A 121,896-nucleotide genomic window follows, 5' to 3' on the forward strand; every position below is an offset into this window, starting at 1 on the left:
GTCATCTCTGAGACACAGGAGGTGGGGTCAGAGGTTAGAGGATACTGCAGAGGGGAGGAGAGCTGACCAGCCGTCAGCAGGCTGAGTGGTGAGGGGAGCTTCCATCTCGGTTTGCCAGATGAGAACACTGAAAACAAAGCCAGAGAGGTGGGGGCCGACGACATGGGCTGGATGACAGGCGATGGGAGCCACGATGGGTGGGGGTAAAAGGACAGAAGGAGGAAGCCAAGAGGCCAGGGGACCCAGGAGAGTCACTCACTGCTGGGAGGAGAGGAGGCACTGGGAGTGGCACAGTCCCCAGAAGGGGAGGAAGCAGGTAGGAGTGAGCACCTCGGAGGGTGACCTGGGCAGTGTAGTGGGCAGGGAACTCAATGGCAAGAAACTCGAGTGGGGGCTATCATGGTCTAGAAGGGATCCCAAACCTCCCCTTGACCCTAAGGCACTTCCAGAGAGCTGCAAGGAATGGGATCCTTAGGGCATGAGGGTGGGGGAGGTGGGGTGCAGGGTCCCCACAGTTTCTGGGGGAGAGCCAGTCCTGGGCTCAGGTGCCAGGCCAGAGGACTGGCCAGGGACACTGCCAGCCCATGCACAAGCTCAATGGTGTGGTAATGCGGCGGGGAGGACCTTTCTGGGTGTAAGTGATAGAAACCAACCCAAGACACCAGGGGCAAAAAGGAAGGTTTCTCAGCCTGTGTACCCAGCAGCCAATAGAAGCAGAGGAGGCTGTGGCTAGGCCTGCCCCCGGGGGCAGGGAGGGGAGCCTGGCAAGGTCTCTCCCTCAGCTTTTGTCTCTGAGTTCAGTTTCATTCATTCTCTTGGGCTGGCTCCTGCAAGGGGACGGAACATGGCTGTCAGCAGTTTGTTTCTTCGTCGGTTCTTGCAGCAGCCAAACTCTAAACACAAACCCAACCCTGCCACCCTCCCTCCCAGCATGTCAGTGGGGCAGCCCTGAGGCTCCTCCACCTCCCAAGCTCCTCTCCTAGGTGTTCTGTCTCAGGCTCTGTGTCCCCTTTGCCCATCCCTGTGCCACTGCAGGGGAGGCCCTGGCCGGCGCTGTCCTTGAGGGTGGTGGGCATTGTCAGGGATCCTGCCTTCTCCCAAGCAGCGCACCAGGGCTCTTTACAGCGGGACATGCAGCGCGCCTTTTTTCATGGACATGTGTTGAATGTGTCACCCACCTAGATGGGGCTTCCAAGCGTGCTGGGAACCCCAAGGGCAGGGCCTGGGTAGTCCCCCATCGCCAAGCTGGCAGCCCTGAGTTTGGAGACCCGAGGGCAGGGCCGGGCCCTCTTGCCTTCCTCCAGACTGACAGCGCTAGGGGAGAGCCCAGGGGCCCGCCCCGACCCCTCTGCGCCCGCGCGTGGGAGCCCCAAGCTCGAGGCCAGCTCCGACCGCGGCCGTGCCTGTCGCTGACCCGTCCGAGCCGCCGTCGCTGTCACCTCCCTGGGGGCGGTGCCCCGGCCCGGAGAGGGAGGAGATGGGCGGGGCCCCGCCCCCGGGAAGCGAGCCGGGCCGCTGGACCAATGGGTGCGGGCCGTCCCGGGCCCCGCCCACGGCGGGGGTGGGGCGGTGCCGCGCAGGCGCACGGCGCGGCCGGGCGGGCCGGCTGGCTGGGAAGATGGCGGCGGGAGCCCTGGCCACGGCGGAGGAGCGGGCCCGGGGTGTCCGGGGTGCGCGGGCCGGGGCCAGGGTCGGGCCATGAGCGCCCCACCCTCGCGTCGCCGAGCCGCGAAGCCCGCCCGCGCCCCTCGCCATGGCGCGGCTCGCGGACTACTTCGTGCTGGTGGCGTTCGGGCCGCACCCGCGCGGTGAGTGCCAGCCCGCGGCGGCGGCTGAGAGCTGAGGGCCGGGGGCCGGGGGCCGGGAAGGGTCCGCCGGCCAGCGCAAGGGTCGTCCGGGCACCTGGCGGCCCGGGGTCGGGGTCAGGGCGGCCTGTGGTCGGAGTCGGGGGTCGGGGCGGCCCGGGGTCGGGGTCGGGGCGGCCTGCCCGAGGTGGACAGGGCGGGGAGACAGGGCGGGCCGAGCCTCACCGCCACACTCAGGGCCGAACCGGGTCTGGCAGCTCCTTGGCATCAGCCTGGGAGGTGGGAGGGCCCTGGGCGGCTCGGCCTCCGGACTCCCAGTTTGGTGGGATGGGCTCTCGCCGCCTTGGCCGACTCCCGGGTGCCTCTGCCTCCAGGGGCACCATCGTTCGTGCACGGCCCTCCTCTGACCCCCAGTACCTCTGTCTGAAGCCTCAGGCCCCGTGCGGGGCGTCTGGGGTCCAGGAGACTTGGTGGGATGCAGAAGAAGGGAGGGATTTAGGAACTGCTTTACGAAGAGGTGGTGTTTGAGCTGGAACTCGGAGCACTTCAGGAGGAAATGTGGGGAGGAGAGAGAAGAAGAGCATTCCTGGCAGAGGGCCTGCCGTCCTCATGCCTGCAAGCCAAGCCCTGGGTGGGGGATCACTGTGGTGACTGGTGCCGATGTCCAGGAGGTCCTGTCTAGGGTCAGCGCCTGTGTCTGAGAGCCCCTTCAACCCAGGGGGTAGGAGAGAACGGAGCTTGACAATGACATCAGCAACAGTCGTGGAGACAGCAGTGTTGAGGAGTGTGCTCACTGTGCCAGGCCCTGCACAGCCCTGTGTGTGCACGGTCTCCCTTTTTCCTCCCAGCAGCCCGCCGAGGTTTGCCTGCTATTGCCTGCATCCGTGGAGCGGAGTCAGGGCAGAGAGGTTGACTGCCTGGTTTGAGCCCCCACAGAGGGGCCAGGATTCACACCCAGGCTAACCCAGAGCCAAGATCTGGGTTCAAATCCCAACTGCAAGGGGGCAGTGGGTGTCAGTGGTGGAGGTGGGGGTGGCTGTGTGCTCAGGCTAGGGGTGAACCTTGAGCCTGAAGGAAGGGTGAGCCCCCCAGTCTACCCTGCTTCTTGTCAGCCCAGCCGCCACTGTCACCATCCAGGACCCGGACTTTTTCTCTTTGCCTTTTTTCTTGCTGAGCCTCCACCTGCTGGGCCCTGTACACTCCAGACCCTCCTCAGTGCCCTCTCACTCAGTACTTGTTCCTCCTCTCTGCTCTCGTCTGTCCGAGCATCCATCCCTGGACACTCTCAGTCGTAAGTGTATCTTTCCCTCCAGAAAAGTCTTTCTTGCGGGCAAGGACCAGTCGTCTTCATCCCCCAGTCTGCATGGGGCAGGCTCACTGTCAGTGTTGTGCAGGCCCGTGGAGGGAGAGCTGTCTGCTCCAAGGCACGTGTTGGGGGGCAGTGAGGAGGCCATGCCACCTGGAGCAGAGGGTCGCACGGGATCCAGGGAAACAAGACTGACGGAGGGGCTGCCCCAGTGTGAGGGCCCCTGGGGGGCATGAGCACAGCGGGCTTGGAGGCTGATGATGCTGAGGGCAGTTTGGGGAGGGTCTGAGGAGGCAGAGGCCAGCTGAGAGGCGTGCTGATGGTACTGACAGTAGGGGTGGGGAGTTGAGGGTGAATGTGAGGTAGGTGAGAGGGGGCATGGGTGGGCTCCATGACAAGCTGGCTGTGCCATGTGTGTGCTTTCTGCTAGAGCCACATGTACGGTGGATACCCCAGGGTGTGTGGCCTCTGAGCAGGACGGGGGAGAAGGCTGGAGCCCGCAGTGCCTGCTCACCCTGAGTGGTGGGAAGGAGTGATTTCCAAGCTGTCTGCTGCTACAGGAGTAGGGGGCCATGGAGCCGCCTAACCACTGCTTTCCAGGGTTGGAGCTGGTCAGCTGTGGGCTGGCCACCCAGCCTCAGGGCCTCCCCTGGCAGGACTCGTCCATCCCTGTGATGAACAATTCCTCAGGCTGGCGCCCTGGCCGTGGGGCTGAGGGCAGAGCCAGGTGGTAGGGGGAAGCCTGAAGAAGAGGAGCACCGGTAGTGGGGGCGTGGTGGGCAGCTAGCGGTTCCTGCTTTGCCGCTTGATAGCTCTGTGGCCTTGGGCCAGTCTTTCAGCTCTCTGCGCCTTGGTTTCCTCATCTGGAGATGGATGAGTCCCACAGCCCTCCCATGCTGGGCACAGACACAGTGGGGGACCCCTGCGTGCTGGCAGGCCTAGGACATCAGAGCAGGGATGCAGGGTCTTTGGGGTTCGGTGGCGGGGGTAGGAGTGGTGGATGTCTTGTCGTCCTTGGCCTGGATCTGGACATCCTGTCCGGAGCTGCTGGATGCAGGGCCTGAGTGCAGAGTCCTGCCTGAGGGAGCGTCCAGTTTCGTGGTTACTACCTGGTGGGTCTCGCCTGGCAGGAGGGTGGGGAGGGGGCCGGGCGGGACTTACCTCATCTCAGAGGATGCAGGCCCTTCCCGGGTGAGTAGGGGGAGCTCCTTCACTAGGGATATGGGGTTAGCACCTTCTGCACCCTGGGTCTGGCCCTGGGGACATTGCAGGGGCCAGACAGACTACCCGTGCCTAGCTCCTGGCCCTGGAGGGCCCTGACAGTGGTCAGCTGATTTAACACAGCATGGCCAGTGCCAGGGTGTGTCTTCAGGAGGGAGAGATGCACTTGACCTGACCAGGCGGCTGAGTGCATGTCTGCCAGGGGAGAGGCTGGACGCCTCTATGCTGGAGTCACCCCCTTGCCTCTCCAGCATCTGAGGAGAAGACCTTCCATGCCTGGCCTGGCCTCCCTCAGTCCTGACTGTGCTGAGCTGGCCACATTCCTGGGCCCCGTTTACTCTCCCCACCCTTGTCTCTGCCCTCCTTCTGGAGCAGGTTGGGGCTGTTTGAGATGGCCTCAGCTTGCTCCCAGTCCCCACCCTGGGGAGCCCGAAGGGTCCAAGGCCTTGGGTCAGAGCCAGTCTGGTCTGGTTGGGGGGAGGTTGGGGAGGACCACTCGAGAGGCTGCAGTCCCTCTGCATGTCTTGTCCTGGTGGCTGGCTGGGGATGGCCTGCGTGTTGAGGTTTGGGTGGCTAGAGCAGCAGGAAGGTGCCGTCCTTCCTTCACCCTTTTCCTATAGCTAGGCTTGTCCCGGGGCATGTGCACTGGGGTGTGTGGAGGGGCGGGAGGGGCCAGCAGAGGAGGCTGCTGTCCTCCCTTGCCTGTGCCCACAGCGCATGCTGGCCCAGGCCGGCCCTCCAGGCATCGGAGCCTGGCACTGGTGACGGCTGCTGCCAGCAGATGACAGAACGTGTGCTCTGTGTTCTCCCGCCCCTCATTCAGGCCCACAGCCGCACAGGGCTGGCTGCGGGGACATGGCTGCAAGAGGAAGCTCTTGTCCCCATCTGTGTCTCAGGGGACCTTGGTGCTCTTCCTCTTGGGGCCCCCCAAAGAGCCCCGCCCTGTCTTGCATGGCTGTGCCGGTTGGATTAGTCCTGTCACTGTGGGGTGGGGGTGGGGGTGCCCTCTGTCCTGTCTGCCCCAAGGTGGGGGCAGCTCTAGTGGGGCAAGGAGTTCAGCCACTGCAGGTCACTTCCATGGCCACAAAGGGTCGAGTGGGCAGGGGACACTGGGAAATGTGGCAGGACTGCCCCTCCCCCCCACGCAGGCCAGCAGCCAAGTTGCAGCCTGGCTCCTGCTGGCACAGAGCTGAGGTGTGGGCTGGGGTCTCAGAGAAGGGTCAGCAAGAGACCAGGAGTCAGGGCCTTTCCATGGGGTGCCCTTCTGGGGAGGGCCTGCAATGTCCTGGAGCACCCTGGGGCTCCGGAAACTGTCCTGCACTTCCAACTGAGGAAGCTGTTTGCTTGTGGGGTGTGAGTGGGGCTGGGTGTGGGAGGCTGGTGGTGTAGCCGGCTGTGTGCATTCAGCCCTAATTAGGCTGTGGTCTGTGCCAGGCACAGGTGCCGCAATGGATCCAGAGGCGTAGCTTCTTGCTCATGGAGCTCCTGTCTGGCCCAGCTAGCCAACAGGTGCACCAGGAATCACAGAGAGGTGTGACAGAGGGAGGGAGGTCCTGGGGGGTCCTACTGCAGGCCCCAGGCTTAGGCAGAGTGCAGAGAGCTGCCTAGAGGAGGGGAGACTGTGCTGGGACCTGAAGGCTGAGGTTGGGGACATCATGGCCCAGAGAAAGAGTCACTTGCGCACCCTGCCCAGCCGCCTGCCCCCAGAGGCAGTTGGGACAGCTCAAGGAAAACTTCTAGTTGGTTTTTCAGAGGGCGGAGCCTGCAAGTGAGAGTTGACGCTTTACAACAGGGTGGGGAGGGTAGGTGGTGGACAATGGCCAGTCACTCTGCCCACTTCCCTGGGGGGAGAGGCTGCTGAGAGCAGCTCCCTGAAGGCCGCCTGTTCGCCTGGCCTTGGGAGGGAGGCTGCAGGGCAGAGACTGCTGTCCCCATCTACACACAGCCCCCCTTCCTTCCTCTGCCTGCTGCCTCGTGGCAAGAACTGGGTGAGGCCTGGGTGCCAGCCAGGCCTGGGCTCAGATGGTGGTTTGGGGCCACACACAAGTTGGCCCTTGGAGGAGTGGGGAGGAGCGGGAGGAGCGACAGCTCAGGGTGAGCTGGCGGGGGCCTGTCGAGGGTGGGCCTGGAGGGACCCAGGGGGCTTCATCTTGGTGGGCCGTGTGCATGCATGTGTGTAGGTAGGTCTGCCACCAGCAGACATCTGTTCCTCTCCCCCACCTCGTCCTGTCTGCCGCCTCGACTCAGGGTGTCAGTGGTGATGGGGGAGGGGAGCAGGAAGCTGAGGTTTTGTGAGTCAGAGTCATGGCCCCTCACCGCCACCTCCAGCCCGGCATCAACCTGCCTGATGTTGGCCTCCTTCGCATTGCCTCCATGAGCCTGGAGGGTGGGTGGTCTCCTGAGATTGCAGTTCAGCTCCTCTGCCTTCAGGGGGCCTGGGGAGTGTGTGCTGTTGGGCTCTTGGGGTCTATTCCCAGTGCCTGTGGGTCCAGGCCTGTGCTCAGGTCCCTGGAGCTCTGTCTGAAGCTCCTGTGCCCATACAGGTCATGGGTGGACCAAGCTGGCTGGACACGGCACGACATTTCAGCAGGCTTTCAGAGGCTGCACGTGGTGGCTTTCTGGGCCTCAGAGCAGGCCCTTAGAGAGGCTTCATGCTGAGTGCCCTGCCTGCACCCACCTGCCCCTGCTCTTCTGCTGGTGTGGGCGGCACTGTTGAGGCTGGTTCGAGCAGAGGGTGGGCACATCCGTGCCTGGGGACGTGGGTGTCGCGTGTGGGAGTGAAGATGGGGAGACTTTTGTCTTTCCCACTTCATCCTGCTGCCATGCTGGGTGGGAGCTGGAGGAAGAACAGAGACCTGTGTCTATCCTCCACGCATCCTGTGAGGTGAGTGGTCCCCTGACATGGCCCTTGTCAAGCTTCCTGGTTTGGCTCTGTAGGGGGTGAACAAGAGGCAGGGGCCTCCAGCTCACCCTACCAGTGTGGACTGGACCTGAGAGCAGTGCCCTGTGCGTGGAGTGGGGGAAGGTGACCAGAGAGGACTTGGTGCGCCATGGGGTTCCAAGGAGTAGAGGCTGGTCTCTGGGGAACACATTGGGAGCTAGCAGTCTGGGGATGCAGCGTGCCAGAGGCACAAACAGGGACATCGGCCTTCTGTCCCCCAGCCCCTGGGCCTCCTCCCTGGCCCAGGGGACCAGAGCTGGGCTGCACTTGGCACCCCTGGTCTGTGGGTCTATGCATGGTGGCCATTGCGAGCAGGGAGCCGGCCCGTGTGCCTCCTTGAGTGCTCAAGAGGCCGTGGGGCGCTCCTTCAGTGGGCATCCTGAGACCAAGTCCCTGTCCTTCCTGCCAGCTGCCAACCCTCTCTGGGACGTGCTGGCTGTCTTCTGGGACCTGTGCTGGACCTGCTTGTCTCTGAGGCAGCAGGGACAAGCAGCAGTTTGGGGCTGTGGGCATGGGTGGTCTCCCCCCGGCATAAACAAGGTGTGAGACTTCTGCACCTCTCGAGGGGGCCCAGGGCTGGTGGGTGAGGCGGAGCCAGGGAACGGTGCTAGGTGCTGAGCAGGGTGCCCACTGTCCTCCTGGTGCTTACCACCCTGCAGGCCCAGGGGGTCATGGGGGCCAACTGTCTAGGCTGGGGTTGGCTTTGGACCTGTCCGGAACTATTCTTCCCCTCGATGGAGGGGCATGTGCTGGGCAGTAGGGCTGGCGTGCTGGCATGCTGCAGGTTGGAGGTGGGTTCTGGCTGGGGGTATTGACGTTGGGGGGGGGTGGGTCTGGGAGTGATGGAGGAGCAGGGAGTGCCCCCAGGGCCAGAGCTTTTGTGCTCTTGATGCCTGGTCTAGCCAAAGGCTTGCAGGGACCCCGATCCCACAGCAGGGGCCTCTCTCTGTGCCCTCTGGTGGCCTCTCCTCACAGGACTATTTTTAAAGAAATGATAGGTCTGGAAGCTGAGGCGGTTCTGGTGGCAGAGGAGGGCGAGGCTGAGTGGAACGTTTCCAGCCGGGGGCCCTGAGGTAGCCATCTGAGACCGTCGAGGCTCCTGACTGGGTGTCAGTGTGGGACGTGGTAGGCACTCTGACCACCTGCTCCTGTCCTCAGGGAGTGGGGAAGGCCAGGGCCAGATCCTGCAGCGCTTCCCAGAGAAGGACTGGGAGGACAACCCATTCCCCCAGGGCATCGAGCTGGTGAGTGGGGAGGCTCCCCCAGGGTGTCGAGCTGGGGACTGGGAGGTGCAGAGATGGTAGGGGGCAGGTGGGGGCCAGCTGCCGGGGGGCCAGGCCAGCAGCCCAGCATTTGTCCCTCCAGGACTGTGAGGAGCCTCTGTGGTGCCCAGGCCCCGCTGGGTACAAGATGCCTGAGCTGCTGCGGAGGGCAGAGGGCAGAGGGCACTGGTTTGGCTGGCAGGGTGCTTGGTGCCTACGTCATGTTATCTTGTCCCTTTCTCATGATGGTGGGGACCGCGTCCTGCGTCACAGGGTCCTTACCCCACACAGTGAGGCCAGAGGCTGTTATTCCTTTTTATGGGAGGCGGGCTGAGGTCCAGGAGGTGAGACGCCCTCAGGGTCGCAGAGTGAAGTGCTGCCTGCTTTGCTGGAACCTGGCGTCCAGGTCCTGGCTGTGCAGACGCTAGAGGGCGGGGGGGCAGAGGGAGCTGAATGCTTACCCCTGACCCCTCCTGCCCTGCAGTTTTGCCAGCCCAGTGGGTGGCAGCTGTGTCCTGAGAGGAGCCCACCAACGTTCTTTGTTGCTGTCCTCACCGACATCAACTCTGAGCGGCACTACTGTGCCTGCTTGACCTTCTGGGAGCCAGCAGAGCCCACACAGGTCAGCTTGGGGGCTCGGGGTGCAGCCCGCATGGGCTGAGTCTCTCTGCCTCTGCCCCTGGGTGTGTCTCCCTATGTGTGACTGGGCCTGACATCCCAACCCCATGGAGACTGGAGTTCCCGGAGAGCCGGTCTCGTCTGAGTCACTTGTGTCATCCTGGGCTTGTGGGACATGCCTGAGAGCCAGGCGAATGGGGCTTCTCTCCACAGCAAGCAGTGTGCACCGAGGATGCTGCTGAGAGGGAGGAGGATGTGGATGAGGGAGGCCCAGTGCGACTGTCACCTGCAGCACCTGGCCCGCCCGGCCAGCTGTTCGCTCCCAAGACACTGGTGCTGGTGTCTCGATTGGACCATGCAGAGGTGTTCAGGGTGAGGTGGGCAGCCAGGGCATGGGCAGGATATGTGGTGTCCCCACTGGCTGTGCTGCCATTACCCAATCTCTGGTCCTTGCAGAACAGCCTCGGTCTCATCTACACCATCCACGTGGAGGGCCTGAACGTGGGCCTGGAGAATGTGATTGGGAACCTGCTCACATGCATCATTCCCCTGGCCGGGGGCTCGCAGGTGGGTCTTGGGGGCAACCGCCGTCCACCCGCAGTCATGGGCCCTCCTGGTGGCCACGGCTGTGGGGGTGGGACCTGGTAGGCACTTGGAGTCCAGACTAGGCTGAACACGGCCCCAGGCCTTGGACGCTCTCCTGCATCTTGGTGCTGCCGTCACCCATCATCTTTTCTCGGCCCTGCCTGCTCGCCTGCGTGTCCCATGTCTCGCCTGGCTCTCTACCTGGCATCCCTCAGTTTCTGTGTCCTCTTGCTCCTTGGGTTTGCCTGTCTCTGGATGTCGGTGTCAGCTTATCTGTCTGCTCCTTGGTCCATGCCCCCATGTGCGGGTGTCTAACTGTGTTTCTCTGCCTGTCTGTCCTGTGCAGCTGGACTCTGTTGAGGATGGAGTGGTACGGATTCTTTGTTTCTTCTGCCCACCCAGGCCCCGCCCCTGCCCCAGTCAGAGCCCTGAGTTCTCTCTGCAGCACTGCTTGGCCAGAGGCTGGGCGTGGCCTCTCCCCTGTGCCATGCCGCCAGTCCCGGCCAGTCCCACTTCGGGGTCTGTCAGTCTACCAGGCCCACCTGAGGCCACAGAGCTCTGGGTGGACACAGGTCTGCTCGGAGCACTGAGTGTTGGTCCTTCTCTTTCCACAGAGAACCATCTCGTTGGGGGCTGGCGACCGACAGGTCATCCAGACCCCGCTCACCGACTCGCTGCCCATCAGCCGCTGCAGCGTGGCCCTGCTCTTCCGCCAGCTGGGTGAGCCCACCCGTCCCCACCCTGCACAGGCCCCCCTCCTCCCCCCGAGGACTGGTGGTCAGAGGTCAGGGTTCTCACTCTGCCTGTGGTGGACGCCCAGGGCTCCTCTAAGCCTGTCCTCTCCCTTTAGGCATCACCAACGTGCTGTCTTTGTTCTGTGCTGCACTTACGGAGCACAAGGTGCTCTTCCTGTCTCGGAGCTACCAGCGGCTCTCGGATGCCTGCCGGGGACTCCTGGCGCTGCTGTTCCCTCTCCGATACAGGTGCCCACTGCCCGGCCCCTCTGCCCTGGCCCCTCTGCCCGGCCCCTGCACCTGGCGCCATTCTCTGTGGGGCTCACCGCACTGAGCCCCGGCCTGTTGCAGCTTCACCTACGTGCCCATCCTGCCGGCACAGCTCCTGGAGGTCCTCAGCACGCCCACCCCCTTCATCATCGGAGTCAACGCGGCCTTCCAGGCAGAGACCCAGGAGCTGGTGAGGGCTGTGGTTTGTGTCTGCCCTGCTGCTCTAGGCCTTGCTGACTGGCCTGTGGGTCCCTGACCACTTACTCCCTTTGGTCACAGCTGGACGTGATTATTGCTGATCTTGATGGAGGAACGGTGACTGTCCCCGAGTGTGTGCACATTCCACCCCTGCCGGAGCCACTGCAGAGTCAGACACACAGTGTTCTTAGCATGGTGAGGCAGGGCCAGGGCCTGTAAGAAAACCAGGGTGGAGCCCCTTGGCAGCACGGGGAGCCCAGAGCCTGGGGTTGGCATGCAACTGACCCCGCTCCTCTCTGCTCCTGCAGGTCCTAGATCCAGACCTGGAGTTGGCAGATCTCGCCTTCCCCCCACCCACGACATCCACTTCCTCCCTGAAGATGCAGGTGCAGGGCCCCCCACCTTGTGCCCTCTCTTTAGGTCTGTGGCCGCTGGTGGCCAGCTGGCAGTGCCGAGCCCACTTTGTGGCCACCTCTTCTGGGCTGGTCGCAGGAGGCTGCGTAGGGGGAGTAAGCCTCTGAGGGACCTGTGCAGGACTGCTTGTTGGCACTGAGTCTTAGAGGAATCACCGTGGCTTTGTATGGAGGAAGGTTGGAGGGACAGGAGGGGGTGCGCAGGTGCCTGGGGAGGCCTGGGCAGGGCGTAGACGGGTGGGTTTGAGTGAGAGGAGATTGAGCCTGGGGTGGGCGCAGGGGTGTGCAGGAGCTGGGCAGGCCTGTGGGCCTGGCGCTCACCTGCCCTCGCCTGTGCCTCAGGACAAGGAGCTGCGTGCCGTCTTCTTGCGGCTCTTTGCCCAGCTCCTGCAGGGTTACCGCTGGTGTCTGCACATGGTCCGCATCCACCCGGAGCCTGTCATCCGTTTTCATAAGGTGGGCCTCCAGGTGGGGGCGAGGGTGGAGGCGGCAGGAGGTAGATGCCCGAGAAGCTGACCTCCTGATGTACCCCCAGGCAGCCTTCCTGGGCCAGCGTGGGCTGGTGGAGGATGATTTCCTGATGAAGGTGCTGGAGGGCATGGCTTTTGCAGGCTTCGTGTCGGAGCGTGGGATCCCTTACCGCCCTACAGACCTATTTGATGAGGTGCACCCCTGCCCCAGCTGGGAGGAGCCCCCGCCACACCCTCCTCGCCCAGCCAGCCCACTTGACCCTACCTCCTCCCCCAGTTGGTGGCCCACGAGGTGGCACGGATGCGGGCGGATGAGAACCACCCCCAGCGTGTCCTGCGTCACATCAAGGAACTGGCGGAGCAGCTCTATAAGAATGTACAGCAGGCAGCACGAGGGGGTGGGCTGGCCTAGCAAAGTCACTGTGCTGCACCAGCCCTGGGCTGCTTGCCCACGCCTGCCTGTGTCCCCCCAGGAGAACCCGTACCCCGCCGTGGCTATGCACAAGGTGCAGAGGCCAGGGGAGGCCAGTCACCTGCGGCGGGCGCCCCGGCCCTTTCCCCGGCTGGATGAGGGCATGGTGCAGTGGATCGTGGACCAGGCCACAGCCAAGATGCAGGGTGCACCCCCAGCTGTGAAGGCAGAGAGGAGGACCACTGTGCCCTCTGGTCCCCCCATGAGTGCGTAATGGGGAGGGGGCGCCCTGAGCACGGCCCAGGGTTGGTTCAGGTGTGAGTGCATTCTCTGCTCCCCAGCTGCCATACTGGAGCGGAGCAGTGGGCTCCATGGCAACAGTGCACGCAGGCTGGAGGTGGTCCGAAACTGCATCTCCTACGTCTTCGAGGGCAAGATGCTTGAGGCCAAGAAGGTGAGGGTGCTCAAGGAGTGCTGGGGGCGCTGGTGAAGGGGAAGCCCATGTGCCAGGGTGGGTGCTCTGACCTGGGGTCAGGGCAGCGTCTCTCAGAGGAGCCCTGGCCTTTGTTCACCTGCCAGCAGCTGGAGGGAGCTGGGCTGGCAGGAGGGGCAGGTGGACAGCAGGTCTCAGGTCTCCCGTCCATCTCAGCACCGCTGGACGGGGCCTGCTGGCAGGCTTAGCGAGAGGGATTTACTTCAACTTTTAAATATTCAGAACACCCTAAAGATTTTTAGTATTAAGGTTCTCCTTCATCTTCACGAGAAAAAAGGTGTAGACCCACAAGTGTCATTCTTTTTTTTTAAGTTAATAGAAAATGGAACCCACTTACATGCTTCTGTGCTTTGTGGTGTTCGTTAACACCTTGAGGTCTCTCACAACAGCCAGTTTGAATCTGTTTTGTGTTTCATGGCTGTGTGGTCTGCTGTGAGGCACCTAGTTCTTCCACCAGCCCCTTATTGGGGACCTGCGGGGTTCCCAGGTGGTTTACAAGGAATAGTAACAACAGAGCAAGCGAGCAGCCCTTTCTGCAGCGTGCCCACTGCCAAGCCAGCCGCCAGCTCTGTGTTAGGCTCGTGTTTTCTGGACACTGAGGCCCTGGCGAGCCAAGTGCTAGAGCTCAGGGTTGTGGGGCCTCACTCCAGAGCACGTCTGTGCAGTGGCTTGTGAGCGTGCAGCCTTGTTGTCCTCCTGTCTCTGTCTTCCTGAGCTTTTGTGTGTGCAGGGCTGGGCCCACTAGAGGTGTTAGTGAAGCCCCCGAGTCTGGGCACACCTCCTGGACAGTCCCTGGGTCCCTTCTGTGCTTGGAGCCTGGGCTCTGGCCTCCCAAGTGCCCACTGCCCTCCCTCCTGGGCTCTGTGCCGGGGCTTTCCCCCTGCCTCCCTCCTGCCCTCGGGGCACAGTTGGATGGGTCCTGCATAGGCTGGTGCCCTTAGCCCTGTGTTCCCCTGGCTCCAGCTGCTCCCTGCTGTGCTGAGGGCCCTGAAAGGGCGTGCGGCCCGCTGCTGCCTCGCCCAGGAGCTGCACCTGCATGTGCAGCAGAACCGGGCAGTCCTGGACCACCAGCAGTTTGACTTCGTCGTCCGCATGATGAACTGCTGCCTGCAGGTGAGGCTGGGCCCCGCTCCTGCCAGCGGTGTGGCCTTGGGTGGGGGCGGGCAGAGATGCCTCAGTCTACCCGTGAGGGTGTGTCTTTTGACAACACTGACAGCTGGGGAGACCCTGGTCTGCAGGTGGGGATGGTGGGTAAGAACCCTTGTTGGAGGTGGGTGCTGGGGTTTCCTGCCCTGAATCTCTGAGCAGCCCTGGGGGGCTGGTGCAACAGGTTCAGGGACAGTGGTGGGATGTGCTGCTCTGGCGGTGGTGCCAGTCAGGGTGTGACGGGTGTGGGGCAAGGGTTCCAACGGGCTCGTGGCTCTGCCGCAGGACTGCACCTCCCTGGACGAGCATGGTGTAGCAGCTGCTCTGCTGCCCCTGGTCACGGCCTTCTGCCGGGTGAGTGCTAGGGTGGCCCAGGTGTCCCCTCCAGCCCCCTCCTGCTGCACCCAATGACTCCCACCTGGCCTCTGCAGAAACTGAGCCCGGGGGTGACGCAGTTTGCGTACAGCTGCGTGCAGGAGCACGTGGTTTGGAGCACGCCGCAGTTCTGGGAGGCCATGTTCTACGGGGATGTGCAGACCCACATCCGAGCCCTCTACTTGGAGCCAGCCGAGGACCGAGACCCCTCCCAGGTATGGGGGGACTCCCTGGCCCTGGGGGATGGGGGCCGGCCTGGCCCTGGCTTACCCTTGGTGCTGCAGCAGGTCGGGGAGGTGCCTGCACAGGAGGACGAGCGCTCCGCCCTGGACGTGGCGTCCGAGCAGCGGCGCCTGTGGCCGACCCTAAGCCGTGAGAAGCAGCAGGAGTTGGTGCAGAAGGAGGAGAGCACGGTGTTCAGCCAGGCCATCCACTACGCCAATCGCATGAGCTACCTGCTGTTGCCCCTGGACAGCAGCAAGAGCCGCCTGCTGCGGGAGCGCGCGGGGCTGGGTGACCTGGAGAGCGCCAGCAACAGCCTGGTCACCAACAGGTGGGGGCCAGGCCTCCGTGGGCCCTGGAGGTTGGGGGCCTCAGGATGGAGTGGGGCCTGGGTGGGACAGGTCTCGGGTGGGGTGGGTCTGTGCCCACCGTGCCCCCTCCCTGGCCCAGCATGGCGGGCAGTGTGGCGGAGAGCTATGACACAGAAAGCGGCTTTGAGGATGCAGAGACCTGTGATGTGGCCGGGGCTGTGGTCCGCTTCATCAACCGCTTTGTGGACAAGGTCTGCACAGAGAGTGGGGTCACCAGCGACCACCTCAAGGGGCTGCATGTCATGGTGCCAGGTATGGGGGGGTCTGGACATGGAAACACTCCCTCAGATGGGCGGGCTTGGGGGCCCAGGGCGTGAGGACTGCTCTCCCGCAGACATCGTCCAGATGCATATCGAGACCCTGGAGGCCGTGCACAGAGAGAGCAAGAGGCTGCCCCCCATCCAGAAGGTGAGTGAGGGCTGGACGGGGCTGTGGGCTCCAGGGCCCGGGCTGTGTCCTGAGGCTCTGCTCCTGTCCCCGAGCAGCCCAAACTGCTGCGGCCGCGCCTGCTGCCTGGTGAGGAGTGTGTGCTGGATGGCCTGCGTGTCTACCTGCTGCCAGACGGGCGAGAGGAGGGCGCGGGGGGCAGTGGGGGGGGTCCCGCACTGTTGCCAGCTGAGGGCGCCGTCTTCCTCACCACATACCGGGTGATCTTCACGGGGATGCCTGCTGACCCCCTGGGTGAGCCTTTGAACCTTTCTTCTGCCCCTACCCTCCGCTTACCTTCCAGCGCCCACCTCCCTGGGGCCCCCCATAGCTCTGGGATCCCCTCCCCTCCTGTCCCCCTGACTCTGCCCGGCCTGTTATAAGTGGGGGAACAGGTGGTGGTCCGCTCCTTCCCGGTGGCTGCGCTGACCAAGGAGAAGCGCATCAGCGTCCAGACCCCCGTGGACCAGCTTCTGCAGGATGGGCTGCAGCTGCGTTCCTGCACGTTCCAGGTCAGGCCAGGGGCATGGGGCGTACTGGGAGGGGCCTCCTGGGGAGGTCTCTTGGGGGCTGCTGGAGTGGGGTTGGGCCCCACTGGTGCTGGGTGGGCTGTGGCTGTCGCTAGTCCGCAGGCGCTGAGCCCTCAATCTTGTTCTTACGAGGCGGTGTTAAGCTGGATTTCCCCGGTGGCGCTTGTGATTCCTGCTTCTACATGGGAGTCGCTATGCGTTACTGTTTCCTTAGGGGGGCCCTGATCCTGGAGCCTGTGTCTGGAGTGTGCTGTGCAAGCCCAGCACAACTGAAACTTACACAAATAAAGATGAAACACCATTAAAGATTGGGTTCGTTGGCCTAATGGCCACGCTGCAGCATGGCTAGCGGTCCCTCTGCGTGCCCTGTCCTCAGGAGGACATGCCATGCCAGGCCCCAGGGTGTCCACAGCTTGATGGAGAGGCGAGGTTGGCCACCCTCCTCCCAGGGGCCCATCTGGCCCCAGGGTCCTCCCTCATCCATCCTGTTTGGAACACCTGAGTTCCAGTGACATGGCCTGGGGGTGTCCGTAGGCTCACCTGCCTCTGTGGCTGGGGCCCAGACCTGAGAACTCCCCAGACCTCTGAGGTCCTTGTGTCTGACACAGCTGCTGAAGATGGCCTTTGACGAGGAGGTGGGGTCCGACAGCGCCGAGCTCTTCCGCAAGCAGCTGCACAAACTGCGGTACCCGCCGGACATCAGGGGCACCTTTGCGTTCACCCTGGGCTCTGCCCACACACCTGGCCGGCCGCCCCGTGCCACCAAGGACAAGGGTCCTTCCTTCAGGTGTGGAGCTGGGCCCAAGGCCAGGGCACCTGTCCCTCTCAGAACCGCTGCATGCATGTCCCCATATCCATTCTGCTCATCTCTGCTGACCCTGCACGCCTTCCAGGACCTTGTCCCGGAACCTCGTGAAGAATGCCAAGAAGACCATCGGGCGGCAGTATATCACTCGGAAAAAGTACAACCCCCCCAGTTGGGAGCACCGGGGCCAGCCACCCCCTGAGGACCAGGAGGATGAGATCTCAGGTAGGGGCGTGGGAAGCCCTGGGTAGTCTGGATGAAGACCCTGTGTAGAGGGCTAGGGAGCCTGGGCTATCTGTGGGTGACAACCCCTGTGTGCCTGGCCCGCCCCAGTGTCGGAGGAGCTGGAGCCCAGCACACTGACCCCCTCCTCGGCTCTGAAGCCCTCGGACCGCATGACCATGAACAGCCTAGTAGAGCGGGCGTGCTGCCGGGACTACCAGCGCCTGGGTCTGGGCACGCTGAGCAGCAGCCTGAGCCGCGCCAAGTCCGAGCCCTTCCGCATCTCTCCAGTCAACCGCATGTACGCCATCTGCCGCAGGTGAGGGCAGCTGGCGTCAGGGCCATGCCACGGCTCCTGGCAAGACGGAACAAGGAGGGACAGGGCAGAAGGCTACAGGCCAGCACAGCCACCGTCTGCAGTCAGGTGGCCTCTAGGAGGCCACAGAGCTGGGGGGGCACCTGGTCAAGGGTCCAGGAGTGCCATTGTCCTGTGAGTAGGGAGAGAGCCACTCTGTGTGCTCCCTGTCACCTGTGAACTGCCTGACCCTATTCATCTGTGTGCTCACAGCTACCCCGGGCTGCTGATCGTCCCCCAGAGCGTCCAGGACAACGCCCTGCAGCGCGTCTCTCGCTGCTACCGCCAGAACCGCTTCCCTGTGGTCTGCTGGCGCAGCGGGCGCTCCAAGGCCGTGCTACTGCGCTCAGGGGGCCTGCACAGCAAGGGTGTGGTTGGCCTTTTCAAGGCCCAGAACGCACCTTCTCCAGGTACCCTCCCTTGTTCCTGCTGCTGTGCCCTGTGCCCACCCTGCTCTGCTTCGGCTCCGGCTCCAGCTCTGCCTCCTTCCCCAGGCCAGTCCCAGGCAGACTCCAGCAGCTTGGAGCAGGAGAAGTACCTGCAGGCTGTGGTCAGCTCCATGCCCCGCTTCGCCGATGCATCGGGACGCAACACCCTCAGCGGCTTCTCCTCGGCCCACATGGGCAGCCACGGTGAGGGGTGCTCGAGGGTGGGAGGACTTTTGGGGGGTTGTGGAGGCATTTATGGAGGGCAGGCTGGTGAGGGGGCAGGATGTTTGGGGTGTGGGACCAGGTAAGTGTCCTGAGGCCCTGCTGTGACCACTCCTCTCTCCCACCCCACCTCAGCCAAGCTCCTTGACCTCCTCGTCTTCTCTGCCTGTGGCCTCCAGGGCCTCCAAGTCACTGGACACAACCCTCGAAACCCCCATCTGGTCCCCATCCCTCCTTCGTCTTGCCCCTCCTCAGTGTCTCCCACAGCATCACTGTGGCTCACCCTCCATTCAGGCATCTGCTGAACCTTACTGCTTGGCTCTGTCCCTCCCATCTGTCCTGGCCCCTTGGGCCTTGTCTGCGATGGTCTCCCCATCCCTCTCTCCATCATGGGCACGCTTAACACACACTGGGCCCGCTGCCCCCAGGTGGATCTAGGCCCGTAAGGACCGTCCCCACCTCTGTCCACACTCAGCCCTGCCCATAAGCTGGCACCTCTTCTGATGACCTTCTGTCCTGTGCACTGGGGTCCTGTTGTCCCAGTTTGCAGAGGAGGCACCAGGCCTGGGAGGTCAAGGTCTGGGCCCAGGGGCCATCAGCAGGTTCTGTCCCTCACCGCTGGGGCACTGGTGTGGGGCAGCCCCCAGAGATGCTTGGTGATGCGAGAGAAGGTGTACTGATGTCCTTAAGAAGGTGGATGGCCCCTGTAGAGAGGGCCCCTGGCCTCCTGGAGGGACAGGCGGGGACCCTGTTGGGGAGGCGAGCCATGTGGGTGCTGGGCACTGAGAGAGGCTTCCAGACAGGAGAGGACGCCCACGAGGGCCCAAAAGGCATGCAGGCCACAGTGTGTAAAGTGGTGGGAGGGTGTGTCAGCAGGGTGGCCTCCTCCTCCAGAGGTCTCACTCCAAGGCCGTCACCTCTCCTGCATCCTGCTTACACCCCACTGACGCCATCTACTTCCTCCTGACCCCGTCCTCGCCTACCTGACCCTGTCTCCCGCATCTGACCCTGTCCTCCCCTGCCTGACCCTGTCTCCCCCATCTGAACCTGTTCTCACCTATCTGACCCTGTCTCCCCCATGTGACCCTGTCTCTGCATCTGACCCTGTCTCCCCCATCTGACCCTATCTCCCTGTCTGATCGTGTCTCCCTATCTGACCTTGACCTCCCCCTTTCTCGCTCTGACTGATCCCATCTCCCCCCCGCCCTTTGTCCTCCCCATCTGACCCCTCCTCACCCCCCCATCTCACCTGTCTGACCCACCCCCACCCCATCTGCAGCTCACCCCATCCCCAGCTTGCCCCATCTCCCCTGCCCACCCCTCTAGATTCTCACTGATGCTCTGGCCCTGTCTGGTCATCCTCTTGGCTTGGCTGATAGATGCTGGGGTTCTCGACTCAAGGGTTGGTCCTCAGACTTGTGACTCCAGCCACTGTCCAGCCCACGTTGGACCTCTGTGTCTGGAGCCTGGTGTCTGGCAGCCTCTCATTCTGTGCTTGGAGGTCTCATCTCCCCACTGGAAGCATGAGGTCTGGGAGGCTGCCCACGCCAGGCCTGACCGTGGTACAGACACTGGCCCAGCCTGCCCTCTCCCCCGGGCTGTACCTCAGCAGAGGTAGTGACAGTGTCCACCTGGGACCTTTGGTGGGCGTGAACAAGTTTACGCCACACCTGGAGCCGTCCTGGCCGTCCTGTGCTCAGAGTTGGTAGACATCACACGACGGGTCCCTTCTGTGAGATCCTCCCCACACCCTGGGTGGTGCAGATGCCACGCCGGGGCTCGCTGCTCAGACCTTCCTGGTTCCTTCCATCCCTCACACTCATCTGCGTTTTTCTCTGCTGCTGCTTCAGCTCCCAGACACGCTGAGTGCACGGGTGGGTTTTGGGGCTGATGGCACTACCCACGGGCCGAGCCTTGTAGAAGCCCAGGTGTTGTCCTTGATTCTTCCCGCTCTGCCCACCCTGAGCCTGTGAGCCGACAGCCTAAGTCTGCAGTCCTCCCTGCGGCCAACTGCCCCCACCCTGGCCCAGGCCACTCCTGCCTGCTCCAGAGGGCTTCCTGGTGGCCGCGCCACCTCTTCCTGTGGCAAGAGGGGCTCCAGACCAGAGAAGGGCCTTCGTCCTCCCTAGTGGGGCCTGAGGAGCGTCCCCTGCACACCCCACTCCTGCCCCACCACGGCACTTCCTTTGTTGCCTGAGCGCAGCTTCCGTCCCTCTTGAACCTGTAGGCCTCTGCTCACGCTGCACGGCACTCTGAGCTCCATCTGTGTCTGTCGTTACCACTTGCTGGCACTGGGGCCAAGGGGGCCAGGGACAGGGGCGGTCAGTCTGCCCTCGTGAATGCCGTCCGCCCTTGAGGGCACAGACCTTACCTTCTCTCGTTCCTCTGCCAGGAGTATTGCTCTCTAGTTTGAGTGGCTGTTGGTTTTCCAGACACCAAAGTCCGTCATTAAGTACGTTTTCCAGTTAAACTGTCTTTCTGCCTTCCGCCCCTTCCAGAGGTTGAGTGGCACCTGTATTCAGGAAAGCGGGCCCCTCCCTGTGGAGTCCTTCGTCCCCCAGTGCCTGCATCTTCCCCTAGTTTTCTTGGGCATCTCTGACCGTACCCAAAGCTCACTGGTGCTGCCTCCTGGTGTTCCCCAAGTTCAGGGCATGGGCTGCCCTCCTCATTGCCCAGGGGCATACAGGGGCTCTGTTCTCCTCAGCTGTACACAGGCTTCAGTCCAAGCTCTGTCCATGTCAAGGTCACGCTGTGTGCTGGCTGTGGGTGACCATGCCTCCTGCTCGCAGCGGGTGGGCTGGCGTTGTGCTTGTCTGTGGTGATTACTGTGGTGGGCAGGGGACAGTGCCCTGCTGCCCTCTCTGCAGAGGCACTTGAGCCCTGGGCAGAGACCACCGTGGAGCATCCTCGTGGGCTTCCTGTGCCTCCAGGCTGGGCCGTCCCAGCCTGTAAGCCTCGGGCCTGGCCCTCGCAGGTGGGCAGCACCACGCAGCCTGGCGCTGCCCTGGGGCTCGGGCCTGCCTGCGTCCTGGACTAAACTGCCCTCTGTGGTTCCAGGCTGGGAGTTCCCAGGCCCTGGGCCTCCTCTTCTCTGGGCCGCGCCTTATGGCCTGTCCTGCCACTGTGTGCTGGGCAGGCACCTGGTGGCTGTGTGCCATTAGCAGCTCTGGGCAGTGCCCATGGGGACCGCGGGCATAGGACTGGGCCATGGAGGAGGCATTTGAAGGAGAGCCCAGTGTTCCTGCCTCTCCTCTGACCCTTCCTATCTGCCACCAGGCCCTCTGCTTCCTGGCCTGCCCTGGGAGCCCACATGGCCTTGGTGCTGACCACTGCTATCTTGGGCCCCTGGGGGGGTTGGTGGGACCCCAGCTCTGCACCCGGCCGCTTTGGGCTGCAGACCCCCTACGTTGGGCACACTGCAGACCTGGGGCCAGGCCTAAGGCTTCTCTCTGCTGTGCCCCCAGTGCCCAGCCCCAGAGCCAGGGTCACCACGCTGTCCAACCCCATGGCGGCCTCGGCCTCCAGACGGACTGCTCCCCGAGGTACCGTACCAGCAGCGCAGGCCAGCTCCCCCACACCTGGCACTGACAGCCCCTGTGACTGAGTAGTTGCAGGCACTAACGTCCCCCAGACCTGGCACTAACGGCCCTATGTGATAGACCAGCATAACCCAGTCCTCCCCACAGCCCTGGGCACTAACAGCCTGATGCCCCGGCTCCTGACACTAACGCAGGCACAGGCCCCGCTGGGGTCCCGTCGACCTCCCCAACCCCACCCTGAGAGCTCAGCCCCAGGTAAGTGCTGCCCCAGCCCTGTTTGGGTGCTCATCTGGTTTCTCTGTACAGGTAAATGGGGCAGTGTCCGGGCCAGTGGGCGCAGTGGTGGGCTTGGTGCCGACGTGGGTTCCCGGCTAGCAAGCAGAGACATGCTGAGCCCCCCCCAGGCCAATGGGGCCCCCCCTGACCCAGGATTTTTGCGGCCCCACCGTGCAGCGCTCTACATCATTGGGGACAAAGCGCAGCTCAAGGTGACTGGGCTGGGGGCATGGGGCCAGGTCGGGGCACAGGGCCTGGGCGTGTCTCACTGTGGCCGGCCTCCTCCAGGGTGTGCGGCCAGACCCGCTGCAGCAGTGGGAGCTGGTGCCCATCGAGGTGTTTGAGGCACGGCAGGTGAAGGCCAGCTTCAAGAAGCTGCTGAAGGCATGTGTCCCAGGGTGTCTCGCTGCCGAGCCCAGTCCGGCCTCCTTCCTACGCTCGCTGGAGGACTCAGAGTGGCTGATCCAGGTCTCTGCGCTGCCCCCACTGTGACCGAGGGCGCCTGCCTGGGTGCTGGGCCCCCCACTCACCCAGAGCCAAGGGTGGGATGAGGTCTTGGCTTGCTTGTGTGATGGTGTTGAGCCCTGGGAGGGGGTGACAGCCACTTCCCGGCAGTGGTACCTGGACAGCGGAGGGAGGCTGGGGCCCTCTGTTTTCTGTCGGGGTGGGGCTGGGCATCTAAAGGACATGGGGCGCCTCTTGAGTCCTGGGGGGTGTGGGAGGGCCGGAGGAAGCCTTGGTTAGCACGCAAGAGCGTTTGTCTGGCGCTGTACCCACCTCGTAGGCTGCCCCTGGGTGCGGTGCCCACATGGCTGCTGCTCCTGTGGACAGTGTAGGTCTCGGGGGCCTGGTCAGGTGCTAGGGTCCAAGGGTGCCGGCTCCGGGAGGTACTGAGGGGCTGCTGGTCCCTGCAGATCCACAGGCTGCTGCAGGTGTCGGTGCTGGTGGTGGAGCTCCTGGACTCGGGCTCCTCCGTCCTGGTGAGCCTAGAGGACGGCTGGGACATCACCACCCAGGTGCGTTGTGGGTTGCAGGGCCGGAGTGGGCTGGGGTCCCCTGGGTACCCTCCTGACCAGCTGGTGGTGCCAGCAGGTGGTGTCCCTGGTGCAGCTGCTCTCAGACCCCTTCTACCGCACCCTGGAGGGCTTCCGTCTGCTGGTGGAGAAGGAGTGGCTGTCCTTCGGCCATCGGTTCAGCCACCGAGGGGCCCACACCTTGGCCGGGCAGAGCAGTGGCTTCACGCCTGTCTTCCTGCAGTTCCTAGACTGCGTGCACCAGGTGAGCAGGTGGCCACGGCGGGGGACTGTGCATGCTGACCCGTCCCCCTGGCCCCTGACCGGTGACCCTGTACAGGTCCATCTGCAGTTCCCCATGGAGTTCGAGTTCAGCCCTTTCTACCTCAAGTTTCTTGGCTACCACCATGCATCTTGCCGCTTCCAGACCTTCCTGCTCGACTCGGACTATGAGCGCATCGAGCTGGGTATGGGGTGCAGGTGGGCGCGGGTGGGTGGGGCACAGGCGGGGGGGCCTGGGGCCAGGGCTCAACACTGCCCCTTGCAGGGCTGCTATACGAGGAGAAGGGGGAGCGCAGGGGCCAGCAGGCATGCAGGTCTGTGTGGGAGTACGTGGACCGGCTGAGCAAGAGGACGCCCATGTTCCACAACTACATGTACGCGCCTGAGGACGCAGAGGTGAGCTGGGGCCTGGGTGGGGTAGGCGGGCTCCTCCCGGCCCAGCTCCTCACACCAGGCCTGCCCCCAGGTCCTGCGGCCCTACAGCAACGTGTCCAACCTGAAGGTGTGGGACTTCTACACAGAGGAAACGCTGGCCGAGGGCCCCCCCTACGACTGGGAGCTGGCCCAGGGGCCCCCCGAGCCCCCAGAAGAAGAGCGGCCCGACGGGGGCGCTCCCCAGAGCAGGCGCCGCGTGGTGTGGCCCTGCTACGACAGCCGCCCCCGAGCCCAGCCCGATGCCATCTCACGCCTGCTGGAGGTACGCTCAGCCCCCCGCACTTCCTGACACCGCGAGGGTGTGCGTGTCAGTCCAGCAGCCCTGCCGTTCCCCTACCCTGTGAACTGCCTGCCGGCCTGCAGTGACTCTGCCCCCATTGCCCTGCCCCGCCCCAGTGCCTGTTCACAGGCAGTGGTGACCAGAGGCTGTTGTCATGGTCTTGGGATGCGGCTTCTTTGCTCTGGGCACGTGTGGGGTCAGCCCTAAGGGAAGACAGGGTTTTCCCAGGAACTGTTCCTCTCCTCTGCCAGACTGCTGCACCCACTTCCTGGGTGCGCCCAGCTGTCAAGGCCATACCGAGGTCCATGGTGGCTCCAGGTCCAGCCTGCCCCTCCCCACCTGATGTGAGCAGTGGCTCTTCTGAGTTCTCTCCTGCCCCATGCCCCCTTCAGAGAGAGATGTGCCTGTGGGAGTGGAAGCGTGGGGTTGACCGTTAGGCCTCTCTTGCCTTCCCTCTGCCATCCTTGGTGGGCATGTCTGCTCAGCCTTGATTCAGGATCCAGTGGGGCAGAGACCCCTGGGAGAGAGAAGAAAGCCCCCTGAGCTAGGGGGTCGGGGTTGGGGTGGTATGGAGGGCAGCAGTCCAGTGGCCAGAGTTCTTCACAGCGGCCGAGCAATCAGAAGGCTGTGGCCTCAGCTCCAGACGAGAGGGAGATTTGCACTCCCCTCCCCACCTTGGCTGTGGATTTTGGGGTATATCTGAGCATCTTAGAGCTTCTGTTTCCTTGTGGGGAAAGTAGGATGCTGATTTCTACCTCTCAGGGCCGTGGTGAGGTGTAAACAAGTAATGTATCTCGACGACCCAGCGCTAGGCCTGGCTTGAGGGCACCTGTCACCCAGGGGTTGGGGGAGCACAGGGCCTTGGTTTTGTGGATGAAGGTGACCCACAAGCATGGAGAGCAGAGGAGAGTCCCTCTTTATCTCCGGGAACACTCATTGTCTTGGAGTCAGCTTAGTCTGATGTGAATTGTGCCCCTCAGCTTCTGAATTGTGCCCCAGCCCCCATGTGGCATTATTGTCTGTACTTTACTTCTGCCTGCTCTGTGTCTTTACGTTTAAGTTGAGTTTCTTGTACTTGGCGTGTGCTGGGTCTTCTTTTTATCTATTCTGACAGTTTCTGTCTTTCATTGGAATTTTTAGTCCATTTGCACTTAATTGTTGATGTGGTTGGTTGAAACCTAGCTTCTTGTTATTGTTTTCTATTTGTCTCATTTTTTTTTGTGTGTGAGGAAGATTGGCTCTGAGCTAACATCTGCCAATCCTCCTCTTTTTGCTGAGGAGGACTGGCCCTCGGCTAACATCCGTGCCCATCTTCCTCCACTTTATATGGGACGCTGCCATAGCATGGCTTGACAAGTGGTGCATTGGTGCGCGCCTGGCATCCGAACCGGCAAACCCCGGGCCGCCACAGTGGAGCACACGCATTTAACTGCTTGCACCACTGGGTCGGCCCCTATTTGTCTCATTTTTTGCTCCTTTCTTCTGTGTTTTTCCCCCTAACAATTGAGTGTTTTTTAGTATTCCACGTGATCTGCTTTGTTTGGCTTTTGAGCTGTCCCTGTGTTCTTTCGTGGTTGTCAGGCTGTGATCACAATCTGTCTTGATTATGGGACCCCTCCCCTGCGGGAACCACACACTCCCGTCACCCCTTTCTGCTCTTCATGCTGTTGTCACACATGTATTATGTTTGCTTCAAATAGTCAACTTTGTTTTAAAGAAATTAGGAAACGAGGAAAAAGCCTTCTGTATCTGCCATTTCCAGTCTTCTGCACTCTGTGGATCTGATCTGTATCACTTCCCTTTAGCCTGAAGACTGTGTGCTTGTCGTGCAGGTCTGCCCGTGACAGACCCTCAGCTTTGGTTTACCTGAAAATGTCCATTGTCCTTTATTTGTTAAAGGGTGTCTTCTTTGGATATAGAATTCTAGGTTGACAACTTTATACTCAGCAGTTTGAAGATGTCCTTGTTTTCTGGCTTGCATTGTTTCTGATTGAAAGTTGGTGCTCATTCTTGCACTGTAAACTGTGTATAATGTCCCCTTTTTTTCTCTGACTACCTTTAAGATGTTCTCTTCATCTTTGGTTTTGGCAGTTAGACCATCAAATGGTTTTTCTTTGTCTTCATCCTGCTTGGAAGCTCTTTAAGCTTCTTAGATCTATGGAATGATAGTTTTCATCAAATTTAATATATTTTAGGCCATTATCTCTTTAAAAAGTTTTTTCTGCACAATCTCCCCCTTCTTTTCTTCTGGGACTTTATTGTCCCCTAGGTCACTGAGTCTGCTTGTTTTTTCCCTCTAGTCTTTCCTCTCTGCAGTTCGTTTTGGATGGTTTCTGTTATCCTATCTTCAAGTTCACTGCTCTTTTCTTTCTTATGTTTAACATGCTCTTAAGCCTGATGAATTTTTCACTTTAGATATTGTATTTTTCAGCTCTAGAATTTCCATTTTCTTTAATAGTCTCTGTAGAGATTCCCCATCTGCTCAACTGTATGTCCATCTTTTTCTTTAAATATTAAACATATTTATAACAACTGTTTTGAATTTCTTGTATGTTAATTCCAATTGCTATTTCATTTCTCAGTCTGTTTCTTTTAACTTTCCCCCCAATATGGCTCTTACTGTCCTGCCTTTTTGCTTGTCTAATAGATCTTTTTGTAAGCTGGATATTGGTCTACATTGTTGAGGATCAGGATTGTGTTGTCTTCCTTTAGAGTCTTGGGTTTTATTCTTGCAGACAGTTAATGAACTTGTGGGTCAGCTTGATCTCTTCAAGGGTTGTTTTTAATGTTTGTTAGGGCAGCCCTAGAGAAGCCATTACTCTAGGTTTAGAGGAGCCCTTCTCCAAAGATAGGGCCTCTTCAGGGTTCAGTTGAAGGTTTGGTGTCTTCAGAAGGTGTCTCCACTCTGGCTGTTTGGAATTCCTACATCTTCCCGCATTGTGTTCTCGCCAGAATTTGGATTTAGCTCACAGCTTCTTAGTAGCTGCTCTCTGCCAAGCCTTGTGATATCTTGCCTTGCACATGGCAATTAAATTTGGCCAAAGACTCAAGGAGGCTTCTCTGTCAGTTTCTAGAGCTCCTGCTCTGTGCCATTCCCTACTCTCGTACACCGCCCTGCGGAGCCACGTGTGTCAGCCTCCCAGAGCTTCCCACCTCTGCCTCCTCAGCTCATCAAGACCCAGTGCTCTGCTCCAGCTCCACCTCCCTGCACACTGGCCAGGCAGACAGCTGGGGCGATTGTAGGGCTCCCTGGTGTGGTCCAATCGTGGGGTCTTGGCACTGCACTGCTGGCTGTCCGACACCTGGCAACAACTGCGTCCTAGTCTCGTCCAGTTCCATAGTCGCGTGTGGCGGGCAGGCTAGTCAGGGACTAGTTCACTTTGCCGTCAGAAGTCACCCGTGTTTCTGTGTTTAAGTCAGCTGGCAGTTTCATTGTTGCTCTTTTGAAGAGAGCGTGTTTTTTTTCTGGCTGGTTTTGGGATTCCCTTTTTTTTTTTTCAGTTTTCCTGTAACATCCTGGGGTGTGTGTGTATTCAAGTAATCTTGTTTGGGGTTTGTAGTGCTTCTTGATTATGTTGTTTGATGCCTCTTGTTAGTTTTGTAAAATTTTCAACTGTTGTCTCCAAATACTGATCCTGCCCATCTCCCACCCCGCCTTCCTCCTCTTCAGTACTCCACTTATACGTGTGTTAGCCCTGTTCATTGTCTCACTTTCTTATATTTTCCATCCTTTTGTCTTTTCGCGTTCCAGTCTGGATATTTTCTTCTGAATAATCTTTTAGTTCACTAATTCTCCCCCAGGAGCTACAGCGGCTGGAGACAGAGCTGGGCCGACCCCCTGAGCGCTGGAAGGACACCTGGGATCGGGTGAAGGCTGCACAGCGCCTTGAAGGCCGGCCAGACGGACGTGTGAGCGGGTGTGGGTGTGGGGTGTGAGGTGGGCTTGCTGCCAGGAGGCAGCGGCCGCCTGCCCTGACACAAGCTGCACCCTCCTGTCCCCCAGGGCATCCCCAGCTCCCTGCTGGTGTCCAGCGTGCCCCACCACCGCCGCTCACTGGGTGTGTACCTGCAGGAGGGGCCTGTGGGCTCCACCCTGAGCCTCAGCCTGGACAGTGACCAGAGCAGCGGCTCAACCGCGTCTGGCTCCCGCCAGGCAGCCCGCCGCAGCACCAGCACCCTGTACAGCCAGTTCCAGACAGCCGAGAGTGAGAACAGGTGTGAGGGGCACCTCCCACTGCAGCATGGACACCTCTGAGCTAGGGGGGTTCTGGGCTCCTGCGTGGTCCTGATCGGGGGCAGGTACCTTTGGGGGAGCTTCTAGTTATTTCTTAGGTGGAAGGACTTGTGGGGGAGGCCACAATGGTGGCTGGAGCATAAGCTGAGAGTTGCTGGGGAGAAGCAGGTGGGCTTGGAAGGGGTTTGGGATGTAGAACCAGTGACCACAGCTAGGCTGTGGTGGCTGTGGGATAGCCCCTGAGGGCAGGCAAGGTACCAGGTGAGGTTGAAGCAGGTTGCAGGTAGGGCTGGGGCCCAGCAGGCTGTATCCCACCCTTGGGCCTGGAGGGGCCACGTTGCCCCAGTCGCCTCCCCAAACGTGCCTGCTGTGTGTTCCTCCTCCTCGTCAGGCAGCATCTGCCCTGCATGTGGGGCTGCTTCCCTGAGTCCCTGAGGCTCTAGTATGGGACCCTCCCCAGTGTCTGTCATGTAAATGGTATGGGGGGGGGGCTCTTCTCCATCTCCTCTCTGGGGACGGCCCCAGGGCTTCTCTGTGGCCCTCTGGCCAGATCTCCAGCCTTGGGTCAGTTTGGGGGCAGGGGTCTAGCAAGACCCCCTGGAGCTCGGCGGCCATGGGGGCAACTGCTGGGGTCTGGGCTTGGCTAGGCCCTGATGGCTGGCCTGGCCCGGGTCCTGCTGCGAACTCAGGTCCTATGAGGGCACCCTGTACAAGAAGGGGGCCTTCATGAAGCCCTGGAAGGCCCGTTGGTTCGTGCTGGACAAGACCAAGCACCAGGTGAGTGATCACTGGATGGGGGAGTGGGGCAGGGAGCTGAGGGGGCCCTGCCCTGACTTCCTACCCACCTTAGCTGCGCTACTACGACCACCGCATCGATACAGAGTGCAAGGGCGTCATCGACCTGGCAGAGGTGGAGGCCGTGGCACCTGGCACTCCTACCATGGGCGCCCCAAAGACCGTGGATGAGAAGGCCTTCTTTGACGTGAGCTGCAGCCGGGCGCGGGGGATGGGTGGGGTGTGCTGCATGGGGTCAGGCCCTGGAGTCAGCAACCCGCCATCCCCAGGTGAAGACGACCCGTCGTGTTTACAACTTCTGTGCCCAGGACGTGCTGTCAGCCCAGCAGTGGGTGGACCAGATCCAGAGCTGCCTGTCAGATGCCTGAGCCTGGGCCTGCTCAGGCTGCTGTGTGTCCAGCCGTTACAGACCACTAGGGGTGGGCAGGGCCCCCCGCCCATGTTTACAGCCCCCACCCGCGACAGTATTGAGGCCCCGCGCCCGAACTTGTGTGTACAGCCCCCACCTGCCCTGCCCACCCCCGCCTGCCTGGCCACCTGTAACTTATTTTGGAGTTATGGTTGAGCGCCGGCCTGGAGGCGGTCATGGTACAGCCCTTGTGGTGGGCCTGTAAATAGTCCATCCCACCCAGCCCCGTCAGTGTGCCAGCCCCGGCCGGCTGGCCACAGACAACCTGTTCCTAGAACCAGAGTCTATAAAGAGCAAACTAACAACGTGCCATGTGCCTGCACTTCCTTGGCCGCCCACAGGGGCCTCTCTGTCCAGTACCCAGGTCCCCCAGGTAGGGGCCGAGTCCTGGTATGACAGGGTCTATGGCCTAGGGGGCCACTTCATCAGGTCCTTGATTGGTGCCTGGCCACCTGTCCCCACAGGCCTCAGGGGTGGTCTTGGGGCTGGCACAGCCTGAGGAAGCACGCTCCCGGCCCAAGCACCCCTGGGCAGAAGATGGCCACCTAGAGGTGCGTTGTGAGGAGAAGGCAGTTCCCACGATGGGAGGTGGCAGTCATTTGTGCGACCCTCAGAGTCGAGAACAGACTGGGTGGGCGAGGCTAGAGGATGGGGTCGTTGAGATCTTCTGATCCTTGGTCAGACAAGAGTTGATGGGATGGAGGAGTGGGAGGGGGTCTGTGAGGAAGATGCTGAGGAGGGTGGGCTCCCTGGGGAGTGAGGGGACTTGGGGAACAGGATGTTACATGTGGAGGGGTGGGGCACAGGGACTTGACAGCCTCTTGGTTCCCAGCACCTGCCCTCTCCCTTCTCTGGGGCTTGCCTCGGGCCCTGACTGCCTTGCTCACCCCAGCCTGTCTCTGGCATAAGGGTCATCATGATTTCTTGTTGCTCTCCTTCCCCATTCAAATGCGAGTCTCACCAGGACCAGCGCCTCACCTGCAACAGGTGCCGGGCCGGAGAGCAGGGCAGGCAGCAGGTGGGGTGTGGGGGCGTGGACTTCACAGAGGCTGAGAGAACATCCCAGAGAGGTCTGGGGTGGTGGCCTGGTTAGAGGAGCTGGTGGTGTGTGGGGCCCAGCTGGCAGCAGCACTTGTCAGGTGGGAGGTGAGCAGCAGGTGTGGACACAAGTGTAAGCAGGGCCTCTGCAGGCACAGGAAGGACCCACAAGTAACCTCAGGTGGGCCATGAGAGCACCCAGGTTCTCCCTGGGCCATGTGGCCGGACATCAGACTGAGGTTCCCGATACCCAGGAAACCCTGGGGTCCTGTGCCTGCTCGATTTCACGTAGGGGCAAGGGGCTGTTCCCAAGGGGGAGGTGGTAAGGTCAGAAGTCCCCAAAGCAGGGGCCAAGGGGTGGGTCAGTGTAGGACGAGGGCCTCTTGAGAGGGAGAGACACTGCTGGGAGACGACTCCTGGCCCTGAGGAACCAGGAGAGAGCCCCTTGGTGGTGAGGTGTCCCCTCACGCTGCCCTCTGGCTGTCCCTCTCTCCCGGCCAGTGTGAGGATGGGGTGGCCTTCTGGGGACGGCACTGGCTCCACGTTGGATTCGTGAACTCCAGGTAGAACTTATTTCACAAAGAGAAAAGCTCAGCGTTCGCTCAGGTGTTGAGAGTGGCTGCTGAGTCACAAGGATGGGCCTGGGGGCAGCAGAAAACACCCCCATCGCCAGCCGGCTTGGGGCTCCAGAGCCTGCAGCTTAACAATACGCCAGTTCGTCAGTAATGATAACACAACTTTTATTGGGAGTTGGGTTTCTGGGTGCCCTGTCAGATTATCAGAACATTAAAAATGGACTCAACGTAAAATACTCCTGTGGACCCCTTCAGGGACGACGCAGCCCTGCCCTCCCCGACAGGTGCAGACCCCACCCCACCCAGCAGTGCTGGATCCAGTCTCTGCTCCCCTTACACCCACCTCCTGCACACCACGGCCAGCTCCTGCCAGGTACCCCAACTATCCACCAGAGTGTGAGGGTCAGGACACCCCCACCAGGCCACGAGGGTCTTGTTTTTTTAAGGCAGTCAAATTTTGCAGCCTGGCTCAAGGCCAGCTCCTGGGGCCACTGGGCAGCAAAGACACTGGTCCAGCCCAGCTCCAGACCCGCATTTGTCCCGAGGAGACCCTTCGCTGCCGTTGGATACAAAGTGCAAACACGCAGCTCCTCCTGCGTTTGTTAAAAAATCGGTAAAAACTGAGGCTCAGAGCCTGTGGCATACGCGCCTGTCACGGCCCTCAGTCCTCCAGGTGTCTTGGGGTCATGGCCCCAGCTCCACAGGCAGAGGGCACATCTGAGGCCTTATTGCTGTGTGGGGTCGGGCAGGAGAGATGAAGCTGGGCCGTCCACCTGGTTCCAACTGCCAGCTTTACCAATGCAGCATTTATTTTAAAATTAAATTAAATTAAATTAAAAATGACAAATTGCATCACCAGGTAGTTTTTCTGATTAGGGCGCGCCATGGCTGGGCGGCAGCAGCGTCACACGGGGCCATTTAAGGTTGCTCCTGCAGGCGGCGGCATGTCCATCTTGCTGCAGGAAGAGGGGTGGGGAGTCGGAGCCGCTCAGGGCCCAAGGGTCCCTGCAGCCCCCTCCACCTGGCCTGACCTGCTCACCTGTCCTTGGTCACAGTCCCCAGGGCAGCCACCGTGGAGACAACTGGACTGGCCGTGGCTGGGGCGGTGGTGGTGGTGGTGATGGCCACCATGGGCCCCGGAAGAACTGCCACGGCCAGCACAGGAGAGATTGCCGGAGTGGGGCCAGCCTTACTCAGCGCTGTGGTGGCCGCCACGGCAGCCTCTGGGGGGACAGCCACAGCTGAAGCAGAGGTCACTTCTGCAGGTGCAGGGGAGGCAGCATCTGGTGGTGTGCTGGCACCACACTCGGCCCTGTGTGGAAGACGTGCGCTCCAGTGACCTGGGCCACTTCCAAGCAGCTCTACCCTGCAGGGTGGCCCAGGGGCCGCACCTGGGCAGGCACCTCTGCCCACCCGAGTTCCAGACACACCAGAGACAAGCTTCTTGTGCACAAAGGCCTCACCTCCTTCCAGGCAGTACATCCTAAGCTTGTTCCGCGGGTCTGCTCTCTTTTTAAACAGCACCCACCCCCAAGTGGACAAAGGTGGGTCCCGAACATGCCCCCTTGGTGCTCCCAGCGACCCTCACTACTGTGTGTACCACACGGCCCAGGGGACTTCCCTGGATGGCCCACAGACCATGTCTGCCCCGAATGCTCCCTCCCACGAGGTGGGCAGCCTTAGGATACTGGCCCTCTCGCTGCAACCCAGGAGGAGGGGGAGCCCACAGCTCTCCACCCAGCCCAGCACTTGCTTCCGCTCCATGATGTCAACTCCAACCTTACAAGGACCCCTGGGAGCTGGTGGAGGCCTGTGCTGGGGGTGGCCAGGATACCCCGCTGCCCGGCCTGGCACCAGCAGCATAAGAAACAGACCCCCTTAGAGCCTGAAGACGCAAGCCCACATGTGGGCAAGGGCAGCCCAGACAGGGTGTACCCACAGGCTGCCTGGGCCCAGCCACAAGGGCTCCGAGGGCTCTAAGCTGCAAGATCCATGCAGGCAGCCCCGTGGAAGCTGATGGCTTGCTTTCAGAACGACGTTACCTGCTTTTCAGAGCAGAGTTGGTTTTGGGGGCTTAGGAAAAGGTGTTAAGAATTTCCGTGATTCTAAACTTTAAGAAGGCGTCAAACCATTCATAAAAAGGAATGAACCCTTTTCATTCATTCATTGCATTTCATTCATGAATCCTTCGCCCTGGCATACAATTGTCTGTTCACCACAGTGTCGCTGTGAACCTGGGCCCCTCTCTCAACGGTCCTAACATAGCCTTCGCCCTACCTCCTCCGGGCTGTGGCCCCTGCTACAAACCCCCAGGGAAGGGAGCTGGCAGGGCTGGCCGGGTCATCTGGGGTCCCAGGAACAACTGTGCTGTGAGCAAGAGGGACCCCTACCAATGGGATGGACTGAGCCTCCAAACCATGAGGGTCCCTCCAGGACCACCGGGGGTGGGACAGTAGGCAGGGCCTTTCGAGGTACCAGCCTCCCCACCTGTGGGGTAAGGAGAGACCGCAGGTGCCTCCACTCAGAAAACAGTAGCCCGGTGGGTACCGCACCATCACTTCTCTGTTCCTCATCTCCTCCAGGCGGGGTCCAGCCAGGGACCTGCCCCCTTCACCCCTTCAAGCCTTGGCTCCAACACCACCTTCTCCCTACATCCCTGCCAACCCACCTGCTCCCACTCGTTCTGTATTTTCCACAGCACACTGCTCCTCGAGCAGTCCCCCCGCCCCCACCCAGCCCAGCCAGGAGGGGTCTGTCCACTGACAGATTCCAAAGGCCTGGACCTTCTCCCTGTGTGTGTGGTGGAACACGTGGGGCTGAGCTTGCAGGGAGGATGCCCCTGGTCAGGGCTCAGATACCCCAAGTCAAGTCCTGAGACACCCCCTCCCACTGCCCAGGCGTGTTGGGCAAATCCGAAGTGCCCGGCTGAGGTGGGCACGTGTCTGGGACTCAGCACACACCAGGTGAGATAAACACCGCAACCCCTTCCCACCATCCGGGGCAACCCCAGATCCTGGGGTGGTGAGTGAGCCTGGCCAGAACCCCACAAGCCTGGTTGTTCTCTTCAGTAAGGCCAATGGGTGGGGTGGCTCCATTCCCAAGTCCCTGGGGTGGAACACTCAGGCCTTGTGCTCTCTCAATGACCACTCACAAAAGCAGCAGTACTCCCCACCCCGGGCTTCCACTTAGATGAATAAGCATCCTTTCCCCTGAGAGCTGGCCTCCGTGGGACCACAGGGCCATCATGGCAGCAGGGTTGGCCTGCTCAGGGTAAGCAGAGTGCTGGGGACAGCCAGACCTCCATGTGCACTTGGGGCCCTGTGCCCACCCTGACGTGCACACCTGGGGACTGACACGGGCAGTGGGGAGGTCTCCTGGCCAGGACACATGCTAACAGCCTCCAAGGCGCCAGCCACCTTCTGCTCGTCCTCATCGCTGTTGGAGGCCACCAGGGGGGTCTTCCTGGCGACACATACATTCCAGGCACACGGGGAAGCCGGGCCAACTGTAAGACAGGGAGCCAGTGATGTCTGGTGAGGGCGGAGGGGGCCACGGGGCGTGGCTCAGGGCCCCCAAACGTCCGTGGGCCAGCAAGGAGCATGTGAGAGCTTCAGCCTGCAAAAGTGGGAATCTGTCCCATGCCCTGCCTACCATGTGCGTGTCACACGCGTGCGTGTGTATCCGCACATTCATAGGAAATGTACAGAGGGACTGTCCCCCCCCCCACAGGGAGGGCCCCCACTCAGCCTCGGGGCTTCCAAGTTCCTTACCATGTGGCCCTGAGGGGGCCTGGGGGTCTTCCAAGCATGTCCGATGGGGGACTCAGAGCCAGGGGCTCTGAACAAGCCCTAGGACAGCCACTGAGCTGGCATGGCACACGTGTGTGATTCACACTGAGAAGGCAGCAGGGCCTGGGGAGACTGGCCCGGGTCAGGAAGGCCCTCACTGCCTGCCAGGAGTCCTGGCAGCGCAGACCCATGCACGCTGGTCAGACCTGCACTCCGAGGGCAGCCCGATGGCCTTGCTGCCTGTGCCCGGGGCAAAAGGGGCCCCCATGGACACGGCTCCTCCAGTCCCCTAAGCATGATGCAAACCCCAATATCACCAGGGAGACACGTAGCCCCAAGGCCTTGGCCATATCCTACCCCTCCCATGGAGGCACTCCTGCTCACCGGTTCTCTCCCGGCCCTGGTTCAGGCCACCCTGGGCATCGCCACGGCCCCTGTCCACTGTGGAGCTGCACCTGAGCCCTGACTCGGAGCTGTAGACAAGGCTGAGTCTGAGCCTACGCCGGGGAGACGCCACCCCAGAAGGCAGAGGGGGTTGCCTCCTTGGCCCGCCCCGCCTTACCAGCAGAAAGGCTGGAAGTCAGTGAACTTGGCCCAGCCCTTCTCTTCCAGAGCCGAGGCACTAGGCGCGCTGGCTGCCCACACACTGGAACCCACGTCCATCGCCACTCCCGGGGCTGGCGTCGTTGAGTTCACTGGCTCATCGAACATCGTCCACGTGGCACCTACCCAAGGAGACGCACTTGTCCAGGCCCCTTGACCGGAGCCCTGCGGCCCAGATGGGGCTGGCCATGAGGGCCCACAAGAAGTGCCTTCACACTGGGGTGTGCCTTCACCAACAGGACTGGTAGACACCAGCCATGACGACGTGGCTGAGAGTGACTACGACAGAGAGACAAGGGCTAGGGGCCACCAAGGGCTGAGCCAAAGCACCTGCCACCAACCCTGCATCACTGCAATCGGGCACGGGAAAGCTGCCACCTTCAGGAACATCCGCTTGACAGTGCGTGCAGACAGGGTCAGAAGCCGTCAGGCCCACGGCAGCCCCGTCAAGCGTGGGCCAGGTCACTAAGTTTTCTGTCACCCCAAGTGTCCCCACCCAAGTCTCCCGCCCAGCCCTGACCATGTGCCCCCATTGTCTACCTTCTGGGCCACCTTCCACGCGGGGACTTTCCTTCCAGGCAGCGGCCGGAGGGGTGCCCACCAGAGCTGCATCCCCATCGGCTTCCGAGCCCTCCTTCCCGTCCTGGCCTCCATGCTCCAGGCTGCTCTTTGAGCAGCTCTCTGAGGCATGAGGGCCCCCAAACCTGGAGGGAGACATATGGTCAGAGCAGCAGGACCCCAGAGAGTCTCTTCCTGCACGCCAGAGCGTCACGGCTGGGGTGCACACACAGTGTCCAGAGGCCTCTCTGTTCCTCAGAGAGGCTTGGGGAAAATGGGCAGGCCCCGTACCGGGCTCTGGCCATCACCCGCGTGGTACAGTGTGTCTCCTTGTCCTCCCAGATGTCATCGTCCTCGTCGTCATCAAAGGGCTGGATGTGGTCGCTGCAGCAGGCCTCAAACAGAGCCGCGCTGGGCTGTGAGAGAAAGAGCACCCACGTGGCCCCACAGGGCTCCCAGAGAGGCCTGGACGGACACAGAACTCGCAGGATGGGGCCCACCCGGGTGGGGAAGCAAGGCTCCCACAGAGCAGCCTCTCCTACCCCCACTGCCACCTGCCACCGTGTCCCCCGTCCACCTCCAACGAGCACCAAGCTGTGGGACTCACGCTGTCCTCGTCGGCGTCGATGTTGAAGTTGATCTCTGCGATCCTGTCAAAAGGAGCACTGCAAGAACAACGGAGATGCTCAAGGCCTCGCTGCCGGGGCTGCCCTGGGCTTGTCCTGCAGGCCTCAGCGCCCCTGATATGCTGGGGCCTTTCGCTTGTTCCCTTCGGGGACGCCAGGCACAGCCACACACCATGGGGGACATAACTTCTCACAACACACTGAGAGGGGCCAGGCTGGGCGCCCTGGGGAGGGAACGGGGTGTGACCCCATGCCAAGCCCTGAGGGGGTCTGCAGCCCAGCAGGGGCAGGGGCCAGGGCTAGAGAGGCAAAGGCAGAGCCAAGACCAGGGCGCTGCGGCCTCATCCAGGAACGTGGACGTTACTCCACGGAGGCAGCAGGTGTATGTGGGGTGGGGGCCTGGGATGGAGGGGGCAGCTCTCCACGCCTGCCTCCTCGTCATGCTCACTTGCTTTCTTTCCATCTTTGGATGGAACAGCCTGGGGGTGACTCCTACCAGGGCCCGCTGTGTCCCTGGTCTGCACAGGTGACAATCTGCCTTCCCAGAGAGTGTCTCGGGGGCTGTAGGGGTCATGCTCGGCTCAGCCCCTCTCACAGTGGCTCTGCGTGGTGGGGCCACACTTGGCTTTCAGCTGAGGAAATGGCGCGATGGTCTCGAGGGCCACGCAGGGCCAAAGGGCAGGTCTGGGACATGGTCACTATGAACTGAGCCCAGCTCCTTCCAAAGCGACTGAAGAGGGTAGAATGGGAGGTGGTGGAGGCTTGAATTGGGGCTGGGGTGCACGAGGGAGGTGGCCCAAAGTGACACAGGACGCCTGCTGGAGAAGGCCTGGCAGGTGAACAGCCAGGCCGCGGTAAAGGCAGCCACAGCCCCAGGCACATCCTGGTGGGCTCACTTGACGCTGTCGTCCTGGTCTGCAAACTCCTCGTCATTAAAGCCAAACTGATCCACGAAGGTGGCCGTCATCTGCTGGACCTGGTACTCGGAGAAAGCCTGGGAGAGACAGGCATCGCGGGGCAGGCCTCAGACCCGAGCTGCTCTTAGAAAAATCTCACTAGGGCTCAGGAGCTGCTCCCTGATCCTGACCACTCAGGGCACCAGCCACGTGTGGTCACGTCCAGACAGCCTTCTTTACTTTAACTTTCAATTTTTCCACCATGCCCCCAAGGGTCTCAGCAACATGAAGTGGCTCTGGGGTCTTCCCCTAATTAAATGGTGAGTGGGGGCTGCACCCCTGGCCCCCCTCCCCCGCACGGGGTCGTGTGCGGGGATGAGCACCTCTCCCCTTGGCAATTTCCCACGGCAGTTTGGTGCGATGCCATCGAGAAGCCCTAGAGGCCTAAGTGCTGCCAAGGGCGTGGGAAAGGGCCTGGCCGAGGGCTGCAGAGCCTGGCCACACGCACCTGCTGAAGGGACAGCTCGTTAGGGAAAACGCCCTCCATGTCCTCATCCTCACTCGAGGGGTGAAGGTGGTGGGTGCTTACCTGAAACAGCCAGAGGGGGGTGGGCATGAACCCCGCATCCTAGGGCTAGTGCCCAACCTGCCCCTCCCGCGGGCACAAGGAGCCCTCCAAGGACACACTAGGGCTCCTGATATGACAGGGAAGGGACCGAGGGGGCAATGCCAGCTCTGCTCAGAGAGCCTTGGGAGCCCTCACTCTGAGCCAGCCTGGGGCCTGAGGCGGGAGGGGCCTGCGTCCGGACACCGAGCCAGAGGCTCCACTGCTCACTCCTGGGCCACACGGGCCCACACATGCGTGACAAGCAGACAGGAGCACGCAGCCCACACACAGTGCTGCATCTGTGGCCGCAGCGTCAGCTGGCATCACGTGGCGAGAACAGCCCAGGCCCCTTACCAGGTCCACGGCGTTCCTACGGTTGGTCTCCGTCAGCGTCTCCTCCACGAAGCTCTCCCAGCGCCCACGGCAATCCGCGGGGAGCCCTGCAAGGGAACATCACCTGGTGAAGACTTGGGACAGAGCCGGCAGCTTCATCCTGGTCCTGCAAGGGTTTGGGAGGGCCCCTGCGGTGACATCTGAGGGCTGCTGGCAGGGAAGAAGGCCAAAGCAGCCGGGGGCAAGAGGGCACATGGGACTGAGCCTGACCTCAGCAGGTGACAGAGCCCAGAGCATACTTGGCACACCAGCCAACCCCAGGAGATCCCACACAATGGAGAAACCACGGAGCAAGGTTGCTGTGGAAAAGCAACTCAGGCCCGCCTTGACAGAACCCACAGGCCTGTGTGTATCTGTTTTTCTGGGGAGGTCAGAGCCTCAGGAAGATTCACGGTCCAGAAACAGTGAGGGAAGCTCATGGCAGAGCTTTCTGCTTGCCCCTCACTCCCAAACTGGGCCCCCACCCACTCTGCTCTGCCCTTGCTTTGTGGCTGCACCTCCCTGGGCCCGCACGCCCTCGTCACAGGTGCCAATGGACCAGTGGGCCTGACCCCAGCCTGGAGACCACTGACTGAGAACAGCCCCTGCTTCCATCCTGGAAGGCCACCTGGAGTTTCCTCAGCTCACAACTGCCCCTGTGGACACGGCTGAGATCACCTGAGGGGTTCACCACGAGGCCAGTCTGGCGAGGCCACAAGTCTGTGCCCACGGTGGCCACACCTGCTACACAACCAACTTGACCATCTGCAGTGCAGCTTCCTCAGCTGCGTGACGGGGACAAACTCCAGCACCTCCCCTGGGCCTGCTCTAGGCTCACAACACCCGCAGCCCCCAGATGGGACCCTAGCCCACCCGCAGCAGCACGACCATCTTCTCACACCCCCTGCAGGGCCCTAGGTTCACACCCTCATGCAAACACTGTTCACTGAGCACAAGTGGCCATCGTACCCTTGGCCAGCCCTGTCCTCAGGCCCCCTACATGGGGCTGAGGGCAAACTGTCCTAGCCATGAAGCTGGTGTGGCCAACACCCCCCCACACCCTCGGGGTCCTGGCCTCTGTGGGTCCTTGCCTTCCGTCACCCTCAGGCCCTCCTCCACTCACTCGTGAACACTCCACCTCCTGGCCATCTCCGAGTCCACCTGCCTGTCCGGTGGAGCAGGGTGTGCCCAAGCTCCTGTGCCTCTTGACACACTGGGCACACCCTGCTCAGGCTGACCCAGGCATCCTCCTCCCCAGCAAGGCCACATGGGTCCTCTGAGCTGCCCGCTCTCCCCTGTCTGAACTGAGACCCCCTTGGGTCCTCCCTGGCTCAGCCCAGGAAGCCTGGCGCCTGGGAGCTGCACACTGTGTGCCCAGAACATTAGAGGGCCAGAAAGGGACATGGGAGGCAGGCCCTGAGTTTAGGGGGGGCAGGGCAGCGGCCCTGGAGCACCAAGCAGGAAGAAGCTCAGGGTGGCAGGTGTCTCAGGCTGAGGGCAGAGGTGACGCCTGGCTAGGGGAGGTGCTGCCTTTGCTTGGGCCCCACAGGGCTGGGGCCCCAAAGCCTGCTCTCAGGGAACAGAAGCCCTTCTCCCAGTTCCCCACACTTGTGCCAGGAAGGTCCCCAAAGCTGCCTGAGTTCAGAGCGAAGCTGGGCTGTGCAGCAGGAGTGTGGGTGTTAGGCAGGACTTGGGGTGAACCTAGTGATGCCTGTGCTGCTGAGCACCGGCCACTGAAGCGTGAACTGCCCAGCAGGCACCTGAGAGGGTCTCCTGGCACAAGACCCTCCACAGGTGTCTGCCCAACAGAACTGACATCCAGACCAGGCCCAGACCGAGAGGAGATCTCACCAGGTGAGCCGACTATCCTGGTACCAGTGCAGTTACCACCAGCTGAGGCGCTGGAGGGCAGGAGGCAGAGGGCAGGGCGCAGGAAGCCAGGGCAGCCTCAGGCTGTGACACCCAGAACAGGGTTCCTGCTACCAAGAGGGCAATGAGGGCAGGAGGGGCTCACCTCGGATGATCTCACTAATGTGGGTCTGCACAGGGCCCCTCTCCAGGTTCTGTACCACCGCGTTGGCGATCCGGGTGAGGTGGCCCATGTTTCCACGCCTCCTGCCACCCGCTGCCCTGCAAGTGAACAGCAGTATCAGGGTGGCCGCCCGGCTTTTCTTCACTGTGCGTCCACCCGGGCCCCAGATCCCGCTGCCCACAGCCCTCCAACGGGCTTACTTACCACAGGCCCCCCACAACCCCCACGAATCCCTCCTCACAGCCTTGTCTGCAGGACACTTATTTTTGGAAGTCACTCCCAAGAAGTCCTAATGAGGCAGACACTACTCCTACCCTCACTGTACAGACCAGAAAACTGAGGCAGCCGTGTGGCAAGAGCTGAGCCCAGCGGTGTGGGGCCGCACAGCTCACGTTCCCCACGCTGCACCACGTGGCCCTCGATGCCAGTGGGCCACCCTGCGGGCCTGGTCCAGTGCTACACCCCTGGAGCCACACTCATATACCTCCAGCTGTCCCTGTTCCCAGAGCCCCTCCCAGCATCGCCCAGAGCCGAACGACTGACCCACGGGAACGCCTGGTGAAGCAGAAGACGTAGGAAGATTAAAATGAAAACCCATCCCTGCTGCAAGTGCTGACCCAGGGAGTCCCGGGCTCTCAGGGAAGATCAAGAACAGACAGGGGACCCGGAAGTGGGCAGGGGCAGAACAGCAGGGTAGCAGCAGCTGGAGGGGGCCTGTCACTGCCTGGCTCTCCAGCTCTGCATGTTGCCTCCCCTCACCGAGCTCTACGCCCAGAAGCACAAGTCCTGGCTTCTATCCACCTTTATGTCCCATGCTGCCACGAACACACGGCTCTGCTTAACCTCTCACCCACCACACACACAATCCAACAGAGGACCAACCCTTAAAACCCCTGATGAGTCCGGGAGAGCCTTAGATATAAGACGACCCCACATCTAGAAGCACAGCATTCGATCACAAGAGTGGACAGGGCTTGCTCTCCACCTTGTTCTCTCTCCCAAGAGCCTGAAATGACCCCAGAAGAAAGAACAAAGGTGAGTTCCCGAGTCGGGAAGCCCAGCTAGGCAGGGCAAGGGGTCAGGAGAGAACCTGGCGGGACCAGCCCACAGGAGAGGCTGGGATGAGGGTGGAGGCCTTGAGCAGCTGTCCAGCATGCAGGAGGGCTGAGCTGGGCTGAGGCTGGCCAGGGCCAAGGCCTGGAGATGTCCAGGCTCACAGGCCTGTCCACAGCCTGCCAGGGGTCTTAACTTCAGTGACAGTGGTGAGCCCTCCCCCGACAAAGGCACACATATGCACAATGTACAAGAGCAGGCTCAGCACAGGGCCGCATTGGGTACAACAAGGACCAGGCCCAGAGGAAGGGACAGACGGCCCCCCATCCTGCACATTATACTGTATATCCCAGAGTGGACACAAATTGGTGGGTTCAGTAACAGCAGGACGTAAGGGATGAAGCAGATGAGGTCAGAAAGTGCCCCCAGGAGCAGCACTCAGATCAAGGGTGGGGCTGCCTACACTGGACCCTGCAGGCCACACCAAGGACCTGGGTGGTCCAGACTTTCAGACAGGGGTGACACCATCTGCGTGTCTCAGAAAGATCCCAGTTGTTGTTCACGTGACAATAGGCCCAGTGGGTAGGGAAAGAACCAGGAAGTGGCCTGGATACTCCTTCAAGGGGCTGAAAGTTTAGTAAGAGAAGTGGCTCGTGGCTGGGAAGGCGAGATGGGAAGATTTGGAACACTCTGTGGGCTTAGGATTGGGGTCTCTGCTGATGGATGGGTGAGGGAGCAGGAGGGTGAGAAGGCCCATGGAGTCGGGCTGGTGCGAGGAGCCAGCGAGGACCAGGACCGGGGACCGAGGCTGCTCTGCTGACCACAGCCTAGGCCCCACGTCACTCGGCCCAGCAGCAGAACCCTCTTCTGGAACCAAGCCTTCCCTGGCCACCCGGGGCCCCACACCAAGCCCCTCAGGCACATTCCCTCACAACACCCCAGTGGTTCTTACTGCGTGTGGTCATTGGCTTCCCAGGCCTCCAGGATCCTCTGGACTAGACAGCACTTCTGGAACAGCTGAGGGGACAGGCAGCACTGGTCAGGGTCTGCAGAGCTGCACGCCCCGCTCCATCCACCCCTGGACTGAGTGGGCTTAGCAGGCAGCGAGCAGGCACATCAGCACCAAGGTCTCTGTGGGCGGTGACACCAGTACAGCCTTGCTCTGCAGCTCCCACACTAGAATAGGTGCTGCCCAGGCCCGCACAGGATCACGCTGCTGAGAGCCCGCCAAGTGAAGACCAGGGTCACACAGGACATTCCCGTTCGGCTTGGCTTCCTCCCACCTATCACCTCCTCCTCCACCTCTGGCCACTCTCCCACCTCCTCTGTCCAGAAGGAAGGACTGGGGCCCGAGTGCTTCCTCTCCAGGCCCTGACAGGCTATCTCCTGTCCCTGGCATGTTTGTTCTGGGCCTCAACTTGCACCCCCACCGCACATGTGGTCTCATTATCTGGATGGGGTCCCTCATTGGCCTGCAAAGCCCCTGCACACTCCCACCCATGTTGCTCTCATCATTGAAAGAGCCTGCCCCTTGGCTGTTTATCCCCGGGCTATTGTCCAGCTCAGGCCTGCACACCGCAGGTGTCCAGGACACTTGTCAAAGGCAGGCAGTAATGAGGCCTCTAGCATCCGCTCAAGCCCGCACCCTCTATGAGGCCTCTGACCAGAGACCCAGGGGCCCCCTTTCCAAGCCTCTGTCTTTCCTGTCTGAGCCTTGCAGCCAGCCCAAGGAGCAGGGCCATACGCTAACAGACCCCGGCTTTCCCAGGGAAGCATTCACAAGTAGGCTCCTTGGCACTGGGAGGGGGTTCTGTGCTATTTCTTCATGCTCCAGGCACCTGAGTCCTTGCTTCCCTCCTCTTGTCTTTAGCAGACACTTACTAAGGCCTACTCTCTGCCAGGCACGACACTAGCTGTCTTGGACAGAGAAGGAGACCCAGACTCGGACACCAGGTGTGTGCCTGCCCCCACAGCCCATGGCAGAGCCGCGTAAGCGCCCAGCTGAGCAGCGGTCCCAGAGGTGGGCTTCGTGTGAAGCACTCATGGGCGACTAGGAAAGTGCTGGGTGAAGAAAAGAGAGAGGAGTGTACGTCGAGGATTCATGCCCACAGTTTCAAAAGGTCCAGAATCCTAGAAAGTTTCTCCACGAGACGCATTCTTTCTTTCCCTCGCATTCTCCCTTCATGGCCTCACCATGAGGGCAGCAAACATGACATGGCAGAATGCCTGGAAGGAGGAGACTCTGGGGCAGTGTCCAGCTGGCTCCCTCCCTCTTGCGGTGGGCTGCAGCCCACAAGGGGCCAGACCAACCTGGTGTGAAGGCTCCTCCCAAGCCCTCACTTCACCAGCTCTGAGGCCCTGGCCCTGGCAAACGTGGACACTTTCTTTGTGATTTCCTATCCCATGGGTAAAAGAAGGGCAGCAATCCCATGTCACAGGAGGGTCAGAGGAGAAAAAGCATGAGGGCAGGGCAGTGCAGGCCACAGAGGGCTTGCCTCAACATTAATGTCCAGCAGTCTGGGTGGGGCAGCACACAGGACACAGAGCAACACACAGGACACTGGCTGAACTTACATGGGTCACCATTGTGTTCTCTGGGCGGCCTGCGGCAGGCTGGGGGGCCTCTGGCTCCCTGTTCTTGGCCAGAGGCTCAACCCCACTCTCGGGTCCACTGGCTTCTGCCCTGTCCTCCCGGGCAGCATGGGAGAGAATAGCGGCTATGCATAGCTCCACTTGGAAGTGCAGAAAGTTATTCCAGGTGTACTTAAAAAATAGGTCCTGGGTAGACAGATGAAAGAGGAAAGTCCTCAGACTGGTTTTCTCCTGACAGCGGGCCCACAATGGCAAGGGGATCGCTGGTATCCGGCGCACCATTCCCACAGGCTGTCTCCTGACTGTCTGGCAGCCAGGCAGATGCTGAGGGCATTTCCTCGGGATCGTCCCTTTGTTAGGAATGTTTGCAAAGAGTCGCCTGCCCTTCCATCTCCAGCCTGCTGCTGTGTTTCTGTCTCATTCATTTCTGCTCTTATCTGAACACTTTCTGTGGGTTTATCCTTTTGTCCTTAGAAGCTTAACTCATTAATTTTTAGCCTTCCTTCTTTCCCAGTACAGTCTTTAAAAGGCTCTACATTTCCTTGTAAAATCCACTTTAGCTACATTTTACACATTTCGTAGTTTATGATTTTGTCTTTGACCCACGAGTTATAGGAAGTGTGTTAAATTCTCAAATACCTAGGGATTCCGTGGAGGAGGAACATGAAGTCAGGAAGTGCACATGTGGACCCTCCCCAGGGGAGCCACACAGGCTGAAGCCCAGAGGAGCTGAATGAGGACACAGCCTCTTCCAGACCAGGGCGGGGGACACAGCAGCCTGGCCCTGAGTCTCTGACCCCTTAAGCCCATAGCGAAGCACCGGTAGGGTGGGGTGACAAAGGAATGCCTATCTGCGCCCCCCGGCCACCTCACACACAGCAGGGGCCACAGGCAGCCCCTCAGCTGCCTGCACAGGAGGAGGGTGGGGTGTGCAGGGTAGGAAGATGAGGCAGGGGGATGGGGTGTAGACTCCACCCTGGGATATGAGTTTGGGCCCCTCCTTCACCTCAGGGAGTTGGAAGCTGGACAAAGGCAGGAAGTCCATCTGATTGACATAGTTTTCCTCCATAGAAACATAGTCTTGAATCCTAGCTTCACCTTCTCTGCCTGTGTGACCTTGAGTGACCTTGGAAGTGGCCTCACTGTGTTACCTCATCTTCAACACAGAGTCATACCCATTTCCCAAAAAAGAAAAGCCCAGACCAGACGACCTCACCGGTGAATTTTACAAAACATTTAAAAAAGAATTGACAACAGCAATCTTTCTCAAACTCTTCCAAAATATTGAAAAGAAAGGAACATTTTCTGATTTTTCCTATGAGGCAAGCATTGCCCTGATACCAAAGCCAGAAAAAGATATCAAAAGAAAACTAAAGACCAATATCCTTTATGAACACACATAAAAAATCCTCAACAAAATACTAACAAACCAAATTCAGTAGCATATTAAAAGGATTATATACCATGACCAACTGGAATCTATTCCTGGAAGGCAAGATGGTTCAACATATGAAAATCAGTCAATATAGTACACTGTATTAAAAGAATGAAGGATAAAAACCACATAATCATCTCAACTGATACTGAAAAAGCATTTGACAAAATTCAACACATTTTCTTGATAAAAACACTTAACAAACGAGAAATAGAAGGAAACTTCCTGAACATGATACAAGGCATCTACAACAAGCCATCAGCTGACATCATACTCAGTGTTGAAAGACTAATAGCTTTTCCTCCAAGATCAGGAACAAGCAAGGAGGTCTGCATTCGCCACTTCTATTGAACATCGCACTGGAAGTCCTAGCCAGAGCAAACGAACAAGAAAAAGAAATAAAAGGCATCCAAACTGGACAAGAAGAAGTAAAATTACCTCTTTTCACAGATAGACACTATCTTACATGTAGAAAATTCTACAGATTCCACATAAACTATTAGAACTAATAAACAAATTCAGCAAAGTTTAAAGATACAAATCAAGACATAAAAATCAGTTGCATTTCTATACACTAACAGTGAACAATCCAAAGAAAAAAATTAAGAAAATAATTCCATTTACAATAGCATTCAAAAGAATAAAATACTTAGGAATAAATTAACCCTAGGAGGTGAAAGACTTGTACACTGAAAAGTATACAACAATGCGGAAAGACATCTGTTTTCATGGATTGGAAGACTTAAATTTGTTAAGATGACAATGCTACCCAAAGCGATCTACATATTCAATACAATGTCTATCAAAATCCCAATGGCATTTTTCCATACATAGAGGAAAAAACCCATTCTAAAATTCATATGGAATTTAAGGGTTCCCCAAAACCCAAAACAATCTTGAAAAAGAAGAACAAAGTTGCAAGAGTCACACTTTCTGATTTCAAAACTTGGTACAAAGCTACAGTAATCAAAACAGTGTGGCACTGGCCATGAGGACAGATGTAGAGATCAGCGGAACAGAATAGAGTCCAGAAATAAGTCCTCGTATATATGGTCAACTGATTTTCAACAAGTGGCCAAGACCATTCAATGGGGGAAAGGACAGTCTTTTAAACAAATGGTGCTAGGAAAACTGAATATCCACAGGCAAAAGAAGGAAGGCGGACCCTTACCTTACACTACATATAAAAATTAACTCAAAATAGATCAAAGACCTAATAGAGCTAAAACTATAAAACTCCTAGAAGAAAACATAGGGGGAAAGCTTCATGACAGTGGATTAGGCAATGATTTCTTGATACGACGTCAAAAGCACAAGCAAAAAAGAAAAAAAAAGATAAATTGGACTTCGTCAAAATTAAAAACTTTTGTATGTCAAAGGATACTATCAAGAGAGTGAAAAGGTAACCCACAGAATGGGAGAAAATATTTGCACATCATATATCTGATAAGGGTTTAATATTCACAATATATAAGGAGCTCTTACAACTCAACAACAACAAAAAACCCAATTTAAAACTGGGCAAAGAACTTGAATACGATATTTCTCCAAAGAAGATATACAAATGGCCAACAAAAGCACATGAAAAGATGCTCAATATTACTAATCATTAGGGAACTGCAAATCAAAACCACCATGAGATACCACTACACAACCATTAGGATGGCTATCATCAAAAAAACAGAAAACAAGTGTTGGCAAGGATGTGGAGAAATTGGAACCTTCATACATTGCTAGTGGGAATGTAAAACAGTATAGCCACTGATAAAAAGTTTGTTTGTTCTCCAAAAAGTTGAACATAGAATTACTATATGACCCATCAATGCAACTTCTAGGTACATACTCAAAAGAAGTGAAAGCAGGGACTCAAAGAGATATATGTACATCTATGTTTACTGCAGCACTATTCAAAACAGCCAAAAGGTGGAAGCAACCCAAGTGTCTCTCAACCGACGAATGGATAAACAAAATGTGGTCTGTTTATACAGTGGGATATTATTCAGCCTTAAAAATGAAGGAAATCCTGACACATGCTACACCATGGATAAACCTTGAGGACATAATGCAAAGTGAAATAAGCCAGACACAAAAGGCCAAATACTGTATGATTCCACTTCTACGAGGCACTTAAGAGAAGTCAAACTCATAGAGACATAAAGCAGAATGGTGGGTGCCAGAGGCTGGGGGAGCAGAATGGGGATCGATTGCTTAAAGGTCAGAGTTTCTGTTTGAGAAGATGAAAAAGTTCTGGAAATAGATAGTGGTAATGGTTATACAACACTGTGAATGTACTTAATGTCACCGAATTGCTCACTTAAAAATTATCAAAATGGTAAATTGTGTTATATATATTTTACCACAATAAAATAAAAGTAAAAAAGGGAGCACGGGGGAGAGAGAAAAATTTTTTTTGAAGAGAGGAAAAGGAAAGGCCCCCTGATCCATATCTGGGATTTTACAGTCACAGCAGTGCCCAATGGACTTCCCAAACGCTGGAAGAACTTCAGAGACAGTCAGTACTTCAAGTCCAGTTCCAAGGCAGGCTCCTTCTGGGATTAAGATGTAAATTTCAAGAGCTTTCAGCTTCCTGGGAGCAGAGGCTCAAGGGAAAGACCAAAGAGAAGCCAGCGGACTGCACCTGCCCGTGGTGCACACTTAGGGCAAAGCCCCCTTCCCAACAGCATGCTCTTTCCACAGCAGGGCCTGCTATCCACAGCCAGCACTGCTCTGCTGTCACTGCCTGGCTGCCCGACCCTCAGACACCTGGGGTGGCTGCAGGCAACTGGGAAGAACTGCTAGGCGACCTATTATGGGAGACTGGCGGTTCTCTTTTAGGATATTTTACGTTGTTTTTTTTTTTTTTTTTAATCTGAGACTTTTCTTTTTTTTTTTAATAATTTTATTTTATTTTTTTTCCTCCAAAGCCCCAGTAGATAGTTGTACATCATAGTTTCACATCCTTCTAGTTGCTGTACGTGGGACGCGGCCTCAGCATGGCCGGAGAAGCGGTGCGTCGGTGCGTGCCCGGGATCCAAACCCGGGCCGCCAGCAGCAGAGCGTGCGCACTTAACCGCTAAGCCACGGGGCCAGCCCAGGACATTTTATGTTGAAGAGCTACAATGAAAGTTCTATCTTAAGTGAGAAATCAGAAAGAAGATGGATCATACTACCCCATTCCCTCAAACAGGATTAGAAATCTGCCCTCTGCTTTCAGGGCAATTCTCTGTCAGCCTGCACTGATGCGTGTCCCCCTGTCGCTCAGTGTGCTTCAAGCCTGGGGTGGGTCTAGGAAATGCTTTCTCAGTTCAGACTGTGCCTGTTCCAGGACTAAACCAGAGCCTCCCCTCAGGCAGATCCTTATCCAGGTGCTGAGGTCCAGCTGCCTGCCCCTGATGGACCCTGCCCTGCTGCACCTGCCCCGCCTGCCCACCTGCCACCGACTGTGGGAGACACATGGACAGGCAGGCAGGGCTGGCAGCAGTGCCCACTTACCAGCAGCAAGCCCATGGTGTTGAGTCGGCAGAGTTCCTGGTTGATGCTGGGCGTGTTGGTGTGTAGCAGTGCAGCCATGAGGCGGGCGCCATGCAGACGGGCGTTCCCCAGGGGCTCCTCCAGCACGCCGATGGTGGTCAGGATTGCTTTTTTCTGCAAACACAGAAGCACTGCCCAGTTGGAACCTTGCAACCAGCGTGGCCACTGTTGGGTTCTCTTAGCTCAGGTGCCAACTGCTTAAAGGGCCAGGGCTGCTGCTCCACGACATGGCCCAGCCTGAGGAAGAGTAGCGGGGGGTGTGTGTGTGGGGGGGGGGGGTCCTCAAGGCCGCGTTGCCTGGGAGAGGAAATGAGGAATCAGTGGGGTTAAGAACCTCACTGCTCCCCTCAGGGCCTCACAAAAGAGTGAGTGAGGGTGGTCCGCTGCTCCCAGAAGCCCAGGGTATTCTGGTCTCAGCCTGCTAGCCAAAGGGATGTGTCCAAGACGGGGTCAGCTCTGTCTGGAAACACAGTCTTGGGACACTGAGCTAACAGACACCCCGTGAATACTGTCGGAGGAGACTGATGACAAGCCGGCCTTGTCAGACCAGATGCGGGTGTTTTTTGATCCTTTTCATTAACGGAATGTTTCAGAATCCCTGCCTTCACAAAGCTTACTTTCTAGCGGGGGAGGCAGACAATAAGCAAGTTGATAAGCAGATAGTACAGTTGATCATGATGCATGCTAAGGAGAAGCACTGAGGATAGGGGAACAGGCTGTGACTAGAGAGAGGGGCTCATGGCTGGTAGGAGGGTGGCCCTGGGTGGCAGCTGAAGGACTGAAGGTGATGAGGGAGTGAACCCACTTATCGTGAGCCAAGCACTGCCCAGAGCTGCTGAGCTGAGCAAAGGGCCTCCCCTGGGACCCCCTGACCCTTGGCTGGGTACCCTCAACCAGGAGACCAGGCCTTTGGTGAACTCGGGCTCTCAGGCGACCCCCTATTTCAGAACGCAAGAGTCAGCTGGGGGGCTGCAAACTAACTCCCAGGCCTCACCTAAGAGAAGAGATGGACAGTAAGCAGATAGGGGTCTGAAAATATGCCTCTGGTATCTGCCTGGTGGTTCTCAAGTCAGGGTCTGGGAACAGCAGTGTTTGAGTGTGTTCACTCACTCTGGATAAACTGTGGAGTCCTCTGCTTGCAAATCATCCTAGCCTACAATGTCTCCTAAGGCACCCAACAGCTGTTCAAGGTCATCTACCTTTGGCGGGCTGAGCAGAAGCTGGTGGAAGTCCTTCAGTCGTGGCTCAATGCCGTCCAGAATGCTGCCACTGACAGTGTACAATCTCTCCAGTCCCTGAGAAAAGGAGTCCACCAAGCCCTCTGTCCTGCAGGAGAGGAGAGCAGAGGATGGAGGCACAGGAGGAACACCTCCACTCATGTCTCAAGAGTGGTTTGGTGACTACACAGAGACAAGAGAATGGCGCCAAAGGCCTTAGGAAGTGCTCCCAGGTGACAGCCAAGAGCACCACCCCTCGGCCCCACTCCTGACAGGCTGGTGGCACGTCACACTCACTGGAACCATCTCTGCTCCCCTCCTCCTGCTCTGAAAATATTCACACTTGTCCCCACTCCTCTGCTGAGAAACAGGAGACAGGACCAGCCCCCACTTTCCCTCTGGCTTTTTCAAGCTAATTTCTCTGAGATCTTTATTTAAACACTTGTTCCAATTATAAGAGTAATACATGACCATTATAGAAAAAAAATTTTAAATACATAAAAGGATAAAAAAGCTGTTTTCCTAATTTTTATGCTGTCCCTTCATCTCAGACAAGGCTGGGCAAAGCCCTGAGAAGAGTCCTCACTTAGGGCAGAGAAGGCCCAGGCTGCCTTGGTTCACAAAGATGAAAAAATCAGTATTCAGGATGCCAGACTAGAGAAAACGATGATAACATCATAATTTCTATTTTTGGGTAATAAACTAATAAATATGTATCGGGTACTAGAGAAAGAGAAAAAATGTTAATAATCTTACTATCAAGATTAAATCAATTTCTTGTCATTTTCTTGTTCTTTTTTCTGTCTTTTAAACAAAAACGTAAGGGCTATCAGTGCTGGGGCTACTAAGAAGTCCTCTCCAGCACAGGAAATAAAGGAACTGCAGTCACCGTGGGAGTCAGATCACTCCCACAGAGGGACAGAGCAGACAGAAGCACATACACACACACACCACACACACACACAACACACAAGTGCTGTGAGGCCTCATTGGGACAGTCCTTTGGGAAACCCACAGGCTGTATCTATTCCACAAACATGACTATAACACTCCGCCATCTGGCGACAGTGGGAGCCTTTGAGCTGAGGAGGGAACACGATTGATGGCAAAGGTCAAAGGGGCCTTGGCCACAGCCATAAAGTTTACCTTTTCAACAAGGAGAATCTATCCACGGGATTACTTACATTATTACAAATTAGTTAAAAAACACAAACACACTCAGACCGCTCATTTGGGCTGCGTGTCAGTGAGGTGTCACATTCAGCTCTCCCACAATGTTTTCCCTCATGAAAGACACTCACCCAGCCCGCCTTGTCTCTAACAAGGTAAGTAACACCTGAGTCCCATTGACGAGGCAGCTCTCAGTCTGGTCTCCATCAAACATGTTCGTCAGAAGCTGCTCCACGCAGTCCTGCCTGTCAGACACACACAGAGGTCACTGCCTGACAGAGCAGATGCACAGACAAATGTCCAAAGGACAGTCTCTCCTCTCCGTGGAGAGGCAACACCCTAAAACCCAGACGGGCTTTGCTGGGGCTGCAGGCCAGGCCCCACGGGTTCTCACAACACTCCTGCCCCTGCTGGCCCAGACTCGCTGGACCTGCCAGGAGACCCCTCCAAAGAGAAATAGGCCCATCGAGTTAACTCTGGATAGGGGTGAGCATTTCTGAATCAGAGGAGGTGGCAGTGTCTCCTGGTACTCAGAACAGGGCTTGGAGACGTCCTCAAGACTCCGAAAGACCCCTGGCACCCACCCAGCCAGACCCACCAGCACCGTGGCCAGCACTCACGACTCCAGCACTGTGAGGAGGGGGTCTGGCTCTGGAGCCTCTTGCAGCTGACTGCCCTGCTCTCTGCCCAGCCTGACGATGTCACAGAGAGTCTGAGAAGCATTGGACTGCCTCTGAAAAGACAAGGGAACCGCAGCACTCCCTCAGGGCCAAGGAGAAACTGTGGCAGAGCTTGCCTGCTGGACAAGCAGCCATCCTGCTGCTTAGCTCTTAGGAAGATGCTGAACTCTCTCGAAACTAGTTCATTTCTGAGACGCCTGGTCTGCCTTTCACTATGGGCATGCAGATCTGGTCAGACTTTTTAGCTGTACTCAACAATCCCCAATAGTTCAAATGGGGCTCTCAATGGTCAACCATGCCACATAAATATTGTTCTATCCCTTGGACCAATTTTGAGATAGCCTGCATATGAGAGACCACATTATTGATACTGTATTTTATTTTTTTTTATACTGTTTATTTTATTTTTTTTATTTATTTATTTTTCCCCCCAAAGCCCCAGTAGATAGTTGGATGTCATAGCTGCACATCCTTCTAGTTGCTGTATGTGGGACGCGGCCTCAGCATGGCCGGAGAAGCGGTGCGTCGGTGCACGCTCGGGATCCGAACCCGGGCCGCCAGCAGCGGAGCACGCGCACTTAACCGCTAAGCCACGGGGCCGGCCTGATACTGTATTTTAAATTAACAAGCAGCTACTAATATTCAGAATGAGTCCTGTGAGCTAATGAAAATATGAAAGTTGCTACAGAGAAAACAAAGGACTCAAGTTTTCTAGGGAAACATTAACCCCGTGAAAATTTGGTGTCTCTGATTCAGTGTACTTGCCAACAACGTAGGGGCATTCTGTGGAGTATTCAGATGATTATGATTAAGAGAAACTCAGCCCCTGCCTCCTTTCAGGGAGCGTCCGAACATGCAGCCTCGACGTGCATGCTGTGGGGACACTGGGCTAAAGCAAGCGCTTGCATGAGTATGTGAGGGAAAAATGAAAGCAGCCAGCTTGGCTCTGTGGCCTCGCACCTGCCTCTGGGCCCAGGAACAGGTCAGTCAGCCCACAGTGCTCACACTGATGGAGAGGCATCCTCCTTTCTCAATCTGGAGCGCAGAAACCCTCACCCAGCTGTCTGGCCAGCCCCACAAGCTAAGAGGAACAAAAAACAGCATGGCCAGGCAACAGCAGCAAAGGCTCAAACATGAGTCTGCACAACTGTTCTCAAAATTGCTAAAGAGATCGTGTATGTTTAGTTTTGTCATGTGTAGAAAAAGGCCTATCAGGATATACCCCAAACTCTCAACAGTGATTACTGTAGGGAGCAGGGAGGGGGCCAGGAGAGGAAGCCCCATTGGCACCTCACATGCTTCTATATTGGCAGTGGGGGCTTCCTTCCAGAGCTCACACCCTTGTAAATCCCACCTCCTTGAGCGTAGGCTGGAACTAGAGAGCAGAATACAGCCACAGTGAGGACTGCCACTTCTAAAATAAGTTTGCAGAAGAACGACTTCCATCTTGCTTACCCCAAGGGAAGCCAGCAGCCACACTGTGAGCTGCACTGTGGAGAGGCCCATGTAGCATAGAACTGAGGGTGGCCTCAGGGAGCAGCCCTCAAGGAACTGAGTCCTGTTGACTCACTGGTGACCGTGGAAGTGGACCTTCCCCTAATCAAGCCCTGAGATGACCACAATCTTGTGAAACTCCCTGGGCAGAGGACCTGCGAAGCTGTGGCCAGACCCATAGAAACTGAGATAAAAAATACCTGTCATAAGCAACTAAGTTTGAGGGTAATTTGTCACTCTGCAATAGACAACTAATACAATGTTGTTCGAATAGTTTTTTATTTTTATTTTTTATTTATTTTTTTGTGTGTGAGGAAGATCAGCCCTGAGCTAACATCTGATGCCAATCCTCCTCTTTTTTTCTGAGGAAGCTTGGCCCTGAGCTAACATCCGTGCCCATCTTCCTCCACTTTATATGGGACGCTGCCACAGCATGGCTTGACAAGCAGTGTGTCGGTGCACGCGCGGGATCCGAACCGGCGAACCCCGGGCCGCCGCAGCGGAGCACGCACACTTAACCACTTGCGCCACTGGGCCGGCCCCTCGAATAGTTTTTTATAATATGTATGTATTATTTAGTAAAAAGAAAACTCCAGAAGTCAGTGCTTGATTAAAGGAAGAACAGTATCTAATTGGTCTCGTGAGGAAAGGAGTGACTTGCCCCTCAGAAAGCAGCAGAGGGCGCTCTCCAGCAGCCTGGAGCGTGGGCTCATGCCAGAAGGGGGCTCTGTGAGGGCCATACTCACATCTTCATCCTGACTTGGGTGGATCAACTCCACGAGTCTCTGGATGATCTTCTCTTCATTAAGCCACTGAAAGGGAAAAAGAGGCCTGTCAATGACTCTGCTCACATCTAATTAAATGGAAGACAAGTCCTTCAGTGCAGCAGAAATCCACGAGCCAGGTTCCGGGGACAGAGATCTTTGCCCAACATGTGTGTCCACCCAGACCCAGAAAGAACAAGCAGTGACCAAATTCTGGAGTGACCCAAAGTTTATAAACAAGGGAATCACTGTCCATATGTTCTAACGGTGCAGACTCTTAAACATATGCAAGCTCTGTCTTCAGAACATCTTGGAAGACAGAAGGAGCTGGAGCCTGAAGCCACTTGACCGCTGATGGGGCTCTCCCAGTGCACAACCCGGCGGGACACATAGGCCCAGGTAAACCTCCGTTCCTTGCGGCACTGGGGCCTTTCCAAGATCAGGAGGAGCAAAACGACCCTGCTGAGACCACAGGAGCATTGACCTGAGGCCTAAAGTGCTCAACGCTGTTCCAGGTCTAAGAGCAATGAAGCCCCAGGCAAGCATGGGTCACGCCTGGCTCCTCCATTACACTCTCTTACCCAAAAATGGGATAATCTGCCCCCTATGGCTGCTCAGTATACAGTGAGTGCAGGCTTCCCACTATTAACAGCAGCTGACGTTTATGCTGTGCTCACTGTGCAATGTTAGCTATTATGATTAATTCTTAGTGGGAGGCTGCTCCATATGAGTGAGAACTGCCACCCTGATGACAACTGTCACCTGATTCCAGGAGCTGGAAAACAGGAAAGAAGGACCAACAGTTTATCTTATTTTAAATTGCATTACAAACAAAACCTGCCAAACAACAGTGAACAGTCTGCCCGGGACTAATTTCCTGGGCTTCTCTGGGTTGAGAATTCTCCTCTTTTCTGGGAAAGCCTTCAGAGAGCTACGGCAGCTCCTCTCACTGTGAACACCTGTCAGGACAGACGTGTGCACACGCTCCAGGATAAACAACAGGCCAACTCGAGTCTTTGCGATTTCCCTGCATGGAATCCTTGTCAGCTAACGCTCTCCTCACATGTACATGCTTGGGCACACAACCAGCACCTGACTGAGCTCCTGCTCTGGGCCACAGGAGTGCTGGGGGTGGGGAAGTGGTGAGGAAAGCCCATATCTGCTTCTTCACAGAGCAGCAGGCCAGAGAGGGTCAGGGGAAGAAGGAACTGCTCTGCTCTTTGCTTCTGAATGCACTGAGGCAGGACAGGAAAAGGTGCCGACTCCAGAGCCAGCCTCAAATACAAGCCTTGACAAGAACCCCTGATGATGTCAGAGGGAGAAAATCATGTTGGGTGGAAAGCTGGGAGCACCGGGCACTCCAGTGTTCTCTGAGCTCCTTTACTCAACTCCAGCCTTCTTGTGCCAGACGCTCACTATGTACTTGGAGAATCTGCAAAACACACGCAGACAGGGGAAGGTGGCTCCGGAGAGGAGGGACCCACACACTCACGTGCAAAACCTCCTGCCGGAGCCCGGCTGGCTCCACACAGCTGACGAGACGGAGCAGCAGGTCCATGAGGGCCGAGGTGCCAATGTGCTTCAATACCAGGCTGATAAACTTGTCCTTCTTCTTCAAGAACACAATCACCTGAAATCAAACACATCCTGATGAGTGAGCAGGGGAGACCCCCGACAACCATGAGATCCTTCCTCCAAGAACTCTCATGAGAAAGATTTTGAATTATATTGAGCAGAAATAATGGAAAGACCTAGAAAAAGTTGTAAGAAAAAACCTCTGCAAGGACAGGCAGAGACGTGAACACAGGAAAGTCCTACAAGGCGGTGATGGGGCATGTGAGGACCCTGGGCTGACGGAGGTCTGCCGTGCAGTTGAGGCTTTCTGCTAACGACACGAATATCCTGAGTTAGCACAAGTTGCTGTGCACAGCGACCATTCAATACACACTGGCTTAAGTTTTTCCAACAGAAATGACTGGCCTAAACAGAGCTGGGCCAGGAGATGGTCATTCGTGACAGCCTCTGGACCTGGGACTCAAACCTGAGAGCACAGAGCACAGAAGACAGCCACTTACTGACAGGCCCCACGAGTGGTTGAAGGGAGAGAGGGGTGAGGTTTTTAGAAAAGAGGTGGCAATATATGGCTGGCTGGTGACCAGCCAACAAGATGTGACAGCTAAGTAGGCAGCTACAAGGGGATGTGGCACAGCACTGATGCAGTGGGCTGCTCAGGAGGCAGCTGTAGGTGAGAGTGGAGACACAGGTGGAGAAGCTTGGGCGGAGTCCTTCTTGGCTGCGTGTCTGCAAGTTCAGCTCAGCTCAGCCAGAGAAGAGTACCTGCGTGTCCAGGCTACTGGGCTGAGGTAGACCCAGGACTCCACTGGGGACAATGAGGACATGGAGAAGGCTCACCCAGCTGTGAGGATCTCAGCCACATTCGTGCTGAGATGGGAAGCAGGAAAGGAGGAAGAGGAGAAAAGAGGGGACAGCCGGACAAGGAGGAGAGGGAAAGAGGTGAGGAGGAGGAGGGTTCTTTGAAAAGAATGATTAAACTCCTGGAGAGAAAGATTAAAAACAAAACAGATGGGGCTGGCCTGGTGGCATAGTGGTTAGTTCGCACGCTCCGCTTCGGTGGCCTGGGGTTCGTGGGTTCGGATCCTGGGCGCGGACCTACACGCTGCTCATCAAGCCAGGCTGTGGCAGAGTCCCACATACAAAATAAAGGAAGACTGGCACAGATGTTAGCTTAGGGACAATGTTCCTCACGCAAAAAGAGGAAGAGTGGCAACAGATGTTAACTCAGGGCCAATCTTCCTCACCAAAAAAAAAAAAAAAACAAACAGAGACGGCTCCAATAACTATAACAGGAATGAAACAAGAGACATTGCTACAGATCCTACAAATAGAAAAACTATTATGAGAAGTTATTAGGAACAATTTTACGGCAATTTACGTAAATTTTAAAAAATGAAAAATTTCTTTGAAAAACACACATCTAAACAGACAAAAAGAAACAGAAAATCTGAATAGTTCTAGAGCATCAAAAGAAACAAAATCTATAATCAAAAGCCTCCCTATACAGAAAACTCTAGCCTCTACTGGCCTTACTAGTGAATTCTACCAAACATTTAAAGAAAATAACCTCAGGGGCCGGTCCCGTGGCTTAGCGGTTAAGTGCACCCGCTCCGCTGCTGGCGGCCCGGGGTTCGGATCCCGGGCGCGCACCGACGCACCGCTTCTCCGGCCATGCTGAGGCCGCGTCCCACATACACCAACTAGAAGGATGTGCAGCTATAACATATAACTATCTACTGAGGCGCTGGGGGAAAAAAATAAATAAAAAATTTAAAAAAAAAAGAAAATAACCCCAATCTTATATAGAATCTTCCAGGGAACATAAAATGAGAGAATATGTCCCATATCATTGTATAAGGACATAAAACCTTGATTCTAAAAACTAAATAAGGGCATTACAAGAAAGGGAAATTATAAGTCAATCTCACTGATGACCACAGATGTAAAAATTCAGCAACATGAAAAACTTCTCCTTTTTTTTTTTTTTGTGAGGAGATCAGCCCTGTGCTAACATCTGCCAATCCTCCTCTCTTTTCGCCGAGGAAGACCGGCCCTGGGCTAACATCCGTGCCCATCTTCCTCCACTTTATATGGGATGCCGCCACAGCATGGCTTGACAAGCAGTGCATCGGTGCGCACCAGGATCCAAACCAGCAAACCCCAGGCCGCCGCAGTGGAGCGCACGCACTTAACCACTTGCACCACCGGGCCGGCCCCAGCAATATGAAAGAAAGCATAATATATTACAACCAAGTTGGGTGTATTCCAGGAAATCAAGATTGGTTTAACGTTACAAAGCCCATCAGTGGAATTTACCTATTAACACAATAGAGAAGAAAAATCCTATGATCAACTCAATAGATATAGTAAAAACATTCGATAAATTTCAACAACCACTCGTTATAAACTAAAAAGAGTAGGAATAAAGAAAATTCCCAGGGCCGGCCCCGTGGCTTAGCGGTTAAGTGCGTGCGCTCCACTGCTGGTGGCCCGAGTTCGGATCCTGGGCACACACTGACACACCGCTTCTCCGGCCATGCTGAGGCCGCGTCCCACATACAGCAACTAGAAGGATGTGCAGCTGTGACATACAACTATCTACTGGGGCTTTGGGGGAAAAAATAAATAAATAAAATTATAATTAAAAAAAAATTCCCTTACTCTGATAAAACTATAAAAACCCCACAGTACACATCATCCTTAGTTATAAAATGTTTGAAAGCTTTTCCTGCAAGGTAATAAGTAAAACAAGGAGGCCCACTACCACCACTTCGATTTGACATCGTACTAAAGGTCCCAGCCAATGCAATAAGGCAAGAAAAAGAGATAAAAGGTATAAGAATTATAAAGGACAAAATAAAATGATCATTAATCACAGATGATATAATCTTGGACATAGACAAAAACAAAAGAACATAAAGATAAATTATTAGAATAGCAGTTTTATTGATAATCACCAAAAACTGGAATTAGCCCAGATATCCTTCAACACGTGAATGGTTAAAGAAACTGTGTTACATATATACCATGGCATACTACTCTGCAATTAAAAGGACTGTACTACAGATACCCACAACTACCTGGATGAGTCTACAGGGAATTATACTGAAAAAGCAATCCCCAAAGGCTACATACTGTATGATTTAATTTAAATAACATTTGAAATAACAAAATTTTAGAAATGTAAACAGATTAATGGTTGCTAGGGGTTAGGGATGGATGAAGGGGTAGGGGCAGGAGGAAGGTGGGAGTAGTTATAAGGGAAACACATAGGATCCTTGTGGTTTTGGAACTGTTCAGTATCTTGGCTGTGATGGTGAATACACGAACCAACACAGATGATAAATTGTATAGAATTTAATACATGCATGCACACAAATGACTACAAGTAAAACTGGAGAAATCTGAATAAGATCTGGGGATTGTATCAATGCCAATATCCTGGCTGTGATATTTTACCAGTATTTTACAAAATGTCACCATTGGAGGAAACTGGGCAAAGTATACAAAGGGTCTCTTCATCTTATTTTATACAATTGCATATGAATATACAATTATCTCAAATAAAAATTTTCAATAAAAAAGATACTATTTAGAATAACATGAGAATATCAACTACCTAAGAATAAACCTAATGAAAGGTGTGTAAGACCACTACCCAGAGAATTACAACGTGTCGTTGAGAGAAATTAAAGAAACCCTAACTACTCAGCTTTGTTGCTGTGGCACAAAAGCAGCCATAGACAATATATACATAAATGGGAGTGGCTGTGTTTCAGTAAAATTTCATTTACAAAAACAGGTGGCAGACTGGTTTTGGGCTGTGGGCCATAATTTGCCAACCCCAATCTATAGCTAATGTAAGACTAATCAAAATTTCAGCAGGGTTTTTTTCGGGGGGGGCAGGGGAGAATGTGGAAACTGACAAACTCATTCTAAAATTTGCTCGTTCTAAAATAACGCAAAAGGCAAAGAACAGTAAAAACAATCTTCAAGAAAAACAAAAGGATAAGACTAACTCTATTGAATATCAAAACCTATAAAGCTACAGCAATTACGATAGTGTTTATTGGTGCAATTACAAACAGGACAACAGAACAAAGTCCAGAAACAGACATATACACATGTGATTGCTTGATTTATGGCAAAGGGGGCACTGTAAAGCAATTGAGAAAGAATGGCCTTATCAATAGATAGTGCTGGGTTAACTGCGTATCCACATTAAAAAAAAAATACTTCAACCTTACACCATTTACAAGAATCAGTTCCAGGTGGACTGTAGATAGCACTATGAAAGGTAAAACAATTAAGCTTCTAAAATAGCTAATACACAAGAGTATCTTCACGACTTGGAGGTAGGCAAAGGTTTCTGACCACCAACCATAAACAAAAAGAATTAGGAACTGAACTACATGAAAATCAGAACCTCTGCTCATTAAAATATACCATCAAGAGAGTAAAAACAAAAAAAAACGCAAGCCAGAGTGGGAAAAGATGCTTGCAACACAAAAGCAACAAAAGACTTGTATCCATGAAATATAGAAAATTCTTACAAACCAAAAGAGAAGAAACAGCCTACTAGAAAATAAGCAACAGGTTTCACAAAAGAAAATACTCAAATAGCCAATTAATATATGAAAAAGTACTCATCCTCATTAGTCACCAGGGAGATGCAAATTAAAACCACAATGCTGTAGGGGCCGGCCCCGTGGCTTAGCAGTTAAGTGCACGCGCTCTGCTACTCGCGGCCCAGGTTCGGATCCCGGGCGCACACCGGCACACCGCTTGTCTGGCCATGCTGAGGCCGCACCCCACATACAGCAATTAGAGGGATGTGCAACTATCACATACAACTATCTACCAGGGCCTTGGGGAGAAAAAGGAGGAGGATTGGCAATAGATGTTAGCTCAGGGCTGATCTTCCTCACAAAAAAAAAAAAAAAAGACCTGTCGTGGGGGGGAACCACCATGCTGTATTAAAACCAATGCAAATTAAAACCACTGAATGGCTAAAATAAAAACACTGATAATATAAAGAGTTGGTGAGGAAGTGAAGCAATAGGAACTATCATACTCTGCTGAGGGGATTGTAAACTGGCTCAACCACTTTCACTACCATTCAAGCTGACCACACACATGTCCTAGTTATGACCATCTAATGTAACACTTAGAGCAACCACTAAAAAACCTACACAAAGAGATACACTAAAAAACACTATAGATAAATCAAAATGGAATTTTTTAAATGGTTAAGTAAACCCACAGGAGGCAGGAAAAAGAAAACAGAGAAATGAAAAACAATGAGAACAAACAGAAAACTACAAATAAAATGGCAGCCACAAGGCCCTAATACAGTCATGTGCCACAAAACAACGTTTCGGTCAATGATGTATTATATATATGATGGTAGTCCCATAAGATTAGTACCATACAGCCTAGGTGTGTAGTAGGCTATACCATCTAGGTTTGTATTAAGTATACTCTATGACGTTCGCGCAATGATGAAATTGCCTAACAACACACTTCTCAGAACATATCCCCATCATTAAGTAACTCATGATCGTATACTAATAATTACAATTAAATGTAAATGGCCTAAACCTGTCAATTAAAGACAAATTGACGGAGTAGATAAAAATACTGTGTGTTGTCTACAAGAAATTCACTTTAAATATAACAATTCACACAAAAGACTGTACACAAATGTTCACAGCAGCTTGATTTGTAACAGCCAAAAAGTGTAAACAACTAAAACGTCCTTCAATAAATGAACGGTTAAACAAACTGTGGTGGGCCGGCCCCGTGGCTTAGCGGTTAAGTGTGCGCGCTCCACTGCTGGCGGCCTGGGTTCGGATCCTGCACCAACACACCGCTTCTCCGGCCATGCTGAGGCCGCGTCCCACATACAGCAACTAGAAGGATGTGCAGCTATGACATACAACTATCTACTGGGGCTTTGGGGGGAAAATAAATAAATAAAATCTTTACAAAAAAAAAAAAAGACAAACTGTGGTACAACCATACTATGAAATACTACTCAGTGATAAAAATGAATTGTGATTATGCTTGTAAAAAGAATCCTAATCCTGTAGAAACATATACTGAAATATTTACTTATAAAATGATTTGATATCTGGGATTTGCTTCAAAATAATCTGGGATGGGGGTGGGGAATAGGGGATGTAGAAAAAATAAGATTGGGCCAGCCCCATGGCTTAGCGGTTAAATGCGCGCACTCCGCTACTGTCGGCCCGGGTTCGGATCCCGGGCACACACCGATGCACCACTTCTCCGGCCATGCTGAGGCTGCGTCCCACATACAGCAACTAGAAGGATGTGCAACTATGACATCCAACTATCTACTGGGGCTTTGGGGGGAAAAAAGGAGGAGGATTGGCAATAGATGTTAGCTCAGAGCCGGTCTTTCTTAGCAAAAAGAGGAGGATTAGCATGGACGTTAGCTCAGGGCTGATCTTTCTCAACAAAAAAAAAAAAAAAAAATTTTAAAAAAGAAAAAATAAGATGGGTCATGAATGGATAATTGTTGAAGCTATGTGACTAAGACATGGGGGTTCATAAACTATTGTCTCTAATATATAAACGTTTGAAACAATCTTTAATGAAGAGTTAAGAAAATGCTGTAGGTCCTTTCCCTGACAGCCCACCTCTCACGGAAACATGGAAGAAACACTCACTGCAGTCCTATCACAGCAGAACCTGGAAACAAGCCGACTCCTGGACTGTTGATACAGAACTCTGGAGCAGCAATACCACAGACACCACATCTGCTAGAAAGAACATGGTAGTTCTATAGGAAAAGATGTACAAGAACTATTTTGAAATGATGCTGCTATTCTTCATTCATACTCTGCCTGGTTCAAAAAATTTGAGGTGAGGCAGTCCTCTGAGGTCCCTTGTAAATCTAAAATTTATGATCCTATGAAAGACAACATTCCACTGAACATTTACAACATGGCAACAGAATTTCTTCAAGTGAATAATGATCTGTCCTGGGGGTTGCACCTCCACAGAGCTCCAGACACATACATAAAATATTGGTTTGTTTCCTGACTAGATATTTGACAATATTAAACAATTATGGTTAATATTTTGGGGTGTGATAATATAATTTGCTCAGCAAAGTCTTGTCCCCTCCTAGTCTACAGTTATATTAAAAAGAAGAAAAAGTTCTTATATTTTAGAGATATATACTGAAATACTTACAGAAGAAATGATATATCTGGGATTTGTTTTGAAATAATCCACTGGGGATGGTAGGCAGAGGATAAAGATGAAAGAAGACTGACCAAGACTGGCTGCTGAAGCTGGTGACAGGCACAGGGCATCATTACACCTCACGCCCTACTTTTTTTTTTGCTGAGGAAGATTAGCCCTGAGCTAACATCTATGCCAATCTTCCTCTATTTTTCATGTGGGTCGCCACCAGAGCATAGTTGTTGATGAGTGGTGTAGGAAACTGAACCCGGGCCACCAAAGAGGAGCATGCCGAATTTAACCACTAGGCCATGCAGCCGGCTCCACGCCCTACTTCTGTGTCTGTCTAGTGTGGAGGGCAATGAAGCACATGTCAGGTCGAATGTAAGGCAGGAGCAAGTATGGACTCAAGGAAGACCATGCTCCAGCTGAATGAAATGAATTTACTCTCTACTTTACAGAATCCTAATGCCAGAAGTCTCCTTTTATTTGCTTTGAAATAGTAAGTGCCCTACACACAGACGCCCGCCACCCACACAGATGGTGGTGGATGTCCTGAGCTCCTGCCATGATGTAGGCATGTCCCTGGGTCACCTGTGACTGGCTGGTGACAGGACGAGCTGGCCTAGTTTGGGGCCCTGTGCAGCCTCCAGGGATGGCAGAAAGTGCTGCTTATTCCAGAGCTGGCCAGTAGAAATACCTCTTGGGAAGCCACTTTCTTAATCAAATTCCAACTCTCATATCAGTAGCCCACGCTGCTCCACGTGTCCCATGGAACAGTCAGAAACACTGTTCCCCACAGCCTGATGATGCGGGTTGCCCAGCAATGGCTGACAGCAAGGTGTGTCAGCATCAGCCTTGCCAGCCATCCCAAACCACGTGGGTTTGGCAGATTATTTACCTGTTCAGTTTTTCTTGCAATGAGATTGCCAATGGTCTTGCTGAAAAAGCTGGCGAGCAGAGGATTGAGAGGTGGCTCATGGTCCAAGAAGTCATAAAGAAGGTTCAGCAGAGTCTCGTCACCTCCTAGTCTGTCATTGATCTGAGACACGTCACACGTCAGCAACTCACAGGCTGTGTTTGGATATCTAAAAGGGCACAATGCAAGCAACTGGAGGTGAAATTAGACTTCTCCAACTCTGAGGAAACTGCTTAAATAATCTGACTCTTAGGAAGCAGATCACAGGTAAGAACAAAACATTGATAGACCTCGGAACAGAATAAAAATGCGATTATTCTGTGACCAATTGGCATTTTTGACTATTAGAAGCTCAATATTTTTAACATACCTTTTTCTGGCTCCTCATACCTACACTCCGATATCCTACACTTTCCGACTCCATTTCAATTTTCTAAACAACTTTTCTCAGTCTTTTGGCTTACCCTCTCTCCAGGCCTCTGTCCTCATACTCACCTGCCAGGTTTCTCACCTCCTGTAACTACACAGTTAGGGAGGCCAAGTTTCCATTATGCTCATCCTCCCTGTTCCATCGGAAGCCTGTCCCTACATATCAACAAGCACAGATCCAGCTTGTCCCTAGGCTGAAGAAATGTCACATCAGCAGCTTACAATGCAGTAGCAGTTATGAGGTGTTATACATGCAAGTTTTTAATTAGAAATACCAATATATGTAAATGATGTACTATTCATTTGATAAAAATGATCAGGTACAAAATAATCCTTATTCCATTACATGCAATCCCATGACATCACTGAGCTCCCTGCCTTACCATCTGACAGACATGGGGTCACTGCCGTCACCCGAGACAGGCATGCCTACTGAACAACCTGCTGCATCCAGGACAGAGCCCGCAACAGCAGTCCCAGTAACAATGCCCAGTGCCTGGGTACATGTGGAAATGCAGGTGAGGTGCCCGGGGCCGGAGAAGGCAGGAACCAGGTGGGAGTGTCCTGTGGGGCTGAATGCCCTGGAGCACACCTGGCGCCACACGGTACAAACTGTGCAGCGTTGGGCACACTGCCTAACCTCTCTGTGGGCTTCTTCATCTGAACGTGAAGGTGCAAACACAACCCCCACAAGGCTGTGTATAAAGCAGAGCAGTGCCTGGCACACAGTAAGCCCTAGGTCAAGGTCAGCCACTATGACCTTCCTGTTCCTGGTAGCCACCAACATGGACCCCCACACAGCCTATATCAAGGTGGTCATTGTGGATTGGCTAGATGTGCCTGGGTTTGAGAAACTCTATAGGTTGGCAGAGCAGTGCAGCCGACCAAGTGTGGAAGGGGGAAGCGATGGAGAGGTCTCAGTCTGCTTGTGGGGTGGGTGTTCTTCACCAGCCCAGAGAAGAAAGAGCACCTTCTAGAGCTCAGAGAAACAGTGCCAGGTGGCCAGGCTGGGTGTGAGGGATCTGCCAGGTTCACAAGGAGGTGGCCCAGTCCAACAAGCAGGCCCAGGCCACGAGAGGGAACCTAGACAGAAGTGTGGCCAGGGCCCAGACAGAGGTGTGGCCAGTGCCCAGACAGAAGTGTAGTCAGTGCCCAGACAGAGGTGTGGCCAGTGCCCAGACAGAAGTGTGGCCAGAGGTATGGTCAATGCCCAGACAGAGGTGTGGCCAGTGCCCAGACAGAGGTGTGGCCCGTGCCCGAGGAGGGGTGTGGTCAGTGCCCAGGGAGGGGTGTGGTCAGTGCCCACCTCATGGGATTGTTAAGAAGGATCAGACAAGGTGGCTCAGCACTGTGGACGGGAGAGCCAGAGAAAGCCTGTTGGGAGTGCGGGGGGAGGAGGGCCAGGTCAGCAGCACCAAGGGCCAGAGTGAGGCGCTGCCTCACACAGGCAAATGTGTGTCCACCAGACTCCAAAAAACAAGAAAAGACACATCAAGAGGCAGGAGAGACTCAAGCCCCGGAGAAAAGCACAGACCACTCCTTCAGGAAGCTTTTGCAGAGCACGCGGAAAGGCACCAATCCTGCCTCCACATACAAACAAACGTGCACCTTCTAAGGTTACATCTAGGTGGAGGGCTTGAGATTTTCTTTATCAGTATTTTATAATTATTCTTCAAAAAACAGCTACTGCTTTAGGTTATAAAATTTACACAAGGAACAGCAATTCCAGTTAAACATGGCAAATCAAACATATAGTCTTGTCACCATTCCCTCTCAAATTCCTACTCAAATAAATGTCAAGAAAAAAAGACACAAAAAGAGAAGTAGAAATGACGCTGGGCAGGGCCTAGAAGACAGACAGGGTGGCCTCAGGATTGCCCTGGCGCAGCAGGGGAGCTGAGCCTCAGGTGGTCACTGAGGGGAGCACAACTAGGAACACTGCTCCAGAGAGGCCTGGACATGGAGATGGCGGCCAGCGTGGCCAGGGTGGAGAGACTGGCTGGAAACTCACAAGAGCAGCCCTCTGAGACTTCCAGCCCCCTGCTTGCTGCCATCACATGGGACCTGGAGGTTTATTCCCTGGAAAAGAGGACCAGAGCACTCCCGACTAGGGGATGTCAGACACTGCTGAGAGAGGCACAGAACACCATCCAGAAATAGTGGCCTGGTAAAAAGAACATTGGGGTTCCCCCAGCCCCTCTTCCTGACTCAAGTTGCTGACAGGTCTACATCCCACAAGTGGGAGCTGGAAGGATTCTTTTCTGCAGAAAGTGATGGGACAGAGAGAAAAGTCAACTAGTCATCACCCAACCAAGCAGTCGGCCACCTACCGCCCACAGTGAAGAGTGGTGAGCAAACCCCACTCAGACCCCAAACTCTGCACAGACTTTAATGCCTCTCTCAAAAGGAACACAAGTACAGACCAAACCAACCAGGAGCAGAAAACTAGGCACGTAGAGCAAAGAGAATGCAAAGAACAGAAGGAAACCATCAACAAAGCTGTACACTGAGAAAGCGTATCCATGAGCAAGAAACGGAAGCTGAGAATAAGACCTCTTGGAAATTAAAAATGATGGTAGAAATTTTAAAAATCAATAAATGGACAGGAAAATAAAACTTGAAGAATCCTCTCAGATGCAGAGCAGAAATAGGAAGAGGGAAGTATGAATCCAGGTGGCCTAACAGCCGGTTAGGGGTCCCAGACAGAGTCGAGAAAAGTGGACTGGAGAACATCAAAGAAAGAACACAAGAAGCTTCCCTGTGCTGAAGGCCACGAATTCACAGACTCAAAGGGCCATGGCACCTCGCAGAGTAAGTGAAGCCACCGACACCCAGTGCTTCCTTTGTACGAGCATGGACACACTGTGACTGCTGAGTGCCTCGTTCACTCTGAGTGCCCTGTTCACTCGTTTTATCTGCTTATTTCTATGTCCCCCCCACCAAGTTAATGGTTTTCTCCTTGTTTTGTTTGCTTAGTTTTGTACTCATCTATTAATTTCTCCCTAACTCTCTGACTATAAAACTCTCTTGGAGGGGCCGGCCCCGTGGCTTAGCGGTTAAGTGCGTGTGCTCCGATGCAGGCGGCCCGGGTTCGGATCCCGGGCGCACACAGACGCGCTGCTTCTCCGGCCATGCTGAGGCCGCATCCCACGTACAGCAACTAGAAGAATGTGCAACTATGACATACAACTATCTACTGGGGCTTTGGGGGAAAAATAAATAAATAAAATTATTAAAAAATAAAAAAAAAAAAAAAAAAAAAAACTCTCTTGGATTATCCATGTTGCTTCTGGAATTCCCCTGTCCTGACCCAAGAAATAATTTCATATTATTGGGAAATTCCAGAAAAGGACCTAAATATCCCGCTAGAGGAAAGAAACCTGGCCACACAAAGGCCCGGGAGGCTTGCTGCATCAGATCTGCCAAGAGCAAGGCCGGAAACTCAAAGACAACCACGAATCCTTGAAACTGCAGGAGAATGATGTCCAGTCCAGAATTCTACATGGAAGGAACACGGGACAAGCAAAAGAAGAACAGTGCATCATCAGACAGGCCTGACCCCCAACCGTTACCACCTACGTACAACTCAGAACACGATTCACTATATAGGAAGGAAACCAAAGAAGAGGAAGATGAAATCCTGGAACATGGAAGGTGGACACTGGAGTTACCAGGGCAAGGATGAAGGAGATTCCCTTCCCCCTCCTGACGCCTCCCTCTGTGCCCAGACTTGCTGCTCCCCAGCGGGGTCATCTGGGCAACCGGGTTCAGTGATCCTCCTTTCTGCTCTGCCCCTTAGTACCGGTAGGGTTTTTTTTGCGGGGGGCTGGGGGGGGCGGGGGGGGGCGGGGGGGGGTCCTTCCTGGGCTCCTGCCCTGACCCAGCACTGCTTCCCACTGGCTGAGCAGTTCTAACTCTACGATTTGGAAGTCCACCACCCAGAGCTATAATGACATTCTCCCACATCAGCTTTATGAGTAGTAACAAAAGTGACATCTGCAGGCTTTTTTGTCTTATTCTCAAATGGTCCAGAACTCGGCAGGCAAACTGGACAGGAACCTCAAGAAAAAGGTCAGGAGCAACCTCATGGTTCTCGGGCTGAACCAGGTAGCCAGCTCCTCAGCCCAGGCCTGCTCCATAGAGGCGTCACCTGCCTGGAGCAGCCTCTGGCTTTAAACAGGAATAGCGGCTGCTGCCTGACCTCAAACCACCCAGGGGCAGCGTCTCTTGAACAGGCTTGGCTCGGGCACATTCTCTACTTTCGGAAAGAGAGTTTCTCCATTACCAAGCCTATAGTCAAAAGGAGTGAAGTGACACTAGCTATGCTGCTCAGCCACGTCTGCAGGCAGCACCTTCACTTCAAAGGCTCGAAGGCTGTTGGAGGAGACGCTGTTGACCGTCAGGCTGGCCGAGGTCGGCAGTCGACTGGAGTGTCGAGAAGCACAGGTACTGGTTCTTGTAAATCAAGTCCATTGGAACACGGCCCTACTCACTCACTCACACACTGTCTGTGGCTGCTTTCACACTACAATGTCAGAGCCGAGCAGTCTTTATTATTTAGGTTTAATAAACCTAAATATTTCCTATCTGACCTTTCATAGATAAAGTCTGCCAACTCCTGTCTACATACCTATTTGTATCTCCCTCATCTTTGAAAAATAACCTTGACTCTACTTCTTCCTTTAGCTATCACCTCATCTACCCATCCATTCTATTCCTTTTCTCAAAAAGGAATTTTTTTAATTTTTATTTTTTTATTGACGTCATAATAGTTTATAACATTGTGAAATTTCAGTTGTACATTATTATTTGTCAGTCACCATATAAATGCACCCCCTTCACCCCTTGTGCCCACCTTCCAACCTTCCCCTTACCCCTGGTAACCACCAAACTGTTCCCACTGTCCATGTGTTAGTTTACCTTCCACATATGAGTGAAATCATGCGGTGTTTGTCTTTCTCTCTCTGGCTTATTTCGCTTAACGTAATACCCTCCAGGTCCATCCATCTTGCTGCAAATGGGACGATTTTGTCTTCTTTTATGGCTGAGTAGTATTCCATTGTATATATATATATCACATCTTCTTTATCCAATCATCAGTCGAGGGACACTTGGGTTGCTTCCACTTCTTGGCTATAGTGAATAATGCTGCAATGAACATACGGGTGCAAAAGCCTCTTTGGAGTGTTGATTTCAGATTCTTTGGATAGACTCCCAGCAGTGGGATAGCCGGATCATAAAGTATTTTTTTTTTTAATAATTTTTATTTATTTATTTTTTCCCCCAAACCCCCGGTAGATAGTTGTATGTCATAGTTGCACATTCTTCTAGTTGCTGTATGTGGGACGCGGTCTCAGCATGGCCAGAGAAGCAGTGCGTTGGTGCGAAACCGGGATCCGAACCCGGGCCGCCAGCAGTGGAGCGCACATACTTAACCGCTAAGCCATGGGGCCGGCCCATAAAGTATTTCTATTTTTAATTTTTTGAGGAATCTCCATACTGTTTCCATAGAGGCTGCACTAGTGTGCATTCCCACCAGTAGGGTTCCCTTTTCTCCACAATCTCTCCGTTTGTTATTTTTTGTCTTGGTGATTTTAGCTGAAGGGTGTAAGGTGATATCTCATTGTAGTTTTTTTTTTTAAGATTTTTTTTTTATTTATTTATTCCCCCCCCCCAAAGCCCCAGTAGAAAGTTGTATGTCATAGCTGCACATCCTTCTAGTTGCTGTATGTGGGACGCGGCCTCAGCGTGGCCGGAGAAGCGGTGCGTTGGTGTGCACCCGGGACCTGAACCCAGGCCGGCAGCAGCAGAGCGTGCGCACTTAACCACTAAGCCACGGGGCCGGCCCTCATTGTAGTTTTGATTTGCATTTCTCTGATGATTAGTGATGTTGAACATCTTTTCATGTGCCTATTGGCCATGTGTATATCTTCCTTGAAAAAATGTCTGTTCATATCTTCTGCCCATTTTTTGATCGGCTTGTTTGTTTTCTGTTGTTGTCAGTTGTTGTGTGAGTTCTTTATATATCATGGAGATTAACCCCTTGTCGGATTTATGATTTGCAAATATTTTCTCCCAGCTGGTGGGTTGTCTTTCCTTTTTTTTTTTTTTTTCCGGCTGAGGAAGACTGGCCCTGGGCTAACATCCGTGCCCGTCTTCCTCCACTTTATATGGGATGCCTCCACAGCATGGCCTGACAAGCGGTGTGTCGGTGCACGCCCAGGATCCAAACCCAGGCCGCCAGCAGCAGAGCGCACGCACTTAACCGCTACGCCATGGGACCGGCCCCTAAAGATTTTATTTTTTATGTAAGTGCTATGTACACTTGCTTTAGCAGCTCAGACAGCCTGACAGGCTCCTGAACAAGAGTAGCCCCCACTCCTTCCTCACTCCCGAGTCTCTCTATTGTTAGCCGTTTTCTCTATTGTTAGCCTCCATGTTTCTAAATAAAATACACATCCACTTCTTCTTCATTTCCAATTTTAGACATTATAAATTGTCTTCCTACGACAGAAGATGAAAATTTAACTCACATCTCCTTGCCCTGCACCCTGCTGCCCTTCCCCCACCGCTCTATAAATTATACCACAAGTTTTAGTTAAACTCACGTCCAGTGTTTCCCTTATGAATAAGTAAATACAGACACACCTCATTTTACTGTGCTTCACTTGACTGAGCTTTGCACATACTGCATTTTTAACATATTGAAGGTTTGTAGCAACCGTGCGTCAAGCAAGTCTACTGGCACCATTTTCCCAACAGCATTTGCTCACTTTGTGTCTCTGTGTCACGTTTTGGTAATTCAAGCAATATTTCAAACTTTTTCATTATTATTATATTTCTTATGGTGATCTATGATCAGTGATCTTTGATGTTACTACTGTAATTGTTTTGGGGCGCCACAAACTGAACCCGTATAAGACACCAGACTTAATCAATAAATGTGTATGTTCTGACTGCTCCACAGGCTGGCTGTTCCCGTTTCTCTCTTCCTCTCCTCGGGCCTCCCTGTTCCCTGAGACACAACCATATTAAAATTAGGCCAATTAACAATCTTACAACGGCCTCTAAGCGTTCAAGTGAAAGGAAGAGTCACGTGTCTCTCACTTGAAATCAAAAGCTAGAAATGATTAAACTTAGTGAGGAAGGCATGGCGAAAGCCAAGACAGGCCGAAAGCTAGGCCTCTTGTGCCAAACAGCAAGCTATGAATGCAAGGGGAAAGTTCTAGAAGGAAATTAAAAGCGCTACTCAAGTGAACACATGAATGGTAAGAAAGAAAAACAGCCTTACTGCTGATATGGAGAAAATTTTAGTGGTCTGGATAGAAGATCAAACCAGCCACAACATTCCCTTAAGCCGAAGCCTAATCCAGAGCAAGGCCCTAATTCTCTTCAATTCTATGAAGGCTGAGAGAGGTGAGGAAGCTGCAGAAGAAAAGCCTGAAGCTGGCAGAGGCTGGTTCACAACATTTAAGGAAAGAAGCCGTCTTCATAACATAAAGGTGAAGGTGAAGCAGCAAGTGCTGATGTAGAAGCTGCAGCAAGTTATCCAGAAGATCCAGCTAAGACAATTAATGAAGGTGACTACATTAAACAACAGATTTTCAGTGTAGATTAAACAGTCTTATATTGGAAGAAGATGCCATCTAGGACTTTCATAGCTAGAGAGAAGTCAATGCCTAGCCTTAAAGCTTCAAAGGACAGGCTGACTCTCTTGTTAGGGGCTAACGCAGCTGGTGACTTTAAATTCAAGCCAATGCTTATTTACCATTCTGAAAATCCTAAGGCCCTTAAGAATTACGCTAAATCTACTCTGCCTGTGCTCTACAAATGGAACAACAAAGCCTCGATTACAGCACATAGGTTTATAATGTGGTTTGCTGAATATTTTAAGCCTACTGTTGAGACCTACTGCTCAGAAAGAAAAATCCCTTTCAAAATATGACTACTCAGTGACCATGCACCTGGTCACACAAGAGCTCTGATGGAGATGTACGAGATTAACGCTGTTTTCATGCTTGCTAACACAATGTCCATTCTGCGGCCCATGGATCAAGGAGTAATTTCGGCTTTGAAGTCTTATTATTTAAGAAATACATTTCATAAGGCTATAGCTCTCATAGACAGTGATTGCTCTGATGGATCTGGGCAAAGTAAATCAAAAGCCTTCTGGAAAGGATTCACCATCCTAGATGCCATTAAGAACATTCATGATTCATGGGAAGAGGTCAAAATATCAACATTAGCAGGAGTTTGGAAGATTGATTCCAACCTTCATGGGTGACTTCGGGGGGTTCAAGACTTTAGTGGAGAAATAACTTCAGATGTGGTGGGAATCGCAAGAGTACTAGAACTAGAAGTGGAGCCTGGGGCCAGCCCGGTGGCGCAAGCGGTTAAGTGCGCGAGCTCCGCTGTGGCGGCCCAGGGTTCACCGGTTTGGATCCTGGGCGCGCACCGATGCACTGCTTGTCAAGCCATGCTGTGGCGGCATCCCACATAAAGTGGAGGAAGATGGGCATGGATGTTAGCCCAGGGCCAGTCTTCCTCAGTAAAAAAAGAAAAGGAGGAGGATTGGCAGATGTTAGCACAGGGCTGGATCTCCTCACAAAAAAAAAAAAAGAAGTGGAGTCTGAAGATGTGACTCAATTGCTGCAATCTCATAATAAAACTTTAATGGATGAGGAGTTGCTTCTTATGGATGAGCAAAGAAAGTGGTTTCTTGAGATGGAATCTACTGGAGAAGATGCTGTGAAGACTACTGAAATAACAACAACGGATTTAGAATATTACACAAACTTAGCTGATAAAGCATCAACAGGGTTTGAAAGGATTGACTCCAATGTTGAAAGAAGCTCTACTGTGAGTAAAATGCTATCAAACAGCATCGCATGCTACAGAGAAATTGTCTGTGAAAGGAAGAGTCAACCGAGGCAGCAAACTTCACTGTTGTCTTATTTTAAGAAATTGCCACAGCCACCCCAACCTTCAGCAACCAGCACCCTGATCAGTCAGCAGCCATCAAGATTAAGGCAAGTGCCTCCACCAGCAAAAAGATTACGACCCACTGAAGGCTTAGATGATGGTTAGCATTTTTTAGCAATAAAGTATTTTTCATTTAAGGTATGCACATTGTTTTTTTAGACATAATGCCATTACATACCTAATAGTCTGCAGTATAGTATAAACATAACTTTTATATGCACTGGGATACCAAAAAATTCATGTAACTCGCTTTATTGTGATCTTTGCTTTATTGTGGTGGTTTGGAACCGAACCGCAACCCCTCCAAGATTGGCCTATACTGTTGACGGCTGAGCTGCCTTGTGCACTCTAGTTGCGTCTGTTTACTCAATTAAGTCCCCACACCCAGAGTCCATGGTTTTCTCATTGTTTTACTTAGCTTTGTACTTATCTCCTAATTTCTCCCAACCTCTGTGACTATAAAACTCTCCTGGCTCACTGATGCCACCCCAGGATCCCTCTGCCCCCACCGCAGCTCTCCTCCCTATCATACTTGTCTCTAACACCTCTAGACAGGGAGACCACATACCTTGTCACCAAACAGGACACACTTGGGAGTGAGAGGGTGAAAGGGATGGGGCCATTAAAGGTGATGCTGAGACAACAGGTATTGACCAGGCCCATCTGACCTTCCACAGATGATCTCCATGGCCCTAAATCCCTGGCTCCTCCACAAACAAGTCCCCTGATGCTATCTAGAGCTTCCACCAAGTGTCGGCAGACACCCCTGGTCAGAGAGGCCCTGACTGACTGAAGTGACATGGCCACAGGCACTTCCCCTCATCACTCTGTCCAGCTTTATTTTTCTTTTAAGACAAAGGTCAGCAAAGAGTTTCTGTAAAGGACCAGAGAGTAAATATTCAAGATGGTCTATGTTGCAACTCAACTCTGCCCTTGTAATTGCAAATGGTGGCTACATTACAATGAGATTTTATTTGTGGACAACGAAATGTGAATTTGATATCATTTTCACATGTAACAAAACATTATTCTTTAGATTTTTTTCAACCATTTAAAAAATGTAAACCCATTCTTAGCTTGCAGCCATAGCGCACTGACTCTGTTCTAAGACTCGACTACCACAGGCAGTCTGGCTCCCTGTGGGACACGTGAGCACCTGAGGGCTGTCCCATCTGTCCTGACTCCTGCTGTGTCACTGGCCTGGCTCTCCCTCTTTGCAAAGCCTGCTCCGACCCCGGAACAGCACCCTTAGAGCTGGAGGCTGGGTCCACTCTGTCCTCCCATCATCCAAGGTCCTCTGCTCGCTCACACTTCTCTGTCTTCTCCCCAAGCCCCTGCCACACCACCCCTTCTGTCATTTCCTAACATCCTGGCCAACTGCTGAATGGACATTTTAGGAAAAACTTTGAGAATGGTCAGTACCACTAATGACATGACATATTTCCTCTGAGCCCAAGACCCCAGAGCGAAGCATTTCCCACGGTCAAGCGGTCAGATGCCTCCCATTTCTCCTAACTGGCCACTGCACCAGGCTGTGACCTGCCTCCTGCTGCTGGTGTAGCCCCATTCAGTCAGGCCTCACACTGAAATTCTGTCTGCCTCTCTGTCATGGGATCACTATTCTCTTTCAGCACATTTTCACTCAAAACACTCTGACATACAATATAACCTACTACCATTCAGAATGAGAAATCACATATACAAGAGATTTCAAAATCTTAAACATCACAAAAACAAACCCCACATGAGTGGCCTCCTCACTTCTCAAGTGGGGTAAATGTTTAAGGTCAGCTTCTCCATCAGAAAACCCTGGTTCTGGCCGTCCTCCAATAGTGCCCACTGCCTCCCTGCAGCACTGCCCAGCACTGGGCCCCGGTCACAGCCTCAGTACATACTTGAAGCGGACCTTCTCTTCCATGTCCAGGGGCGGGTCCTGTGTGATGAGGCTCACCAGCTCCTCCATACACTGCTGCCTGCAGAGGAAGTCCAGCAGCTTCCGGTTCTGAGCCTTGCACTCTTGTAAGATGTCATCTTCGTCCATCAACTCACGCAGTGTCACATCCTCCTTATCCAGAAGCTTGTCAACGTGGGACGTGGTGTTCAAGTCAAACTTCCAGAACATGATGACAGCCACAGAGCTACAAGCAAAGATAAGAAGGTCAATTCTCTCCCCACCAGTGTGAATCCATCCTCAGCAACTCTACACCAAAGTCCATTCCCAGCATGAGCCTGAGCTAGAGAGGGCAGTTTCCCTGATAACTGCTCTGACCAGGGTTGGGCTCCAAAGTCAGTGGGGACTTCTCAGCTCCCCTGAAGCTCAGGACCCATTGCCTTCTCTCAATTCCACTCTGGCTAACCTACCTTCCTGACTTTCCTTTCCCACCCCCAGTGCGCGACTTTCCTTTCCCACCCCCAGTGCTCGACACGCCCCCAGTGCTCTCACTCACTCCTTGGCTCCCTTAGACCAACACGTCCTCGTGTCTCCCATGTGTGTCATGTCCACACCTGACTGACCATCTCATAAAAGAACACAAAACATCTCACAGAATACAACCTCAGTAAGTCAAACTCATGACAGCTTGTTTTGCTTGGCCCTCCCCTCCTCTGCCACCCCCCAACCACCTGGCCCCTCCTTCTACTGTCCCCATCTTGCTGAATAACTCAGGGTTATCCTTGAAGCCACCACCTCCCTCACATGTACACTGAGCGTTAGGTCTTGTCACAGCTACCTGAGAAATGGCTACTGACCCCAGCCCGTCCTCTGCATTCCACACCAACCACTCCAGGCTCTTGCTTCTTTGCCTGGACTATACAAGGTTTATCCCACTCAAGTGGAACAAGTGAGTTTCGTATGTCAGTCTTTGGGCCTAGGCTGGTTTGCAACAAAGCTTTCAGTGTTCTACGCAAAATGAAAAACATAAAACCCTTACTTTTAACAAAGTTAAATCTGTATTTTGAGATTATGAATCTTTTCAATGTTACATGAATCATTTTTTTAAAACTATGGTAAATAGTACATGGGATTTACCTTATCTAATACTTTTACTTAGAAGAGTAAAAGACTACCCACATGATGCAAAACCCCAGGTTTGTCTGTATGTGAAGCCCAGCTGCCCTAGGAGACCCTGACACAGGCTCCTTGGCTGTCCATTCACACTCCCACCACTCTTCATAGCCTCTTGTCTTTGCTGTGTCAAACCCACTTTTCCAAAACACAGACATCTTCACATTCCTCTCATCTCGGCTTCAAAACCTCCACCAGCCCCAGATGCCCACCACTCGGCAGGCTGCTTGTTACAACGTGCCTCCAGTCCTCTGGGCATTTTCTGCTGTCTCCCTGACCCCATCCTCGCAACAAGGACGCTGCATTTTTCTTCCAACACAAACTGCACTTCCCTACCTTTATCCTTCTGCACACGCTCTTGTGCTCAGACAGTGCCTCCTCAGAAAATACCACCCACCCTGCCAGACTGAGCAAAGGGCAGGGCCTGGACTACCCTGGGCCTGCACCTGCACATGCTGCAAGGCACTCAGAGGTTGAGCTGCTTTGACTTGCAGTGCAAGGGACTCCACAGACTGACTCTGCACTGAGTTTCCTTCTGGGTACTAAGATCTCCCTTATTTCTCTTGTGAGGAGTGTGGATGGACATTCGTGGATAGTAGCAACAGACTTCAGGGGACAGAAATAATAATTACTAGAAGTGCTTTCAGGGAAAGACAGCTGTCCCCACCCACACATCAGATGCCTCTCCTTCCTAAATGCCCTACAGAATGACTCAGACACTTGGATAACACACAATCCAGGGAAAGAGGGGAACCAGAGGGAGACCCCACCTTACCAAGGCTTTTTTCCAAACAAGAACTTACAAGACAGGGCAGCTAGAGGTGGCTTCTGTGCGTACTGCTTCCAGCCATAGAGTGGGTGAGTGGCTGGGCGGACCACAAGTTACCAGCAACGAAATAGGATGAGATTTTCTAGCAGGATCCTAAAAAAGGACTGGATTAATCCAAAAGAAGACAAAAAAAAGCTGAGGAAATAAACAACAAAAACAGATAGACAAATGGAAAAGAACCGCAAGATAACAGACATAAACTCAACCATATCAGTAAGTGTATTAAATGCAAATGTATTAATAATTTCAATTAAAGACAGAAATGGTCAGACTAGATTTAAAAAAGTAGGAACTCATTATATAATAAGTATAAAAAGCTTACTTTAAATATAAAGACACAGGTTAAAAGTAAAAAAAACCAAAAAGTTAAAAGAATGGAAAAGGATACACCATGCAGGCACGAATCACGAGACAGGTAGAGCGGCTACATGAATGCTGGTCTAGGTTCTCTCCTCGCAGTGCCTTTGTCTGCCCTGGGCATCAGGGTAAATGAGCCCTCATGAAGCATGCTGGAAAACAGTCCCTCTCCCCGCATTTTCTGAGTTTACATAAGATCGGTACTACTTCTTCCTAAAATGTATGACACAGCTCACCAGTGAAGCCAAGGGTCTAAAGTTTTCTTTGGTGATGTTTCAAATTATGAATTCCATTTCTTTAACAAGTATTTTCTATTTCTACTTGTTTCCATTTCAGTAATTTGCTTGCTTGAAGGCATTTGACCAATTTATCTAATTGATGAAATTATTGTCATGAACTTGTTCATAATGTTACGTTGTTATTCTTCTAACATCAAGCAGGGTTTGTAGAAATGTCCCCTCTTTCATTCCTATAGATCAGTAATACCTGTCCTTTCCTCTTTTTCTTCATCAGTGCTACTAAAGGCTTATTAATTTCATTGATCTTCTTGAGGAACCAGATTTTGGTTTTATTTTTTTCCCCTCGTATTTGTCCACATTTTATTTCACTGATTTCCTCTTTTGTCTTTGTAATTTTATTCCTACTGCATATTTTGGGTTTAATTTGCTCTTCTTTTTCTAGCTTCGTAAAGTAGAAGCTTAGAACTTTGATTTTTAGACCTTTCCTCTTTTTCCGTTATAAGCATTTAAAGCTACAAATTTTCCTTCAAGCACTGCTTTAGTTGTACTCCACAGATTTTGATGTTTCCATTTTCACTGAATTCAAGATATTTCTAATCTCCCCTGTGATTTTTTTTCTTTGATTTATAGGTTATTTAGAAGTATAATGCTTAATTTTCCTATTATCTTGGGATTTTCTAAATATCTCTTTGTTATTGATATCTAATTTTTGTTGTGGTCAGAGAGCAGGCTTGTATGATTTCATTCTTTTAAAATTTATTGATATTTGTTTTATGGCCTAGCATAGGAGTCAACAAACTTTTTCTGTAAAGAGTTAAATAGTAATTATTTACAGCTTCATAGGCCATATAGGGTCTCTGTTGCATGTTCTTTTTCTTTTTTTCTTTCTTCTTCTTAACAACGCTTTAAAAACATAAAAACCATTCCTAATCTGCAAGCTGTACAAAACCAAGCAGTGTGCTGGATTTGCCCAGCAGGCTGTAGGTTGCCGATGGCCTTGCATATGATACGGTCTGTCTTGGTGAATGTGGCATGTGCACTAGAAAATAGTTTTTATCCTGCTGCTGCTGGGTGGGTTGAAGTCAAGTTGGTTGATAATGTTATTAAAGTCTTCTATATCCTCACTGATTTTGTGTCTATTTGTTCTATCAATTAATGATACGGGAGGGCTGCAATCTTCTACTATAACTGTGGATTTATTTATTTCTCCTTTTCATTCTGTAAATTTTTGCTTAATGTGTTTTGAATTTCTTTTATTATGTGGATACATATTTAGGATTGCTATGTCTTCTTGATGAACTGCCTCTTTGATCATTTTCAAATGTCCCTCATTATCTCTGGCAATATATTTTGTCTTGAAGTCTGCTTTATAATATAAATATATTAATAATTATGATATTAACATTGCATACCATTATTAGTATAGCATACCATTATGCTAATATAGTATATCATTCTTGTGGTTCATATTTGGTATAACCTGTAACATCCTTTTACTGTCGACCTATTTGTGTCTTTATATTTAAAGCGTTTCTTTTGTAAACAGCATATGATTGATTGGTTCTTGTTTTGTTATTCAGTCTGTTATTCCCCGCCTTTTAACTGAAGTATTTGGACCATTTACATTTAATGTAATTATTACTATGGTTGAGTTTGAGTAATTTGAAAAAATACAACACCCTTTTATGATAAAAACACTCAATAAATTAGGAATAGAAGGGAATTTCCTGAATCTGATAAAGGGCATCTACTAAAAAACCTACAGCTATCAGCATACTTAATAGTGAAAAGACTGAATGCTTTCCTCCTAAGATTGAAACAAGAGACTCTAACCACTTCTATTCAAGATTGTAATGAAGATCCTAGGTAGTACTATAAGACAAAAAAAAAAGAAATAAACACATACAGGGACTGGCCTGGTGGCGCAAGCAGTTAAGTGCGAGCGCTCCGCTGCAGTGGCCCGGGGTTCGCAGGTTCGGATCCCGGGTGCACACCGACACACTGCTTGTCGAACCATGCTGTGGCGGCGTCCCATATAAAGTAGAGGAAGATGGGCACGAGTGTTAGCTCAGGGCCAATCCTCCTCAGCAAAAAGAAGAGGATTGGTATCAGATGTTAGCTCAGGGCTGATCTTCCTCACAAAAAATAAAAAAGAGAAAGAAACACATACAGATTGAAAAGGAATAAATAAAATCATTTTTACTCACAGACGAAATGATTGTATAAGCAGAAATGCCTAAGAAATCTACAAGGAAAAGAGCTACTAGAATTAATGAGAGTGAATTTAGCAAGCTTACCAGTTACAATGTCAACATCCAGAAAGTAATTGTATTTCTATGTACCAGCAATGAACAACTGGAAAATGAAATTTTTAAAAATTCTATTTACAACATCCAAAAACACAAAATATTCAGGATAATTTAATAAGATATGTGCAAGACCTGTACACTGAAAACTACAAAACACTGCTGAGAAAAATTAAAGAAGATTTAAATAAATGGAGAGATATACTATGTTCATGGATTGGAAAATTCAATATTGTTAAGACATCAATTATCCTCAAACTGGTCTATTCATTCAATGCAATCCCAAATTTTATCAGATTTTTTAAATAGAAATTGACAAGCTGATACTATAATGTATATGGAAAAGAAAAAAGCCTAGAACAGCCAAAGCAATTTTGAAAAGGAAGAACCAAGTTGGAGTACTAACACCACCTGATTTCAAGACCTACTATAAAGTAATATTAATCAAGACTGTGTGTTGAGACAGTGGTGTTACAATACAGAAAATCCAAAAATAAATGGTAGAAATTAGTACTAATATAATAATTTCAATAACTGTATATGGAATAAACTAATCAATGACAGTTTCTCAGACTGGATTTTAAGAAAAACAATATCTAACAATTTGTTTACTACAAAAGACACACTTTAAAAAAAATGAAAAAGGTAGAAATAAAAAGACTGAAAAACATACACAAGGCAACATGAACCAAAGGAAAGTTGAGCTATAAGCTTAATATCTGACAAACTAAAATACAAAATGAGAGGCAAAGAAAGATGTTATAAACAGGTAAAAGGGACAACAGAACAAGAAGATATAACCATCATAAATACATATGCACCTTATAGTATTCTTTAACCTCTATAAACTTTATTGCAGCAACTAAGAGAAATCCATAAATGAAAACTGCCTTGCTCTTAGATCACTCCCTCTGGGAAGCCAGCTGCCATGTCATAAGGGCACTCAAGCAGCCCTATGGAGAGCTCCACATATCGAGGAATGGAGGCCTCCTGCCAATAGCCACTGCTAGCTCACTGGCCATTTGAGTGAACCCTCTTGGAAGCAGGTCCTCCCACCCCAGTCAAGCCTTCAGATGAGGTAGCCCCTGCTGACATCTTGAATGCAATCTCATGAGACACCACTAGCCAGAAGCACCCAGCTCAGCTGCTCCCAAATTCCTGACTCGCACAAACTATGTGAGATAATAAATGTTTATTGCTGTTTTAAGCCACAAAAAAAAAAAGAAAAAAGAAAGAAAGAAAATTGCCTTGGCCCTGGGCATTTATCCCAAAGAAACAAAAACTTAAGTTCAAACAAAATCCTGTACATGAATGCTCATTGTAACACAGCAGTCTCCCCTTATCCATGGGGGATATGTTCCAAGATGCCCAGTGGATGCCTAAAACCACCAGTAGTACCAAACCCTATATATACTATGTTTTGTCCTATTCATATATACCTATGATAAAGCTGAATTTATAAATTAGGCACAGTAAGAGATTAACAATAACTTCTCTTTGGCATATCCGAATTGCCAGCATCACTACTCTTGGACTTTGGGGCCATTATTAAGTAAAATAAGGGTTACTTAACACAAGAACCATGATACCACAACAGTCGATCTGATAACTGAGATGGCTACTAAGTGACTAATGAGCGGGTAGCATATACAGTGTAGATATGTTGGATAAAGGGATGATTCACTTCCCTGGTGGGACACAGCAGGATGGTACAAGACTGCTACTCAGAATGGCATGTAATTTAAAACTTATGAATTATTTCTGAAATTTTCCATTTAATATTTTTGGACCACGGTTGACCACAGGTAACTGAAACTGAGGAAAGCGAAACCAAGGATAAGGGGATACTACTGTAGTCAAAAACTGGAATCAGTCCAGATGCCCTTCATGAATGTTTAAAAAACTGTGGTCCATCCACACCATGGAATACTACTCAGCAATAAAAAGGAAAAAACTATTGATACATGCAACAACTTGTATGAGTCTCTAGGGAATTATTGGTAATCAAAAAAAGCAAATCCCAAAAGGTTACCTATTGTATGATTCCATTTATATATAACATTTTTGAAATGACAACATTTTATAAATGGAAGACAAATTAGTGTTTGCCAGTATTTAGGGATGAGGAGGGGAGTGGGTGGTGGAAAGGAAGTGAGTGTGGTTATAAAAGGGAAACACAAGAATCCTTGAGGCTTTAGAATTGTTGAGCATCTTGACTGTGATGGCAGATACAGAACCCACACAGATAACAAACTATACAGAACTAAATACACACAAACAAGTACCAGTAAAACTGGGGAAGTGTGAATAAGATGAGTGGACTGTGTCAATGTCAATTCCTGGTTGTGACCTTCTACTTATAATTTTGCACAATGTTACCACTGGAGGAAACTGGACACAGTGTACAAGGGATCTCTTTGTATTATTTCTTCTAGTTGCAATATTAAAAATGTGAATACTATTAATAAGCTCAAGCTATTAAAGAGATATAAAGAACACCCAAAGAACAGAGAATACAAATTCTTTTTGAACACACCATGTAACATTTACAAATATAAACCACATATTAAATCAATAAAGAAACCTCAATATACTCCAAAAGACCATTATCTTATGGTCTGTGTTCTGAACACAGTCTTGAGATACAAAATATAGAAAGTAATATCTAAAGGACAGTTTTTAAAAATCCTTTATGTCAACTAACAAGCTGATCATAAAATCCATATGGAAATGCGAGAGACCCAGAATAGACAAAACGATCTCAAAAAGGAACAAAGTTGGAGGACTCACAATTCCTGATTTCAAAATTTGCAACAAAGTTACAGTAATGAAGCTAGAGTGGTACTGGCATAAATAACAGACATATAGATCAATGGAACATAACTGAGAGTCAAGAAATAAACCTTCATATTTACAGTGAATTGATATTTGATGAGCGGGCCAAAACACTTCAGTGGGAGTAAGAACAGTCTTCCAACATATGATGTTGGAACAACTAGATATCTGCATGCAAAAGAATAAATTTGGACCCTTACTTATATACACTGGATACAAAGATTTACTCAAAATGGATCAAAGACCTAAATAAGAGCTTAAACTATAAAACTCTTAGAAGAAAACATCGAGGCAAATCATGACCTTGGATTTGGCAATGGTTTCTTAAATATGATACCAAAACAAATAAAAGAAAAAAGATAAATTGGACTTCATCAAAAATAAAGCTTTTGTGCTTCAAATGACACCCTCAAGAAAGCGTAAAGACAACCTATATAATTTTTACAAAAGAAAATTTTTGCAAATCATATATCAGATAAACAACTTGTATCTAGAATATATAAAGAACTTTTACAACTCAATAATAAAAAGACAAATTTAAAAATGAGCAAAGGATCTAAAAAGACATTTCTCCAAAGAAAATATCCAAATGGCCAATAAGCACATGAAAAAATGCTTAGCAACATTAGCCATTAGCGAAACACAAGTCAAAACCACAATGAGATACTACTTCACACCCACTAGGATGGCTATGATCAAAAAGATGATAATAACAAGTGTTAGGGAAGATGTGGAGAAACTGGAACCCTCATACGTTGCTGGTAGGAATGCAAAATGGTGCAGCTGCTTTGAAAAACTAGTCTGGCAATTCTTCAAACGACTAAACATAGAGTTACCATATAACCCAGCAATTCCACTCCTACAATTATACCCAAGAAAAACAAAAACATACATCCACACAGAAACTTGTATGCTAATGTTCACCACAGCATTAATTCATAGAAGCCAAAAAGTGGATACAACCCAAATGTCAATCAAGGGATGAATGGATTAACAAAATGTGGTATATCCATACAGTGGAATATTATTCTGTAACAAAAAGGAATGAAGTGCTAATAGGTACTGAAAGCTGGATGAACCTGGAAAATATTATGCTAAGCGAAAGAAGTCAGTCACGAAAGACCACATAGTGTATGATGTCACTTACATGAAATGTGCAGAAGAGGCAAACCTATAGAGACAGAATGCAGATTAGTGGTTGCCAGGGGCAGGGCGAATGGGTGGGCTGGGGGAAAGGGGTATAACTGATGAGGGGTACAAGGTTTCTTTTTGGGGTGATGAAAATGTCCTAAAATTAATTGTGGTGATAGTTGCAGAACTCTGGGAATAAACTAAAATCCACTGAACTGTATGCTTTAAATGGGTGAATTTTATGGTGTGTGAATTGTATCTTAAGAAAGCTGTTTTAAAAAATCCTGTGTGGGGCTGGCCCCATGGCTTAGCAGTTAAGTGCGCGAGCTCCGCTACTGGTAGCCCAGGTTCGGATCCCGGGCACGCACCTACGCGCGGCTTCTCTGGCCATGCTGAGGCCATGCCCCACATACAGCAAGTAGAAGGATGTGCGACAATGACATACAACTATCTACTGGGGCTTTGCGGGGGGGGGGGGAAGGAGGAGGATTGGCAATAGATGTTAGCTCAGAGCCGGTCTTCCTCAGCAAAAAAGAGGAGGATTAGCACGGATGTTAGCTCAGGGCTGATCTACCTCACAAAAAAAAAAAAAAATCCTGTGTGTCTGAAACTAAATAACATATCCCTAAAAAACTCTTAAGTTACAAAAGCAATTAAAAAATATTTACAAGTGAATAATAACGAAAATATTACATGTAAAATCTGTGAGACTCAACTGTAAGCAGTACTTTAGAAAAGAATGTATAGTTTTAAGCACGTTTACCAGGAAATAAGAACAGTTAAAACTAAACAAACTAAGCAATTAATTTAACAAGTTAGAAAAGAACACCGAAACAAACCAAAAGAAAAAGAAAGGATTAATATAATAACCTGAATCCATGAAATAAGAAATCTAGAGAGTGACGTCAGCGTCATGGCGGAGTGAGCTTTCCCATGAACTCTTCCCCCATAAGATACAACAAAAGCAACAGTCACAGACCAACAACAGAATCCCAGACAGTGAAAAGCTAGATCAGAAAGATCCACACTGCCGCACATCTGCGAGTGGAACGTGCTGGGCCCCCAGAGGAAGCGGGGAGAGGTAAGGAGAACTCCTCTCCCTCCCCATCAGATCAGCGATCCCGGTCCCTGCGGCTCCCAGAAAGCGGGGAGGGGTGGCCTTCTGCGGGGAAACCATAGCTCTTCCGGCTCTCTCAGCCAGTGGGAAACCCCCACACAGAGGACTCAGAAGAGCCACAGGGCTACCATCAACATCTGAGCACCCCAGAGAGCAGATAACGAGGGGTGAAGGAGAAGCCCCCCAGAAGCCCCCCAGGCCAGGGACCCAGAGGGCAAAAGAGAGAGTGCCCCCTCTCCCCACAAACCGGACCCTGCAGCTCAGCCAACCAGACCAGACCAAGCGATCCCACCCGTGGATCGCAGTGGAAAACACCACAGAGCGCAGAGGGCTTAGATTACACAGCCCTTTACCACCACACAGTGGCGGCTGGTGGAAATTGCAACCAGAGATTTCCAGGATGAGGAAAAACAAAGCCAACACAGGAACCACAATGCAAAGATACATGAAATCACCAGACCAGAAGGAAAATGACAAGCACCCAGAAACCAACCCTGAAGACACAGAAATCCATAATCTAAACGACAGAGATTTCAAAATAGCTATCATAAAAACACTCAACGACATACGAGACAACACAAACAATTCAATGAGATTAGGAGTTTCTTCACAAAAGACACTGAAATCATAAAGAAAAACCAATCAGTGCTGATAGAGATGAAGAACACAATGGAGGAGATAAAGGAGAATCTGGAATCTTTAAAGAACAGAGCTGACAATATGGAGGAAAGAATTAGCATTTTAAAGGACAGGAATACAGATATGCTCCAGATGGAAGAGAAGAGAGAACTAAGACTAAAAAGAAATGAAGAAAGTCTCCGAGAAATATCTAACTCTATTAGGAAATGTAACATAAGAATTATAGGTATTCCTGAAGGAGAAGAGAGGGAAAGAGGAACAGAGAGCCTATTCAAGGAAATAATAGCTGAGAATTTCCCAAATCTGGGGAAGGAGCAGGAAATACCAGTAAGCAAAGCCAACAGGTCACCTAAATATATCAACAGGCAAAGGCCCTCTCCATGACACCTAGTGGTAAGGCTAGCCAGAGTCAATGACAAACAAACAATATTAAGGGCAGCTAGACAAAAACAAAAAATAACATACAAAGGAACTCCCATCAGGCTCTCAGCGGATTTCTCAACAGAAACTTTACAGGCTAGGAGAGATTGGAATGATATATTCAAAATACTGAAAGACAAAAACTTTCAGCCAAGAATACTCTATCCAGCAAAAATATCCTTCAAATATGATGGAGAAATAGTAACTCTCCCAGATAAACAAAAGCTAAGGGAGTTCATGGCCATGACACCCCCACTACAAGAAATACTCAAGAAGGCCCTCAGGCCTGAAAAAAAGAAGAGAAAGGGAATACAAAGCTTGGAGCAAGGAGAAAAATAGGTAGATAAACTCACAAAAATAGATCTTTACCTGAATAGGTTAGCAACCACTTAAATAGTAAAATCAAAGATCAAAGGAAGGAATTCACCAAAAATAAATTTAACCTCATCACTGTAAACACACAGCCACAACACAAGACAGAATAAGGTATAACAAGAACAACTTAGAAGGGGAAGAGGAAAGTGATTGAATTGACTTAGTATAAGGAAATAGGAGGCCATCAGATAATGGAATATCTCATACACAAGATTTTTTACACAAACCTCAAGGTAACCACTAAACAAATAATCAAAACACAACCACATATGATAAACAAAGAGAAAACTAGAAGAGTCATAAGACAGAACAACCAAACTGAATTGGCAGTCCAAAACAAATGCGACAAGAAACAAAGGAAATGCAAAGGAACCAGAAAATAAGTGACAAAACAGCAACATTAAGCCCTCATATATCAATAATTACCCTAAATGTAAATGGATTGAACTCTCCAATCAAAAGATACAGAGTGGCAGGATGGATTAAAAAGCAAGACCCAACAATATGCTGCCTCCAGGAAACACATCTCAGCACTAAAGACAAGCACAGGCTCAGAGTGAAAGGATGGAAGACAATACTCCAAGCTAATGGCAAACAAAAGAAAGCAGGTGTTGCATACTCATATCAGACAAAGTACACTTCAAGATAAAACAAGTTAAGAAAGACAAAGAAGGGAAATATATAATGATAAAAGGGACACTCCACCAAGAAGACATATCACTTATAAATATATATGCACCCAACATAGGAGCACCAATGTACATAAAGCAACTATTAACAAACCTAAAAGGAGACATTAACAACAACACAATAATAGTAGGCGATCTTAATACCCCACTTACATCAATGGATAGATCATCCAGACAAAAAGTCAATAAAGAAATAGTAGACTTAAATGAAAAACTGGACAAGATGGACCTAGTAGACATATACAGAGCACTCCATCCAAAAACAGCTGACTACACATTCTTCTCAAGCACGCATGGAACATTCTCAAGCATAGATCATATGTTGGGAAACAAAGCAAGCCTCAATAAATTTAAGAAGATTGAAATCATAACAAGCATCTTTTCAGACCATAATGCTATGAAAGGAAACGAACCATGAAAAAAAAACTGGGAAAGTGACAAAAATGTGGAGATTAAACAACATGCTACTGAACAACCAATGGATCATTGATGAAATTAAAGCAGAAATCAAAAACTATCTGGAAATATGCCATACCAAACCATATGGGATGCAGCAAAAGCAGTCCTGAGAGGGAAACTCACAGCAATACAAGCCCACCTTAACAAACAAGAAAAAGCCCAAATAAGCAACCTTAAATTACACCTAACAGAACTAGAAAAAGAAGAATAAACAAAGCCCAAAGTCAGCAGAAGGAGAGAAATAATAAAAATTAGAGCAGAAATAAATGAAATTGAGACCAAAAAAACAGTAGAAAGGATTACTGAAACAAAGAGTTGGTTCTTTGAGAAGATAAACAAAATCGACAAACCGTTAGCCAGGCTTACTAAGACAAAAAGAGAAAAGGCTCAAGTAAATAAAATTAGAAATGAAAGAGGAGAAATTACAACGGATACCACGGAAATACAGAGGATTATAAGAGAATACTATGAGAAATTATATGCCAACAAATTGGACAATCTAGAAGAAATGGATAAATTCTTAGACTCATACAACCTCCCAAAACTGAACCAAGAAGAAATGGAGAATCTGAATAGACCAATCACAAGTAAAGAGATTGAAATAGTAATCAAAAACCTCCCAAAAAATAAAAGTCCAGGACCAGATGGCTTCTCCGGTGAATTTTACCAAACAGTCAAAGAAGATTTAACACCCATCCTTCTCAAACTATTCCAAAGAATAGAGGAAGATGGAACACTTCCTAAATCATTCTACGAGGCCAACATCACCCTGATACCAAAGCCAGACAAAGACAATACAAAGAAAGAAAATTACAGGCCAATATCGCTGATGAACATAGATGCAAAAATCCTCAACAAAATATTGGCAAACCGAATACAGCAATACATTAAAAAGATCATACACCATGATCAAGTGGGATTCATACCAGGGACGCAGGGATGGTTCAACATCCGCAAATCAATCAACGTGATACATCACATCAACAAAACAAAGAATAAAAACCACATGGTCATCTCAATAGACGCAGAGAAGGCATTTGACAAGATACAACATCCATTTATGATAAAAACTCTCAACAAAATGGGAATAGAAGGAAAGTACCTCAACATAATAAAGAAATCTAAAAAGTGAGTAACTAAACTAAAAACTGATTCTTCAAAAAAATAATTAAATACATATTCTCACTTCACACCTGTAGGACTGGCCAGATCATTAGATGTGTTGACAAGACAGGTGGCAAGAGGAACCTCATACAGTCTTGACAGGAAAGAAGACAGGCCACCGCTCTGGGGCACCCATGACAGCACTTAGTGAAATCACGTATGTCCATCCATTAGTCCAGCAATCACACTCCTACCTACACATTCCCAAGAAACTGGAGGATCATATACGCAGTGGCAGTGTAGGAAGAAAATATGTGGAATATCACACACAGTTAGAGACAGCGAACTAGATGGACACAGAGCAACGTGGGTGAATCTTAAAAGGATGGGGCCAAATGAAAAAACATAAGAAACAATCAGGTCCACAATACAATCCATCTATTTATTTTAAAATACAAGCACGGGCCGGCTCCGTGGCTTAGCGGTTAAGTGCGCGCGCTCTGATGCTGGCGGCCTGGGTTCGGATCCCGGGAGCGCCCCGAGGCACCACTTCTCCGTCCAACGTGAGGCCGAGTCCCACGTACAGCAACTAAAAGGATGTGAACCTATGACATACAACTGTCTGCTGGGGCTTTGGGGGGAAAAAAACTGAATAAATAAAATCTTTAAAATACAAGCACACCAAACAACAATATGCATTTACAGGAACAGAGACACATAACAGGGCACACACTAAATACATCACAATAATTGCCTATAGGAAGGGGATGGAGATTCAAGGAAATAACAAAACCAACAAGCGGCCCTGTCAAGACCACTGAGGAGGATGAGGCTGCCTGAGCCTGAGCCTTCCTTCCTAAAGAAGGAAGAGAGGGAACAAGAATGGTGTACTTCTGTGAACCTATCTGGGCATTTCCATCCTAAAGGCAGCACAGCTCCCAGCAGGATTTCTCTCAGGGCAGCTAGGCCCTGCTCAGCTGTGAGTAGTCATTTAGTATGTTCCCCAGAAACCAGGAACCACAGAGGTCCCAATTCAAATCTCCACCCCACCTCTGTTCCTAGGTGGCTGGGGCTTTTGTTTGTTTTTGCTTTTTACATTTTTTTGTATTTTGTATTTTGTATTACATTTTGTATTACATTTTTTTAAATTTATTTTGGGAAATTTCACACATGCCTACCAGTAGAGGGAAGAGTATAATGAACACTCATGTGCCCCTCCCTCAGCTTCAACATCCATCAATTCATGGCCCATCTCTCCCACTCGGACTGTCTCCCACTCAGACCATTTGGAAGACACCAGACATCACCCCATTTCATTGCCCAGGCTTATTGAAATATCTGTCCAGTATTATTAACATTGCTGTTAAGCCTGTCCAGATATCTACGAGGTTCCCTTCATGGAGCAGTTGGTTTGTTTTTTCCACACGAGCAGCACAGCAGCATCTCACTGGCAGTACTGCTCAGACACACTGGGAGGCCCACTGCACTGTTGATGCTGCTCTGTGTGACACCAGTACAGCAAACACAGGCCTGGTGCACACAGGCCAGCCCACTGACCACAGGTTCCTTTGTGGTAGGGACAGGTCATATGTTTTGTGTACTCTATCACAGACTAAACACAGAACAAGTCTTGTACAACTAATAAAACCAAATTAAACCCAAATAATCATCACCATATTACTCACTTATTCATAACTTTTGTAATTTGAAACAATAAACTAAGTTAACGTCTACTTACTTATCCCTAAATTATAAAACAAAGTTTAGTAAGGATAGCCACCTTGGAAAAAAGAATAAGACATTCAAGGGCTCTGAGAACCTACCCCATTTGTAGAATCAAGTGGACCAACTCATCTACTAACTAAATCAAGTCCCAAGGGGCCTGTCAGTTAAAGTCGGCCCAGCTCAACAGTTCCAAAACATTGGGATTTTGTAGGCCAGTAAACTTTTTTCCTTTTAATTTAGAAAACTAACAGAGGGTAGCCAACTTTTTAATTTTGTCAAGCAAGGAGGAGGGAGAGAGGGAAAGAGAGAAAGAAAAGGAGATACACAGGATGAAAGGAAAAGAAAGGAGAGAATGAACTATCATCTACAATTAGCTTCATTTCAGAAAACAGTGACTCTTTAAATATCAAAACAAGGAAAGCCATAATCTCAGGATTGAGGATAAGGTCTCACTTTGAATAAATATAGTTTTAAGAAAAACTCACCTCATTACACTTATTTTGCTCATCTCACCAATATTACACACCAACATTTGACAACGTCTATTTACATTACCATTAGTACTCGAAATAAAACTAGGTTACTCTGAAAATCGTTAATTTAGATTGACCATTTGCTTCATTAGCTCAGATTACTACATTTGCTATGCCATTAAACAAAAAATCTCTGTAAAACAATATTTCTATGCTTCTTGTCAGCTATCCATGCATTTTAAGAAATAATTAAAAATGATCGCATCAGTGGCATCCTTTAAAGAGTTCATTGCAATGGCATTGGTTTGGCTGCAGCTAATTTCACTGTCAAAGGAACTGGTGTAAACTGATTCTAGAACTTTCACTCAGATAACATTGCATACTTCTTTTCCAAACGTTTCTCGTATCCCAGGCACTATACGCTACCCTCCACAGAGATGCTAGCATCTTCTTAGTTGGCTCTTGTCTACAAGAAGGCTGTAATTTTCCTTCCCTAGATGACCCAAAGGCCCACCACTGACAGCATCTTTAAAACAAATAACTGGCTCATGAACTGACTTGTTGACTTGAGATGTCACTGGTTACATCTGGAGTATCAACCTAGCACAAGGATTCCTGTCACATCCTGACAATGCCCTCCAAAGTCTATCTGGAATGCCAATGAAGGTATTACCAAAATCTTCTAGACTCTTATCCAACAGCCAAGCAAAAGGAACTTGAAACTCTGTTTCTTTACTTACTTTTTCAGGTCAGCATAACCACCAGACAGAAGGTAGATTCCAAAGAGAAATGCTGCCCATATGATCATATAGTTCCATGAACAGAACCCTTCCAACGAAGAACATTCTGCGGTAGAGACTGTTGCTAAGAGAAAATTAGAATCTGAAATGCATCCTATGACCTGTCTGGCCACAAATCAAATTTTTTGTTTTTTAAAGACTTATGATCAAAGTCCTGGCTCTGCTGTGTGACCTGAGGCCAGTTAAATGACCACTCATGCCTTGGTTTTCTCACCTGTAAACTGGGGACAATGAGCACCCCTGTCTTGTAGAGCTGCTATGCAGATTAACTGAGTTACACCCATAAAGTGCCTAGAACTGGCACATTTTATCCTCAAATATCTTTTTTTTTTTTTTTTTGTGAGGAAGATCAGCCCTGAGCTAACATCCTACTCTTTTGTGCTGAGGAAGGCCGGCTCTGAGCTAAAATCTATTGCCAATCCTCCTCCTTTTTTCCCCCCCCCCCAAAGCCCCCGCAGATAGTTGTATGCCATAGTTGCACATCCTTCTACTTGCTGTATGTGGGACGCGGCCTCAGCATGGCCGGACAAGTGGTGCGTCAGTGCGTGCCTGGGATCCGAACCCGGGCCGCCAGTAGCGGAGCGCGCGCACTTAACCACTAAGCCACGGGGCCCCCACAAAGATCTTGTCTGCAAAGAAGAGAAGGAAACAGAGACAAAGTCACCTTGCTGCAGAGGTCGGGCTCAGTGGTGGCCGGAGCAACATGCACCACTCACAAGAACTGACCGTGCACCTCTCCAAATCCCACCTTCAGTGGATCACACTGGTAGCTTAAATCAGACATGATGGAAATATTTGCACTATGGAAACTGACAAATGCCACAAACCAGGAAGTTTTTCCTACTCTCCCAGAGGGCCAGTTGCTAAACATTTACCAAGAGACCACTGGAATTCTATTTGGCCTGAAAAAGAATGACGATGCGAGTCCATGGAGAGCAATGAATATTTGTACAATCAATCAGAGAACAAACGAGACCATGTCCACACTGGGCACAGTCCACTGAGGGGAAAAAAGACCAAAAAAAAGGCCTGAGTTTACAAAGGGTGTGATGTGGGAGGAACAGACAAATAAAAATCCAAAATCAGAAGTGAAGAGAAGAAATAACCACAAATATAAAAGTAAATTAAAATGATTATAAAAGAATACCTTACACAAGTCTATGCTAATGCATTCAAAGAAAGTCTGAACCATCTGAAACCGTCAGAAACACATCGTCTAAGACCCATGCAGATGCAGAACCAGCCTCGCACAACAGGGGCTGGGCTCCACAGGCTACAATGCTCTGAGTGGTCCACCTGGATAACCAGTGTGTGTGCCTGTCCCCAGCACAGACTGTGAGGTCCTTTAGGACAGGGGCTGTCTCTCTCAGCCCCTCGTATCCCAGGGTCATACCTCCAGGCCTGATATGTGGCTGGCATCCTCTGTGGGCTCACCAAATCAATCAGCAAATGAACTTCAAAGAAATCCTTAAAGGATGACTTTTCCTGAGATGTGTAGGGTACAGGGGAATAGCAGGGCAGGGAGCTGGACAGGTATGAGCACAAAGCCTGGGTCCGCACCTCCCACCTGGAGGACCCAACAGCTGTGGGAGATTCTACTTGGCCCCCGTTTTCACTCTCCCCTTCTTTAACAGCAATAGAGTTTAGTTGGGTACATGGCCACCCTCCTTAAACCTAACTTTCCCAGCCTCCCTTGCAGCCAGCCTAGTCGTGTGACTGCACTCTGAGCAAAAGGATGCGCGCCGAAGTGACACTGGAACCTCAAGGCCTTACTAAGCTGAGCTCCTTCTGGCCCTTCTGCCTATCGGGAGAAGGCAGGACCCAGAGCAACTCTTCCGCTCCAGAGGGAAAGCCCCAGGTGAGGAAGGCCACTACCAGGCCCACCTGTCCAGGGGGAGAGAGGTACCTCCATCTCCTTTACGCCACTGTTCTATGTTGCAGCAGCTCAGGCTGCATCTTAATATAATTTGAGCACATTTCTTAACCTCCCTGAGCTCTTGCTTTTTCACCTGTAAAATGATCATATTTTCTTCAAAAGGTTATAGGAGTTAAGTAACACACCTGATAGATGGTAAGTGCTCAACAAATACTTGAATTTATTATAAGCTCAATGACCGTTCATTCTCTCTCCTTTCTAAATTAGTTTTAATATTTACCCTCTCAATTCCCAGTGGTGGGAAAAAAACCAGCCCCGTGTAGCTGCTTGTCTTCAACACAGCAAGAAAAGAGAAGGCTAAGAAGGTTGTGTCCTATTTGTTTCCCTGCATGAAGAGGGAGGCCCCGGGAACCCCTGAGAGCAAGAAGTGTGGGGCCCTCAAGGGGCAGGCCTGGGCTTGATACTGCCTGGCACTCCCTCCTGACCACCACTTACCAGAGAGAAGCAATCTTGCTCTACTATCATCAGATGCCATTCCTTGATTTGGAGTTGCATATTTGAGAAAATGTGGGCAACTCAAATAAAAACAAAACACACAAAAAAAAACTAAACAAAAGTGCAGTCAATCCTTTCCAGAAACAGCAGAATGAGCACTCCAAAGGGACTCATGATGAAAGGGCATGCTATTAATAATGAGACCAGGACCATAGGCAAAACCCAGGACTGGTGGGCACCCTACCAATACCAAGAACACCAGCATTTCAGGCTTTCAAAACAATGTCTCAAGATCTTATACACATGGAATGAATTCGAATTCTTCAAAAATGTCTTGAGTATTCATGGACTCTTTCATTTTCACATAATTTTAAAGTCAGTTTGTCAATTCCACACTCCCTACCCCCATCCCCCCACACCACCTCTCAGGTTTTTGATTGAGATGATGATGAATTTCTAGATCACTTTGGGGAGAACTGTCATATTTACAACACTGAGTTTTCCAATCCAAAACCAGGGTATATCTGCCCATTTACTCAAGTCTTCTTTAATTTCTCTCAAAATTTATAGTGCTCTCCATAAAGGTTTTGCACATCTTTTATTAGATTTATTCCTAGGTACTTTTTATTTATAATGCTACTATACACACAAGTTTTTAATTGCAATGTGTCTGTTGATGGTATATGATAATTTATTTTTATAAGTTGATTTTATATCCAGCAACTCGCTAAATTATTATTGCTTTGATTAAGTTATTTGTAGATTGTTTTGGACTTTCTATACATACAATCATATCATCAATGAATAATAACAGTTTTGCTTTTTCCATTCAAATTCTTTTATCTTTTTCCCCCCCCTTTTCTAATTTAGTGGGCTGGCTAAAACCTCCATCACAATCCTCAACACACCTGGTCAGAGCAAGCACCCATCTTCCTCCCACTTTCACAGGGAAAGCTTTCATTATATCGTCAGTATAAAGGGTTGCTAAAAGTTTTTTTATAAGAATAAAGGAAGTTCCACTACTTTCTCCCTACTACTTTGGAAGTTGTACACTTTCTATTTTTATAGTGGTTCCTTAGAACTTGTAAGTTGTACACTTATTAAAATCTACAGTTAATCGATATCTTTACCCAATCCCAGCTATTACACTGACTTTGGAATGCTTTACCTCCATTTTTACCTCCTTCTCAATTTATGCTATTATTTTCATGTATTACATAATTCTAGCTTGATTTTACTCCCTAAGACACTGTTGTTATTATTATTATTATTATTATAAACAATTAATGTGCATTTATATTTGCTTTTCATTCTTTCTTGAATATCAGTTCTTCCACTTGGGATCACTTTTTTCCACACATTCTTTACAAGTGTCTTTAGTAAAGGACTGCTAATGACAAACTCAGTTTTTTTCCCCTAAAAATGTCTTTATTTCATCCTCATTCTTGAAAGATATTTTTGCCTGATACAGAATTAGAAATTAGCAATTGTTTACTCTCAGGGCAATGAAGACATTATTCCACTGGCTCTGACTGCCACTGCTGCACTTGGGAAATCAGCTGTTAGTCTGACTATTGTTTGGAGGACAATCTGTCTTATTTCTCTGGTTTAAGATCCCTCTTTGCCTTTGGTGCTCTACAGTTTTACTCTCTTCCAACTAGCTGTAAATTTTCTTTTTATTTATCCTGCTTATGATTCATTTGTCTTCTTGAATCTGCATACTGGTATTTTCATAATTCTTGAAAATCTTTAGCCTTTATCTTTTCGAATAATAAATCTGCCCTCATTCTCTCTTTTCTCCTTATAACACACTGAGTAAACATGTGTTAGACATTCTCCCTCTATCCTCCATGCCACCTAATCTCTACTCTATATTTGCTATCATTTTCTCTATGCTTCATTCTAGGTAATTTCTCCTGTCCTGTTTTCTGGTTCACTGATTTTCTCTTCACTGTATATAATTTGATATTAAACCCATATGCTGAACTCTTTTTTTTTTTAAAGATTTTATTTATTTATTTATTCCCCCCAAAGCCCCAGTAGATAGTTGTACATCATAGCTGCACATCCTTCTAGTTGCTGTATGTGGGATGCCACCTCAGCATGGCTGGAGAAGCGGTGCGTCGGTGCGTGCCCAGGATCCGAACCCGGGCCGCCAGCAGTGGAGCGCACCCACTTAACCGCTAAGCCATGGGGCCGGCCCAGATATGCTGAATTCTTAATATTGGATATAGTATTCTTTATTTCTAGAAGTTCTATTTGGTTCTTTTACAAATATTATAGATCACCTTTTTTAGTTTCCTACAGGCATTTTTATTTCTTTAAATAATTCTTTAGAAATAAAGAGCATGCTAGTTTTATAGTCTGTTTCTGATAATTCCAAAATCTGAAGGCTTGGAGGCTCTGTTTCCACTGGTTTTTCACACATGGTGCCTTATTTCTTTGTGTGCTTGGTCAATTTTGTCTGTGCAGTAATCAACATACTTAAAAAATAATCTGCGGGGATTTTTTGCATTTTAGGATGAAGGTAACTTCTTCCGGAGAGGTTTTATGTCTGCTTCTGCAGAATGCCTGAAGACATGACCAAACCATAAAACCTTCAATTAAATTCACACTGGATTTCCCTGAACTACAGGCAATGTGACCTGGGCTCAAATCCTCACAAAGGCTAATGCACAGCCACAAGTTTTCTCCCCTTTTTTACCTGCTACATTCAACCAGGTGGGGGCAGGGATGGAGTGAGGAAGGTATGCTTTTAGCTCACCCTCCTCTGAGGATTCAGCCCTTCAGAGCCCCATTTAATATGGGAAGGCTCTCCTTTAGGCTCTCTACTTTGAGAGGACTATAGATCTTAACTTCTTATCCTACAAGGCCTCTAAATTTCAAGTCCCACTTTGTCCAGATCAGCAAATGCTCTCAAGACAAAGGCAGAATCCATCCTATCATGTTTAAGTAATCTTTCTGGGTTCTTACTTTCTGTTATATTTTGGTCTAGAACTTCCTTGCTATATTGTCAGTTCTCTGATTTTTTTTAATCCAACAATTTTAGTTGTTTTCCATAAAGTAGGGAGTGGGAGGATATAGGGTAGTCCAAATAACCTACCCTAACACTTATCAAAAACGTAAGACATTGATGTTTTCCTTGCAAAATATACCTGGATACACAATTCTATACTGAAATTTATATTCTCTCATCACTATGAGGAATTATTCTACTCCCTATTGGCTTCTATTCATACTGAGACATCTGCTGTCAACCTAATAGATGTTCCTTTGTAGGTAATCTATCTTTTATCTCTAGTTTAAGATCTTTTTGTCTTTGGTGCTATACAATTTCAGCATATGAGTGTGGGTTCCTTTTTATTTATATCACTTGGGACATAGTGTGCTTCCTAAATCCATGGATTTATATCTTTTATTAGTTTCAGAAAAGTCAAAGCTATTAATACTTCGAATAATGCCTCTCCTCCATTTTCCCTGTTTTTCCATCCTGGGATTCCAACTGCACATTTACTACACATTTTTCTTCTATCCTCCATTTTCTTTTAATCTAATTCTCCATCTCCCATCTGTCAGTGCTGAATGGTGGATAATTTCTTCAGATATATATTCCAGCTCACTAATTCTGTCCTTAGCCATGGTTAATCTGTTAGATCCACATATACTGAGTTTTTAATTTCAACATTTTCTTTTTTCATTTCTGAAAGTTCCTCCTGGATCATTTTGGTACTTTACTTTTCATTACTAACTTTTATTCTATTTTGTATTTCTTCAAACATTTCATACATTATTATATATACTGGATCTGATTATTCAATATCTGCAGGCCTTGGGGCATCTAACTATGCTAACTCTACAGTGGGGGGTGTGCGTGTATGTGTATTCTGATTGTAAATTCAAGTGTGCTTAAACTTAATCTACAGAAATCCTGAGGGCCTACACTGAGTATGCTTTCCTCTGAAGAGGATTTACGTTTTCTTCAGCAAGGAGCAAAGGAGTGCTATCATAATACTCACTGTTCCTTTTTCTTTTCTCTCCTCTTTTGGCCTTTGGAGAGTTATCTTAATTTTTAATGCACCAAAGTGCTCACCAGAAATTATATTTACTGTAATTTATCCAGCAAGTACTTGGATTGCGATGGGAGAGCCTGTTAGAAGCATCTAATACTGCTAGGAGCACAAGCCCACCCTCTCTTTTTCATCTTCTACATGGAGCGTGTGTTCTGGATGGCAACCATAACAGTGTGTGCGTCCTATCTCACGTGTTTCCCCCAGTGAGACAGAGTATATACTTCACTACATGCACATGGCTGTCCCATTTTATTTGGATTACATTTTTGCTCGGAGAGACCAAGTAATTTTTCCACAACACAGCATTTCAAAACCAGACACAGGAGGCTCAAAAAACAACCAAAAGACAATAGACTGCATGCACACTTTCAAAACTAAATTTTTAGCTGTCATTCATCTTTGAACTTCCACTTATACAGTATATTTGCATAAATTACAATAAAACAGAATCAAAAATGAAATTATCTTACCTTTTCTGGAAACTTCTTGTTTAAATTTTGAATTCAGGCAAAATATTTAAAAAGCTACGGTTTTTTTCTTGGAGTACATGCAACTTTAAGAAAAATTTTTTCATTCAGTGGAAGATTTATAATCTCTTCATCTGAAAAACAAGAGAAAAAAACTTATTTTATCAGACCATTTCATGATTAAGGAACTAAAAACTCCCTTGTCTTTGCTTGTTCTAGAGAGATTGGTACCAATGATATAAACTCACTTGATGTCTGGTTAACTATCTCAGTGGTTGGACTATTACACTAAAGAATTCAATGAAATGAGAAAGATCTCTATGAAGTTGTCCAGTTTCATAACTATACTCTATCACCATCAAGAAACACATATCCCTGGGGGCCAGCCCCGTGGCGTAGTGGTTAAGTCCAGCGTGCTCCACTTTGCAGCCTGGGTTCACAGGTTCAGATGCCAGGTGCAGACCTACACTACTCGTCAAGCCATGCTGTGGCAGCATCCCACATACAAAATAGATGAAGACTGGCACAGATGTTAGCTCAGGGCGAATCTTCCTCAGAAAAAAAATATATATATATTTGTGTAAATACAAAAATACCCGGATCTAACAAAATAAAATCCACAGTGTCTTGGCATTTAATCAAAAAAATTACCAGGCATACAAGGAAGCAGGAATACATGAACCATAATGATGAGAAAAATCAATCAAAACCAACCCAGAAATGATACAGATGATAGAATTAGTAGACAAGGACTGTATTCCATGTGTTCAAAAACAGAGAGGAAAGATTAGACATGTTTTAAATAGAGACATGAAAGATAACACAAAGACCCAAATAGAATCATAAAAATACTCTTAATCCAAAAAAAGGCAGAAAAAGAGGAACAGAGAACAAAGAACACACTGTCCTTTTCCTGTAGCCTCTCCACCAGGACACATGAAGTGGGACCACCACACAACACAATCTTGGTTCTTTCCTCACCCCCCCACCGACCCTCCAACCCACACCAACACTCACTACTTCCTAAGTACACTGAGCGTCTCTCACCACTATCACTTCCGCACATGGGTCCCCTCTGCCTGGAACACCTCACTTCCCACTGCCCCTACTTGGCAAACTCCTGCCTGCTCTTTAAGTACAAATTCAACTACAACCACATTAGTCAAGCTTTCCTGAGTCCTTCCTCAGTGTTCTCAAGAGTCCTTTTTTTGTTTTTTTTTGTGAGGAAGATCAGCCCTGAGCTAACATCTGATGCCAATCCTCCTCTTTTTGCTGAGAAAGACTGGCCCTGGGCTAACATCCGTGCCCACCTTCCTCTACTTTATATGGGATGCCACCACAGCATGGCTCGACAAGCAGTGTGTCGGTGCGCACCCAGGATCCGAACCAGCGAACCCCAGGCCGCCGCAGCAGAGCGCGCACAATTAACGGCTTGCGCCACCAGGCCGGCCCCTCACAAGAGTCTTTTTAAACCTCTTTTAGAGAACCACAGGATTGTAATAATCTAGTTTAAATATTTTTATTTATTTTAAATTAAGAAATTTTTTAGGGGCCGGCCCCGTGGCATAGCGGTTAAGTGCACATGCTCCACTGCTGGCGACCCGGGTTCGGATCCTGGGCGCGCACCGACACACCGCTTGTCAGGCCATGCTGTGGCAGCACTCCATATAAAGTGGAGGAAGATAGGCACAGATGTTAGCTCAGGGCCAGTCTTCCTCAGCAAAAAGAGGAGGATTGGCAACAGATGTTAGCTCAGGGCTGATCTTCCTCACACACACACACAAACACACTAAATGAATAAATAAATAAGTTTTAAAAAAATCCTTTATGAAAAAAAAAAAGAAAGAAATTTTTTAAAAACATAGACAGGTCCAGGGGCTGGCCTGGTGGTGTAGTGGTTAGGTTGGCGTGCTCGGCTTCGGCAGCCTGGGGTTCGTGGGTTTGGATCCCGGGTACGGACCTACACACCACTCATCGAGCCATGCTGTGGTGGCAACCCACATCCAAATAGTGGAAGATTGGCACAGATGTTAGCTCAGGGACAATCTTCCTCAAGCAAAAAGAGGACAATTGGCAATAGATGTTAGCTCAGGGCCAATCTTCCTCACCAAAAAAATATATATATATATATATATATATAAAGGACCAGAGAAGAGTATAACAAATATCCATGTATTGAGATTTAATACATGTTAACATTTGTTCATATGCCTCCTACTTAAAAACAAGTAAAACATTTCTAATACACTGAGGAACCTACAACCCATTCAACTCTCTTCCTTCTGAAAGATAATCATTAACTTGCAATATCCATAATTTCATTTTTACTAAAGTATCCATAGTAACACATTGTTTTGAGAATATATTTAAATACTTTTATAACACATACATGTGCTCTCCAAATGCTTTAAGCTCAACTTTATATTTTTGAAAATTATCTATATTGATACAGGTAGTTTTAATTCTTTCATTTTAAACATGGTAGACACTATTCCTTTATATAAAGAGGTGTTTTTTACCCATTTCCCTCTTGAGGTACTTTCAGGGTGTTTCTGATTTATCACTTTTCACAAACAAGGTTGCCCCAAACATTCTGAATATGCATCCTTTGCACACTGTTTTTCCCAGCTTTTATTTGCCTGGAAATGGAATTGCTGGGTCACAAGACAGATACTTTGAAATTTAGCAGCTATTATTCAATTGCTCTCCAAAGTCCTTTACTAAATCAATGCACGCACCCATCTGCTTGTATAGTATTCCTCTTCCCCCAAGCTGTCTACCCTCAGTATGGTCAGACTTTTTCATTTTTGCTATTCTGATGCATGTGAAGCGGAATTCTCATTTTAATTTGCATTTCCATTATGATTATCGAGGCCCTCATTCAAGGTCACTCAGCTAACAACCTGGTTAATCTACACTAGCCAGAAGAGAGAATCAGAACTTGAAATGTACACCCTAAATAGTTCAGGCTTCTGTTGTGATCTTGTTTATTAATAAGATTTATGTAATGACTAATTTGCTTTAATTTACAATATAGATGCAACTGTTTCAATATAACAGTTACTACTAACAAAAAAAAACCACTGAATACATTTCAAAACTAATTTCCTCTTCATCACCTGAAGTAATTATTTCCCTTCTGATTATGCCACCAACTTGATGTAGTTAAGTTTGTTTGTTTGTATTTAGGCTCAGTTGGGGGGGACTGCTTTTTTGTTATTGTTTTTGATTTAATTTTATTTTTTACTTATGTAAAATATTTCTACGGTTCTGATTCAAAACTGTATAATAGGTGTTCCAGCCCCACAGACCCACTCAACTGAAAGCAGTGGTGCTGAGAGCTGAACAAAGACACTAGATGTCCCACAGTCCTGGGAGGTGTTGGGGTTCCAATCCAGGCAGAACCAAGAACCTTGCAGAGCACCCTTGCATACCCAGCTGGGACCTGCAGAGTAAAATTTACAACCTAAGCAAAGGCCACACCCAAAGACTAAGTTCAAAACCAAAACAGACCCACTCAAACAAAGACTAAAACCAAGCCCGACAAGACCAAAAAGATCCTCCAGTAATTTAACTATCTGCCAGAACGAAACCAGACCATAAACCAGATACCAACATATAATAAAAAATTATTACACATATAAAGCAACAGAAAGGGACCTGCCCCGTGGCTTAGTGGTTGAGTGCGCGCGCTCCGCTGCTGGCGGCCCGGGTTCGGATCCCAGGCGCGCACCGACGCACCACTTGTCCGGCCAGGCTGAGGCGGCATCCCACATACAGCAACTAGAAGGATGTGCAACTATGACATACAACTATCTGCTGGGGCTTTGGGGGAAAAATAAATAAATAAAATTATTAAAAAAATAAAATAAAATAAAATAAATAAAATAAAATAAAATAAAATAAAAACAGACCCCCAGGGACCAGCCCAGTGGCGTAGCAGTTAAGTTTGCGGGCTCTGCTTCAGTGGCCCGGGGTTCGCCAGTTCGGATCCTGGGCACAGACCTAAGCACTCATCAAGCCACACTGAGGCGGTGTCCCACATAGAGCAACTAGCAGGATGTACAACTATGACATAACCTATCTACTAGGGCTTTGGGGAGAAAAAAGGAAAAAGAAAAAAGGAGGAAGAAAAACAGACCCCAAGATGTCTCAGATGGCAGAAATAGCAGAAATGGACTTTAAAGCAGCTATAATAAATACATTCAAGGACTTAAAGGAAAACACAGCAATGATGAGTAAAAAGACAGAATCTCAGCAGAGAAATGGAAACTACACAGAAAGACAAATGACTATTCTAGAACTGACAAGTACAATATCTGAAATAAAAATATTTACTGGATTGACTTAAGAAAATACTGGAGACTGAAAAAGAAAGTCAGCGAACCTAAGACAGATCAACAGAAACTATCCAACCTGAAGAGAGAGAAAATGAACAGACCCCAGTGACCTGTGAGACAATATTAAGTGGTCTACCATACCTGTAACTGAAATTCCACAGGAATATGAGAGAACGGGACATAACAATGCATGAAAAAATTACAGCCAAAAATTTCCAAATTTTGTAGAAGAACCTCATAAGAAAGTACCTCACAGGGCCAGCCCGGTGGCACAAGCGGTTAAGTGTGCGCGCTCCGCTGCAGCGGCCCGGGGTTCACCGGTTCGGATCCTGAGTGCACACCGACGCACCGCCTGTTAAGCCATGGTGTGGCGGCGTCCCATATAAAGTAGAGGAAGATCGGCACAGATGTTAGTCCAGGGCCAGTCTTACTCAGCAAAAAAAAAAAAAAAAAAAAGAGGAGGATTGGCATCGGATGTTAGCTCAGGGCTGGTCTTCCTCACACACACACAAAAAAAAAAAGAAAGAAAGAAAGTACCTCACAAAAGTCTCACCCCTATCCCCGTCCCTTCATCATCTCCCTTCCTCTCAATATAACTATTTTTATTAATTTTCTGGCTTATTGCTTCACTGTAAATATATACTTTTTCTCATATTCCTTCCATCTCTTCTTGTACAAAAGGTAACAAACTACAGATACTACTCTATACCTTGTTTTTTTCATAGAGATCTTCCTTACTCCTTTCTTTTTTTTTAAGTAAACATTTTTACTGACTTTAAATATACTATAGAAAAGTACACAAATCACAAATGAACAGCTTACTGAATTTTCACAAAATAAACTCATCTATGCAACCACCATCAGGGATTACCAGCACCCAGAAGTATCCCTGATGTCCCCAAAAGTGCTAACCATCTCCTGACCTGAACCACATAGCCAACCACGCACACTCCTTGTGACAGCTGTACAGTTCTCCACTACGTGGACTTACCCCTAGTGAGGGACACATGGGCTGTTTCTAGCGTTTTGCTATTAAAAATAACTCTGCAATGAACAGCCTTTTGCATAAATCATTTCATATTTTTGTCAGCATATCTTTAAGACAGATTCTCAGATGTGGGATTGCTGGGTCAAACGACAGATACACATACCAGCTTGCAAGACACAGACAAATCCTTCTCCAGAGGTGCTGTACCATTTTGCATTCCTACTGGCAAGAATATAGCCAGTTTCAACACAGCCTGGTCAAAAGAACATACAGTTAAACTGTTGGCAGGGCCAATAACAGGGGCTATTATAAGAATAAGGAATTTAAGAGACCTACAACAAAGTGTGATACTTGGACCATGGCTCAAACAAACCAGCTATAGAAGACAGTTTTTAGGCAACCAGGAAAAGCTGAGATCTGCAGGCGAAATGGCATGATTTCATGATTTCTGGTATTTGCTTTTAAAAACACCAGGAAAAAAAAGATTCAGAGGAGGAAAGATAGGCAAAACAAGATTAGCAAAATGTTGGTAACTGTTGAAGCTGAGTAATGGGTACACAGAGGTTTGTTGTATAATTATCTCTATTTGTGTGTGTGTGTGTAGGAAGTGTGTGTGTAATTATCCAAGTCAGAAAAGTCTGCCCTCGTGAGCCATTCTAAGAGGCTTGGGGGATCTTTAAAGGGAGATCACCAAATCTAAAAGAAGACAACCATTGCCCCTGCTATGCAGAACAGCCACTGCCAAATGCCCAAAGGTGTGGCTTGCCCTGAATGTGGAAGGCCAGATTCCTCCAGCTTCCTCCACATCTAACCAGTCCCTGGAAATGGGGACATCTGAAGGTTTTCTGGGACAAGTCACCAAAACTGGGTGAGGCTCCTTGGTAAATCAGTCCTAGGAGGATTTTCACAAATCATCACCAGGAAATAGGCAGTGGAGGTGTCAGACAGCAGAGGAATGAAAGAAACGTTACTTCACGATAAGACATGGTCGGTCAGGTTGTCTAATGGTAGAGGACTCAGCTAGGTACTGCGTGGTCACCCAATGGGCAATCACAGCAGGTCCTAAGGATAACTGAGCTGAGCCTCAGAGTCTGATCCTTGAAGAAGGACATCGTCTTTTCCCTAAGAGTGAGGCAGGCAGAGGGTCATGGGCATCCATCCCTAATCACTTTCCGGGCCTGAAAACTTTTCTAGAAGCCAAGGCCCATGGCCAGGAAGTAAAGTAGGACACCTCCATTCCACAGGTGGGGACTCCAGCTACCCAATGAATCTCCAAGCTCGGTCAAAAATAGTTTTTAATAACTATTCAGGATCATCTCCACTCTTGCCAACTTTTCCTTGATTCTCACCAGGGGGAATCAGGGTATCTCCGCTTAGACTACAACAACACAATACCACAGACTGGGAGGCTTAAACAATCAGAAATTTATTTCCTCACAGTTCTGGAGGCTGGAAGTCCAAGATTAGGGTGCCAGCATGGTCGGGTTCTGGTGAGAGCCCTCTTCCTGGCTTGTGGATGACCACCTTCTCACTGGGTCCTCACACAGCCTTTCCTCAGTGTGTGCATGTGAAAAGAGAGAGATCTCCCTCTGTCTCTTCTTATAAGGCCACCAGATTAGGATCCCACTTATATGACCTCATTTAACCTTAATTAGCTTCTCTTTTTTTTTTTCCTCGAAGAAGATCAACCCTGAGCTAACATCCATGCCAATCCTCCTCTTTTTGCTGAGGAAGACCGGCTCTGAGCTAACATCTGTTGCCAGTCCTCCTCCTTCCCCCCCCCCCCAAAGCCCCAGTAGATAGTTGTACGTCATAGCTGCACATCCTTCTAGTTGCTGTATGTGGGACGCCGCCTCAGCATGGCCGGAGAAGCAGTGCGTCAGTGCGTGCCAGGGATCCGAACCTGGGCAGCCAGTAGCGGAGCACGCCCACTTAACCACTAAGCCACGGGGCCAGCCCCCTTAATTAGCTTCTAAAAGCCCATCTCCAAATACAATCACATTGCGGGTTAGGGCTTCAACATATGAATTGGGGGGGGACACAATTCAGTTCATAACAGAAAACACCCAAGAAGGTCTTTCTGTGACGATATCATGAAAGAAGGTAAGAGCCAGCCCTGATGGCCTAGCGGTTAAGGTTTGGTGTGCTCTACTTTGGCAGCCCAGGTTCTGTTCCCGGGCACAGAACCACACCACTTGTCTGTTAGTAGCCTTGCTGTGGTGGTGGCTCACACAGAAGAACCAAAAGAACTTACAACTATACACAACTACATAGTGGAGCTGGGGAGCGGGGCAGGGCAGGGGATGGACAGGAGGAAGATTGGCAACAGATGTTAGGTTAGGGCAAATCTTCCCCTGGAAAAAAAGAAAAAGAAAAAAGGTGACAAGATCAGAAGGTGGAAGCAAGCCAAATGTCCATCAACAGATGAATGCGGTCTATGCATGCAGTGAAATTATTATTCAGCCTTAAAAAGAAAGGAAGTTCTGACACACGCTCCAACGTGAATGAACCTTGAGGACGTTATACTAAGTGAAATAAGCTAGTTACAAAAAAGACAAATACTGTATGATTCCAATCATATGAAGTCCCTAGAGTCATCAAATTCATAGAAACAGAAAGTAGAATGGTGGGTGCCAGGGGCTGGGGGAAGGGGATGGAGTCTTAGTGTTTAATGGGACAGAGTTTCAGTTTGGGAAGATGAAAGAGTTCTAGAGATGGATGGTAGGGATTGTCACACAACAATGTAAATATACTTAATGCCACTGAACTGTACATCTAAAAACAGTTAACATGGCAAATTTTATATTATGTATATTTTACCACAACGAAATAAAGAGAAAAGAAAAGAGATGAGACCTTGGGCAAGTCAATTAGCCTCTCTCTGTGCTTCAGTTTCCTCATCTGTAAAAGGCAGATAACACTATCTACCTCATATACTTACAGTGAGAATTAAAAGAAGAAATCAATGTAAAGGTCTTAGAACAACACGATACATGAAAAGCCCTTAATACATGTTAGCTGCTATTATTTTTTATTATTATTAACTTATGGAAGTAACTACCAGAATCAAATAGCTATGAGTTCAAAAATAGTTGCTTCTATGGAATAGGACTAGGGGAGGGAGAGAGCTGCATGTAAGAATAGGTTTTTTAATTAGAAGCCTCATATATTTATTACTTTGTTAACAATTAAAAATTCCTTTCTTAAAAAAATCTATTAGAGAATTATATATAAAAATACATGGAAACAAATTCTAGAGGAAAATATTTTCTCGAAATATAAATAAATAGGACCAAATTGATGGGGAAACCCCACAGAGAAACTGGATCCCAAACAAGCGGCGGTGTGAGTGCTGCAAAGTCAGACTCCTTCCCGGCCTGGCACATCTCCAGGAGCAAAGAGAAGGAGAGGGTCAGCAGGCTGACCAAGCAGCAGCTGCAGACAGCTTGGGCCAGCTGCCTCTCCTCCCTGCAGGTTCCCAGCTCCTGAGGCTGGTAGGTGTCCCCAGGAAGAAGGGCCAAGAAAAAGTGGAGAATCTTCCAGGGGAATGAGCCTTGCATAAGTGTTGTAGTCAGAGAACAGGAAAGCACAGCCTCAGCTAACTTCAGATGCCAGAAAGATGGGAAGGAATTTTTTAAAAAGGAAGCTAGCTCTACTCTGAAGGGAATATCCTAACCATTACACCTCTGGAGCAAGGGCTGTCTTACTGAGGCAATAGGGAAGTGCCCAGTCACCTGATTTCCAGTTCTTCCACCACATCCTAATGCAAGGGCTACAATTCAAAGGGCTGCAGTGCTGGGCAAGGAATTAGTGGAAGGAAGCGAGCTAGAAGGAGAAGACAGCAGGTGGAGGGAAGGCTGCAGCACAGGCAAGAGCCCATTTGAGGGAGCAGGGACAGGCCCACTCCAGCCACCTACATGGACACAAGGCAAGGGAACACATCTGCCAGTTTCTACAAGAAAAGCCAGAAATCCAGATTTTTTTAAATCCCTAAATCTTCAAATGTTGACAACTAATTTAATTTTTTTAACACTATGTGGACCAACACTGTGAAGGATAAGCAAAACGCATCCTCAGGTCAACAGTGGCTCTGCTAAAGAGCCAGCCTGCCTTCACGCACCCCCCACCAAGACTCCATCCTGCCTTCTGGGAACCGTACGGATAAGATGAGACCCACATATAGAGCATCTACCCTGTACCTGGAGTACAGTGAGAACTCAACAACTGGCAGTTAGCTCAAGTGTTATCATCCCAAAACAGCCTGCTTATGTGGCTGCACACTCCTGGGGCTTCAAGCTCCCAAGCCAGCATTTCTCCTCCCAGCAGTGGAACTCAGCTGGTCTCCCACCAAAGTCTCAAAAAGGTGACTTCAACACACAGCCCCACCAGACACCTTGAGCAAGAGCTCTATCAGGCGCAAGAGGGCTCTCACCATCTCCTGGTTTTCTCAAGAGCTTCCTCCTGGCTGCTTGGTATGCTAAAGAGAAGACTCTACGTGAAAACTGAAAACTTACCATCTGCTCACTGCTAGTAATTGCAGCAACTCGCCCCCAGTTAAGGACAGAGCTGGCCAGCACTGTGAGCCCACACCCTCCTTACCTGTGCTAGGTGCCCCAGCCCTACTGTTCCCTCCTGGAGACAAACACAGACCCCCAAGCAGACAAAGAACCAATCAAGGCAGCAGGCCTGACCAGGGCAGGCGCTCTACGACCTCAAAGGCCCAGGCATGAAGTCCAGCTTCCATCACTGACCAGCTCTGCAATCTTGGGCAAATGCCCAATGCACATGTAATGCAGGTAAAAATGTGACTCAGTGACAGAAAGGTGTCATGACTGCCACCACTGGTCTAGGACAGCAGCCAACACCAGACACCTCCCTGGAGCACAGAGAGGAAAGGAATCAACTACAGGGAACCAGAGACACACCACAGCAAGGCCCAGTCTGCATCTGCCCCACCAAACAGACGACAGACAGTGCTCGGCTGCGTTTGTTCCCAACAATGTCCTCCTGGGAGAACCAGAACCACAAGCAGGCAGGGCAGGGCATACCCTGGGCCAAGACTCTTAAAGGAACAATAACTGGAAACAGGCGGCCAAATAGCATTGCCCAACAGGCAGAAAAAAGCCCCAACCAGGACCAGGGTAGAAACTGGGGCAATGAAGAGAGCTGAGTCCAAACAAGAGCATAAAAGAACTAAGTCAAGGAACTCGGGCTGCAGGGTTACACCTGCCACAGAAAGAGAAGCCACAAGAGCGGTTTTTACAGAGACCCTACCGTGTGCAGACACTGCATGAGCCCAGCACAACTCAGTGCAGCAGGCAGTTTACCACCAGGCCCAGTTCACAGGTCAAAAGGCAAATGCCTTGATAATTACAAGACTAGCCCAAGGTTAATAAATGTCAGTTCTAGAACTTGAACTCAGGTTGGCCGACAGCAAAGCCCATGTTCTCAATCTCCACATGGCACCAGATTCTGGCACAGTCAATAAAGAAAAAAAGGAGGTAGCAGGGGCCAGCCCTGTGGCGTAGTAGTTGAGTTCGGCATGCTCCACTTCGGCGGCCCAGGTTTGTGAATTCGGATCCCAGACACGGACCTACAGCACTTGTCAGCCATGCTGTGGCAGCGAGCCACATACAAAATAGAGGAAGACTGGCACAGATGTTAGCTCAGGACTAATCTTCCTCAAGCAAAAAATAAATAAAAAAGAGGAAGACTGACAACAGATGTTAGCTTAGGGTGAATCTTTCCCAGCCAAAAAAAACAAAGGAGGTATCAAGGAGATGCAGAAGGAATAATCAAGATGGAGGGAGACAACAAGAAAGTACCAGCCAGGACTGAACTGGTCCAGGGAAGGCCACCCCACAGAGCCAAGAAAGAGATGGGGCAGGGTCTCACAGGTCCTGAGGAGAGAGAGGGCAAGTCTTCAAAACGGAGTGTTGGTGAGACCTCTGTGATAAATGTTCTAGAGTTAGATCATGGTGATGGTTGCACAACCTTGTGAATAAACTAAAAGCCACTGAATTGTACACTTGAAAAGGGTGGATTTTATGGTTTGTGAATTATATCTTAATAAACAAATGGAGCAGTCAGTGGCCTGACAGGTCAAAGTCAAATTCTTGAAGAGGAACTCCAAAAGATTTGAATGTGGGCAGAAGCCCAGAGAGCACAGCAGATATGCCTATTCAGCAACAAAGGAAGAGAGAGAATGAGACAAACACAGCCCTGCCCAAGGAGCCTGACCTCTAGCAGAGAAGAGAGATCCTGAAGGACTCTGCCCAGCGTCGACCATGAGCGAGATGGCATGGGCAGGCCCACAGCAGGAGAGCATGCTATCTGCCAGCCCTGAGGATGGAGCTGCTAGGCTCCCTGTGCCTCGGGGCATCCCTACAGACAGGGATAAAAATACCATCGACCTCCTAGGACAGGCGTCAGGGCTGACGGGGGCAAGGTTCAGTGCTGAGAAGCAGGCCTGTCCCCAGGAGTGCTGGTGTCAGCCATCACGATGGTGGTGTGCCTCACCTCCACATGCAAGCACCTGGCCCAAAGCTCAGCCTCCCCACTTACTGAGCTGAATTATATTTCTTAAACTCTCTGTGTCTCAGTCTCCCCAACTGTAAAACGTAGATGATGACAGCATATATCTCAAAGGGCAGTGTGAATATGAAACAAGATAATCTGTATGAAGTGCTCAACACGTGCCTGGCATACTGTGAGTGCCCAACATCAGCGGCTGCTGTGGTCAGTCGGGGAGTGGGGCTGTTAGTAAGAGAAGGCCTCCACGAGGAAACCTGCTTGAGTTTTATGACCACGTGCCTCGTGAATACTAAACACAGCCCAGCAACTCTACTCTCTCTCTAGGAAGCTAGTTTCCCTCTCTTAAGATAACTGGGACAAGTTTTAGACAGGCATAAATTCCATATAGCTCCTCACATCAAGAAGTGAAGTCTTGGGCCAGCCCAGTGGCATAGTGGTTAAGTGCTCGCACTCCCCTGCTGGCGGCCTGGGTTCGGATCCTGCACACGCACCTAAGCACCGCTTGCCAGGCCATGCTGTGGCGGCGTCCCATATAAAGTGGAGGAAGATGGGCACAGATGATAACCCAGGGCCAGTCTTCCTCAGCAAAAAGAGGAGGATTGGCAGGGATGTTGGCTCAGGGCTGACTTTCCTCACAAAAAAAAAAAAAAAAAAAGAAAGCCATTGACCGCCGAGGACCACCTCTCAGTCCTCACCTCACTGAACATCTCACAGCCTGACACAGTAGAAGTAACAGCCCCTCTTAATTTCCCTGACACCACACCCTCCTAGTTTCCTCCAGTCCCCACAGGCACTCCTTGTCAACTTCTATTTCCTCTGCTCAACTCTACAAGCGGGCGTGCCCCAACATTCAGCCCTGGTCTCTCTTCTCTCCCTCTGTCAGGCACGTATAATGCAGGGTTTAAAAGTGCAGGTCTGAGAGCCCTGGTTCCAGAAATAGTGCAGCAGCTTGTATCAGACTAATCTTCCTGCTATTTATAATTATAAACTATGGACAAAATATAAAAAATAGCTATTTGAAGGTATCGGGGACCACCCAAAAACATGCAGAAACTATAAGGAACACAATCATTGGAAGAAGGAGAGCAAGCTCTATGAGCTCTACCCTGAAATGGCTTCTGTCTGACCTGAGGGCACTTCCCAGTTTTCACAAAGCACAGGATAATAGTGCTTAAGTCAAACAGTGCTTAAGCAGTCTTACTACAAGAAGAAAAAGAGGTCAGAGTTCAGGACCACCAGAATGGTTGAAAATTGAAGGGGAAAATCCAACAAAGAACCAAGCCCCCAAATCTGTATTAAATTTCTCCCAAACTCTTGGCTGACTACTAAAATGCACACGGTGGGATGAGACACCAAGAAACCAAACAGAAACAAAAAAGTCAAACTCAGAAACAGAGAGTAGAAAAGCAGCTGCCAGGGGCTGGTGGTGGAGGAATTGGGAGAGATTGGTAAAAGGGTGCAAACACTCAGCTATAAGATGAATAAGGTCTGAGGATCAAACGTAAAACACGGTGACTGTAGCTGATAACACTGTGTTGTTTAACTGAAACTGCTAAGAGAGTACAACTTAAATGTTCTCACAATAAAATGAGATAAATATGCAAGGTGATGGATGTGATAATTAACTAGATGGGGACAATCCTTTCACAATGTAGATGGATATCAAATCAGCATGATGTATGTTAAATATCTTACAATTTTATATGTCAAATATACCTCAATAAAGCTGGAAAAAAAAAAAAAAGAAATCAAGCAGAAAGCAGCTGTTGTGAGGTGAAAAGGCTAAGCAAAGATTCCAGCAGCTGTCCAGCACTGGGGAGACAGAATTTGGAGTTTAAGTTCTGCCAAATTAAAAGGGTTTCCATTAAAATTCCAGAAGGGCCATGCCTTAGGAGTAAAACCAATGTTCCAGAACTAAAGGCAATGCCCTAAAACTTAGGGCAAAAGCAAAACAGATCCACCCTAGAAAACCTTCTACAGGATCAAGATGATCTCCTAGTAATTTAATAGCCTGCCTGAACAAAACTCAACACTCATTAAGGGAAGATAACCTAAAACGGAGTCTTTAGAATGTACCATCCAAAATGTCTGTTATACAATAAAAAATTATCAGACATGCAAAGCATAAAAACGTGACCCACGATCAAGAGAAAAAACAATCTACAGGACCCACAGATGCCATATGTCAGAATTTGCAGGTGAGAACTTCAAAACAGCAATTATAAATACATTAAAGGATTTTGGGAAAAGAGAACAGAAAGAATGAACAGGTGGAGAATATTAGCAGAGAAATGCAAACTTGAAAGAAGAACCAAAAGGAAATTCTAGAACTGAAAAATACAGCAGCTGAAATTAAAATGTCACTGAATGGAATTAATAACAGAATGAAAACAAAGAAGAAAAGCAGTGAATCTGAAGATAGATGAATAGAGAATTTACAGATGTAAACACAGAGAAAAAAAAAATTTTAAATACCAATATATTCAAAACCTATGGGACAATATCAAACAATCTAAAATAGATATCACTGGAGTCCCAAGAGGAAAGGAGAAAGAATATAAGGCAGAAGAAATATTTAAGAGGCAATAGCCAAAAAGTTTCCAAAACTGATTAAATACATCAACTCACAGATCCAGGGAACTAAGTAAATCCAAAGAAGGATAAATACAAAAACACCACACCTAGAAAATTACAGTCAAACTGGAAAAGAAAAAACTTTAACAAAAATAAATAATTTATCTAATAAATCAAATATCTTAAACACAGCAGGAAAAAAGATATCAGGTAAACAACAATCAGAATGATAGCTGACTTCTAATCAGAAACAACAGAAGCTAAAAGACAATGGAATAACATCTTTAATGTGCTTGAAGAAAAAAGCTGTCAACCTAGAATTCTATATCCAGGAAAAATATCCTTCAATTCTGAAGGGTAAAGACCTTTTCAGACAAACAAAAGCTGAGACAATCTGTCCCCAGCGCACCCACAATATAAGAAACACTGAAGTTAGTGCTTCAAGCTGAAGGAAAATGATACAGAAATCTGATCTGCAAAAAGAAATGAAGAACTGGGCCGGCCCCATGGCTTAGCGGTTAAGTGCGCATGCTCCGCTGCTGGCAGCCAGGGTTCAGATTCCGGGCGCGCACTGACGCACTGCTTCTCTGGCCATACTGAGGCTGCGTCCCACATACAGCAACTAGAAGGATGTGCAGCATTGACATACAACTATCTACTGGGCCTTTGGAGGAAAAAAATAAATAAATAAATAAAAAGAAATGAAGAACTTCCCAACTCATTCTATGGGGCCAGTATTACCCTGATACCAAAACCAATGATATCATATGGAAAGAAAGTCATATGCAAATCTCTCTTATGAGTATATATGAAAAAATCCTCAACAAAATACTAGCAAACCAAATCTAGACACATATAAAAAGGATCATACACCACACCTAGGACATTTATCCTAAGAATGCAAGGTTGCTTTAACATCTGAAAATTAATTAACATAACACATCATATCAACAGACTAAAGGGCAGAAACCCAACGATCATCTCAATAGATGCAGAAAAGGCATGCCAAAACCCAACACTCTTTCATGGTAAAAACATTCCACTGACTAGGACTAGCAGGCAACTTCCTCAACCTCTGAAGGCCCACTATCACCACTTCCATCCAACACTGTATTAAAGGTTCTAGCCAGTACAATAAAGCAAGAAAAAGAAATGAAAGGCATAACAGTTGGAAAAGAAAAGTATAACTGTCTTTATTCACAGATGATATGATTATGTAGATAGAAAATCCAAAAGGATATACAAACACACTATGAAAATTGATGTGTAAAAAAAAGAACTGATTGAGCAAAGTTGCAGGATACATGATATACATCGGTATATACAAACCAACTGTGTTTTTGCATATTAACAACAAATAATTGAAACACAATATAAAAATATTTTAAGTAACATCAAAAATATCAAATACCTACAAATAATACTGAATGAAAAAAGTGTACTTTCACACTGAAAACTACAAAACATTGCCGAGAAAAACTGAAGATGATTTAAATAAATGGAGAGATATACCATGTGCACAGATCAGAAGACTCAATGTTAATAATTCAATTCTAAAATTGATCTACAGATTCAATGTAATCTCAACCAAACTCCCAGCAAAACTTTCTGTACAAATTAAAAAGTTTATTCTAAAACTAGCAAGACATTTTTGTAGAGGAATAAAGCTGGAGGTCTTACACTACTTGATTTCAAGACTTACCAGTTGCACTAATTAAGACAGTGTGGTGTTGGCATAAGATAGAAAAACAGACCAATGGAACATAACAGAAAGCCCAGAAATAAGCTGCACACACATGTTCAATTAATTTATAACAAAGGCTTCAAGGCAATTAAATGGAGAAAAGAGAGTCTTTTCAACAAATGATAGTAGAATAATTATATAACCCATATGCAGAAAAACATGTACCCTGATTCCACCTCACACAAAATATAACGCCAGACAGATCACTCAGAAAGGATATCAGTATTTGCTTGGAGATGGAGGGAGCCCAAAGGGGCATGAGGAAATTTGGGGTGATGGATGTGTTCACTATCTTGACTGTGGCGATGATTTCACAGGTGTACACATATGTCAAAATGTATCAAATTTTACACTTTAAACATGTAGTTTATTATACATCAATTGTATCTCAATAAAGCTGTTAAAAAGAAAAAGATGAATCATAAACCTAAATACAAAAGTTACCACTATAAAGCTTCTAAAGAAAAAAAAAGAAAAGGACAGTGTCTTCACAACCCTGGTGCAAGCAAAATTTTCTTAGGACACATACTAAACACAAAAGAAAAATACTGACAAACTTTAACATCACTCAAAATGGTCTGTTCATCAAAAAACACCATTAAAAAACCAACAGGCAAATCATAAGATAGGAAAAAATATTCATTCCTCACTTCCTCTCCTCCTCCCACTCTATATGTACATACACACACATACACCATAAAGGACTCATAACCAGAATATATATTTTTTTAAATTCCTAAAATGAATAATAAAAAGACAAACAATCCAATAAAAAGTGGGCAAAAGACCTGACACTTCACGAGAGATACACAAATGGTCAATAAGCATATGAAAACTTGTTCACCATTGTTATTCATCAGAGAAACGCAAATAAAACCACACTGAGATGCCACTACCACCTGAATGGCTAAAATTAAAAAGACTGACAATACCAAGTGTTAGCACGGATGTGGAGAAACTGGAACTCTCATATATTACTGGTGGGAATATAAAATGGTACCAGTTTGGAAAATCATTTGCCAGTTTCTAAAAAAGTTAAACATACATCTATACTATGACCCAGCAATTCTACTCCTAGCCATGTACCCCAAAGAAATAACATATGTCTACAAAACATGTACAAGAATCTCAGTTACTTTAGTTGTAATAGACAAAAAGTGAAAGCAACCCAAATGTCCATCAATAGGAAAAGAGAGAAACAAATTAAGATATTTTCAGACAAAAGAATATTACTCAAATAAAAAGCACAAACTACAGAGACAGGTTTCAAAATCAATAATTCTCAAAAATATTACAATGAGCAAAAGCAGACAGACACAAAAGAGCATACACTTTATGACTGCATTTATATGAAGTTCAAGGACCTGCAAAATTAATTTATAATGACAGAAATCAGAGCAATGGTTGCCTTGGGATGGGGAGGCGGTTGTAGTAACTGAAAAGGAACACAAGCAAACTTTCAGGGGTAATAAAAATGTTCTATATATTAACATCAGTGACGGACACATAGGTGTACATCTTTGTTAAAATTCATCAAACATATACTTAAGATCCGTACATTTCATTGAGTGTAAAATACTCTTCAGTAATTTTAAATTTAAATTCTTAATTTTACATTTTAAATAATTTTAAATTTTGAAGTGGAATATTTTTAAAGAAATAAAACATTGTACATTCTGTGTTAAAAAGAAGAGGGCTGCTTGCAGTATATGGATATGACATGACTTCCAAGAGAAAGAGGACGGCTGAGGGACAGGGTGAGAATGAGACCGCCTTCACAATCCACACTTTGGTACCCTCTGAAGTCATTCTGAGTTCAGATTCCCACGTGCATGAGCCACCCACAGGAGGCGACAGTGAAAAGCACAAGCTCTGGAGCCTGACCATCCAACTCTCCCATCTACTTACTGTGACCTTGGGTACGTAACTTAATTTGTTTGTGCCTCAGTGTTCTCAAATGAATATTAACAGGAATATTAAGAGTAACTACCTCATCAAGTTGTCTTAAGAATTAAATGATTACTGGGTGAGACATCAAACTGTAAAATTTAGCACTGGCTTTCACTCTCTGGTTTATAGTAAATTCTTCACCAGCCACATACTCACTTTATGTCAAAATGCCTGTTCTCTCTCACAGATACAAGGATAATAAAAGGCAAAGCACTTTGTTGGGGAAAAACAAGGACTTGAGCCAGCCGTGCTGGCCTAGTAGTTGAAGTTCGGCTGCTTCAGCGGCCCGGGGTTCACTCGATTGGTCTCGGAATCACACAACCCATCTGTCAGTTGCCATGCTGTAGCAGCAGCTCACATAGAAGAACTAGAAGGACTTACAACGAGGATATACAACCATGCACTGGGGCTTTGGGGAAGAAAAAAAAAAGAGGAAGACTGGCAACAGACGTTAGCTTGGGGCAAATCTTTCCCTGCAAAGAAAAAAAAAAAAAGAAAAGAAAAGGAAGTACAAAATTTAAAGGGCCATTTAGAAAAAAAAAGATTAAAGGAGATGGTATAGGCAATGCACTTTAAAAAGTGCCTGGGGGCCAGCCCCGTGGCTTAGCGCTTAAGTGTGTGTGCTCTACTACTGGTGGCCCAGGTTCGGATCCTGGGCGCGCACCTACACACCGCTCGTCCAGCCATGCTGAGGCTGAGTCCCACATACAGCAACTAGAAGGATGTGCAACTATGACATACAACTATCTACTGGGGCTTTCGGGGAAAAAAAGAAAAAAAAAAAAGGAGGAGGATTGGCAATAGATGTTAGCTCAGAGCCAGTCTTCCTCACCAAAAGATTAGCATGGATGTTAGCTCAGGGCTGATCTGCCTCACAAAAAAAAAAAGTGCCTGGGCTTGTTTTTCTCAATAAAGCTTTATTGGAATACATATGTGCATGCACTCAAAAGTGCCTGGTACATAATCAGCTATCATTATTATTCAAAAATTTAAAACAGTATTTTAAAAGTTAGCCTTTTCCCTAACCAGAGAAAAAAAAAAAAAACAAGGAGAGAAGAGGCTTTAGTAAGCCTCCTTGGGATACAAATCCGGCTTTATCACCCATTTGTTGTATACCTCAGTTTCTTCCTCTGTAGCACTGGGAAATAACAGTTCCTGTACCCTCGGGTTCTCGTGAAGATTACATGGAATAATTCATAAAAGCCTTTAACAGCAGCACATGATAAACGATCCATATATGCTGCTGTGCGTGTGTGTAAACAGCTGTTCCCAAGGTTGTCAACATTATCCCCTCCCCGTGCTGAGACCATATGCCTGCACCTAACCTCTCCTCTGGGCTCCAAATGCTTCTGCGAGATATCTTCTCGCCAACCCTGGGACCTGACAGACTTCTTCCACTACTTTCATCGAAGAGAAAGCCTTGCTTTCCACCTCCAATCTGTAATAACCCCCTGCACCTACCACCACCCCACCCAGCTGCCCCATCTCAGTAAACAGGGCCACAGTCCACCCATTTGTTCCATCAAGAAGCCCAGAAATTACCCTGAGTCCTCTCTTTCCCTCATACCCCTCTTCTAATCTACCAGCAAGTCCCAACAGCTTTACCCCCAAAATAGCTCCCTAAGTCGACCACTACGGTCTAAACCATAACAACTACACCCACTCCCAACGCCTTATCGCTCCCCCTCTTATGCATGTCCCATGTTCCTATGATGATGGCACTCCCCAAGTCAATCTCCAGCCCAGGTCCCCTCCCAACCTGCAAGGAACAGCATGTTTGGAGGCCAGTGCTCTAACCCGGGCTCTAGTCTATCTCCCCATTACCCTGGCCACATATCAGTCTCATCTAGGTTCCTGGAGGAGCTCCACCTCAGGGCCTTTGCATGTGCTGTCCCCTCAGCCTGGAAGGCTCTGACTCCTCATTCTTCTCATAGCTAGCTGCTTCTTGCCCTCCAGAGCTCAGCTAACATGAGAGTTAGAAGAACCAAAAGGGTATGTGAACCTATGACATACAACTATCTACTGGGGCTTTGGGGGGAAAAAACTGAATAAATAAAATCTTTAAAAAAAAAAGAAGAACCAAAAGGGAAGAGAAATCAGAAAGGAAGGGACATGGAGAAGAGGTGAAAGGCTGAGAGTGTCAGTGATGGTCCAGGCACTAAAAGGCCAAGGGCGTGGCAGGGAGAAGCCATGGGGGAAGTGACTGGCAAGGTGAGAGTAACAGGCTAGAAAAGGCCACAAGGACAAGGCAGGTGGGTACAGTGACAAAATGGGGGGGGGTGCGGTGAGAGGCAGGAACTAAGCACAAGTGACAGACTGGGTGAGCTGGTGGTGAGAGGATAGGGGATCTGTGGCAAATGGTAGTGGTCAGTAACAAGTGGGTGGACAAGGCAGGTAGTTAGGCTGCAAGGACACAAAGGTGGCAGGTGGGGGTGTGCGGAAGACGTCACAGCGACAGGTGAGGGGCATTCAAAGGGGCCAAGAAGGTGCACAGGGGAAGGTGACAGAATGGGGATAGGAACAGCAGTCAGTGAGTGGACAAGGGAGTGATGGCAGGAGGCCCTGCGGAGGGAGTGTCCTACACCCCACCGGCAGGAGCCAGCAGCACTGACCGGTGGGTCAGAGCACTGACGGGCAGGGCCCCTAACAGACAGGGGTGAGGGAGGAGGCAGCGAGGAGGAGGATGGTGACACTGACAGGCTAGGGAGGACTGATGGGGGACCTCGACGGGCAAGGGGGGGGAACCGATGGGTGGACAGACAGGGTGGCCAACGACATGGGGACCTGGCAGCACAGGGGGGAGGAGGGACATTAACAGGGAGGGCACTGAGAGTGAGGGTTACTGAGAGAGAGGAGAGAGGACTGGACAGGGAGGAGGGGCACTGACACATGTGACACTGATAGGAAGGACGGCACTTAGGGGGTCACTAATGTGGGAAACACTTGACTGGGAGGAGGTGGGGGAGGAGGTGGACACTACCTTGGGGGACACGGGGGCAGTACTAACACGTGGGACACTGATGGGGTGGACACTGATGGGGCGGACACTGCCTTGGGGGGACACGGGGGCAGCACTAACACGTGGGACACTGAGGAGGAGGGCACTGATGGGGTGGACGCTGATGGGGGGCACTGAGGGGCGGACACTAACGGGGAGGGTACTGAGGGGTGGACACGGACGGGGGGCACTGACAGGGCGGACACTGACGGGCGGACACTGACAGGGGGCACTGGACGGGCAGACACTGACAAGGGGGCACTGAGGGGTGGACACGGACGAGGGGCACTGACGGGGCGGACGATGACGGGTGGACACTGACGGGAGAGTACTGAGAGGGTGGACACGGACGAGAGGGCACTGATGGGGCGGACACTGATGGGGGGACAATGACGGGGCAGACACTGACAGGGGGGCACTGACGGGGCGGACACTGACAGGGGGCGCTGAGGGGGCGGACAGGGGCGGGGGGCACTGACGGGGTGGACAGGGATGGGCGGGTGCTGACGGCGTGGACACTAACGGGGGGCACTGACGGGGCAGAGCGCTGATGGGGTGGACACGGACGGGAGGGCACTGACGGGTGGACACGGATGGGGGCGCTGACAAGGCAGAGCGGTGACGGGTGGACACTGACGGGGGCGCTGATGGCATGGACACTGACAGGATGGACACTGAGGGAAGGGGCACTGACAGGCTGGGCACTGATGGGGTGGACACTGGTGGGGGTGGACACAGAGGGTGTGGACACTGGTGAGGGGTGGACACAGGGGGTGGACACTGGTGAGGGGTGGACATTGGTGGGGGTGGACACTGAGTGGGGTGGACACTGGTGGGGGGTGGACACAGAGGTGGGTGGACGCTGGTGGGGGGGTGGGCACTGAAGGGGTGGGCACTGAGAAAGGGTGGACACTGAGGGGGCGGGCACTGACGGGTGGGGGCACTGACAGGGGGCAGACACTGAGCAGGGGTGGACACTGGTGGCTGGTGGTGCTGGGTGCTGGGCACCGGTGGGGGCAGACACTGAAGGGTGGACACTGATAGGGGAGGACACTCGTGGGTGGTGGGCACTGACGGGGAGTGGACACTGGTGGGGTGGACACTCGTGGGGGTTGGACACTGAGGGGCAGTGGGCACGGGAGTGGACGCTGGGGGCAGACACTCGTGGGGGTGGACACTGATGGGGAGTGGACACTGGTGGGGCTGGACACTCGTGGGGTTGGACACTGAGGGGGAGTGGGCACTGGGGAGGTGGACACTGAGGGGGAGTGGGCACTGCGGGGGGTGGACTCTGGTGGGGGGCGGACACTGAGGGGGGGCGGACACTAAGGGGGTGGGCACTGAGGGGGGCACTGACGGAGGGGTGGGCTCTGGGGTGCACACTCCGGGGGCACCGACAGGCGCGGGCACGGTTTGAGGAGCCGCGGCGGGCGGCCTCACTCACCTGCCCCGCGGGCCCGGCGACGCGGCGGCTCCTCGGAGGCCCGGGTGGGGGCCAGGGCGCTGGCGGAGGCGAAGCCCGGGCGGCCTGGGGCGCGCCGCACGCACATGGGCCCGGCCGGGCGCGGCGCCCACGGACACGGCGCGGGCCAGCCGGCAGCTGGGGATCAGCTAGGGCCGCGGGCGGCGCTCGGGTCTCTCCAAAATGGCGGCGGCGGCCGGGCGCACGCGCGTGGGGGGCGGGGCATCGCGGGGGCGCGCTCGTTCGCGGGGTGGGCGGGGGCGCGCGCTCACGTGGACGCGCCCGGCGGCGGGAGCGCGAGGGCGTGGGCCGCCGGAGGGCGGAGTGGGGCGAGGTGTGGGTTTGTCCCTCTCCTTTTCCGTCTGAGGTGTTGCTGAGTTTCTACACAAGCGTAATTAACTTTCTATAGGATGATGCGTTTGCAGTAGTAAAGTTTCCAATGCTACGTCAGTCACAGAACGGCCCCTCCAGAGGCCCGAAAGGATTTGAGGATGCCACACCGGGGCAGGGGTCTCCCGGTTCTCTGGGGCCTTCCTCTCCGCCTGAAGACCCTCCCCCTGGCGCAGCTGGGTGTCTCCGAAGCTACCTGGGC

At 50.1% G+C, this 121,896-nt stretch overlaps 2 protein-coding genes across 20 annotated transcripts; one reads left to right on the plus strand and one right to left on the minus strand.

The window, feature by feature from the left end:
* Positions 1–1,613: 1,613 nt before the first annotated feature.
* SBF1 (SET binding factor 1) lies at positions 1,614–29,403 on the plus strand. Of its 7 annotated transcripts, none has more exons than XM_087448647.1 (41): positions 1,614–1,808; positions 8,432–8,517; positions 9,020–9,157; positions 9,367–9,525; positions 9,610–9,720; positions 10,353–10,458; positions 10,589–10,721; positions 10,824–10,932; positions 11,022–11,135; positions 11,249–11,326; positions 11,696–11,809; positions 11,889–12,017; positions 12,101–12,199; positions 12,297–12,501; positions 12,577–12,689; positions 13,692–13,841; positions 14,160–14,228; positions 14,306–14,464; positions 14,534–14,802; positions 14,922–15,094; positions 15,177–15,250; positions 15,328–15,523; positions 15,653–15,780; positions 16,407–16,585; positions 16,692–16,828; positions 16,937–17,144; positions 17,394–17,590; positions 17,675–17,812; positions 21,295–21,372; positions 21,676–21,857; positions 21,934–22,113; positions 22,560–22,661; positions 22,738–22,923; positions 22,999–23,125; positions 23,206–23,336; positions 23,407–23,637; positions 27,457–27,564; positions 27,659–27,870; positions 28,579–28,666; positions 28,740–28,871; positions 28,954–29,403. In XM_087448647.1, exons 1-41 carry the CDS (start codon positions 1,754–1,756, stop codon positions 29,050–29,052), a joined length of 5,682 nt encoding a protein of 1,893 aa, XP_087304773.1. In that variant the 5' UTR covers positions 1,614–1,753; the 3' UTR covers positions 29,053–29,403. The 7 variants fall into 7 exon arrangements, with proteins under 7 accessions (XP_087304773.1, XP_087304774.1, XP_087304772.1 ...); XM_087448648.1 differs by having other exon boundaries at positions 14,537–14,802; XM_087448646.1 differs by having other exon boundaries at positions 14,306–14,802.
* A 1,447-nt stretch (positions 29,404–30,850) lies between these two features.
* On the minus strand, positions 30,851–121,442 carry PPP6R2 (protein phosphatase 6 regulatory subunit 2). Of its 13 annotated transcripts, none has more exons than XM_087448663.1 (26): positions 121,287–121,442; positions 98,718–98,848; positions 77,526–77,610; positions 77,112–77,241; positions 75,140–75,382; positions 63,816–64,002; positions 55,617–55,754; positions 54,107–54,172; positions 51,807–51,919; positions 51,318–51,431; positions 49,999–50,125; positions 48,761–48,913; positions 43,816–44,019; positions 42,194–42,258; positions 40,171–40,286; positions 38,139–38,224; positions 37,686–37,766; positions 37,178–37,275; positions 36,263–36,320; positions 35,947–36,071; positions 35,638–35,801; positions 35,057–35,219; positions 34,879–34,967; positions 34,049–34,211; positions 31,746–32,018; positions 30,851–31,662 (listed from the first exon to the last, which is right to left on the minus strand). In XM_087448663.1, the coding sequence occupies exons 5-26, from the start codon at positions 75,364–75,366 to the stop codon at positions 31,611–31,613; spliced, it is 2,862 nt and encodes a 953-aa protein (XP_087304789.1). In that variant the 5' UTR covers positions 75,367–75,382; positions 77,112–77,241; positions 77,526–77,610; positions 98,718–98,848; positions 121,287–121,442; the 3' UTR covers positions 30,851–31,610. The 13 variants fall into 13 exon arrangements, 12 of the variants coding, with proteins under 12 accessions (XP_087304789.1, XP_087304783.1, XP_087304784.1 ...); XM_087448657.1 differs by lacking the exon at positions 77,526–77,610 and adding an exon at positions 80,031–80,088 and having other exon boundaries at positions 77,112–77,230; XM_087448658.1 differs by lacking the exon at positions 77,526–77,610 and adding an exon at positions 80,031–80,088.
* Positions 121,443–121,896: the final 454 nt, after the last annotated feature.

The sequence above is a fragment of the Ceratotherium simum genome, chromosome 25 (genome assembly GCF_057802395.1).
Source record: "Ceratotherium simum simum isolate JZ-2026a chromosome 25, ASM5780239v1, whole genome shotgun sequence".
Taxonomy (NCBI): domain Eukaryota; kingdom Metazoa; phylum Chordata; class Mammalia; order Perissodactyla; family Rhinocerotidae; genus Ceratotherium; species Ceratotherium simum.

What these genes read in the sequence shown, in the direction of transcription:
- SBF1 (XM_087448645.1), top strand. Translation starts at nt 1,754, where the DNA reads ATGGCGCGGCTCGCGGACTACTTCGTGCTGGTGGCGTTCGGGCCGCAC. An exon ending in GTTCGGGCCGCACCCGCGCG is followed by an intron (nt 1,809 to 8,431) that starts GTGAGTGCCAGC and finishes TCCTGTCCTCAG; the next exon opens with GGAGTGGGGAAGGCCAGGGC. An exon ending in TGATGAACTGCTGCCTGCAG is followed by an intron (nt 13,842 to 14,159) that starts GTGAGGCTGGGC and finishes GCTCTGCCGCAG; the next exon opens with GACTGCACCTCCCTGGACGA.
- PPP6R2 (XM_087448653.1), bottom strand. Translation starts at nt 79,768, where the DNA reads ATGGGACGCCGCCACAGCATGGTTCGACAAGCAGTGTGTCGGTGTGCA. An exon ending in GAAGAGAAGGTCCGCTTCAA is followed by an intron (nt 64,003 to 75,139) that starts GTATGTACTGAG and finishes GTGCCCTTTTAG; the next exon opens with ATATCCAAACACAGCCTGTG. An exon ending in CTCCTCACAGTGCTGGAGTC is followed by an intron (nt 51,432 to 51,806) that starts GTGAGTGCTGGC and finishes TGTGTCTGACAG; the next exon opens with GCAGGACTGCGTGGAGCAGC.